This window comes from Triturus cristatus, chromosome 5_2 (assembly GCF_964204655.1).
Source record: "Triturus cristatus chromosome 5_2, aTriCri1.1, whole genome shotgun sequence".
NCBI classification, from domain to species: domain Eukaryota; kingdom Metazoa; phylum Chordata; class Amphibia; order Caudata; family Salamandridae; genus Triturus; species Triturus cristatus.
In genome coordinates, this window is record NC_140588.1 from 510102636 (window position 1) to 510246814 (window position 144179).

Below are 144179 nucleotides of genomic sequence, written 5' to 3' on the forward strand. Positions count from 1 at the left end.
TAGAAAATTCCCTACCAGAGGTGAATTATAGGGTACTGAAGGTTGAGAGTACTTGGCAAGCAAACAGCCCTTCCCAAATGTTACAGATGTTACAATACCACCAGAACAGAATTAGAGAGGAACACGACCAGGAAAAGGGACGAAAGACACAAAGATGAAGATGCTGGTGGCCCAATCGACACCGGCAAACACAAACACGAACAAGAATAGCACGAAACAAAGTAATGGGACCTGTAATTATTGCAAGAAGCCAGGCCACTTCGTAAATGAATGTGCAGTCCTGAAACACAATATAGCTATAGGTAAAACAAAGCCACGTCCTTATCCTCCCAAAGAAAATAACACACATCAGACATCAGATACGTTTCCACCGCCGCCGCCGCCTGTCCATGCACCTGCACCAGCCCACGCCACAACACAAATGTATGAGCACGCTCAGACTAACTATCCAGAATACCAAGCATATTCATGAAGGAGCCCAGAGAGGGAATTCGACTTGCCCCTTATTCCAGTTCCTGTGGACCAAGCGGGTCCCTATGTGCATGCACGTTTACTAGGACAAAATAAAAAGTTTTTGATTGACACTGGGGCGAGTAGAACTACCATCAGTCATTCCGAGGTTCCAGGGGCACCCCTCTCGGGCTCAAAGAGTATATCCCTGGGCTTTTCAGGAAAGCCTATTATCAATGAGGTTTCAGAACCAGTCTCTTTAGGAGTTGGTCCACTAATACATACAACAGACTTACTGCTTACTAAATCGTGTCCAGAAAACTTACTTGGCATAAAAACGTTAAAGGAACTGGGGGCAATTATCTGTTGCTCGCCAGAAGGAGTGCGACTGTATTTACGTGATTTCAAGGGCCATTTTGTAATGAAAGATATTGACATCAGGCTTCAAAATGTACCACAGCACCTATGGGCACAAGGCCCGACTGACGTAGGTTTCATGAACATTACACCATACCAGGTCACCCTCAAGGAAGGAGTGGTGCTGCCACGGATTAGACAATACAAAATCCCACCTGAGGCTGAAGTAGGGTTGCTGAAAATAATCGATGAACTCATCACACAAGGGGTGGTGATAGAGACAGATTCAAACATATGCAATTCACCTGTTCTTCCTATTCTTAAAATAACTGATCCCAATACATCACCTGTCTATAGATTAGTTGTGGACCTGCGAGAATTAAACAAATGCGTGGTGCCACAGTACCCTGTGGTCCCGGACATTTCGTCATTATTGACTGCCATTGATGCGAAGGCTACGTTCTTTACAGTTATCGATCTGAAGAACGCATTTTTCAGTATCCAAATACATCCGGACAGCCAATATCTTTTCGGTTTCAGTTTAAAAGGCCGCAGCTTCAGATTCACAAGAGCACCACAGGGCTTCACGGAAAGTCCTAGCATCTACAGTCAGGCACTCAAAAGACAACTAGACAGTATTCATATGCCTACCACTACAGCACTGATACAGTATGTAGATGACATTCTCATCACTGCACGATCGGAAACTGACGTGCATTCATTGGCCTCACTTCATATTGCCGGCAGTGGATTCCCCAGTATGCTTACATAGCCAAGCCCCTAATACAGTTGACAACACAGGAGGCAGCTTCTACTAAAGTCCCCCCTTGGACACAAGAACACACTGTGGCATTTGAAGAATTAAAAAGAGCTTTATGTCAAGCACCAGTTTTAGCAATCCCTGACTACAACAAATCTTTTATGCTTTTTGTGACAGAACGGGATGGAACAGCACTATCTGTCCTAACACAAGAACATGCAGGAAAACACAAGCCCTGTGCTTATTTTTCTAGTACATTGGACCCAGTAGCACAGGCTTTGCCTGCGTGCCTAAAATCTGTTGCAGCAACAGCCTTAGCCATAAGACAAAGTGACTCGATAGTGCTGGCCCACCCCCTGACAGTACAAGTACCACACGCAGTAGAGGTTCTCTTGAACCGAACACAAACCCAACACCTGACTGTAGCGAGACTGACAGGTTATGAGCTGACGTTATTTCAACCACACATAGAGATCAGACGATGCAACATATTGAATCCTGCTACTCTTTTGCCCTCCAGTACAGAAAACGTTTCCCCACATGACTGTGTTGAAGTGATACATACCGTGACTAAACCAAGACAAGACTTGACAGATGTTGCACTCCCAGACCCTGACCTAACACTCTATGTTGACGGTTCATGTATGAGGACGGGGGCGGGAGAATTAGTGGCAGCATATGCAGTGACCACTGCTACTGAAATCATAGAGACTAAAAGATTAGACATACTGTCAGCACAAGCAGCAGAGCTCATCGCTCTGACACAAACGTGCATAAGAGCTAAGCACCTGAGAGTAAACATTTACACCGACTCACAATACGCATATGGGGTAGTTCATGACTTCGGAGTATTGTGGAGAGAAAGAGGTTTCTTGACCTCTCACGGGGCCAAGATACAGCATGGTCCCCTTATACAAGCCCTTCTGGAAGCGATACATTTACCGACAGCCATAGCTATCATGAAATGCAAAGCACATACTAAAGCCACAGATACCATTTCTCAAGGCAATGATCTGGCAGACCGAACAGCTAAACAGACAGCTCAGACCCCACTAGACATGACAAACTCACAGGTACCATCAATGACCAAAGCCATGACAGTCAGGGATCCTTCCAAGGATGTACAAGACATACAGACACATGCTACTCTAGATGAATTAAAGAAATGGTCGGAATAAGGAGGGGTACTGACTGATCAGGGTTGGATGACTAAGGGCAAAGAAACATGGTTTCTTCCTGATGCGATGGTACAAGTGATCATAAATACCGCACATAGTCCTGCACACCTAGGAGAGAAAGCAATGCTAGACAGCTTACAGAATATATGGTTCAACAAGCACCTGCGTGCAGCAGCGAAACAAAAGGTCAGAACATGTATGATCTGTTGCCAATTCAATCCAGGTAAAGGCATTCCAATGGAACAAGGTGGATTCCATCCACCTGACCATCCTTTTGAAGTCCTCCAGATGGATTATATCCAAATGGACAGATGTAGAGGTTACAAATATGTCCTGGTAGTAGTATGTTCACTATCAAGATGGACAGAGGCCTATCCAGTTCCTGATTATACTGCTGTAACTACCGCCAGACAATTGGTGCGAGAGTTTTTCCCACGTTATGGATTACCGCGTGTCGTATATTCCGACAACGGTCAGCCTTTCTCCTCTGAACTCATGAAACAGGTGTCCCTTCTGTTAGGGTATACCTGGAAGTTCCATTGCGTACGACATCCTGAGGCAGCAGGCCTTGTAGAAAGACACAATCAGACCTTAAAGATAAAACTAGCAAAGATTTGCGCAGACAAAAGTGTAGATTGGATGGTAGCCCTGCCGGTTGCCCTCTTTTACATGCGAATGGTAGCCCATTCTAGAACAGGTTTATCCCCCTATGAAGTGGTCTTTGGTAGACCACCGAATATGTGGGGCACTCCAATGCCTAAAAAGATCACTGATGTTGATAGTAACATGCTGACAGATTACCTGGCTTCCTTGATGTCTGCACTACTCTCTTGTCGTTCGCAGGTTGCTGCCGCCTTCCCTGACAACACCCAGGTCAAGGAACATTCCCTCGCTTCTGGGGATTATGTTTTAATAAGGAACTTTGATAGAACGAGCCCTCTTGAGCCGAGGTGGAAGACGCCCAAGTTGGTATTATTAACCACGAGGACCGCTGTTAAAGTTGAAGGACGGAAAGGATGGGTTCATCTTCATCATTGTAAATGCTACTTCGTGAATAACGATTCTTTTAAAAAGGACACAAACTTTTCAGACTTTGAGCCCCCTTTACTAGAGGAGACTCCCCAGCAGGAGTACAAAGCTAAACTTAGATCTAAAAAGTCAGAACCCGTTTGATCAATTAAGTCCACTAGGTGGTGAAGCGGTTGAACATGTATTCTGGCTTGCATAAGATCTCGAACAATCATAATGAGAAAAAGAGCAAGATGAAAAGCAAATACTGTAAAATATTACGTGGTAGATGTATAGTGACTTTGATTTTTCTATTTTTTCTGTGCATCACGATAATATGTATCAGCTTAATACTACATGCTATTTTTCCTCCTATTGCCTCACTCTTACACTCTTCTACTAATGATACTATAATGCACACATTTAGTGATCTGCCATCCCATGAGCTATCGTATCGACTTGCCTTACGCAACAGTACCTTTATTCAGATGCTGCACCATTCACATCAGACTAGCAATGCTACAGACTGCTGGGTCTGTGGCCGACTTCCCCCGTATCAGAAGGTGAAGGGAGTGTTGCCTCTTTTCCCTTTTCCATTCTCCCATAATGGTTCTTGCGGAGCATGGTTTGCCTTAATGACATCCATCAACGGTGATGCCAAAGAATGTCAAGACAAGGAGTGTAGGGGCGACTGGGTATGGGGTAACTTGAATAAAGTCATGAATAAAGCATGTTTCCCAGATGAAGAAGGTCTTCCCCAAAGGAAAGGTACAGATCTGGAAAATGAAGAGTATCTGCAAGGAAATGCGACCCTCGACTTTATAGTGTTGAATGTCAAGCCCATACACATTTTAGGTCCATCCTCAATTACAGTCCTGCCAGTAAAAGGGAACTTGTGTGTCAGAAAAGAAGGCTCAGTACATTTGGGGCACAGCGAGTGTGATACTATAATAGTGTTTAAAGACAAAGGAAAGTCCTATTTCAGAGCATCACAACACACCTACTTTATTTGTGGCCAGACAGCCTATGTGCAACTGCCCTTAGACTGGGGTGGGACGTGCTGTATATCATTTCTTCTACCACCCGTTTTTTTGGCCCCATCGAACTATCATCAAAATCTCCAACTAGCACTTATCAGACACAGACGAAGGCTCGATGCCTCTGGCATTGACCAGACTGAAACAGCTTGGGAGCAATATACAGATTTCAACAAAGGATTCTTTTGCTTCATAGGTCCCGTCCAGAAAAGTAAACTTATCCGCAGGCTAACAAGGATTCTAGAAACAGTTGCTAATGAGACTGCATCAGCCCTGGGGAACTTGACCCAGGAACAGTCTGCTATGAGAATGGTCGTTCTTCAGAATCGTCTTGTTCTTGACGTCATCCTGGCGGATAGGGGCGGGGCCTGTAGGGTCATCGGTTCCAGCTGTTGCGTTTTCATTCCTAATAACGCACCGTCTGTATACAAAGCAATAACAAGGCTCCACAAGATTGCCCAAAGCATACACCAAGACCCAGGCACGTGGACTTGGTCCAGTTGGCTCTGGGGAATAGTATCGGCATGGGGATGGAAAGTGTTGACCGTCTGTGGATTAATACTACTGATGATATTCAGTTGTTGCCTATGTCTGCAGTGTGGCCCGGCCATTTGCGGCCTGTGTGCTACTGCATGTGTTCCACATCCCCATTTACAAAGCATTGAAAATGGTAAAATAATGCTGCAAGAACAGATTGACTGTCTCATGAGAATAGATGTGACATGAGGGTCCACTAGGGGACAAGGAGGGAATGAGGAAATTAAAATATCATGAGGCCTATGTGTCCCCGTGTGTTCCCCGTCACTCATGTGCACATGCATGTAACCTATGTATTTCCCCTCCATGGCCTGTCTATCATGATGCTTATGCTATAACGTGGCCTGTCATCATCCAGTCTCCCATTAGAGAAACGACAAATCTGCACTGAGGCCTACACGTTTTGCATCATGTTTTCCCGCATTTTCATGAAAGCCCATTATTGTGGCTCAGCCAGAACCGAAAAGAGGTTTCAGGCCTCAGAACGCTGAAAGCTGCAGCTGCGTATCCTTGGCCTTGCACACTTGGGCCTCAGCCAAAGGGGCCCTGTCCGAGGTGCCGAGACAGTATTGAGCACGGTTATCTGCTTACTCCTACTGAAACCACATTCCTGCCTGGAGAAGGAGGAATAAACATAACCCATCTGCAAAGGAAAAAGCCTAGCCTTTCTGTCTCTTTTTGTGTGATTGCAAAGCTCACGTCAGTAAAAAACCCATAGCCCCCATGTAAGGCCTACGCAGTAAATGAAGAAATAGATGCCACATTGGCTCTTGGTGATGGGCAACCTATGTTACAAATCAGTCCCTGTCCCAGACTTTGAATATCAGATAATACAAGATGTGCTGGTCGTCCTGACACTGAAGGCCTCACTTCCAGACTCCCCGGTTGCACAGCAACCCTTTCACACGTCAGTTACACGTCATGCTCGAGTTGAGCACAAGTAAGGCAAAGTTCCAGTAAAGTTCCAGCTGATCACGCAACCCCCTCCAGGAATCCACCCACCTATGACACTCACCTATTATCATCAAGTGGACGCCCACCTTCACGCCTACCTACACACCCACATGCTCTTATCTCATTCTCTCTTGCTCCGCCTGAAGCACTCCTGCTTACGTATATTATTACAATGTATATATACTGTACTCTGTGAAGAGAATATTCTGAGAATATTTTGAGAATTCTGATCCCTTCCTGATCCCTTGTGGTGATGGAACTATTCTCCCTATAACTCGAGTTATTGGAATAAAGCCCTTTTGAACCTGATACCACAGACTCAGCCTCTTGCTTTATGCATGATCATATTGATAATATAGAAATTCTGAGTTCGTAATACTTTATTTACGACAAGCCGAAAGGAGTTAAGTATATAAATAAATAAATAAATAAATAAAACAATTTACATTGCACGCGCTGCAACGCCAACTCAGCGATGCAGCCAGCGCAATGTAAATTGTTTTATTAATTTATTTTTATACTTAACTCCATTTGGCCGTATGCCGGAGTTTACTAACCCACACCCTGCCTCTCCCCTGCCCTGCCTCACCACCCCGCAGCACTCCTTCGGTGAGCCGCTACTGCTGGTGGGGTTTACTATCAGCCGACTTATATTCTACATAACAAGAGCAACCCAAATATCCATTTGAACTTGGTGATCAGCCAGCCTCCCACAATAGAACACCTGCATAGGAGGTAGCTTCTTCTAATAGTGGTGAGGCGTGGGTTGTCAAAAGTCTTATGCTCAAGAGAATGTCTACATAAGGTGCAGCTTTTTCTAACAGTGGTGGGGCACATGCTTGGCAAGGAGTCCTGGCGATGTTATTGTACAATTTTGGAGAAAGGGTAAGATGCTTGATCGGATATCTTGTCATTTTAAATCCCTCTCCTGAAGACAACTCATCACAAGTAATAAATCTCAAGTACAATAGCAAGTATGGTTCTTCTTTTATTCCTCAGACAATGAGATATAACTTTACAGGGGGAGAGAATCTACTGGACTCTATCTAGTTCAGAATCTTCATTAAGAATTGAATAACACATACAACTTTACCTTAAAAGCATTCCAAAATAAACACAAACAAAATATGATATGAAATACAATTGTCTTGCTATGATCTAAGCCTGGATGTCAATAGCTCACCTCAAACACATAACTTGAAAGTCATAAGTTATACTTATAGACAGTGACAGCAAACAATGACAAGTGCCATGGTGGCTCTCAGGGATGAATTCTATGCTCAAAAATCATAAGGGGGAAAGAGAGGGTTGAGCTGTCCAAAGAATGTATCCTCCCATATATTACTGTTAAACTATCAAAAGAACATTCTGAACATAGAACCTGGAACTATAAGTAGGTAATACCCCAGAAAGAAACGACAAGCCCCAACATAATCTAGACACATTTTTAAAAAGGATGCAAATCCTCACCCACCAACCTAAGTGACGTGCTTTATCATTGGGCTGCTCGTCATTCTGACCACATGTTTGGTGGTGTGGATAGGCTACCTAGTCCTACGAGCTCTTGAGTGGAGATCTTTTTATGCTCTAAAGGGTTGCCTGTATCAATAGGTTAAAATTGCCGGTAGATACCCAATGGGATTTTATTAACGGAATCTATTGTATAATTAAAATAACCACAATCAGCTTAGCTGCAGATGAAAAATGCATTGAAATGTTTGACTTAGACGGTACCATTTATTGTCGGAACTCTATCGTGGGCTTCACGGGCCATGAACGTAGTGGGCCAAAATGCAGGCAGTCTGCAAACAATATCACTGGCAGAATCTAAGGCGGTGTACTCTTCATGCCAAAATGTTCTTGGTTGCTGGGCCTCTGTGAACTGTTGTTGTGTGGGTTATGTGAATTCAACATGTTGGCCATGTTGGATTGGATTGACACAATGAAGTGCATACATCAACCAGCATGGCACATTCTGCTGTATCTGTTGGTCGTGGTGTGCGAAAAAATGCCACAATGGGGCTGGAACAACAGATTACAGACCAAATCCTAATCAGCTATTGTCCATGAACCAAGGTGCATGTGTAAGGGCTGTCAAGGCACAGGCTGAATTCTACATTACGACTAGGTCTAGGAGATGTTTTTTACTCAAAATACAGAAGCAAAAGAATGAAACTAATTTTATCACTACAATGTTTTGTGGTGGTTATTGGAGACTGTCTATTCGGGTGTAGGTGGGGAAGGTAGAAAGCTCCTTGAACTCCACAAAAACTGTTAAAATGCTAAAACTTCAGCAAAATCCGCCCAGAGGAATAAATGTGCGATATGCGACAAATGTGTTTCCTGTGCTAGATTTCTTCAGGGGTTGATTTTGCTGGCTTCACATTTTGCCAAAATGTTTTCTCCACCACTAATTGCAACACAGCAGGAAAGGAAAAAAAGTTACTATTTGCCATGCATAATTTAACTGTTGTTTTCAGGCTGTGAAGAACAGTGGCCTGAAGCCTGGAACCTCACAGATGCGGGCGGTGTAAAAAAGTATAGACCAGTTACAGTTATCTTAAAAGCAAGAGTACACACAGTCTTGAAATTGAGCACAAAACAGTTGTGCTTTGGCAACAAAGTGAAATAATGTGCTAAAACATATGCTGGATCAGATGTGGTACCACTAAACTGCAGATTGCTTGTGTCTATATCAGATCGTTCTTCACCTGCTACTGGCAGACTTTGTGTTGGAGTTATTTTTTTGTTTATTAATGGATTCTTTGTTTTGATTGTTATTTAAGCTGATGTTTTCACCTGTTAATTAAATGAATTAGTTTGGTCCTTACTGAAGAAATGGCAACAGCAAATATGTCACCGCTTCCACTATTCCTTTCAGAGGCGCAATTGCCAACTCTTCCACAGAAACAGTAGAAAAAGATATTCTATTCTTCGGGGGAGAAGTCCTCCGTCTTGTAGAAACAGAGCATTATTTTACCCAATTTCGCATGAGGGTGGAACGTCTGCAAAAGTATACCTGCTCACATGTTTTTGTGCACTCTGTTTTGCCTTTTTCTGCTCTTTTCTTCCTACCTTTTGACTGAGACCTCGCATCCCAGCGCCCAGATATCCCTGGGGGTGACAATGCTGTGCTCTACAATGCTGATTGATTGATTGTTTGAATCTCAGATGGAAGCGAGGATGAGGAGGCAAGAGATGTATGTGTACAAGATGACAGTAAGAATTTTGTAAATGCCCTTTAAACTAAGGATAAATGTGATGTTAGATCACATTAAATAGTACACCTGAGTGAGTATAAGTAAAATACGAGAGAGTGAGTGACTACATTCTGGGGCTGTGGAATCTGTCTAAAACGTGAGTTTAGAGAACTGGCGGGAATGTTAATCCAAGAGTGAAATGAATGAATAAACCAAACGTCCAGAGGTAGTTGCTGGTGAAAACTCCTACTTTGACTGAAGCTATGGCTATAGCTGAGAACATGGAGGACCCAGCTGTGTCTGTCCGAACAATATGAAAGGGGAAAGCGGTATGAGTGAGATAGGTGTGCTAAGAAATTCAAGGGAAAATGAGAGTGCTAATAACAGTGGAATGAGTTTGGGGTGATGGAAAACACTGAAAATAAAGTTAACATAAGATGGTTCGTGCATGGAATCATGGCACAAGTTTCCAATATTGAATTAGGCTCAGAACTCGGTGTTTAGGTATTGTGAGGAAAAATAACTATTCTTGGGTGCGCCTGATGAGGAAAGCATAAACAGCCAGAGAATAAGTGTCAGGAGGGAAACAAATTGTGTTGCAGGTTAAAAATGCAGCAGATGAGTCTAGTGAAGATGTAAGAATGTCAGAAAGAGATTTGATGCTTATTGGGAAACAATCAAAAGTGTTGAACGAAATAAGATCTGCTTATTCGTTGGCTGGAGATACAACAATTCAAGAGTATTTTTGAGAAAGTATGAAAGTGATGAAGGAATCAGACATTAATCCAGGTGAGAATGAATGGGCAGTGTAAAATTGATTTGGTTGGGATGATATGTATTGGAGATTGAGTTCAAAGGTAGGAAGAGAGTGTATAAGAATTTACATTGCAAAGAGGACACAATATAGTCTGATTAAAATAGGCAGAGGGATTTCGAAATAGTATTGAATCCTAATGATAAGACAACAAGTGATGGTTGTGCTGAGGTTAAAATGCAGATATGAGAAACCTTACTAGCTGTATTTTTTCATACATTTACGATTTTGATGATAAACAATGATTTCACTGTAAAATATTTGTCATCAGCCTATTATAAGGTGAAGTTAGAGGAAAAACCGTGTTCCCTTACTTCCTTTATTACTCAACTGAGGGCATATAGATATGTGAGGATTCCTTTTGGGTTAGAATCTGCAGCTGTGTTTGAGGGAGAAAAGAAGAACAACATTTTGGTAGACATTGGAAGTGTAATGCTCTTCTTGGGTGATATTTAGATTTTTGGGGACACAGTGGAAAAACACAATGAGGTGTTAAGTGAGGGGTTGCAGAGGTTGGGAAGTAAGTTGATGTGGATTATTGTCAGCTGAAGATAAACTCAATGGAGTACTTGGGAAACCCCATTAGTAGAGGAGGTAAAAAGCCAGGGCTGAATTCAATAGTAAAAGCCTCAGTTCCGAAGAAGATTTTTAGAACCTGAAGAATATTATTGTCATTTTGTGAAAGATTTCCTAGGAATTGCTAGTGCCCTGAGAAAGAGATAATGAAAATGGCAGGTACATTTGATTAGAAGGAGGATTGTGACAGATTATTTCAAGTAGAGAGGGAGATGTTGAGTCTATTTCATTAACAAGGAGGACAGTGTTATCCATTGATGTCAGCTTGAAGGTGATAAAAGTGGTGTTGATTCAGAGGAAGAGATGGTTATAGTGTGTGCTTCCAGACCACTTAGGTGGGACGGAACAAAATGCTCTGTTATAAAAAGGGAGCTAAGTTGCTTTTTGAGCTGTACACAAATACAGACATTACTTGTAGAACTACCCTTTGGGGTCAAATCGAGTAATAAACACAGTTTACAGGTTAAAGCTTGTAGGGGCTCAGAGACAACTGTATAAATGATTGCTAGGTGAGAGGAGTATTGCTAGAATACAACTTTAGGTGACATAAGTTTCAAGATTGAGTAACAAAGTGGAAAATTGCTTGCCTTGGATAATAATATCTGGCGATTACAAGAAATACTTAGTGGAGATCGAAATAAAATGGGAAAATGTAATCGGGAGTGCAAGTAAAGACAGTACTTAAGGAAGTATGGAATAAGCTCTGGCTGAGGGTGAGGTATTGAAAAAAGTGAGAGTGGGTAGCAAAGGGATAATTCCAAATAGACAGCCTAACTGAGGTTGGGAAAGAAGTTTTGAAATGTCAGGTTAGAGTTGAGTTTGCTAGGAGGTGAAATGCACAGAGGTGAAAAGTTGATACCACCTTTGAAAATTAGCAAACAACTTGTGACCTTGGCACAAGAAGGTCACAGAAGCAGGAATCTTATCTTATCTTGACTTATAAAGTACATAGCTACTCTAAGGCTTCCCAGCTCTGAGAGAGTCAGAATGTACACCTGTGGGACAAAAAATTAGACCTGAAAATTACTGGGGGTATAGCCAAGTCTTAAGACGCTTTCTGAATCCGACCTCATCCAACTCAGTTCTCCCATTGATTGGCTTCGAGTTACAAAGTTTGGGAGAAAGGTATGGAAAGACCATTGACCCCATTTGACCTTTTGAATATGTGGAACTAACAAGAGACCAGTGTTAGAAGATCTTAACGTCCTGCTCAGAACATAGCAGGTCAATAAGGTTCTGACCGTACGAGGGCCCTTCCAATTTATTGCCCTGTGTGTAAGACACAGTGCTTTGAATTTAATTCTCTGCGCCACAGGAAGTTAGTGTAAGGAAGTTAAGGCTTTCTTAGTAGAAGAACTTTTAGGTATTTTGTAGATGGTTCAGGTCGCGTGTTTTGCAGCACCTGGAGACTTTTTGTAACTGATTCGGGGGAACCCAGATATAGGGAGTTACCGTAATTCAGTCCTGAAGACATTAAGGCTTGGACTACCACTCTTCTGCATGACATTGGCAGTAGAGCCAAAAGTCTCCTCAGCATCTTCAAAATGGCAAAACAGGAACTGATCAGTTTTGTGGCTTGGGCTTCCATCAAAAGAGAACTGTTCAGCCACATCCCCAAGCATTTTAAAGGGGAGAACGGGACAGGCACAGCCCCTAAACTATCTAGCCAACCCAACAATGACATTGGGGGAGGATTGTTCCACAGTACCATCAGTAGAGTTTTGTCCCCAATTAATTTCAAAGAGCATCTTGGCATCCAGTAAGCCACTTTCTCAAGGCAAGGGCCTAACTGGGACTGAGGGCCCTAACTTCAGGAGAGGGAGAAGACAAGCTGTGTGGCATCAGTAGAAGACACAATCGAGACTTCTAATACTGTGACAATTAAGGCCAGAGGTCTAACATAGATACTAAAAAGAGTGGGGCTGAGTGCAGAGCCTTGCAGAACCCCACATTTCAAGGGGTCCATATCAGAGCAGCAGGGAGGTTCTAAAATCTGGACTGCACTTTCTTTAAAAAAATGCACTACCCATTCTATAGTGGTACTTCTTACGCCAATATCCGTCAACCTGAGTGCCAAGGTCTTATGATCAATTATATCAAATGCTGCACTCAGGTCAAGGAGGTTAATGGCTGCTGCTCCTCCCTTATCTAAAATTAATTTTACCTCCTCAGCTACCACAAGTAGCGCTGACTCCGTACTATGCTTTGGACGGAATCCATTCTGGGAGTCGTCCAAAAGCAAATTGTCTTACAAATGCTTAGACAGATGCTGAGTGAAATACCAGAAGCAATGATATAGGCCTGAAGCTCCCTGGACATGAAGGGTCAAGGAATGAGAAAAAAAGGCAAAGGAAAGTGAGGTTTATTGGTGGCCAAGAATAGAAATTATGGTAGAGAAGATAGTGAACAGGTGTTTTCAATGTTCTACAAGTGATACATCCAAGACACATGAGAGTCCCCCTCATTTCCTGTTGTGGTTCCCTCCACTGTGTGGAGTAAATTAGGTCTGGATGTAAAAAATATCTTTGGTTTGTTACAGTAGAGTGAGAGCTATATGCTTGTATTAATAAATTAGCATTCCACTTGAATATTGGCAAGGTCACAACCCCTAACGTAATCAACTTTTTAAGGAAGAAATTTGCCAAGGAATGTTTGCCACAGATTTCAGTAACCAATATTTGAATACAGTTCTGATTTCAGGAAAATGGGATTATATGCACCTCCAGAAACCAGTTTGGTTGAACAGAAGAACTGTATGATTAAAGTATGTTTACAAATGGCTTTGGTGAAAAGTATGGCAGTGAGAGCGGTGGTAATGCAAATGCTATGAGCTCATACTATAGCCCTGAATACAGTGACAGAGAAATCAACTTTGAGTTCATGAGGTGGACATTCCCTGGAACCAAATTGTCTCCATGGTTTTTAAGGTGAAAAGGTGTGGCCCTATCACAAAAGCAGTCAAGTGAGAAAAACAGAATTGATCAATAATAGCTGTACTACAAACAAGGGTATTAGGGTAAAACAGTAGAAACCAGTTCAGTCCTGCCAGACAGGAACCTGGATCAGGTGTTACACTATGGGTAGGAGAAGATTTCCTTGGAAGTGCAGGGTGCTGGACGGGGAAAGTGGGAGGGGTGTAGTTGGAAGGCAGAAGATAGGTCTGCACAATTGAGAGAGGGACAGAAAGTGTTGGATTGTGGATTGTGGATGCCAGAAAACATGTACCCAGGAAAGGAAGTGCATCACTTTACTTCAAACTTGGGACCTCAAAGGAGGTGGATAGCTAATCTTTACTGCTACTTAGTAGGGATTTTTTGTGGGGGGACAGCTCACGTGTATGGTGGGCAGCGTGCATTACATGATCTGCCCTGAGCAGAAACGACAATTAAGAAAATATGCCAGTGGCCTTTCATTACAGTGCAAAGTCACTCAAAGTCAATACTTTGCAATATAAGACCTTTATAGGGTTACACCTACACCTAATTGAACAATGAAATGATCGAAGATTATGAAGGGAAAATACTAATGTGGGATTATTCAAAATGTGAATGACACAGTCAATAATCTGCAGTTTAAACAGGGCTGACCTAAAGCAATCAGTGGTTCTATTATGCTAATCCAAAACCCCTTTCTCTGTATTGTGTTCCTTCTTATAAGAACTGGAGCAGAGCACTAAAGCTCTCTTTAGCAAGAATCTTGTGTGGTTGAAGAAAGCATAACATTGGTCTTTTGTGTGCTTCCAGTAATGTCTTCCGCAGCTAACATCAGACTATTCAGGGCAGTATTGTGCACATTTGCTCCAGACACAAGACAAATGTCCTGTGTGGTGTCTGCTCCTTTCACGTTGCACAGGTTTGCAATAATTTCTGTAATACCTAAGGCAGATGCATTTATGAGGCATTAATTCATTTTCATATGGCACAATCCCATGAGGATTTGCCTTTTGCCATGCAAACTGGTGTGAACAGAAGTTTTCGGAGCACCCAGGATTGTCTAAAATTGGCAAACCTGTTGATGGAACATGGGGAAGAACATTCTAAATAATGCTGAACATGAACGTTCAATCAAAGCCCATGATGGCTATTAGTCTGTATGCATACAAAATGTTCCCAGTCATTGTTGGGTAAGCGGGCTTTTACCTCCATAAGAGAGTAGTCAAAGAAAGAACCAACCAGTTGTTTGCTCTAAGCATGGTCCAGCATACACAGGTGAAGTGGAAAGCCAGTTGGAGTTGAAGCTGGCAGGTGCAACATCGTCCCAAATATTAAAATATAGTAATTGTCTTGCCAACACATTTTAGATTCTGGCAGCTTTCAGAACAGTAGGAGAGGGATACTCAGATAAAGTTCAAATCCTTAGTCAAGATGAGCCATGACAATGGATATGGTATCCCTGGAGCTTCTGAGGGAAACATGTAAGAATGAGGATTTGTGTTAGAACTGGCCCACTATAGAAAGCACTTCTAGGGACTTCATTTACCTCAGAGAAAATGGATAGGTTGCAGTCCACAGTCACTCACAAGTTTCTCACTTCCACCAATGTCACTAGTGATGCAATCTGGTTTCCCTGGGCCAGACTGTCAAGGGCCCATAGTTCTTTCATTCTTTGAAGATTAGAAACACTGTTTTGGACAAGGTATGTCCACAGAAATTCCTCAGCATCTGTTGTTTAATAATTTGGAGTATGGAGACTGATCTCCGAGGGAATTTGGTTTTAAAGGTGTGCACCTTGTACACAGAAAGCCTAGGCCCCCCAATTGGTGACAAGGGATATCAAATGTGGCTTTAGTTGATGATCAAAAATTACGAGTGGCCCCGTACTTCATAAATGTTTTGTTAAAGAAAGTGGATCCGTAATCATGATTTATTTTCTACATCATTCAGGCTGACTTGAAACGAATGTGCTTATCACCAGGTGTTATTGACAAAGGTGTTCAGATATCGAATCAACACTTTTAAGGTTGCAGGTGGCCCTGACTAATGTATTTTGGACCTTTTAAAGGCGAGAAAATTTGTTTTTCAGGAGGCCTAGCTATTCAAAATTGTCATAGTCAATGTGTGATTGAGCAAAGGAGTTAGGTACTACACTTCTATGGCTAACATCTGCCACATTGCTGCAAGCGCGCTGGACTAGCGCTGTGCGTTTTTAACTCCCCAGCGTTTTTTTATTTGTGTTACTGCTTTTGTTCTACTTACCCTTGTTTTTAGATTTGGCTGTCTCCAGCCTGCGCCCCCTCCCCTCACTGCATTTAAAAAGGGCACCTCTGTGCCTAAAAGCACCACCACTTTGGTGGGTCCGGGTCCTGGGCATCCACTGCGGGCGCCATCTTGGTTTGGGGATCGGGATTCGGCGGCGGCCGCCATCTTTAAGCGGACTCGCGCGCCAAGGGCTCACTGGAGAGTCTACTTAAGGCGGTCTTTGTTTTGGAGGTGGTCCTATACATCTGCCACATTGCTGCGAGCGCGCTGGACTAGCGCTGTGCGTTTTTAACTCCCCAGCGTTTTTTATTTGTGTTACTGCTTTTGTTCTACTTACCCTTGTTTTTAGATTTGGCTGTCTCCAGCCTGCGCCCCCTCCCCTCACTGCATTTAAAAAGGGCACCTCTGTGCCTAAAAGCACCACCACTTTGGTGGGTCCGGGTCCTGGGCATCCACTGCGGGCGCCATCTTGGTTTGGGGATCGGGATTCGGCGGCGGCCGCCATCTTTAAGCGGACTCGCGCGCCAAGGGCTCACTGGAGAGTCTACTTGAAGTCGCTCCTTCACGCGCAGCGTGACGCGCAGGTAGACGCCTTCGCTTAGCCTGAGTCGTGCCGGAGTCCTGCCCGTCTGCGCCCGTCAGCGTCCCGGAGGCGCTGGGGCGACGGTGGACTGCGGCTCGGCCCGTCGAGGGGGAAGATGATCACCTATACTTCATCGGTGCTGCGCGCCATGCAGACCCATTCTTGCTCCTGTCGCTCGGTCTTTCCGGGGCGCTTTAAGGGTAAGCGCCGCTGTCCAGCCTGTGGCTGGACGCCCACGTGGACATTGGTCAATGTCTGCAGGCCCGTAGAGGCTCGTGTTAGGCACCTATGTCTGCTCCTGAATACGAGGTCGCTGGGATGTCATGCCTTGCACCTATATGATCTCCTCGTGAGGGAAAACCCCCTGTGTCTTCTCCTAACCGAAACTTGGCTGGGAGAAGCGTCGAATCCGGATATCTTTTCCGCTATCCCCCCAGCCTATAACATCTTTCGGCAGGATAGAGAGAAAGGCAGGGGCGGTGGTGTAGCTGTGGTGGTGAGGAAGAACGTTTCCTGCTCTGCTCTCCCTCTCAATCCTATTGGGGGGTCGGAGTCCATTGCTTTTACACTCAGACTGTCCTCGGTCCAAGCATTTAAGGGGCTGTTGGTCTATAGGTCACCAGGCCCGATGGGCTCCTTCTTGGAGGATTTGCAGATAGCGATTTCCGAACTGGCGCTTACTACACAGCACTGTGTAGTGGCGGGCGATTTCAACTTCCATCTAGATGTCATAAGCGACCCGGACACTATCAAACTGTTGGACATCACATCTCCTCTGGGCCTATTACCATGCGTGTCAGGTCCTACGCATGAGAGAGGGCATACCCTCGATCAAGTGTTTTCATCAGTTCCGCTCGCCGATGTAGAGACTCTGCCTGTGCTCTGGACGGATCATAGGCTGATCAGGTTCTCTGTGTGTGAGAATGGGCGGCCGGATAACATCGCCCCCATGCTACCTAGATCGGCCTCGAGAGCGCTCCATAGAGTGACACCTGATATGTTAGAGCAGGCGCTCGCGGAACATCCCTGTTATCTCTCGGGTGATCTGGAAAGAGACACGGAGGCTCTGCAGTCGTGGCTGACTGAAAGGCTGGACGATCTTGCCCCACTGGCAGCCCCCCGGTCCACGGCTGTACGGCAATCTGCGCCGTGGTTCACTGAGGCGCTGCGGGTGGCCCGCAGCCAATGCAAGGTTGCTGAGCGGGCCTGGCGCCTTCAGTACAACGAGGTGGACAAACTCGCCTACAGGGCGGCTATTAAGGCCTATCATCGGGACATCTTAGATGCCAAAAAAGAATACCTTGCTAAGAGGATTGAGGTGGCGGCGAACTCCTGCAAGGAGATCTTCACGGTGGTGAAGGAGTTCACGACCCCCAGTTCCTACCCAGCCCCACCAGTGCCATCGGAGGCGTGGGCGTGTAATCTCGCCAGCTTTTTCACTAATAAGATCAAGGCAATTCAGGCCTCCTTCTCGGAGAGCGCTGAGGATGGTGGATGTGGCCCCGGAGCGGAACGTGAGCTACCGCCCATGCCTACCGCAGTGTTGACAGATTTTCCAGCAGTCACTTGCGAGGCGTCGCGGGCGCTGCTTACCAGCCTTAAATCTGGCTCGCCACTTGACCCATGCCCTGCCAAATTTTTGGCCGGGATGGCGGCGGTGGTGAATCCCCTGGTTAACCCCATCCTCAATGCCTCCTTGAGGGAGGGAAGGGTGCCTACCACCTGGAAGAGGGCGATGGTGATCCCCCTTTTGAAAAAGCCGGGCCTTGATGCCGAGGTTTTGGCCAATTATAGGCCAATTTCACTTCTCCCGGCTCTGGCCAAGATTACCGAGAAACATGTTCATGGCGTCTTGTCGAGCTTTCTTGAGACCAACCATCTGCTCCATCCTTCCCAATCCGGCTTCCGTCCCAACTTCAGCACGGAAACGGCATTGTTGGAGGTCTCCGAGATCATCAGGGAGACCTTGGATGTTGGTGGCAAGGCCATGTTAGTCATGTTGGACCTGTCGGCGGCCTTTGATACCGTCCCCCATGCGGCGCTCCTCGCCAGGCTCCACGACATCGGCATTAGGGGGACGGTGCTCAAATGGTTTACGTCTTTCCTGGAAGGCCGCCGCCAGACGATCTGGGTCTCCCAGAGCTCCGCCGAGATGCCGCCTCTGGGGGTTGGTGTTCCACAGGGCTCTGTGTTGAGCCCATCACTGTTTAACATCTTTATGTCCCCCCTGGCGGCGGCGGTGGAGGCTTACGGGGCTCAGATCGTGTCCTACGCCGACGACACGCAACTCCTCTTCACTTGTGGTAAAGATCAACCATTTGATGGAGAGAGTATCCGGGGTTGTTTGGGCAGGGTATTCGACTGGTTCCAGCATAACAACCTGAAGGCCAACTCCAGTAAGTCGGAGGTCCTATTCTTCGGCTGTGTCACCGACCCTGAGTGGCGGCAATGGTGGCCATCTGAAATGAGCCCTCCTGTACAATCATCTGCGGTTGCTAAAAATCTTGGCGTCAAACTTGATAATAAGTTATCACTGAGAGCGCACATCCTGGGTCTGGCCGGAACCTGCTTTGGTATTCTGAAGATGCTCCGCAATTTTCTTCCACTGCTTTCTGCGGAGCATAGGCGGATTACAGTGCAGGCGCTTATCGGGTCCCGGCTCGACTATGCCAATGCCCTCTTTCTTGGCCTCCCGGACTACCTGGTCCAACGCCTTCAGGTGGCACAAAACTCTGCTGCCCGTGCCATCTTTGGCCTGCATAGGCGGTCACGAGCCTCTGGGTTGCTGCAGAAGCTTCATTGGCTGCCTATCCGTAAGCGGATTATGTTCAAATCCCTTACGTTGATGCATAAAGCCTTGTTTGGCTCAGGGGCTGGGTATCTATGGCGTAGATTGGCCTTCTATCGTCCTGCCCGCTCACTGCGGTCCGAATCTCTTTTTACTGCCGTGGTGCCACGTGTGCGGAAGGCGCGGACTGGGGGCCGTTCCTTCAGCTTTAAGGCACCCCAGTTGTGGAACTCTCTGCCATTGGCGCTACGCAGTACCTCTAATCTGCTTCAATTCAGGAAGAGCCTGAAGACTTGGCTTTTTAATGTTTAACTGTTTTCTTTGCGGGGTTCTTTCTTTCTTTTCTGTATTAGTTTTTTCTTGTTATGTTATTACACACGGAGCCGCCTGTGGAAAGCGCCAGGACACTCTTTTAGAGTAGCTGTGCGCTATATAAGTTTATTTTAACATAACATAACATAACAGATAGGAAACAAAAGATCCTTGTAAGAGCTTGGATGTGGAAAAATCAGAATTTAGATACAGGTCCAAATTCTTTTTTCAAGCTATAGCCAGTATCTAGGTTTAGGCCAAGAAGGACAGCTGTTCAATGAGGGAGGCTATGAGGATGTCTCCCATAAATTAGGCTTGTTAAAGAGTGGCAATCTTTCAGTCTTCCTTGAGTTTAGTTTGAGTAAAATTATTGGCAATCCAATAAGAAATTATTTGGATGGTGACTGGGAGGCCTGTGTTAGGACTACGGGGATCGTCATTGAGATTGACAATGAGCTTGTTATGCCTAGGCTTTCTGGTTGTCCATCTTTAGGATTACTCCAGTTTCAGCAGCATAATTTCAGTATGTTGTTTGGAGGGCTGGCTGAGGATTGCTAGGGGGTTAAGGTAGACACTGAAGGGAAAGTTTATATAATCAAGCCTTGGGGTACACCATAGTGAGAGCTGAAAGGAGGTGATATATTATGGGGCAGAACAATGGTATTGGATCTGTAGGACATGTATAAGGTGGTCCAGTAAAGGATTGAATCTCTGATGCAAAGTTCTTCTGGCCTCAGTTGAAAGTTGAGGTGGTGCACTGTGTCAAATGCAGCTGACAGGTATAAACATCAAAGTACAGAAATTCCTTTTATATCCACAGTGGTTTTCAGGTCATACTAAATGGATTTAAGGGCAGTTACAGTGCTCCAGAGTGAGAGAAGTTCAGTTTTATGGTTTGCAAGTCTGTTTTTTTCTTCTAAGAATTTGTAGATTTGAAAGGATGTAACACTTTCAACCAGTGTTCCAGACAATTGTGTCACTTGAGCTTGGACTATGGCTGGCCTAATAGGCTAGATCTAGAATCTTCATGGTCAAGAGTGGTCTTATAAAAGTGATCATGAGGTCTGAGGGGTATGGATCTGATAGGCAGCTAATGGCCCATGCAGGAGTGGTGGCAAGCATTGAGAGTAAACTTTCTTGATAGCTTGTCCAAAGTAGGGGACTGAAGTGAGTCGGCAAGGATGCTAACCTTGACCTGACTCTAAAATTGGAAGACCAAATGTTGATTAACGGTGGAACGTGCTTAATGTCTTGAAGTCATTTTTACTTGGTTTAGGTGGCTGAGCAGCTGCCTAACTGCTTCTGGGAATGTTGTTCTAGCAACTTCTCTTTAAAAAGAAGATGTCCTTCAATATAAAGGCATATCAAGGCATAAAGCTTTAGAGTGGGGAATTCTATGAAGATTCTTTAAAGATTTTTCTTTGAGAATTGGTGACTGGAGAGTTAACTAGAATAACCATGTTATTCCTCATTCTTGATGCGTGATTTGTTAACCCCGTTGATTCAAAGGAGATGGATTTTTGGAATGTTGACTGCTGGACTTCTTCCACTGGTGCTCATGTCTTGATTTCTGTTTTCATCTTCTTTAACTTTTCAATGAGCCAATAGCTTGTAAGTCAATGGTTAGAACATGTGTGTATCTTAAGAGGAATGAGACTGCCAAAGCCTTCAGAGAATCCGTTTTTTAGCTGATTCACTTATTTTATTTTGTTCGGAAATTTGATTGCAGAGAAATGAGAGTTGAGCGCTGAGAGGTTTAGTTTATTTCACTGTCTGGAGGGGGCCATATTCTAATACTGTGATGAGTCCAGACATTGAGGAAATTGATTCCAGTCTGTAGCCAGGTATATAAGTACGTCTAGCAACAAGTGTAAATGAGAGCCTCGAAGTCTGACATGATTGGGCTGGTTGAGCCATGTGTTCAGGTCACAGAGTACGGATTGATTGATTCATTTGTTTGATTTGAAATTTTATAGAGTGCGCAAATACCTTGAAAGTTTCCTGTTGCTAAACAATGGATGGAGAAGTTGGTGGTGTGGAAGTGATGTCTGCGGTGGCATTATAAAGTGGATTAAATACTCTGTGGGTTAGCGGTGGTCTGTAAATTAGCTGACATTATCAAGAGAAAGGAGGTGAGTGTCAAAATTGGTCTTTGCCACACAACTGCAAGGGCCAAAATGCACTCTTAAATAAGAGAAAGCTGGGATCCACAGAAACCAGTGCTCCATATGTTATTTCTGCTGTCTCATTAAGTTTCCTCATCAGGTAGGCTTTGACAAGCAGTCAATCTCTAGCTTAAGGAAGGTGGCACGAGGCAGCACCAGGACAGAAGCACACAATCTTGACTGTTGCAATGAAAATTGGAATAATCAAACACATTTGTGTGTTAACAAATTAATAGTGTAACATATATAAATATATTTACATTAGAAACAGTAGGTTCCAAAAGGAAATGCGACGAGAAACAATACACAGCATACTATTTATGGAATATTGTGATTAAGCAATAGAACAATGAAAATTAGGGCCCTGGTGTTCAAAACATAAATTAGGATTTCAGAGTTCTAATGTTTGTGGAGTTCTACTGTTCCCAAAATCTCTAATGTGTATAAGGATTAGAACAAACAACTGGCTAATTCAGGTGTTTCCAAACATTTTAAGTGGCCTTATGAATGTAGTAAGTGAACCCAACACTTATTGAGTCTTGTAGGAAGGAGGGAGTGCTCTCTCAACCCCGCTCCTGAGAAAAAATGTGAAAGAAAATTGTCTCAATCAAATACTTTTCAGCTATAGAAATCTATTAATAAGCCACATGTTTTAGAGGCATTTTAGAAGGGACACTGCAACATGTGGATATGCATTACAGATAAACAAAGATGCACATTATCAATGCTCTATAAATATCTCAATATTGGGATATCAGTACATGCATTGGTACAAAACTGTATACAAGGGCTTTGTTAGAGCTCATAGATGTAACAGAAGTAAATAGTGTGTGAAGAAAAGAAAGGAGTGTAAAAGCAATGTGAAGCTGCTATCTCAGAATTGCAAAATCAGGGTGCACTTGAAAGCAGTGCAAATCCACATTGTGGCAGCCTATGAATATATTTGTGAAGGATTTGTATCAGAAGAGGTACAATGCAAGAGCTCTATACATTTCCCAGAACAGAGACATCTGTGCAAGTTGGTGGTTTCAGTAGCAAATGCCTCGTTTGCAGTAGGGTACCTAGTTCCAAATGTATCTATTGTTTAGTGCACATGCTCCTCTCATTAATGCTAGATGACCCTTGAAAGGCCTTTGTTCGGTGCCTCAAGAGAGTTCCTCCACATGTTGGCATGAAATGTAGCCTGCTAAACACATCTTTAGAAATACTTTTACCTTTCAAGCTGCTAATCAGTATTGTGAACAATTGCAGTGAATCACCCTAAACCAGCATGGGAACAGTCTCAAAGCCTTCAAAGCAGCTGTCCTATTTCACCAATTTAATTAATGGTCATGCGGCCCCTGGTGATCTGTGATCTGCCACCACATAGTTAAGCAGCTCCTGCATGTCTGCCCTGTTCGAAACAAAAGCTCAAGGTGGAAGGAGCTCAGAGAGTTATGTTATATCAAAGCTAACATAATAAAAAACACACACAGATATAAATCCCTGGAAGGCACATAATGGCCTGCAGACCCTATGTTAGACATCCTCACGTCAAGGAATTGGCTAAGAGGGAAAGGGAGACATGGGGTGCCCTACACTTACCTAATTAGCCAATATAAGAAGCTCAGCACCTGCATGTTACTCAATATTTGTAACCCTTTGGCGGTCATTCAAACTACAAGTATATTGGACGAGCCACTGTCTGGTTCAGTTGGGTATCTCTGGGGTGCTGTCTATTGTAACAATGAAAAGTGGTGTAAATAATTGGATTACTGGTTGAGGGGTAAAAAACCCTACTCAAGCAGGAACCACAATCCTTGTAAGGATGAAGTCACAAGCAATCCTGAAGTCAACCTGTGCTCAACCCTGGGGTAGATAGGCACAGAGCAGTCAGGCTTATCTCTGAGGCAATGTGTAAAGTATTTGTGCAACACTTTAAACAGTAACACAGAGTAAACACACCAGAAAAGGATCCCACACCATATTAGAAAAATAGAGCATTTTTAAATAAATATAACAAGACCAAATTGAAAATATCCAAGCAATAGAACTGGAAATATGCAATTTTAAAGATTTCAGTAAAAATATTGCCCAAAAATCATAAAATGACAATTGTGGATATCTGGTCGTGCCGGACTAGGAAAATGTCACAGGTTCAGGCTGGCCACAAAGAAGCATGTGCCAGCTACAGGGACCCATTTCGGCCAGCTGGACAAAGTACATTGAATCCTGGCTTGAAGAGCATTGCAAGGGTCCACGTTGAAGATGCGTCCCGAAGCTAAATCAATGCAGTGGTTCTGAGATGCGGCAAGGCTGGATGCGAGGTCCTGCAACATCATTGAGGATGCCATCAACAAGAGCTTGTGAAGCAAAGTCCGGTGTCGAGGATGCATTGTGCAGTCGGGGCGATGAGTCAGTTCCAAAGAGCTTCAAGTCTGCAATTCGGAGTCTGGCATCGTTGTCGTGGCTGCTGTCAATGAGGGATATGAGGGTTTATGCTGAGGATGCATCAGGCAGTGGAGTTTCTGATAAAGCGATGGGTTTCGATGTGGGTTTTTGCGACAGGGACTGATCAATGCAGCAGCAATGATGAGTTGGTTCTGTTCGTGGCTGTGCCACATAGCAGAGAAGATTCATCAGTTACACTGGATCCACAGAGGCTGGAAAGCACCTTTGTCTCGCTTCCAAGGGGCCAGGGCTTGGTTGGCACCCCCTGGATGGGCAGACTCACATATAGAAGATTCCAGGTGCTGTGGTTGAGGTTCTTGGAGCCTTCTTTCCCTGACGGTCAAGTTAGGAGGCTGGCCAACTAGCCCTTGGAGTCACTCTGGGGTCTTAGGTTCAACAGGTGCAAGTCTAGTACTGCTCACCCAGGCAAGAGAGCAGCAGGTCAGCAGGGCAGCAGTCCTTCAGAGCAGGAGTCCAACAGTGTGGCAGTCCTGTCACCATCACAGCAGTCCTTCTTCCTGGCCAAGTATCCACAGGTCCAGAAGTGTACTGAAGAGGTGCTGTTTGAGGTCCAATATTTATGCCTGGTGCCCTCCCTCTGGAACACTGGAGAAGCTTCTAGAGGTTTCGCTTTGAAGCCCCCAGGCATCCTTCCGTCTCTGTTCTGGCTCCAGATTAATACAGGGGGTATGCATCCCTATGTGTGGAGGAAGGTCACAGTCTATTCAAGTAGGGCTGTGGCCAGCTCTCCCTCCCATCCCACCAGTGTTGGCCCATTCAGGCACACTTATTTGTTCCACTGTGTGTGGGGATGTCGGATGAATACACAAAGCCCAGCTCAGTCATGTGACCCAGGGACAGGCTACAGCCACTAAATTGTTAAGGCAGGAAAAATGCCTTAGAAGGCAGTGAAACCTTCCTCAAGCAGCAACCACAATTCCTGTCAGGGTGAAGCCAGAAGCAATTTCAAATGAACCTGTGTTTAACACTGTGGTAGCTTGGCACAGAAGCAGTCAGGCTTAACTTAGAGGCAATGTGCAAAGAATTTATGCAGCATTTTAAACTTAAAATGAAAACACAACAAAAGAAAAATCCCACACCACTTTAGTAAAATAGATGTAAACTTACATTATTTGCGACCAAAATAACAAAAATACAATCAGTGGAACAGGAGATATGCAATTTTAAAGATTTAAGTGAAGATAGTGCCTAAAACCAAAAACCACCAACTGTGGTTATCCTGTCATGCCGGACAAGGATAAAGTTTCAAGTTCATGCCGATCGCAATCTAACGTGAGCCAGATACAGGGACCCAGTTAGACCCGCTGAACAAAGTACCTTAAATCCTGGTTGCAGGGCTTTGTGAGATGTCACATCAAGGATGCATCGCACAGCAGCGGTTCCAATGAGCTACGACAGCAATGTGAGGTCCTGTGTCATTGTAGGAATGTCATCAATGGAGACTCACACTGCGCCTTCCCCTATGGGCTGTTTAAGGTGTCCCACTGCATCTTGCTCTATGGGCTGTTTAGGCCTACCCTAGGGGTGACTTATATGTATTAAAAAGTAAGGTTTAAGCCTGGCAAATGGTTTATTTTGCAAGGTTGAAACAGCAGTTTAACACTGCACACACATGCTACAATAGCAGACCTGGGACATGTTGGAAAGGCTACTTCAGTGGGTGGCACAATAAGTGCTACAGGACCACTAGTAGTATTTAATTTATGGGTCCTTGGTACAGGAAATACCACATTACTAGGGACATACAAGTAAATTAAATATGCTAGTTGTTTGTAAGCCGATGTTTTAGGGAGTGAGCACAGGCACTTTAGAACTGGTCAACAGTGGTAAAGTGAACAGAGTCCTAAGGGCAACAGAAACAAGATCACCAAAAATGGAAGAGTAAAACAATAAGTATGATGGAAGACCACCCTAAGGCTGACAAGACTAACATGTGTGCACTCAGCACCTGAAAGTAGGGCAGAACTATCCAACCTCATGGAAGTTCTCATCACTAAAGCAGAAGAACCTGGACAGACCATCATCAATGACCTAGGTCTGGACAGGTGAGACTACAGGTCTCAACCAGGATATTATAAAGGACTGCCTGAATCTTCATCAGGCAAAAGGCATTCCCTGCCTGGCCTATATCAAAAATGTTATACAGGATCTAGATCAATCTGCGTTTTTTGATAACCCTGAGACCCTGCCCTGTCTCATGAGAAGGGACCTGAAGGCAATATGTCTAAATCAGCTAGAGTCGATCAGGCTATCCTCCAACATCATGAAACCATTGGTCCGGGCCAATCAATTGCTTCTGATTAAGGTTGGGATGCAACCTTATTTACCCATGGTAGTTATGATAGGTTACTACTGACGAGCTTACGCCTAGGCAATTTTCATAATCTAGTTACCTTTCCCCAGCCAAATGATTGGTCACATTCTCTTTGCCCGTGCCCTTGTGATGACACTGCAGCTCAATCAACAATCCACATCATATTATTCTGTAAATTTTATACCTTACTCAGAACATGGTGGATTTTGCCTAATTTGAAACTGCAAGGCTTGAGACTCTGTCGACCTGCTTTCATTAAGTTGTTGTTTCTGGATGATGAAGTTGTTACTGACCACATCGTTAAATATCTGAAAGTGATTGTAACATTTTAATCTACGCTACTCCAATCGACCAGATCATAACTTTTAATTGGCTGTTATTGTATTCACACTGGTGTATGCATGTTGTCTTTTTTCTTTGATGTGTTTTGTACTTTTATGATTGTATATATTTTAATCGAATAAAGCGTCTCTTGATCTTGATCTTGACCTAGGATGGTGTTCTACCATAAAGCGATTCCCTATAGGGAGATGGACCAACTCAACAGTTTGGGACTCTCACCCATCATTTGCATGAGTCATCTGAGGGGGTCTGTGGTCTGTCTGAACCTGGAAGTGAGTTCTAAACAGGTATGGTCTCAGCTTCTTCTGTGCCCAAACCACAGCAAAGGCCTCCCTCTCAATAGAACTCCACCTCTGTTTCTGGGGAAGTGACCTCCTATTGATATAGGCAATAGGGTGGTGAGGTATCTTCATGTTTTTGCCATGCATTCTCTCCTTAGTTATATATCCCCTGCTGCTCAGTCATTGTGAGGTAATAGAATGCTGATGTGTGCATGGTTTGAGTGAGTGTCAGAGGAAATTAGTGGGCTGAGCAGCAAGGATCCACCATCATAACCAGTAACCTGAGGCTCCTATCTTAAGAACCTTATCTTGTTTCATCTATACTTCTGGCTACCCTGCATCTCCATTTAACACTTTTGTTCTAGGCCCTCCTCATTTAAATGTATTAAGACAGCCCCCATGCCATGTTCTGAAGCGTCTGTCTGCACAATAAACTTATTGGAGAGATCAGAAGCCATAAGTACATTTGCTATACACATGGCCTCTCTGAGGGGGTCGTAGGCTTTCTGGAAGGCTTCTGTCCAGATCATCTGTTTCGGCTGCTTCTGTCCAGATCATCTTTTTGGGCTGCTTCTTGGATGTCAGCTCAGTTAGGGGTCAAGAATTGTGCCATAGCATTAACAAACCTCATGTAATATCAAGTGAGGCCCAGGAAGGCTTCTAGGAATCCTCCTCAAGATGCAGTCAGCTACATGGTGCTGCCCCCCTAACTTGAAGCGGCACTTCTGTAAGAACGCTAAAGACAATCTTGTGGCCAGTCAAGTGGTGATGAAACTCTGGTAAACCAGATGGTCACTCTGATGGAGTTTCAGCCTGTCCAGAGGGTGTGGGTCATGGAGCCTGTGGTGCCACAAGCTTTATGAGGTGAAGTAGTGGAAGGGAGGGATGCCACCTACCTGTTGGATCTCAAGATGCCTAGAATTCCCTTAAGGGTACTCCACATAAACTGTCTCAAACCGCACTTTGTCATGCAATATCAGGTGAGGCCCAGGAAGGCCTTCACCTAAGTATGAGCTTTCGGGGTTGACAGGCCAGAATAGTCTCACTCTAGGCCTGGATGGATACAAGTGGCCCAGATATACCACTGTTCCCTGACCTATCTGGCACTTGCCGGCCTTGATAGTCAGGCCTGCCTGCTGCAAGGTCTGAAGCACCTCCTGTAGGTATTACAGGTATTACTCCCATGTGGAACTGAAGACAGCTATGTCAACTAGCTAGGCGGCACAGAATACCTCCTTCCCAGCCAGGACCCTGTTGTCCACCAATCTCTGGAAGTTGGAAGGGGCATTCTTTAAACCAAAGGGCATCACCCAAAACTGGAAGTGGCCCTTTGAAGTCAAGAATACTGACCTCTCTTTGCCCCCTCATTCAGAGCAATTTGCCTGTACCCTGATGTGATATCAAAAGTACTGAGAAATGTGGCAGCACCCAGTCTGTCTCATCAGTCTTGGTGACTGAATTGAGTCCCCTGTAGTCAGAACCGTGGGGGCTGGACCAGGGACTTCTGGAGGGCTCAATCCCCCTAGTGCCAGAATCTTGGAGACCTCCTCCTTGATTTGAGCTCTCACCTTGTCAGACAACCTTTACATTTTGTTTTTAATAGGCACACTGTCTCGAGGATCTATGTCATGGATACACAAATTTGTAAGCCCAGAGATGAGGAAGAACAGTGAGGCAAACTGTCCCAGTAACTTAAAACGGTCTTCCTGCTGCTCCTGAGTCAGAGTGCAGGAGTGGTTAACACTCTCTACTAACCCATTGTGCTTCTTGGAAGACAGGAACTCAGGGAGAGGTTCACTCTTCTCTTCCACCCCATCATCGGTCACAAAGAGCATGATGATCTCGGACCACTCAAAGTGCGGTTTGAGATGTTTTATGTGGAGTCCCCTTAAGGGGATTCTGGCCATCTTGAGATCCAACAGGTAGGTGGCATCCCCCCTTTCACTTCTTCACTTAATATGGGTCTGTCCAACAATTCCGGAGAGCTTGTGGTACCAAAGACTTCATGACCCACACCCTCTGGCCAGGCTGAAACTCCATCAGAGTGACCTTCTGGTTGTACCAGTTTCATCACTTCTTGACTTGCCATAAGATAGTCTTTAGTGTTCTTTCATAAGTGCTGCATCTAATTAGGGGAGTGGCATCATGTAGCTGACTGCATCCTCAGGAGGATTTCTGGAAGCCTGCTCCCACCCCTCTCTCACTTAGAGATCCCCCAACAGGGTCACCACATAGGAGCTCAAATGGGCTTACCCCCAGACCCCTTCTGTGGTACATCCCTGTGTGCAAACAGTAGGCATGCCAAGAGGGCATCCCACTTCTTCCTCATGGGCTCCTTACAGGCCTATTATCATGCCTTTTAGGGTCTTGTTGAATCTCCCCACATGCCAATTTGTTTTGGATTGATAAGGTGTGGTGAACTTGTAGGTTACCCCACATTCATCCCATATGGTCTTTCTGCCATGCCATGAGGTTAGTGCCTCTGTGAGACACCACTTCCTTGGGGAACCCTACATGGGTATAAATCCTTATCAGAGCCCTGGACACCACAAGTACTGTCATCAACTTCCGAGGGACAGTAACAGAAACTGGGTTTCTGGTTGGCACATGTATGCACCCTGTTAAAGCAGAAACCACAATCCTCACACCATAAATTAACCTGTGCTCACCCTCAGGTAGCTTGACACAAAGCAGTCATCCTTAATTTAAGAGGCAATGTGTAAAATATTTGTGCAACACAACACACAGTAAAACAATGAAAACACCACAAAAAGACTTCACACGGAGGTTAGAAAAATAGATGTTAATTTTATAAATAAATCAAGACCAAAACAACAAAAATCCAAAGAGCAGAAATGTATTTATGAATATTTAAAGATTAAATGTAAAAATAGTGTTTCAAGGCAATATGAGTCAGTTAGAAATGGGGTCTCTAGTTGGCAGCGGTTTGCACCTTGTTCAAGCAGGGATCCTCACTCTTGTCAGGGTAAGTAAGTTACACCCTCAGATTAACCAGTGCTCACCTCCTTAGTAGCTTGCCAATAGCAGTCAGACTTATCTCAGAGGCAATGTGTAAAGTAGTAGTGTACACGCAGAGTAACATAGTGAAAACACCTCAAAAGTACTCCACACCAGTATAGACAAATAGCCAATATTTATCTGATTAAAACAAGACCACAATTACATAAATCCAACATTCACAACTCACAATATGAATTTTTAAAGTAAATAAAGTTATAGGTCTTTAGAAATCAATGGTTGCGCTTGGCCAGTGAAATGTACCATAGATGCATTAAAAATCAAAGATGATGTGGAGGAGCCAAGCGCCGGAGCAAGATGGCCGCCTGAACACCGGGCTCCGTGGTCGCCACCCCAGGGACCCCTTATCCTGCATGAGATCCTGCCCTGAACTGCATATGTAAGGGTATCACTTGGCAAGCGGTGCCGAATCCCGAAAACCCAGTGTCTCTGCCCCCCTCGACGGCTGAGTTCTCGGCGCCGCTTGTAGGGGCCTACACGAGGACTTCGAGCCGGGAGCTGGAGTGAAACAGGGACAGCGAGGAGGTGGGACGGAGGCGGCGGCGTGGACCGGAAGTCGCCGGCCGGGGGGACGCCATTCCTCGGCGTGAGTTCAGAACTGAGAGGCGCGCTGGTGGCTTTTTCCCCTCTCTCCGACTGCGGGCACAGACTACGAATTTCCCCTGGGCGCGGCGGGGATGTGAGGCTGGAGACGCGGGAGGACGCTTCCGGGTGAGCAGGGTGCCTGGGTGACAGCGCCTTGCGGGGAAGACCTTCGCTGCACGGTCGGTGCATTACCTTGGGCGCTCCGTAGCCGGTGAGAAATAGCTGGGCCCGTTCCCCTCTGCCGCCGGGGGCTGAGTAATCGGACCTGCCTGCACAGCTCGTGCAAGGGACTGCTGCATTGTGCAGGTGCTGGAGGGGAGATACAGGCCCTAGGACTCGGACCGGGAGCGGCCGATCCAGGAGAGCCATCAGTAACGTATATTCGTGCAACGCAGGCGGAAGTGGAGGCGCCGGTGAGTTTCCCCCCCCGCAACCCCCTGAGCCGGGATCGATCCAGGGCGTGGAGCGGAGGTGCTGGTGAACGGTGCTGACTGCGGCGATCTTTGAGTGGTGGCTGGACCTGGTTGGACGCCACGCACACTGCCGACGCCCGGGAGGCGATTTCTTTCGGCCGGGGGCGCAAATCAGAAGACACTTTGGCAACACCAGAACCGCAGTTCGGGGGGAGGGCGTAGTTGCAGAGAGATCACCCTGGACTTGGAGAGGCGTAGACCGGCGCCAGCGGGACAGTGCAGAGAAATGGGAAGCAGGGTGGAGGCCGAGAAGTCCCAGCCTAGAATTGATAAAGGGAACAAGCTGATTCAGACCAACAAATTAGATCGCTATACACAGCCTAAAGACCCGTCAACGGACCAGCGACAGGCATTGAAGGCCGGGAGAGACTCAGTGAGCCCCTCTCCAGAGCTGACCCTGCAGGATGTAATGACAGCCATAGGAGGGGTCAAGTCCTCCCTTGGCAAGCTGGGATACCTGGAACATAAGCTGGACACGGTCTCCATAGAAGTAAATTTAATACGGGCAGATCTCACCAAGGTCAACGAGAAAGTCAAATCTCTGGATATTAAAGCGGCCGGCCTGACAGAAGACGTGTCGCGGCTCCAGCGGGAAGTCCAAGATCTCAAGGGTTTCTGTGAACTGGCTGAACGTAAGTTGGACGATTATGAATGGAGGTCTAGACGGAACAACGTCCGCATTTTGGGGGTGCCCGAAAAATCAGAGGGACCCGCGCCGGACCTCTTTGTGGAAGACTTGATTCTTAACCACCTCAAGCCTAAGGGCCTCGGAAAATTCTTCAACATCGAGCGGGCGCATAGGGTCCCGGGTGGGCGACCCAAGCCTGGAGCGCCACCCCGCCCACTGATTGCACGAGACTTCAATTTTAGGGACAGAGATGCTATCCTGCAGTCGGCCCGAAGCGTCGGCCCCTCTGCGCTATGAGAATGCCACCCTCTCCTTCTTCCCAGACTTCACTCAGCTGGTGCAGAAACAACGTAAGACTTTCCTCGCAGTCAAGAAACAGCTCAGGGACAAAGGGATTAAATACGCTATAATGTTCCCGGCATGTCTGCGGGTGGAGAGCGAGGGGAAGGTGTGGTTTTTCGATACACCGAAGAGGCGGAGGACTCGATCGACAGTCGTCACGTTCATGGAGCTGGAGGGCGCCGCAGAAGCGGGGAAGAAGAGGTGCAGGAACAGGCTTGAAGTCGGCGGGCGGGCTTATGGACACTGTACTGGTGATCAGGTATGGGGATCGTGGACCCCAGAATGAGACATAATCAGTGGGAACATGGCATCGCAGCAATGGATTGCTGAGTGACATTCAGGGCACAATTCTGTTAGAAATAGGGGACCTGGGGGCGGTGGGTGGGCTGCCTCCTCGGTACTACATTTAGTTATCGTTATAGATAGGGTATAGGGCAACAGGCACTCTGCCAGTTTGTTATGGGTGGTCCCAATCAGCAGGGGTGCAGGGTGGGGGGGAGTTGTGGGGGATGGGGGATTGTTATTGTACTTGAATTTGTTGTTGTAATGTGTTTTTCGACGACGTCAGAATGGTTAGCAGAGTGAGAGCGACTTCGGCAACAGTATGGTAATGAGCAATGAGCGGGGTTTGGGGGTCAAAGTCCTCAGTTGGAACGTAAATGGGCTGGGGGACCAACTAAAGCGGGGGATGGTCAGCCAATTTGTCAGGAGGCATGCCCCAGATGTAGTTCTCCTCCAGGAAACACATCTAGTTGGGAATAAATGCATGGCCCTGCACAGGGGGGGTACAGAATGGTGGCACACTCGGGATTCACATCCGGGTCCCGAGGGGTGGGCATACTAGTGAAGAACTCTTTCCCTTTCACAATAACGGCTTCCTGGACCGATGTCCGTGGTAGGTATGTCGGGGTTTCGGGTCAGTGGGAAGGGAGGACGGCTACATTTATCTCCATATATGTCCCGCCCGGTTTGCAAGCGGACACCTTTAAAGATCTGGGCTCCATCTTTCTAACATTCCCGCTGGGTATCCTGGTAATAGGGGGAGACTTCAACGCGGTGGTAGCCGGGGATGTAGATAGGCACTTGCGACACTCCCAGAGGTGGCTGTCAAACTTTCTAGAAACAGTGGGGATGGTGGATGGGTGGCGTACCCTCAACCCTGGCAGGGCACAGTATACTCACGTATCGAGTGTACATCGTAGTCTGTCGCGCATTGATTACATCCTAGTCCCAGCATCACAGGCCCATACTATCCAAGAGATTCGACACCTGGGACGGGGTATCTCCGATCACTCCCCTGTGTGGCTTCAAATGGGAATGGGAAGCATCACGGTAGGCAAGATAGCCCCAATAAACCCATGGTACCTGAAGGATCCGACCATCCGCAAAAATGCTATCAAGGCCACTGACGATTACTTTCAGGAAAATGGGGGCACAGTCGACTCTGCGCAGACCCTGTGGGAGGCGTACAAAACAGTCATTAGGGGAGAGGTTGTTTCTTCAATAGCGGGCAAAAAGAGGGATAGGCATGCGGAATTGGTGAGAGCGGAGGAGGACGTGTTGAGGTCAGAGGAGGAGATAGCCCAAGGGGTGACCCCTGAAGGCCTCCACTGGTTGAAGTTGAGGCAGGAGGAGTTCAATAGCATTGCCAAAAATAGGGCGCAGGCGCAGTGCGTCAGGGTTCAGAGCAGAGTGTACGAACTGGGTGACAAGGCCGGGAAGTTGATAGCGTGGCTGGACAGGAGAGAATGGGCCTCACGTCTGGTACCGGGATACAGGGAGACGACTCATCTCCTATTACCGAACTGCAGGCCATAGCAGACGCATTCGCTAACTATTACCACTCGGTTTATAGTACCTCCAGGATATATTCGGAAGAGGACAATAGCGCGATGATAGGGGACATAAAACTTCCCACACTCTCGGATGATAACGGGGCATACATGGAGTCCCCACTGGCAGATGAGGAAGTGGCGCAGGCGATCAGAGGAGTGCGGTCCGGGAAAGCCACAGGTCCTAACAGTATTCCCGTAGAGCTATACAAGTTGGCGGCTAATAAACTGGCCCCCCACATCCGTGCAATGTTATTGGAAAGTAGAGAGAAAGGAATGCTTCCATACGACCAGCGGGTGGCCAATATAGTCGTCATACATAAAGACGGCAAACCCAGAGCGAATTGCGCATCATATAGGCCAATATCGCTCCTAAATGAGGAGCCTAAAATACTGGCAAAACTGTTGGCCACGCGATTGATTAAGGTAATCAATACGCTGGTACACCCGGATCAATCAGGCTTTATGCCGCATCGCAACACGGCCCTCAACCTGCGCCGCCTTCACGGAATACTGAGTAGAGCATCTACTATACAGGAGCCGGCGGCACTGGTTTCATTGGATGCCACCATGCCATTTGACATGGTTGAGAGGCCCTATTTGTTTGCGGTGTTGAGCAAATTTGGGTTTGGTCCGGAATTCCTGAGCTGGATCCGTCTTCTATACTCTGACCCGATGGCCCGTGTAATAGTGAATAACCGAAAGTCCAAGGACTTCCAGTTGAGCAGGGGCACTCGCCAGGGATGCCCCCTGTCGCCGCTTTTCTTTGCGCTGGCTCTCGAACCGCTGGCAGCATGGATTAGGTAAGACCGATCTATTCGGGGACTACGGTGGACTAACGATTGGGAGGATAAGATCTCCCTGTACGCGGACTACATCCCTAGGGCATCACTGATCTGCCTATTGGACATACTTGCTATTTTTGGTAAATATTCGGGTTTACAGTTAATTGGTCCAAGTCAGTAATTTATGTGCTGGCAGGCGATCCGCCCGCAATACCGTCGAATTGCCCAATAACGATTGCTTTGGAAGGCTTCCGATATCTCGGGATCTATGTGTCCCTGAATCCGACACTGCGCTTTGCTCGTAACCTGGACCCACCCCTGCAGCGACTCAAATCGGATGTCGCACGTTGGAGGTCCCTTCCTCTCTCCATGCTGGGAAGGGCGGTCCTCTTTAAGATGATGGCCCTCCCTCGTTTCTTATATGCGCTCCAGAACACGATGGATCTGGTCCCGGTGGCATATTTTAAGGAAATTGAGAGCCTCCAGAGGAAACTCCTCTGAGACGGCAGACCCCGGATCGCGTATTCAAAGCTGACCCTGAATTGGTACGATGGGGGTATTAGTCTCCCCCACCATAGAAAATACTATTGGGCAGCCCAGCTGGCGGCGATTAACCATGGTATGCATTGTAGCCCAGATGATCCTGGGTACGTTATAGATAGGTGGCTGCTCCCGGGGGGGGGACTATACTAGGGCTCTATATGCCAAGCCCAGTAGATTCCCGTTGACTGGCCCTACCGCGCACGCAGTCCAGATATGGCATGCTGTCAATAAGCATTTGGGATGGGATGGTAAACTTACGCTAGCCACGCCACTATGGAACTCGGAAAAGCTAGGGAGCCTCTGGAAGTTCAAGGGATTTGATAAGTGGGATCTTATTGGGATCACACAGATCAAGGACATGTGGGGAAGGGGCACGGTTTTGCCGTTTGCATCCCTTAAAAGACAATATAACATGATGGACACTGAATACTATCTCCAGATCCGCCATGCGTTGTTAGCGCAGGTCCCCAGGGACGCGACGCCGCCGGAGGCTTCCCCCCTGAAAGCCAGAGTGTTGGACGGACATATCCCAGAGAAAACTATTTCCCTGATTTACAGGAAGTTAATTAACAATATGGAGGATCCACTGGTGATCCTCAAGGGCAAGTGGAACAGTGAAGGCCTAGAACTGGATGATGAAGACCGGCAAGAGGCAGTCTCCTCCCCGAGGGTGGTAGCAACCTAGGCCAGGCTTAGGCTAGTGCAGCTTAAAATATTGCATAGGACATATGTAACGGGACCCGGGCTGGTTCGCATGGGGTGGACGGAAAGTGGAGAGTGCAGGCGGGGATGTGGAGACAAAGGGACGTTCATGTATATAGTGTGGAGCTGTAAGCGGATAGAAGCTTACTGGAGAGGCATACATCGCACCATGCGGACAGTACTAGGGGTCGACATACAGCCAGAGGTGCGGAGATGCCTGCTGAATGTCTGGGAGCCTACTGACCTCAACACATACACTAAGCAGTGGGCTACGCTGGCGTTCATGATTGCGAAAAGGAACATCGCACAGTCGTGGGGTGCTGCTCAGACACCCCGTTTGGGGAGGTGGAAAGAGGATTTAGATTGGTGCATGTTGAGGGAAAAATCGGTGTTTGTAGCTAGGGGATGCCCTGGGAAGTGGAGCAAGGTATGGGGAGCCTGGAACCAGTATAGAGGTGATATATGCCCCCCACCTTATCGGCAAGTTGATGACGAAGCTCGTGCAACCCCCTAAACACAAAAAAACTATGCTTGTAATATATATTGAAATGTGTAAATTGCTACTGATGGAAACTGAAGTCGCCTGCAAATGTGTCATTGCTGTATGTCAGTCGAATTGGTTTAATAAAAAAAAGAATTTCCAAAAAATCAAAGCTGATGCTTGATGCAGGGGAGGTGAGGCGTCAAAGAGGAAGGTGATGGGTCTGTTCCTTACTGCTATGTAGGTTGGTGGCATGTAGGCACTCGGGAACAGTGAGTTGCGCAGAGAAGGTGATGTGGCTCTGTAGGCAGTGATGCATTAACTCTTAAGGTGGTTCAGAGTCGTGTAGCCACTAATGCCCAGTGATAATGCGTGGTGCAGGGAAGGTGATGTGCCACTTTCTAAAAGTGTAATTTTCAGACCTGCAATTTAAAGACCAATTTCACTAAAAGATGCATTTTTAAATTGTGAGTCCAGAGACACCAAACTCCAATATTCTATCAGCTCCTAATTGTTAGATCCACTTGTAAGTTGTTACAAAGCAGCTCCAAAGTGAACCTATGGGAAGGATAGGCCTTGCTGTAGTGAAAAACGAAATTATCAGTATTTCACTATCAGGCCATGTAAAATACAACAGTACATATCCTATCTTTGAAGTACAATGCACCCTGCCCATTGGGCTTACTACGGCCTACCTTAGAGGTGCCTTACATGTAATAAAAGGGAAGGTTTGCACCTGGCAATTGGGTGCACTTGCCAGGTCGAAATAGCAGTTTAAAACTGCACACACAGACACTACATTGGTAGGCCTGAGACATGGTTGCAGGGCTACTCATGTGATTGGCACAATCAGTGATGGAAGCCCACTAGTAGCGTATGATTTACATGCCCTGGGCACTCACTGTGCACTGTACAGTAGACGTACTAGTAAACCAAATATGAGAAACCAATTACCAATACATTTTAAACACGGGAAACTTGCACTTTAGCACTGGTCAGCAGTGGAAAAAGTGCCCAGAGTCCTACAGCCAGCAAAAACGAGGTCAGAAGCAAAAATACAGGGTAAACTACGCCAAAATAACACCAGGTCTAAGTAGCGTCTATGGGGGTTATCTGGTTTGCATTGGACCGGGGCAAAGTCAAGAGTTCAGTCCAACTGTGATGGAGGGTGGGCTAGTATAGGAGCCACGCAAGGGCTGCTTAACAAAGCACCTAGATCCTGGTCGCAACAGTGAGATGTGGGGTGCAGCCGTGTCGATCCTGCAGGCGAGGTGATGTGTCGATTTTCTTCATGCAGTCGTGGCGATGCGTCAGTTCCAAAGACAATGCACCGAGCCAAGAGCCATTGGTTCTGTAGATGATGTGCTGGGTTTCTTCACACAGTCAAGAGGAATCTTCAGTCTTCCCACACTTCTTTAAGATGATGTACTCGTTCTGAGTGTGATGCGCAGATTCTGCTCCCGAAACATTGACAATGCGTTGGTTCTGTTTCCTGCAGACAGGAAATGTGTTGGTTCGACTGGAGCAAGCACCTGGGACTACTTCCAATGGACCAGGCACATGAGCAGGTGGTGCGACTTTTATATTCCTGAGTCTCAAAAACAGAAGGCAAGCCAAAAAAGCCCTTGAAGATCACTCTGCAGAGTATAGTTCTTCCTTAGCAGGGGCAGAGGGTAGCAGGCATCAGGGAAGCACAACAGACAACCAGTTCTTCCCTAGCAGCAGTCCAGCAGAGTAACAGCTCGTGTAACAGCAAAGCAGTCCTTCTTCCTGACAGAGTTTCTTTACAGGTTCAGAAGTGTCTGATTTGGTGGGGTCAGAGACCCTGTATGTGTACCCAGTTGTGCCTTTGAAGTGGGAGTCACTTCAAAGAAGGGTCTTTGAAGTGCACAGAGGTCCATTCTTCCTAGCCCTGGCTCCAAACTCACTACAGGGTGGTAATCAACCCTGCATTTGGCATACGTATCAGTACCTCCCTCCCATCCAGCCCTGAATGAGTCATCAGGATGCAGATGGGTACTCAGACACACTTAGCATTCCTTTGTGTGTGGTGTCTAGAGGGACTGCACAAAATCAAGCTGCCATCCAACCCAGACGTGTTTTGGAGACAGGCTGCAGGCACACAGAGCTATAAGAGCAGAGAAATGACAACTTTTTCAAAGTGGATTTTCTAAAATAATAATGCTAAATACAGCTTTACCAGTAAAGAGAATTTACCATTCCCATTCCAATGATTTAAAACATGGCAGAGCTGCTTGTTCTCAATCAGGAATTACAGCTTAAAAGTGTAACAATGAATTCCCAATATTAACCTATGAGAGGAGTAGGCCTCGCAGTAGTGAAATACAAATTAGGTTGTTTTCATTACCAGGACATCCAAAACTTAAAAATACAGGTCCTAACTTTTACTTATGCAAAAAGAACAATTAATGGACAGAATGCTGAACAATGTCAACATTCACCCCAGTACAGAGATGTGGGCCTACATCCATTTTTCGCTCCCCATACTATTCAGTTTAAACCCAGCCATATGCAAATCAGTCTTGAACCTGCTCCCCATGGGAACAGCCCAGACTGGGCTGCCAGGCCAGGCCCTCCCTGGACCGGAAACAAGCATCCTGGGACTGGTTTTGTGGTTTCAACCTTCATCAGCCTGCCATCAGTGCCATAGCGAGCACAGGACCCAAATCTGGGCTTATCCGTCCAACTCAGGGTGACAAATGCAAAAAGAATCATTGATGGACAGAATGCTGAATAATGTCAAACATTCTCCCCAGTACAGAAATGTGGGTCTAAATCCATAGTTTTGTGGTTTCCCTTATCTTTCCAGTTTATATGAATCCATGATTCTATCGCCCCAGTACAACAACAAAAACGCTTCCTCCAAAATATCAAAACGCTGGTTCAATGGTAACCTTCGCTCCAAACGCCGTTGTCTAAGGACAGCTGAAAGGACTTGGAGATCCATACCCTCCACTGAACACCTAAACATCCTTAGATCAGTTAGGAACTCATATAAAAGAAAAATCAGAGTTGCAAAGGCTGACTTCTTTAGAACCCAACTTAACCAAGCCAAAAAACAACCCAAAAAATTGTTTGAAACCGTTACGCAACAATCTCTCAACGCACGTAACCGGCATAGCCATGGTAACATCATTCCCCCAACTAGCGAGGAATTGACTACTTTCTTCTTGGAGAAAACAAAAATCATTGATATCGATCTAGAATCAAAGAGAGTTCTTCTTCCAAATACAGGGATAGCTTCTCCACTCTCCTCCAGGGGCCTTGACCGTTTCGGGCCCCCAGAAGATGTGCCTAAGAACAATGCCTCCTGGCATTCCTTCACTCCCCTCAGTGAAAGTTACATTTATAAAATTCTTCTAACGATCAACCCTTCTAACCACTTCAGCGACCCACTACCATCCCAATCTTTAGAGAAATAAAAGTTGCCATTCTCTCACTATGGTCTAAGATTGTTAACGCATCTCTATTGCAAGGCACCATCCCCAACTGCCTAAAAGTATGGCAGGATACCCCCATTCTAAAAAAAACCTAATGCAGATAACTCAGGACTTACAACTTCTGCCCTATTTTCAACATCCCCACTCTGGCAAAACATCTGGGAAATTGTGTGCAAATTCATCTCTGCGCACACATTGAAACCTTCCAACTCTTGGACCAACATCAATCTGGTTTTCGTCGAGCTCACAGCACCGAATCCGCACTCACTCACATCATCGATGACATACTAAAAATGCTAGACCATAATGAATCATGTCTTCTGATTCTACTTGACCTATCCTCTGCCTTAGATACTGTTAAACACAATAGTTTACTATCCAATCTAGAATGAAGGATGGGGCTATTAGGGCCTGTACTGCAACGGTGTACTTCATCCTTACACAATAGAACCCAAAGAGTCAAGGTAAATCAATCACTCTCTCAGCCCTCAACTATCAATATGGGTGTACCTCAGGGGTCTGCTTTTTCATCCATTCTCTTCAATTTATTCTTGGAACCACTTGCAAATGCTCTCAGCACTGCAAACATTCTTTATCACATGTATACAGACAGCTGTCAACTGTATCTGAATATATCCTCCCCAGAAGACTTCATTTCCCTCAACTTTACCTTGTTGAACACGCAAAACTGGCTCACTGATAACCATCTTAAGCTCAACACTGCTAAAACCGAATTCCTCCTCAGTGCTCCCCCTAAACACACTCCCAAAATCGACCTCTGAATGAAGCATCTAACAGCCTTCAACTGTACACCTCACATTATCAAGTCCGCAAAGTCCCATGGAGTCACTCTAGACAAACACCTGAATATACAGAATCATATCAGCAATGCAACCGAGGGAGCTAATCACCAAATGAGTATTCTAAGGAGACTCAAACCCTTCCTACCACATGATGACTTTAAACTGAAATGAAATGAAATGAAATGAGGATTTATAGAGCGCGATAGCTACCCTGAGGCGTCCTAGCGCTGGCAGACAGGTGTGTGACGGAAAATTAAAATTAATCAGTTTTGTTAAAAAGCAGAGTTTTCAACTGTTTACGAAAGGGAAGCAAATTGGGTTCGGATCGGAGATGAAGAGGCAGGGCGTTCCATAGTTTGGCCGAATTATAGGAGAACGATCGGCCTCCACATCTAACTCTTGTGATCCTGGGGATAGTGGCAAGGAAAGAGGAAGTAGATCTGAGGTGTCTGTTTGGTATATAGGGAGTAGCCAGTGGATGATTTATGGGGGCACCGGCTTTCCAGTAGGCTCGATGAAAGATGCATAGGCTCTTAAATTCAATTCTTTGCTTCACTGAAAGCCAGTGAAGGTCTTTCAATCCGGGTTTAATTGAGAGTCGGCGGGGGGTCTGGAGGAGAGTGCGGGCTGCGCAATTTTGTATGACCTGGAGTTTGTGTAGAGTGGCCTGAGGGGCTCCCAGGTAGAGGGCATTCCCAAAGTCAAGGCGAGACAAGATCAGACCTTGGATGATGGTCTGTCTTGCCTGAAAAGGTAGTAGAGGGAGAATTTTCCGAATGAGCCTGAGCAGGCCAAAACACGTAGCTGAGAGTTTGGTTGCTTGGCTGCTAAAGCTAAGAGACTTGTCGAGCCAGATGCCAAGGCTTTTAATGGTTACCCAGGAGCATTAGCTCGGTCTTGTCTCCGTTCAATTTGAGACAAGATGATGTCATCCATAGATGCACTGCTTCCAGACAATCTCTCATATGATTGGGAGAGGAGTGAGGATGGTTGAGGGCTACGACTAGCTGAGTGTCGTCTGCATATGTAATTATTTTTATTCCGAAGGGGCGTACAATCTCAGCTAGGGGGCTCATGTACACGTTAAAAAGTGTAGGGCTCAGAGAAGAGCCCTGTGGCACTCCGCACCCGAGCGGCCTGCTAGGGGAGATGGTTTCACCCTCAAAGACCCTGAATGAACGGCCTGATAAGAAGGAGTTGAGCCAGTCCAGGGCATTCTCGGAGATTCCTAGGTTCGCGAGTCTTTGCAGTAAGATGGTGTGATTTACAGTGTCAAAGGCAGCACTTAGGTCAAGGAGGATGATGGCGGCAGATCCTCCTTAGTCCATGATCTTCCTTGCCTCTTCTGTAACTGCAATGAGGGCGGTCTCGGTCCCATACATGGGGCGGAATCCCGTCTGGGAGGGATCGAGTAAATGGTTGTTTTCCAGGAATTCAACCAGAGTGCTGTTGACGTGTTTGTCAAGGATCTTGCTTAGCCATGGTAGTAAAGAGATTGGCCGATAGTTCGCTGGATTATCTGGGTCCAGGTTGGATTTTTTAAGGAGGGCTTTCACCATAGCCTGCTTCCAGGGGGGTGGAACAGTCCCGGTGGTCAGCGAGGCATTAAGTAGATTGAGAGTGGTTGGTAAAATATGATTGATTACTGTCAGCAAGTTGCATGGGGGTGCTGGGTCGTTGGGGGAGCCGGATTTGACCTGACGCATGATAGTTTCAAGCGAGGTGGAGTCAAGAGGTGGAAGGTTCCTGAGAGTTAGTGAGGTACCCTGCTTGGCGGGTGGAATGGGGGATTGAATGGGGGGGAAGGAGGTGTAGATGGTTTGTATTTTTTGGAAGAAGAAGTCAGCCAGGTTGTTACAGCGGGTTTGTGAGTTGAGAGGGTTGGGGGGTTTGTCCGGCAGTTTAAGGAGGGTTTTCGCGATTTTGTATAGTTCCTTGGGTTTGGAAGTGGCTGTGTTGATTCTGTTTTCAAAGAACGTTGCCTGAGCGGTGTGGATTTCATTTTTATATGATTTTATTGCGACTCTGTAAGCTGTTTTCGCAGAGGAACAGTGGTCTATTCGCCACTTCCTTTCAAGTTTTTTACAGAGGCGTTTCTTTTCCCGTAGGTCGGGGGAGTACCAGGGGGCCGTTCGGGTGTTGCGTTTAGACTCCGTGCGTTTTAAGGGGAGCACGGCATTGAGTGAGTTCGAAATCCATTTGTTATAGTTTTCATTGGCTAGGATAGGGTCAGGTGTGTAGGGTGGTGTGTAGGCCTCGAGACTTGTTACCCAGTCAGATTGGGAGAGTTTTGGCCAGTTGCGTTTCATGCGGGCAACTGTGATGGGGGAAGAGTGGGAGGAAGAGTTTGACCAGGAGAAGGGAATGAGAAAATGATCTGTCCAGGGCAAAGGGAGAGGGGGGCTTACTAAGAGCCCTGTAGAATTGCTGAAGATGGGATCCAGAAGATGCCCTTTGGAGTGGGTAGGTTTTTGCACTAGCTGCTTAAGCTGAAGCGCAGCGAGGCTAGTGGACAGTTCTGAAGCGGTGTGATCGGTAACATCGTCAAAATGGATGTTTAGATCTCCGAGGAGGGTGAAATTGGATGCATTACATGCCATGTTAGCTAAGGTGTGAGACAGGGAGTAAAGAAATTGACCCACGGGCCCAGGTGGTCGATAGATTAGTGTCCCCGTGAACGTGCTTGTTGGTGAGAAGTCAATGGAGAAGGAGAGGCTTTCGCAGTCAGGCATAGGGTTGGGTAGGCTGCGGCACCCAAAGGAGTCTTTATATATGACTGCTAGGCCACCACCTCTTCCTGAAAGAGTCCAAACTCTTGTATTGCCTAGACTAGACTACAGAAGCTCCACCCTTTGCGGTCTTCCTAACTACAACACGGCCCCTCTAAGGCCCTCCCTAAATGCTGCGGCCAGACTGATAACCGGTACTAAGCGAAAGGATCACATATATCCAACCCTAAAATCTCTTAAATGGCTTCCGTACGAAGCAATAATTCTGCTAAAGGTTGCTTGTATGACTCATAAAGCCCTGCATCTGACTCTCTGCCACCGGAAGTCCGTCGAATCTCATCTATCTCTTCATTCAAAAATGAAATGAAAACTATACTAATTAATACGTTTTTGCCCTAAGATACAGTATGTTTTTATTTTTTATCTATGCTCTGAGTGTCCACTACTCTGATGTGCAACTATTGTCTCCAGCTTTAGCATGTTACTCTCATATATTGAGTGATTGTTTGTTCCTACTACTGTATCCCACATATTATAATGTGAAGAGCTCTGATACCCTCTTGGGTCTTATTCACGCTATACAAAACTTTATGAATTAAATAAATAAATACCCAGCCATATGGAAATCAGTCTTGACCCTGCTCCCCATGGGAACAGTCCACTCTGAACTTCTAGGCCAGGTCCACGCTGGACCAGAAACAAGCATCCTGGGATTAGTTTTGGGGTTTCACCTCTCATCAGCCAGGATAGCTTGACTCCAGTGATATGGAGAGCACGGGACCCATGTCTGGACATACCCGTCCCACTCGGGGTGACAAATGCATAAAAGAACAATTGATGGGCAGAATGCTGAATAATGTCAAACATTCACCCCAGTAGATGGATCTGGGCCTAAATCCATTGTTTTTTTGCTCCCCATGCCATTCCAGTTTAAACCCAGCCATATGCAAATCAGTCTCGACTTGCTCCCCATGGAAACAGTCTAACCCGAACTGCCAGGCCAGATCCTCCCTGGACTGGAAATGAGCATCCTGGATTCAAGCTAGCTTGGCTGATGAGGGGTGACACCCCGAAACCGGTGCAAGGATGCTTGTTTCCGGTACTGGTAGGACCTGGAATGGCAGTCCAGGCTGCACTATTCCCATGAGGAGCAGGGTCAAGACTGATTTGCATATGGCTGGGTCAAAACTTGGGTGGCTTAGTGAGCAAAAGAACGATGGATTAAACCCAGATCTCTTCACTGGAGGTGAATGGTTGAAACGTTTAAAGACTTCATCCACCATCTTGTTGTGTTTGCTATGTTCGCCCTGAGTAGCCAATGGTATGCCCAAACATGGGTCCCTTGCTTGCTATACCACTGGATTCAAGCCAGCCCAGTTGATATGGGTGATATCCCAAAATCAGTCCCAGGATGCTTGTTTCTGGTCCAGGGAGGACCTGGACTGGCAGTTTGGGCTGGACTGTTCCCATGGGGAGCAGTGTCAAGACTGATTTGCATATGGCTGGGTCCAAACTGGGGTGGCATAGTGAGCAAATAATGATGGATTAAACCCAGATCTCTTCACTGGGGGTGAGAGGTTGAAAGGTTTCATCACTCCGTCCATTTTGTTGTGTTTGCTACCTTTTATTTACACAGTACCCTGCCCTAGGGGCTAACTAGGGCCTACCTTAGGGGTGACATCTTTAATAAAAGGGGAGTTTAAGGCTTGGCAAGGGATTTTAAATGCCAAGTCAACATGGTAGTAAATCTGCACACATAGACTCTGCAGGGGCAGGCCTGAGGAATGTTTTAAAGACCTACCTGTTTGGGTGGCACAATCAGTGCTGCAAACCCACTAGTAGCATTTAATTTGCAGGCCCGGGGCACAGGTAGGTCACTCTACTAGGGGCTTACAGATACATCCAATACCTCAATTGTGGATAAACCAATGTTACCATGTTAAGGGGAGAAGCACATGCACTGTAGCACTGATCAGCAGTGGTAAAGTGCTCAGAATCCCATGGCCAACAGAAGCAATCAGCAAAAAGAGGAAGTAAGCAGGCAAAAAGTTTGAGGGAAGAGCACCCCAAAGTTGACAGGTCTAACAGATGGCCTCTGGTTACCATGTGGCATGGCCCATGAAGACCAGGATAAACCTGTTGCCTAAGGCTGTCTTGGGGTCTAAGGAGCCAAAAGTGTCAATGCCCACCCTTTCAAAGGGAGTGGCAATGACAGGCAAGGGCAAGTTTTCCCTGCTTTCCCACTAGCCTAGCAGGTGGGACAGGACCTGCAGAATGTGTCTGCGGCTGCCTTCATCCACTGTCAGAAGAAGTAGGGAAAGAGCCTGCAAAGGCCTTGTTCTGCCCCAAATGTCCTGCTATTGGTATATCATGAGCCAACCCCAGTGGGAAGTCCCTGTAACACTGAGGGACCACCAGCACACAGGTTTCCTCAGGTCGAGGAACCTTAGGCTCATTGTATAGGAGGTCATTCTCCCAGTAGACAAGGTGATCTCCAGACATATCACCTGCTACTTGGGCCTCGGTTTGCTGCCTTATGCCTCCTAGAGTTGGGCACTCTTTCTGGGCCTTGCAATATTTCTCCCTGGTGAGTCCAGCCTCAACTTGCCATCCAGCAAGCTCAGGCAGGTCTTCCAGGGTGGCAATGTCCTCCCCGGTAGGCTCAGGGGCAGCTTCCTCAGACTCTCCGTCGATCTGTACTGTGGGAACTTCAGGGGCTGGTTTCGCACACCCCTTTGGCTTTCCTTTTCTTCGCAGCTGCCTGGGTCCTTTTTCCAGGCTCCAGGCTTCGTTGACTCCCCTCTTGGGCAGCCATGGACCTTGAGGCCATACAGACCCATTCCGGCAAGCCTAACATTTACAGGTAAGACCTGAGCTCCACTTCCTTCCAGAAAGTTTGATCTAGGTTGTTACCTAAAATACAATCTACAGGCATGGCAGGCCTCAAAGCCACTTTTAGAGAACCTGAGAGCACCACCACTTAAAGTGAACCAAAAGCACTGGATAGTGACTCTCACAGTTGCATCTATGACCTGGTGGAATGTATTTGATATGACTGGCTCTGAGGACACCAGATGACACCCCAAAGTACTGGTTCCTGTGTCTTTAAGAGCCACCACCCTTTTCCCATTGATGATGGCCCACTGTCTATACTTAGAAGTATTGGAAGATATATAGGCTTTTGGCGCCATCTCTCTATCCCCTAGGGAAACTAAAGTAACATCTGTCCTCTCCTCCAAGTTCACTGGGATCACTTCCTCTCCAAGCGCTACACTGGCCAATCCAAGTATCTGCTCACCTGTGGGGGGGAAGTGCCCTCTTGGGACATATGGTGTCTCCCTTGGAGTGCCTGTATTTGTAACACTCAGTACACTGGGAGACAAACCTCCCTGCCATGTGTTCAGGGTGGGACCTCTTCTGCTCAGATTGGTACTCATTACTGTGGTTCCCTTTGGAATTATTTTGAGGTCTTTAGATAACTCCTTATTTTTAAGTTTTTCTCCCCCTCTTCTTCTGGTTGGGCCCCTGATCACCCTTCTGTTGATCTCCCTCAGATGCCTTTTTGCTGATCCAGAGGTCCGCCTCCTTAGCAAGCGCCTTGGGATCAATGAGCTTACTATCAATCAGGTGCTGGCATAGCTCTGTACAGCATATATTGAATATGTACTTTCTACGTCTTAGATAAACAATCCAAGTACAATCATCAACTTTGCTACCCCACATACAGCCATTCAGTGCCTTGCTGGCGTAATCCATGAAATCCACCCAAGACTGACTCTGCAACCTTTGGTTATCCCTGAACCTAAGGCAGTATTTCTCGTGGTGAGCCCAAACTTGGTGACAAGGAAAGTTTTCATGGGAGTGTACCTCATCTGGTCCCGCACACCCAGTGTAAGGTATAGCTCCCTATTCTAGGCATATGTTTCCAGAGTGATGCCCCCAATATTCTTCTGGGACCCTGTGTATCTTAAGAGCCACCTCATAGGCAGAACACTACTTCTCAATGTCACCCCTTTCCACATACCTGGGCACTAGATGTTTAGGTATGTGGACTTTCCAGTTCCCCTCATACACTGGGCATGCTGCCATTATTGCTGAACTTTGCTTGCCTTGCTTTTATGTGCAGCTCTATGAGGTTCATTTCATGGGCATGTTTCCTCTCATCTGCCTCCATGGCCAGTGTTTTGTCTTCCAAGACTCTCAACCTTCTTTTATTCATCCTGCATCTTAAGTATGTCTGTTTGCAGCCTGAACACACTGTCAGCTTTCCTGTATGGTAGCTGCTCTGGAGACAGACCTTTGAAGCATGCACTGCTTTCTGCTCGGTGAGAGATCTCCAATTCAGGGGACAAGTCATTCCCCTTCCTTCTGTGGTGCATCTCAGGACCTTTCCTTGTGCCTCTATATCATCTTCTTATTCCTGGTCATCTATTGCTATCATCAGTTGGTGAGCCTCTGCCCAGGCCCTCAGACCTTTCTGAAGCATCAACTTTTTGGTGTCTTTCTTAGTTGGAAGTCCCCTTTCATTACAGAATGCCATTACTTCAACTACAATGTAGCTCTCCAGGTTGATGAGTTCAAATTCCATTTCTGCAGTCATGGTCACAGACAGTCAGGTAGAATGAGAGTGAGTTTACAGGAAACAAAAATAGTGACTCAGAAAAAATTGTTTTTATAACTTAGAATTGGTATCAAATTATTGATCTGGGATTGTAAGTGTTAAACACAATCACAGTATGGCATTGCACAAACACAACTACTGAACAACAATGTAGGAAATTGGGCTACTGCTAGGGATGGGTTGAGCTTGTGAAGTTTTACTCTGTGGAATTCCACGGAGTTACCTAAAAACTATGCGAGGTGCTGCAGAGTTCTGCGAGCGGGTGGAATCCGGCACATAGTGCAGATTTTTAGCACCCAGAGCTTGTTCTGTGCTGTAAAATCAATGCAAGCGACACCTCAAGGCATGTCACATGGCGCTGCTTCTTTCTGCCGCTCAAGTAGATTTTCTACTACAGAAGCAGCTTTCTCAACGCAAATGGTCATGACCTGCAGTGACCGCCTCGTTCTATAAAGAAATGAGACAGTGTCTCTGTGTTCATGTAAATGTGGTAATGGATAACTGGGAGACTTCAAGTGCAAGGTGAACAAGAAGGTGGATGCTGAAGGGTATATTGGGTTTGCCAAAGATCACAAAACGGTCTCAATCTGGCTAGCTGGCTACCCATCAAGGTGTTAAATCCAGTGCACATTGCAGGATCAAGGGAGCTCTTTAAACAACAAAAGATAGTGCAGGGAGAAATGTGTTCACTAGGTAGTCACCACTTGACTCACCTGCATGTACTGCAGTCAGTCTCTCAGCAGCCCACCTAAATTCCAGCCAAACAGGCTCGGGTACAGATTCCCTCCTCATAGAGGAGGTTGGTAAGGTCCTTTCCACAGAGTGTAAATTCTATCACTGTTCAGAGGCCAAGTTACAAACTTCAAAGGCTGCTCTTGGGAAACTATATATATTTTCACCAATTCAGTGCCTAAACAAATAGAATTGAGCTGGAGGATGGAGTTGGTTTTTTTGGGTAGCATTCATTCTCAATTTTTGTTTTATGTAACACAAACTCAACCCGAAGGTATCAGAGCACTTTGCATGAGCCCTTAAATCAAAAGGGTCCACCAAATAGATCGGACAGTGTTCAAGGGAAATTTTTCTAGGAAATGTGTCGCTCATCCAGATGAGGAGGCACACAGTGTTTGCTTAAATACCCCTCACACACCAAAAGGGCCATTGGTGTCATGCTTCATTATAGGGGTCTTCCTGCCCCACTGCGGGAAGGGGCGTGCTACGACCAACGACTACGCCCGAGCACTGTTGAACAACACTATGTGTGGTGATTGGGTAGTGAGAGGAGAGGTTGGGAGTGAGAATGGGTTAAAGTGATTAAAAAGGACATGGCGTCATTGACTTAAAAAACTTTAATAGGTTGTCGAGGCTGGACCTGTTAAACAAGTGATGAGGAGGTGTCCTGCCTATAATGTGCTGATACTCCTATAAAGTCAACATGTTTCGAAGCGAAGGCTTCTTCATCAGGACTGAAAGATCCCCTCAATACTCACTATGTTGAATGTCCCCAAAGGGTGTGCTATATACAAAACTGAAAAAATAAAGAAAAATGAAATGAAATGCATGCAAATTATGCACTTAATACGATACCCACTAGTATCATGTATGTGTTAATCTGAAAGAGAAAGTACAATTAATAGCGCTTTCCCAGGTGCAAACACTCGAGATCTGTGGAAAGATACTGGTTAAAAACAGTGAAACAACCGCAAAGTGACTGTAGCGTGTTCCTAGTATTATTGATACCGTGGTCTATTAGTGCGAAGACCTGTGGGAAAAACAAAGGACTCACATGACACACACACATAGAACAAAAATCACACACTCTATTTATGTGGCTAGGGTAATAGCTATCTGCTTCATAAGTCATCAAAAGTGTTAACAGTCACATCGATGATACATACTATGTAGTGTGGGAGGTAATACCCCATGAGCCTCTCGTAACGGGAAGGGAAGAAAATCGCCAAAACTTAGTTCTGTTGAGAAGTAAAGAATAAATGCATATATGTGGTATAGGAGAGTAACGGTATAGTGCTGCCGATGATGAAACGCCTGCAGAGCCAACCGCTAATTACTTTCTCAAACAAGGCAATGATCCCATGCTTGTAAATACAAAGGCAGTCATCAGCGGCTGTGCTGTACTTACGTTTCGGTCGATGTAGCCTTGCCTAAGAATAACGTCAACCCGTGGCTCCTTGATGGTGAAAGAACCACGGGACGGGCATATTTATGCTAGCGTCTATTAGCCTCAAATGACTGCACCTGTGTAGGAAGTAAACGCCCCCATGTATCCGGAACCGGAAACGGTTAGCAGTTTCCAGCGTCCTTATGGGTTGTCATGGCGACGTGCTCCTACTAGCGGAAGTGAGAGTAAACTGTACGCTTCACACTCTGTAACTAGAGCACTAGTTTGAAGAGCTCACTTAACGACTTTGCATGAGCACCAGTTGCGTTACAGAAGGACACATTCATTTTGTTAGGCACTGGGAGATTAAGTGATTTGCCCAGAATCACAGGATGTTGAATGTCTCTGCAGAGACTCGAACCCGGGTCACCAGCTTCGAGGTCAACCCCTCTAGCAGTCAAACATAAATTTTCACAGTCAGACACTATTAACCAGACCCAGCTGAAACTTTTGTTAGTCGGGTGAAATCTGTCATGACTTTTATATTTAGCATTATGTGAATTTCTCAAAATTTCACAGAGGAAGCTTTTACTAATTTTTTTCTTGTGGCAGATTGGTTTGTGCAGAAGGTTTCTCAAATCTGAGAGTCATTTTGTCCTCTAACCAGTTTTTTGGTAAATCACATGACTTTCAAATATCAGATATGCCCTGGCATTTAATTCTCACACAAGAGACCCACCAAGTAAATGTGAATAATTACATCTAATTTTACATAATTATTACAAAAATTAGGAGTATTTTGGGAAAAAAAGAATCTGCCTTCTGTAAGATATTTAAGTATTAGTTGAGGGGGCTAGAACCTACCTCAAATAATAATCACAATCATTGTCATGGTGAGCCGCAAATGTCAAAAGTCACTAAATAAACCTGTTTAACCCTCTGGTAGCCTGACACAAAAGCAGTCAGGCTTAAGTTAGAGGCAATGTATAAAGTGTTTATGCAGTACTCAAATATTAATTAAGTGCAACCACTACATAAGAAAAATCTCAATCAGATTTAGAAACATTAGATTTTAATAAATAAAATGACAGAAAAACAACTAAAATTCAATCAGTAGAACCAGAGATATGAATTTTTAAAATGTAATGTTCAAAATAGCACAAAAAGCGTTAACCTCCATACTTTCCTGCACAAAACAACCTCTGAGGCATTTCCCTCTTTCTATGTGTGCTGCAGATTGCAGCACACATAGAAAGAGGAAGTAACAAGGAGAAAAAGATATTGTTCTCCTTGTCACGCCATCGTGTGGATGGCGCAGCAATTCCACACATTCCCAGGTTTACAAACCTTTGTAAATCTGTGATTGCGTGAAAGCTATTGGTGGCTGCATGGGAAAGCCCATGTTCCACCAATGGAATGCCTCTCAGAATGAAATGTAATGGAATGCAACATAAGCCACTGCGTTGCGTTAAATTTTCTTTACAAACCACGCAGGGCAGCACAAATCGCGCTTTGCATGGCTTTGTAAATATCTCCTAGCATTTTGCGTCATGGATGCGCCACAAGCAGTGGTGCACCCATGACAGATAATGTTAGTAAATCTGGCCTTTAGGGCCTGATTACGATGCCAATGCCGATGCCGGTAGAACCAACCATCCGACTGCCACAGCAGTGATCTGATTCCGACCGTTGAGGCCAGGAAAGTTTCTCCCGCCGTATTATGATACAACCACTGCTACGGTGGAGGTCTCATCTACAGCGGTGCACATACCACCGAATGTTGCTGCAAGTGTATGCAAACTCACAAGAAACGGCCTATGTAAACATATGCATGGCATATGTGGGGATATGCCTTGTGCACCATGTACTCCATTGGAGTGTGGCCATCTGGAGGTTTTACACTGCAAGGACATTCAAATCTTGAATGTACATGCTCTACTTTTTAAATACCATGCACCCTGCCCTATGGGTATTTAGAGACCACCCTAGGGTTATGTATTAGTATTATGAAGGAAGGTTTAGTTCTGGCAAAAGGTTTATCTTGCAAGATCGAAATGGCAGTTTAAAACTGCTCGCCGAGGCTGCAATGGCAGACTTGTAGGCATGTTTTACAGTGCCACTTTAGTTGTTGACACAATGAGTGCTACAGTCCATGAGTAGCATATAATTTACAGGCCCTGGACACATGTTTTAAATGTGCCTGTTAGATATAGGATGATCTTATCGTGTTTAAAGGGTCAGAGTGCAGGCACTTTACCACTGGTTTGCAGGAGTAACGTGCAGAGTCCTTTTGCCAGCAAAAATGTGTTCAGCCTCAGAAAGTAAAAATAAGGGAGAATGTCATGCGTAATATGTTCATTACCAGCACCCACGCTGTCTGTTCACTAGTGGGATTCACATAACATTCCCACTATGCATTTGTTCTAAATATTCACAAAGGGTTGTGCCAGCAACAACTGCATGCAATATTCACAAATATTACAGCCATTCAAAATAAACATGAAGGGGCCCACTTTACCCCAAGCCTCTGAACTTAATTTGCATAGAGATTGTAGGTGACATGTCTCATGGGTGAAGCTCAGACCCAAAAAAGCTCAGATACACTGCCACCAGCCTCAGCTTTTGCAGAGTGTGCCAAGAAGGCCTACGCCCCAGAGAATACAGCTAGTGAGACCCATGTACTCTCTCCCTATTTTTAAAGCATACCAAGTGTGCTCTTGAGAGGCACCTGCTCTCAAGTTGGGAAGTCTCTTCAAATTAAGCCCCACACACTCTGTCAAAGAGTAACAAGCATTTGCAATGCAATAGGTCTCGCATTTATACGAGTTTGAGCTATTGACATTGTAAATGACAGTGACTTTTATTTATGTTTTTAAAAAACCAAACTTAAATAAAAAGCATTGTCATTTACAATGCCAATAGCTCAAACTCGTATAAATGCGAGACCTATTGCATTGCAAATGCTTGTTAAAATACATATTTGTGAACGGGTTTGTTGTTGCCAAGGATTCACAGGAAACACCGTGGAACATCGCAAAGAATGATTAATTTCTTTGTGTTGAATCAGATATTTTCAAATCCTTAGCTGTGAAAAACACTGTTGGAGAATGGAAGTAAAGCAGTAAATTAAGAAGTCAAATGTTTTAAATATGTTGAAGGAAATACAGACGGAACTGCTTGTTCCAGATGTCGGCTTTGGTTATTTGTTTAAGGCATGTGTAAGCCACTCACTACGAAAGAGCTGCATACAGGCACTTTTAATATTTTGTGAGGAGGTAAGTAGACCCCAGCATTGGCCACGAGTGCTGGCGGTGGTTCCCTTTCAGCTTTTTAATTTTTTTTTAGCTCTGCTGCAGTATGCTCAAAATATGGAGGGAGGGCAGAGGGGAGATAAGAACCACAACCCAGCTTTTGGCAGTGGAACGCAAAATTGTGGTTATATTTCTGTGAGTAAAGTACTTGCAACTTTAGAAACAGAGGAAGGCTGCAGAGTCCCCCTAGCAGGACGACCATTCCCGGTCCACCGCCATGGTTTTAGTTTGAGACTGCCCTGTGTTAGGATGCTGGGACCGCAGCAAGGCTCCCCCGGGGGTGGCGGTGGCAGCAGCCCAGTTGGCGTAGAGGAAGATCGCACCATACTTGCTTCGTACGTGAATGCCTGGACTGCGTCGAGTCGCTGCCTCTTGAGATTCAGCGCAGCGTCTCTCTGTTGCGGGAGATAGACACCTTTACCGAGAAGTTTTAAATGAAATTGACGAGGTCTATGAACAAACAGCATGTGAATAAAAGCAACCCTACTTGCTACAGCTCTGATCTGTTCTGTATGAGGTGCTTAAGCATTTCCGTTTTCCTCAGTGAGAAAAATGTGTATACTTAAAAAACACGCACGGCAGGGTAAACGAGACTTGGCAATGATGTAAAATGGGGAGGGGGCAGTAAAAATAGCTGCACAATTTGAAAACATATTACCAGTGAATAAAAAGTCTGAAAGTGGAAAATGTGCTACGGTGCAGAAGTGCAGACAATTCTACACCCAATCACACTATAACTCTGCTGAAACTAACGAAACACCAAAGATGCGACAACAGCAAACCCTCACAACATGTAATGGATGCTTCGTTTTGAAAGAGTTGATAAATCATCACAAACTCTAACAATATGGTGAGAAGGACATGGCGAGTGTTTGTTTTTAAGTCGGAAAGCAATCTGGGTTACATTAGAACAAGCGGCTGTGCAGCCGCGAAAGTGAAAGTGATTGCGATCGCGATCAAACATCAAAGCGGCCGTGCGGCCACGAAAGTGAAAGCAAATGGTGTGCAGGCTGCCAAATGGTGCGTGCGCCCGGCGCACATGCACTGTATTTGGAGGCCTGAAAGCACTCGTTTGCACTTCCAGATCCCCCATTTACAAAAGCTCTCGCGAGAGCAGCGCTAAAGCGCTGGCTCAGGCGAGACCTAAAAACAAGGATGTGATTACAAGCAGGAAGTGGGATAAGGGAGGGGGTGGCAAATGGTGTGCACTTTCGCGGCCGCTTTGATGTTCTCAGTGGCCGCGCGGCTCACTGAGAACATCAAAGCGGCAGCGAAAGTGATCAGCAGGCTGCCAAATGGTGCGCGCGCCCGGCGCACATGCACTGTAGTTGGCGGCGCACATGCACTGTAGTTGGGGGCCTGAAAGCACTGGTTTGCACTTCCAAATCCCCCTTCCAAATCCCCCTTTTACCTAAAAATGCTTGGTACATCTAGGGACCAAGATAAATAATGGGGGAGTCACAGCTGTTAGGATGGGTATCGAATGCTATCCCTACAAGGTGGATTAGTAGCGTACTAAAAGTGATTTGGTCTTTGTCGTGCCAAAGTCTTGAATGCTTGTGGTCTGTAGGAAATCTTTGAAGTTGATGGCTAGACCTCCTCCTACCCTTCTGGGACAGCTGAGGATTCTATATCGAGGAAGTTTGCTTCATGCAAGACTGGAGAAGCATTGTCTCCTAACATTTTTTTTTTTTTTTTTTTTTTTTTTTTTAAAAACCTTTATTTGTGCATATGAAAAGAACAAATACGGGCCTACAACCGTCAGGCCGGCCACGGTACGGTTAAGCACTGGTACAAACATTACATCCCCTGCGCATCCACGGTCAAGATTAGCAACGAGTCATGAGGTATACACTGGAGAGATCCTTGACACCAGGGGAAGGAGAAGTGAAGGTTAATTTTAAGGTTTTCAAAATAATTTTATCAGGGAAAAAATCAGTAAAGAATAAGAACCAAGGAGATTCGAGTCCGCAAGATAGCTTCACCACACGGGAGAGCAGCAGCATCATTAAAACGGTCATGGAAGGAAAATCTCAGGCAGTGAGGCGATGCAGTTATATAACAGGATAGTCACATGAGTAAATATGCACCCCTCCAGAGCCGCCCCCACTCAATCCACCCCACACCCGGACCCCGAATCGAAACAAGTATAGCGCAGAAACATAAAAGCAAAAGGCCCATAGAACTAAGTAGAAACAGTGAATTACCCCCCCACCCTACACCAATGCGGAGGCTACGGCCTGCCCCCCCCCCAGCATAGTGCCTGACGCCCAATGAACCCGAAATATAGACAAGAGAGAAAGTAGGAATAGAGTAAAGAAAAATAAGAGAACAGAGAGGTAAGTGGGGAGGAGCCTACGTTACCCCAGAGCGCCCGAAACCATCGGCCAGCTATGGCCTCCACACACTGAGAACCCACTACGCCAAAAGCGGTCGTGTGAAAATAACGTGTCACAACAATTTAAATGAAGGCGGACAAACCGCGACGAGTGCGCACAACATATGCAAACAGTTCCAGTCCCAGTCCAGCCCATCCGTGAAACCATGGCGATATAAATCAGTTCAGCCCTGGCCCGATCGCGGGCTTAAGATTACACCAGCCCCTACATGAAGGCCCCGCACCCCGTGCAGACAAAGACAATATGGCCGCTTGGGAGAAGATGGTGAAGTAGAGTCACAAAATGGCCGCCGACCATCTATTGAGGTCCCCTTGTGCACCACATAAAGTCCAGACCTGGCATGTAAAGTACAGGAGTTCCACAGAAAAGAAGCAGTAGGCCACCATGAACGGTTCCTCGAGGACGTCAGGTGTCGCTCTGCTGGATACTCCTGCGGGCACGGTGAGGCAGGCAACAACGAAGCAGGCAGCAATGAACGGGGAGACAAAGTATCCGCAATTGAGCTGGAGAGCGATTGATCCTGGGTGCCGGTAAAGCCAGATGCAGGCACCAGTGTAGCACGATCATAAACAGCCATTGCGTCCCCGCAAGAGGACAAAAGCACTGGCAGACCCACGCCTTGTTGATGACAAACAGGGTGCTCACGACCCGCAGCCGACAGTATGGAGTTAAACCGCTCACTCAGCGCTTGCAAGCCAAGACACATTTGTAGACGAAAGTCCCGCAGGGCAGCCAGAACGGAGCCGCATGTCAGCGGAGGCTGCGCCCCCACATCGGTAGCAATCCGGGACGGCACTGTGGAGCTGGTGTCTGGTAGAGGGAGGGCGAAGCGGGCAGCGGGCGAGACCGGAGTAGCATCCCCCAGCCGCGAGCAGGCAATCAACGCCATGTTTTACCGCAGAACGGTACAGTGGCCAGGGGGGGGGTCGTAGCAAGGAGGCAATTCCCCTCAGGTCTGCGCCGCAACAGGGAAAAGCCAACAGTCGCTGCCCTTCCCTCGGGTTCTCTTTGCAGCCGACTAGGCAATAGAAGAAGGGGGTCTGCAGCCTCCCACAGCGCGGTCCACAGAACGGGGCAGGAGACCCGCCGCACCGGGGCTTACCCTATAGCTCCAGCCCATCAGGTGCGGGGTGCAGGAGGTGTCCGGGCGTCCCTCCCCCGGCTCATCGGGCGACAGTCCGTGGTGTGAGGTGGGACCGGGACCTCGGGGCTCAGGTTTACGCTAGCGGGTCCGGTACCTGCGGAGCTTCCAGGGGGCCGGCCAAGGCCACAATAGAGCAGGGGTCCAGTGCGGAGAACAAAAGCACCAAGAACTCCGGCGTCCGGGCGGGCTAAGACACCGGGAAAGCAGCGGCGCGGTCAGCGCGTCGTCGCACACGTTGCACCTCGAAAATCGGCGAGGATAGAAGTCAGGATGATAGTCCGAGGCCAAGGGCCGACGGAGCCGGGCGCTCAAGCGTCTGCTCCGGTCGCCATCTTGGCTCCTCCCCTTCCTAACAGAGTTTTGGTGATGGAGAGTAGGCGCAGTTTAGAGTGTAAGATGAAATCCACTGTGTTTAGTAGATTTTTATTTAACAAACCAGGATTGATGAAGGTGTAAACCAGCCAAAAGGTGAGTACTGGTGGGAGGGTGAAATGTGACAAGTGGAGAATTAAGGGAGCAGGGAGGACAATCAAGAGGACAAGGTATAGGTGGGGATGGTAAACAGTTGAAGGTGAGAAGGAATACAAGGTATGACAATCCTAGTTGTGACAGGGTTGAATGAATCACATTCTTGCTCCAAGATTTTCAGTAGGGGTTTTATTGGATTAGCAAGAACCTTAAAAGCAGGTGGAAGTGGTTGGTTGGTGCAGGTGGAGTGATGGGAGGAGTTAGTAGGCGCTGTACTAAAGTGATGACCCCTTAAACAGCACTGAATAAATTACCAAAATCATAAATCTGCTTCATGTTCAATCATTTGTTTGATCATTGAGAATTTCATTGGTTTCCGAGGAATCCCTGCATTTTAGTATAAGCCAAAAGATTACCTAGACAGCAGTGTAAACTAAAAGACAGATATTTTTTAATGGATGGGCAAAGTCCAGGAGGTCCTTGGGAAAGTGATTTTTTTATTTCTCTATTTCACTGTTTCAACCTTTAGCATATAATTCAATATTGTTTGGCATCACAGCACTTAAATTAGCAGAAAATTGGTCATAAAATGTAAAGTTGTCCTGAACAGGGGCTTCTAAAATATGCCAAAATCCTTAAACTGACACTGCTAAAGGATGCAGCAAAATGGCTAACCATTCATTGTGTGTTCAAGGAGGTGGGGCTCAGTCAGTGCTCTCCTGCTGCTGGTCCACCACCGCGGGGCCTCAGGAATTGATCGAAATCAGTGCTTGGCCTTGATGTGGGACTGGGCACTGAGGGGGTGATCTCACCTGGGGGATAGAGCTAGTAAAAGCGGCTTTCAATATGGCGGGGTGAAAGCAGTGCCGTAGGAGACATTGCATGGGGGCATTGTCCTATTATCCATGACCCAAAGAATCACCGATTCTTAAAATGTTTATGGGATCTACCTTTCTCCCACAGTACTCTGTATGTCCACAGGTATAGCGCTAAAAACCGGCAGTGAAGCACTTCATTTTGAGTTGAAACAGGGTTGGACGATCCCACCGAGTCTCTGAAATGTATCTCGTTTCGCCTGTAGACAGAAGTGTCTTGAAAGTCACTGTTGCCATGGTAACATGTTTGGGCCCCATGGGGGACAGATAAAAAAAAAATCCTTTACTTCTTTCTGTGCCAAAGTATAGATTTCTGTTTATAATAAGTGCACTTGTAGAAAATGAAAACGTACACATAACCTACCTTGAACAGCAAGGCGCTTGCTTCTGCCAAACACAAGCACATAAAAAGGAAATCTGTATCCCAAAAAGCAGCCAGGGCCCAGGCGGAATCGCCTCCGGCAAATCACTATGTTGAGCTATTGCGACTGCGAGTTTAGCTTAAATGATCTCGGATAGTTTCTTTTTAGTGCGATTCTCAGACAGTTTCCTTTAAAGCTGGAAATAGTCATCTGAAATGTGTTCCAAGTAGCGCTGCCTACTGAGCTGGTTATGGCCCCTTTCTAGCAACGCGGGGGTCAATTAAAGGAACTCATCAACTGCTTTCCAAACTTTTATTTATATAAAAAAAAAAGTGAATGAAGTGGACAAAAAGTAACGGTAAATAGCATGGAGCATGACTAATGGCGCTAGCATGTTAAAATCATTGGGAAAATGTCCTTGGAAGACAAATGAATTTTCAGCAGAATAATTAACTTAATTAACAAATTTGCATGCATATTCATCAGGCTATTGAAGTCTTTCCAGCACAGCTTGATGAGCATTGGTGTAATAATTGTCTCATTTACATTCTGCAATCTACCACAATTTGAGGCATGCAAAAAAAGGCTGACCTTTTCCCTCTGACTTTCTTTTAGGTTCCTGGGCGTGCTAGGGAACATGTGCAAACGGCTTGTCTGGTCCAGTCAAAAGCCCCGAGCTCAGACCTTGTAGCCGAGCCCCCTGCCAGACGCCTCTGCGCTTCCCCCTCCCCCTCTCGTCTTCCTCCTTCTCTTGGCCCGGGTTCTGTGTGTTGCCTCTGCGTGCTCTCCTGGGTACTTCTTGGCACCAGTTCCGACTTCAAATCTCCTGGGCTGCCAGACTGCATCATGTAAAAATTGCCATTTCCCTCTATCTCTGCAGGGCAATCTTTAAAGGCAGTAAGGTGTGACGCTCCAGACTGGCAGCTTGGCAAGGGAGAGAGCGCCCATGGTGGATACCAGCACACAGGAATCTGGAGGGCTGGCAGTCGGCGCGCAGAACAATGGGAAGGCGGCTGTCGATGAAAGGGAAAGGAATATATTTTTTAAATACTCCTCTCCAGTCTTGTATCTGCAAAACCGCAAACCACTCCCATGCAATTAAACGTAAAAAGCAACAAAACAAATCCAGAATGTAAAATCCTCTATTTTATTTTATTTTATTATAATATTACATAGCGCCGACGTGCTGCTTTAGGTAGCTTCTGACCGCCATGAATAAGAAACAGCTGAGGGTTATATTTAGGCTACAGTGTGCGATGGTTAGTGTATTGCAGATAACCGATTGGCTGTATTCGGACTAAGGTTCCAATTCACGATTTTGACAGTGTCGGTGATGTAATGTCCTCACTGGTGGCGGTCTGGGGATATCTCTCTCTATGATAACGCAAAATCACAATGATATCCATGTTAATTAAGGATACTACTGCTTCTCAGTTGTCATGAAATGTTGTATCGCTTATATTGCTACATCGCCTATTGTTTCATTGCCTAGTGTCTCCCTGCAGAGTGAAGCAACACTTCAGTTAGCCTGGTCACACAACTGTTTAAGAGCTCCCCGAAAGCTCCCTTTGAACTGGATGAAACATTCAATTTATTGCTGGCATCAATTTGTGTAAAGACTGTGGGCAGCATCTCATAAACAGGTTTGTGCAGGTGGCATTTGAATTGGTTGGTAGTATTACTTGTGCCGTGTAAATAGAACATTCTTAGGGCCTTATTGCAACTTTGGCGGTCTCGAAGCGGGCTGCCATGCCAGTGCCCTGCTGAGAGACCGCCAAAGCTTTTCACACACCGCCCGCCAGATTAGGAGTTCAATCTTGGTCTGGCAGGCGGGGTTTAGGCGGTCCCATGGCTGTGCCTATGGCTCATATTTGAGCTTTGGAAAGGCACCACAATGGGAGCGCCAAAGCGCGTTTCTAGACGGTATGGAGCACGGCATGGACTGCGGAGAAACAGGGGGTGCACACAGACGGGGGGCACACCATGTGCCCCTTGCATGCACCCCATGGCCCAGAGTCAACAGGGGGCCCTGTAGGGCCCCTTTAGTTTCCTCACGCCACACTTTTCATGGCGGGCCTACAGCCATGAAAACTATGGCGGTGAGGAAGCTCGTAATATGCTTAGCGGTGCTGCTGTGGCACCACCAGCATATCGTGGCCTCAAACTGCTGCAACACTGCCAAGGGAAAACGGATCCACAGCGGTTTCAGAGGTCCTTTGGTGGGTCGATTACCAAACTCTTAATAGGGCGGTCGTACTGCCAGTGCGGTCGTGCCCGCACCGCCACCGCAGCTACGGAGGTCCATAGGACCTACTCAGTTGTAATAAGCCCCTTAGTGATATTTGGATGCCACAGCACAAATCTGTTTAAGTGATCCACTCACAAATTCATCTAACCCCAGGGCTTTAAGTGAGCTGGCTCCCATCAGGTCTCAGACCCAGCAGAAATTTAGAACGGACATTGAAACGGCTCCCGATCGGGCCCTATATTTATGCCCTTAACTCTACTGGTAAAAATACAGGTGAATTCAGAGCAATTTATGGAAAAACGTTAAGGTAATCCATGTCAGTGATTTAGACTCTCAGGTGCTCCTTGTGTGTGCGCTCCGTATCTGCAACTGTTACCGCATTTTAAATGTTTTTAACTGTTGTTGAAGTACTTTATGCCAGCATTTGTACTGTAGGCACTCTGCCGCTATCACGCATTTTAAATTTGCACTTCCGCTCTTAGCTACGCGGTCTAGTGCTGGAGGGAGTTTCAGCTGCTGCACAGCAGAGCTGATTGGGTGGTTGGGCGGAAGAGGACTGCCTTATTAGGACGCTGGAGCCGACGCGCAGCGGACAGATTGAGAGGCGCGTTAAAGACTCTCAGGTGGTCCTTGTGTGTGCGCTCCGTATCTGCAACTGTTACCGCATTTTAAATGTTTTTAACTGTTGTTGAAGTACTTTATGCCAGCATTTGTACTGTAGGCACTCTGCCGCTATCACGCATTTTAATTTGCACTTCCGCTCTTAGCTACGCGGTCTAGTGCTGGAGGGAGTTTCAGCTGCTGCACAGCAGAGCTGATTGGGTGGTTGGGCGGAAGAGGACTGCCTTATTAGGACGCTGGAGCCGACGCGCAGCGGACAGATTGAGAGGCGCGTTAAAGACTCTCAGGTGGTCCTTGTGTGTGCGCTCCGTATCTGCAACTGTTACCGCATTTTAAATGTTTTTAACTGTTGTTGAAGTACTTTATGCCACCATTTGTACTGTAGGCACTCTGTCGCTATCATGCATTTTAATTTGCACTTCCGCTCTTAGCTACGCGGTCTAGTGCTGGAGGGAGTTTCAGCTGCTGCACAGCAGAGCTGATTGGGTGGTTGGGCGGAAGAGGACTGCCTTATTAGGACGCTGGAGCCGACGCGAAGCGGATGCGCGCAGCGGGCGCGCTGCGGGCGCGCCGAAGGCGCGCTTAAGGCAAGCCCGCCTGCGCCCGTCCGCGCCCTGCCGGGACCAGGGGCCACAAACCCTGGCCCAAACCTCCTGTATTCAGCGAATGCTCTGTTGTCCTTTGCTACTGGCAAGTATACCTTAAACCCCCTCACCCGCTCAATACTAAAAGCCGAAAACCTCTTAAGGAACCCGGGGACAGCTTCTGACCCTCCAGATGGGCTCCCTATCCACCTCCCGTCCAAAACAGGGAACCCGTTAGGTTTGTCTGTGGCAGTTCTGAACACCAGATCCCTGCAAAAACACCATCTTGAGATCTTTACTCTGCTGCAGGAGGGGGATATTGATATTCTCTCCCTGACAGAAACCTGGTTGGGGGACGCATCAGTCCCTGACATCATTTCGTCCCTTCCAGGAAATTTCGACGCCATCTGGCACAACAGGCAAGATGGTAGAAGAGGGGGAGGGGTGGCTACTCTTTTTAAATCGCATCTCTCAGCTACCAAGTTAATATCTGAAAGTGTCGATAACTCTGACATCTTAGGAATTAAGTTTTCCCTCAATTCCTCTTGTTTCATACTCCTGACAGTCTATCGCCCCCCGGATGCAGCACCTGGCTTTTGTGATCACCTCGGTGAAACCTTGTCAGACCTTAGCTCCCGTTATCAAAAGCTCATGGTCGTAGGTGATTTCAACTTTCATTGGGAAAGTTTCCCACGAGAGCCACAAGCTAAACTAATTGATTTGACAATGTCAAATCTAGGACTTTGTCAATTGGTGACCCGCCCCACTCACATCAAGGGGCACACCCTTGATCTGGTTTGGTCATCTAGCCAGCAAGCTAGGCTCATCAACATCCTGCCGTGTGCCTGGTCCGACCATTTTTTAATCGCTTGCTGGGTCCCCTTGGACAGCCCCCCCACTCAACCTCGTGCGGAATGGAGGAGAGTGCGAAGCTGGCATAAGATTCAGTCGGGTAACCTCATTGATACCCTCCAGAGAACATCTCTCTGCAGGCCAGAGGGAGGTTATACCAATATCGACATAGCCAGCTTGACCCTTAGTAATACCCTCCAATCAGCTATTGACCATCTAGCTCCAGAACTTCGGGAAAGAGTCAAGCCCAAACGTAAGGGGGCTCCCTGGTTCAATGAAGCTTTGCGGGTAAAAAGGCAGAGTTTGCGGAAAGTGGAGAGACAGTGGCGGAAAACCTACAACTCCACTGACTTGATCCTCTATAAAGCAGCTCTGACCCTATATAAGAAATCCATTATCTCGAGGAAAGCCGAATACTATGAGGCTCGGATTATAGATGCCCCTAATAAACAGAAGGAAACCTTTAAGATCCTAAAGGAACTAAGTAAAAAAGGTGATGTCAACTCAATCTCAATCCCTTTTAATGTCAATACCCTGCAGACTTTCTTTCTGCAGAAAGTGACAGATATCCTCTGTGAGATCAACAGATCCCCAGTTGCTCTAAGTTCCCAGGAACTGGCGTTGCCCTCCCCCTCGCCAGCTCACTTCCTTACAGATTTCCCCCCTCTGGACTCCGAAGCTTTGGCCTTTTTAATCAACAAGACCAAATCTGGTTCACCGGCCGATCCCGGTCCTCCGAGGATCTTCCAGATGGCCCTTCCAGCCTTGGATTGCCAGATCCTTACACTTCTTAATAATTCCCTGGCCATTGGCCAGGTACCATCTAATCTGAAGGAAGCTAGAGTTATTCCCCTACTGAAAAAGCCTGGAGCGGATAAGGCTGAGTTGAAAAATTACAGGCCTATTTCGCAACTTCCTTTTTTAGCCAAGGTCATGGAGCAGCATGTCCTGAAAACCTTATCCGGCTTCCTCGAAAATTCAGAGCTACTCCATCCACGCCAGGCTGGCTTCAGAGCCCACCATAGCACGGAGCTAGTTATGTTGTCTGTTCTCGACGACCTCAGATTAAAGGCTGACAACAGAGCCCCGAGCGCCCTGATACTTTTGGATCTCTCCGCGGCTTTCGACACGGTTAACCATTCCATTCTACTGTCTCGATTGGCGGATTTGGGATTTAGGGGTGCTGTCTACAACTGGCTAAAGTCCTTTTTATCGGGACGGTCGCAAAGGGTTCAACTCGGCAGCTACTCCTCAAACAGGGGAGATATCCCCTGTGGCGTGCCCCAGGGTTCGGCTTTGTCCCCTCTGCTTTTCAATATATATCTGCAGCCCTTAGAAACTGCACTATCCAAATTGGACTGCCGAGTGTTCAACTATGCAGATGACACTCAATTCATCCTGAGCATTGACAACTCGGCCCAAGCTCAAGAAACTGTTCAAAACATCCTACGATTCACCACGAACTGGATGACGGTTAATTCTTTGAAAATTAACCCTGACAAGATGGAGGTCCTCGTCATTCCAGCAAAAAACAACTTCTGGAGTGGCCTGTTTTGGCCCAAAGAACTTGGGGCCCCCCCATGTCCGTCACCAGTCGTGAAAAGTCTGGGAATTAAAATCGATTCGGAACTTTCCTTGAGTCATCAGGTCCACTCAGTAGTGGGCACCTGCACCGGCGTCCTGAGACAACTGAGGAAACTGGCTCCTCTCTTATCAGTTTCCTCTTTAAATTCAATAGTCTCAGCCACTGTGTTATCGCGCCTTGATTATGGAAATGCACTCTACTTAGGACTCCCTTTGAAACTGATGAACCGCCTACAGGTTGTGCAGAATGACGCCGCCAGGCTGATTTTTAACCTTCCTAGGAGGACCCATGCATCCCCTTTGCTGCACAAGTTACATTGGCTGCCCGTCAGACAGCGTGTAAAATTCAAGGGCCTGTGCATCGCCCATAAAACTCTCTACGGCCATGCCCCTGGCTACATTCGGGATCGCCTAGCTAAATACGTGCCAGGGCGCGTACTTCGCTCTACAGAGGCCTTCCAGCTAGCCTGCCCTCGGAGTAATCTGGCCACCAAGGGTGGCCGAGCCTTCTCAGTTGTTTTGCCACGACTTTGGAACCAATTACCTGATTCTTTGCGTAAAGAACAGGGTCTGTTTCGGTTCCGAAAGCTGCTAAAAACCCTGCTATTTGAAGATACTCTTTAGCTGTGCTCGCTACAAGGATTGTCCGTACCTTCTTTGATGCAATCTCCTTCTGTCAAGCGCTAAGAGACCTGCCGGTATATATGCGCTATATAAATAAACAAACATAAACAGAAAGTTGCTGTTTATATTACATATTTTTTGCTTAACATTGCACTCCATAGTGGTGTTAGCTGCTTCTAGGATGTGCTTTTCAATTTTATTTTGTATAGAATATCTCTCTTGTATAGTGCATACTTTGAACTGAGTCAGCTTGAGGCATTTATAACAGCACATGACTGAGAGATCTGGCATTGAGGCTGAAAGCACTGCGAGTTTCTCACAATGCCTGTCAGTGGGTCAAAAAGGAGGTCAGAACACATGGTCATTCCATCCATGGCTTCTCTGCAGAGCACACAGAGACAACCATTCCAAAAGCCAATAGTTCTGGCTGGTTTTGTGTGTATGTCAGTTGTTGTGTTATACATCTGGATGCAATACCAGAAAGATCAGAGAAACACTAAATTACCAGCAACGGTGGCATGCTGTGGTAATCACAGAAATGTAGTTTATGCGTCTAAGTCATGCCTTTAATTACATAGGTCCAGCCCCTACTAGAGATCCCTCCCACTTTTTTCATCCCACTTAAAGAACTGTCCACCCCGCCCCAATACAAATATGTAATATATTATATAGTTAATACCGCCCAAAAATTCAAATATTGCAATGAAAATCTGTTTGCATTGTATGTCAACGGATTACATTTTGTGAGTGTATTTCTATAGATTTTGAGGAGATACATCATGAGCCAGATTTATCAAGGTTTTGCATCACCCTTGCACTACGAAAAGGAGCACAAAGGCAACGCAAAACGTAAGTGAGACTTATCAAACCATGCAAGGCTACCTTGCGTAGCCCTGCAGGCTTGATAAATCCAGAGTAACGCATGGCAGCGCATATCACTGCCTTGTGTTAGTCTGCCCCAGGGATGCGTTCCCTCGGTGGAGAGTGGGTGTTTCCACCCATCCACTCATGTATTTTGGCGCATCCCCAAATTTACCATTAGTGGTAGACCTGGGAATGCATCAAAATGTTACACCTAATTGTTTCCTCTTTCTATGTGTGCTACGTTCTGCAAACATGCCTCACAGTATTGGTTTGGTGCAGGAGGGTGTATCTTTCTGTACAAAAACAATCCTGCCTACAACGCAGGCACCCTTGCACCAGGATACAAGGGTACCTGTGCTGGCGCTAGGCAGCCAATAGTGCGCCAGTGCTAGGACAGGAATGTATAATGTTAAATACTGCTAATTTCTACCATTTCCATTTCACGCAGCGCAGGAAATGGACTTGCTGCATTCTGCTGTATGAATTATTTTTAGATATGGGCCTACGTTTCTGGGCACCAAGGCCTGATTTAAATTTCGGCTGGCAGGTTACTCTCTCACAGATGTGACGGTTATCCTGTCCACTGTATTACAAGTGCATCCTTCCAGTGAAACTCGCAATATGATGGACAGGATATCCGTCACGTTTGTGATGGAGTAAAACGTCCCCTGAACTCTAAATCAAGGTCCAACTATTCATTCATCATCAAGGTGTTAACACCTTACAAGTTGGTACATCACACAATGAAGTCTTCTATTTCTGTAATGTGTCATGCCATGACATCGACGGGGGTATAATTATATGTATTATCTCCCATTGTAACCAGTGTTTGACAACAGGGAGCCGCCATCGCTCCCAAGCTTTTTCGAGCTTCAACAACTGTGAAACTCGGTAAGACATTTTAATTCGATTTCTGGTCGAACTGTCCCATTGCGGGGGGCTGATTGATATGGTTCTCTCTTCATAACGAAAATATTTATTCACAATACATGAGCAAATTCATAGAATTACTAAAATCTACAGGTTAATACATGAACCTGTATTTAGGTTAATCAAGGGGATATGTGAACCAGACCCCGTGGGGTAACAACGCTTGCAAAGAATGAAGGAGTGGCATGAGTGTATATGTAAACAACAGCACCCATACATGCTATTTGTTTGTACTATGTAGAAAACTCAACCAGTGTAGTATGGAACAATGATTATGACAACTATATTTTCACCTACAGGAACTACTGCAGTGTGACTAAGCAACTCTAGATCATAAAGGGTCTATTCTCAATCTACTAAAGTAAAGTAGGAAAGGAGAGTAATATAAAGGGATTCTTTTGAACCTGATAAAAGCAGTAAAGATCCATTAAGGGCTACATCAAAACCGGCAGAAACGTGTTGACAGATTTGCAGATAGGAGGAGTGAAGGGTTACTAATAAGCCCTGTCACCACCATCCGATATTCTTTTTTAATCCTGCCTGGGAAATCTGCGAATAAAGTATTTAGGTGGATATTCCTGAGCCAGTTTTAAATTCTACATTCTGCACTTATATTTCTTTTTTGATCCCTATAATTTCATGTTTGTATTGTCTTCCCCCTCCCTATTGCTCCACCCCAGGCATTGGTTTGGGCGGGGGTGTTATTTAGCAAGCCCTATGATGAAGCATGCCACAAATTTGTGGGTGAGGGCAGTATGCCAAACATATAACACATGCCACTAAACATAATAATGTATTTGCTAATACTCCTACCTCTTTTTGTGCGTTTGGAGAGAGAACTCATAATGGCAATAAAGTTCCCTCCCCGCCAAGATAATTCTCCGCCCGCCCCAATTTAAATTTGGGCGGGCCATAGTTTGATGACGGTGGAGACTGCTCAGTCTCTGCCGTGATCAAACCCCTCCAATGGCCTGATGGAGTAAGGACATTGAAGGTTTGGCTGTATGTCTTCCCACCTAATTTGTATGTGTGGACATACAGCCGTTTTTCAAAGTCCATCACCACCAGGAAAAATCTGACATTAAGGGACACTGAAATGTGTCCGATTCCCCCGCAACCATGGCATGTGATCCAATACATGTTTTACTTTGAAAACCCAATAGCAAGATCACCGACACCAACATATTTTACGGTAGGGCACATCAATTTCCTCCAAACAGCAAGGACAAACATTCCAGTCCTAATCGGGAAAATTATTTTGCTATTGGGTTTTAGAAGTAAAACATATATTGGATTGCACATAGTGATTTTACAGCTAGAGGGCAGCATTGAATAATATAGTCCTGTAAGGAACATGTTTATATGTCATGAGACAATTACATGAGACATCTTGGACTGATACCCACATCATCTTTTTCGCCCTGAAGAAGTGGGTTGCTACTGCGAAAAACGTGTTGGCTGAGGCTGTATTGGTCATGGAGGTTGTTTTTCAATTGGATGTACAAAGAAAAGAACAATAGTAATAAGTACATTTTAAGGAGTCTTTTTGAAGTACAAGATTGATCTGATGTGAAACAAGGCGGAATAGGGCTGAGTATTGTGCATATGAATATGTATTGTGTTTGTTTAAAGCTCTATGGTTAATGTGTAGTATTTATGGTAATTTGGATAAATGACCAATGGTATTGATGATGAATAAAAATAAAAATAATAAAAAAGGATAGAGGATTTATGTTGATATTAATGACTGTGATTTTAGAAATTTGAATTCCCTAGCTCCCCACATTCGTTATTATGAGTTAGAAATTATATGAGTAGGTACAGTTACTGTGGGTGGTAGCTTGCACAGGTCCATTTTTTCATTCATTAACCCCATCTTAAGGTGAAGAAAGAGGTATACCTTGTTGTTAAAAGGGTGTGACCACATCCACATCCACATACAAATCCTCATTCATAACTGATAACATGTGGAGGCCATCTCAGCATGGTCTCCTCTCTATAGTGATAAATCGAGTTCATGCACATGATTAGCAATAAATATTTCATATATCATAAAAACTTTAACCATATAATATGATATAATATTTGTATAATTATGACATGATCATAAATATAATCTATGTGCAAATACATGCTGTAGTCCCAAATCAGATGTTAATCAGTCACCATGTATTTCGACAATCATTGTGTACTGCACAAGTGGACAAATCAGTTTGATTGTTAATCATTATATTCAAACAATAGTTTGTGACATATACCATTACACAACATTAAACCCCAGTGGGTACAATAAATGTGTAATCATATATTATCATATATTCCAGCTCATTGCATTCATCATTTATCCATTCCATGTCGATGTCCAAATTGATGCATAGTACAATGAAAAGGGAGTGACCACGTTTGAATGGGGTAAATCTATTAATATGTCTTGATTCATCAACCTTTTTGGTTTGATGAAAGAGCTCTCACCGACTACTTTCTTACTTCAGTGGCATGCTTCATTGTGAAGTCCTCCGTAAAGATACAGATATTGTATCTGGGCGGACCCTACCTCATCTATCTGAGGGAAGTCTTTGTGTGGTATCTTTTGTTTAGAGGGTTTGGGGGATCTAACTCTTAAAATTATCTCAGGATTCCTACAGTCACAAGTATTTTCTTTTTGTTCCCAGGGCACCCAGACAAGGTTAAAAACAAGGTATTGATGCTCAAGAGTTTAGTTATGTACTCTGCATCAATGGGCTGGTCTACATGTTCCAGACTTCGTGTGCCCAGCTCGGGTCACTTGGCTTTCATCAGAACCAAACTCCTGAGATCCATAACAAAAAGTATCAATGTGAGTGCCTTACCTCTTAAGCTTGCACCTATTTGGTGCATTGTGCTTCAATCCAACATTCATAACAAAATGCCACACACTTTCAAAGATCTTCTCAGGTTCTTCTGCAGTCTTTTCCTATGGGTAAAAAGAACAAGTCGAGAAAATCACTCTTTGTCACTGTAGTGACTAATTTCCCGTTCGCTGAAAGGCTCTGGTTCCTGTGGATCCTACATCTGTGTATTGTTGAAAGTGGAGAAAACCTTGCAAACATACTTTCATGAACTGTAATATAAGGTGATGAATTGCTAGAAAAGGTGAGGCTATAGTCTTTGATGGTGTCTCTTCTCTGTGTTAATGTCATCTAACACATATCTTTATCATTATCTGCATTCGTGGTAAAAAATACTGACGTTTTCACAACTTAGATCATGTCCACACATACTTTTTATACTGCCGCTATTAGTCCATAGAAGGCTTGAGAAGGTCAGCCTTGTAGTCACACATTGTAAGAAAGTTTTCAAAGTGCCAGAAGAGTGCGTGTCAAGTCACCACCATCAGGGAACGGTGTTTGGGGAAAATATCAGAAAAAAAGTATTGCGATACAGAAATCTAGTGTTAAGAATATCTGGACTTCCAATATATCATGGACAGGAATAGCGAAGGTAAAAAAATCGTTTTTAGTGTTGTTTTTAATATCGTTGTCAAAAATATTGATGCATTTAATATCATTACACAAAACACCATTTGTTAGTGTTAGTTAGAATGCAATGGATTGTTTTATGATTGTATGTGTTTAGAAGTTTTTTTATTTGTTATTTATATTTGAAATTATTTTATTTATTAAATTATTTAAATTTGCATTATAAATTGTGTTAATGTTTTTAATTAACAATTGATATTTTCTTTAGTAATGGCATGCTGGGTTATTAGTTTATAAGGGTGGGGAGATTTAAAAAAATATATGTATTTTAATTTCTAAGTTAAATTTAATAATTTTAAAGCTATGTAAATTAGTTGCTTTTAAATGTAAAATGTATTTTCTCCTATTAATACATTTTATATCTTTAATTTTTATGGTAAATTTGTAAAGGGATTTGCACCAGCTCCCAATTCTCTATGGGTGCTTGTGCTACGGCTGGTTTACGGCCATAGCACAAGATCTCATTGAGAAATGGGAGTATGCAACCGATCCATGTGCAGTCGCATTGTAATTGCGGTGTCAGGACCGTCAACCAGAGGTTGGTCGGTCCCAAGAACGCAACGATGTTGGTCGAACGCAACTCCAACCAACATCATAATCGAGCCCTTTGGCTCCAACACCTTTCCTATTTTGGTTTAGTTTAGAGTGGGAATAGTAAATGTTATCCCTTTAATGTCCAACACCTTCCTCAACTTGGTTTAGATTGGATTGTGAAATGTAAGTGCTTCATTACGCTGTCGGCGGATGTCACTGTTGGGGAATCGGGACCGACCTACCTTCGGTTGGCGATCCCTACCGCAGTATTACAAAGCGAATGCACATGGTGCAGTCGCATGCTCCCATTTCTCTCCGAGAGCTTGCGCTGTGGCTGTAAACCTGCTATAGCGCGAGCTCATATAGAGAAATGGGAGAATCAGTTCATCCCTGCACCGCGTAGCAGGCACCTTGAGGTGTCTGCCATGCGGTACAGGGATTAACATCCTCATTCCCCAACCAGAGGCAGCAGGGAGAAGAGGGACCTGCTAGGAGCCCCCAAAGTATTTTTGACATGCATTCCATGTCAAAAACCTCCACTTGGAAAGCCTGTCGGAAACCGACATCGTAATACCGACGGAGGAAATGCTGTTCATAGGGATTACCTTGGGGCCTCTGACTGGCCGAGGGAATCCAACCAGAATGACCGTCCGCTTTCACTTGCGACCGCCGGCATTGTAATGCGGCAGTCAAAAGTGAAGCTGTAGTTGTCGGTTGGAAAGCCTCCAATCGCAGGTCGGAAGCTTTCCGACCGACTTCGAAATAGGGCTGTATATGTCACCCCTTTAGTGTCCAGCCCCTTTCCCAAGTTGGTTTACATTGGAGTGGGAATAGTAAATGTTAACCCTTTAGTGTTCAACACCCTCCCTAATTTGGTTTAGATTGGGGTGGGAATAGGAAATGTTACCTGTTTAGTGTCCAACACCTTCGCAAAGTTGGTTTAGATTGGAATGGGAAGAGTAAATGTTACCCCTTTAGTATCCAACACCTTCACCAAGTTGGTTTAGCTTGTAATGGGAATCGAAATGTTACCCTTTTAGTATTTAATACCTTCCCTAAATTGGTTTAAATCGGAGTGAGAATAGTATATATCACTCCTTTAATATCCAACACCTTCCCCAAGTTAGGTTAGATCAGAGTGGGAATAGTAAATATTACCCCTTTAGTGTCCAACCCCTTCCCTAAGTTGGTTTGCATTGGAGTGGGAGTAGTAAATGTTACCCCTTTAATGTCCAACACCTTCCCCAAGTTAGTTTAGATTGGAATGGGAATACTAAAAATTACCCCTTTTCTGTCCAACACCTTCCGCAACTTGGTTTAGATTGGAATGTGAATGGTAAGGTCTTCATTACGATGTCGGCGGATATGACCGTTGCGGAATCAGGACCGCGGTCCCTACCGCAGTATTACAAAGCGAACGAACATGGTGTGGTTGCATACTCCGTAGCACGAGCTCCCATAGAACAAAATGGGCAAATCAGTTTATCCCTGCACCGCGTACCTGCCATGCGGTGCAGTTGCCTGCCATGAAGGGATTAACAGCCTCAGCCCCCAATGGGAGGCCGCAGGGAGAAGAGGGACCTGCTAGGGGCCCCCATAGTCGCTTTCCGACATGCATTCCATGTCGGAAACCCCCACATGGAAGGCCTCTCAGAAATCGCCATTGTAAACCCGACTGAGGAAATGCCGTTCATAGGGATTACATTGAGGCCTCCAACTGGCCATGGGAATCCAGCTGGAATGACCGTCTGCTTTCACTTTCGACTGCCGGCATTGTAATGCGACCGTAAGTCGGAAGCTTTCCGACCAACTTCAAAATAGGGCCCTAAATGTAACCCCTTTAGTGTCCTGTTCCTTTCCCAAGTTTGTTTACATTGGAGTGGGAATAGTAGATGTTACCTGTTTAGTGTCCAACACCTTCACCAAGTTGGTTTAGATTGGAATGGGAAGAGTAAATGTTACACCTTTAGTGTCCAACACCTTTACCAAGTTGGTTTAGCTTGGAATGGGAATAGAAATGTTACCCTTTTCGGAACCAATACCTTCCCTAAGTTGTTTTAAATTGGAGTGGGAATAGTAAATGTCACTCCTTTAATGTCCAACACCTTCCCCAAGTTAGTTTAGATCAGAGTAGGAATAGTAAATATTATCCCTTTAGTGTCCAACACCTTCCCCAAGTTGGTTTAGATTGAAGTGTATACAGTAAATGTTTCTCCTTTAGCGTCCAACCCCTTCCCTAAGTTGGTTTGCATTGGTGTGGGAGTAGTAAATGTTACCCCTTTAGTGTCCAATCCCTTCCTCACTTGGTTTAGATTGGAGTGAAAATAGTGTTCAACACCTTCCCTAATTTGGTTTAGATTGGATGGGAAGAGTAAATGTTACCCCTTTAGTGTCCAACACCTTCACCAAGTTGGTTTAGCTTGGAATGGGAATAGAAATGTTGCCCTTTTAGTATCCAATACCTTCCCTAAGTTGGTTTAAAGTGGAGTGGGAATAGTAAATGTCACCCCTGTAATGTCCAACACCTTCTCCAAGTTAGTTTAGATTGGAGTGGGGATAGTAAATATTACCCCTTTAGTGTCCAACACCTTCCTCAACTTGGTTTAGATTGGAGTGGGAATAGATATTGTCAATCCTTTAGTGTCCAACCCCTTCCCTAAGTTGGTTTACATTGGAGTGGGTGTAGTAAATGTCAACCCTTTAGTGTCCAACCCCTTCCTCAACTTGGTTTAGATTGTAGGGAAATAGTAAGAGTCACGCCTTTCAAGTCCAGCACCTTCGCTAACTTTGTTTAGATTGGAGTGGAACTAGTAAATGTTACCACTTTAATGTCCAACACCCTTCTCCAAGTTAGTTTAGATTTGAGAGGTAATAGTAAATGTTACCCTTTTTGTGTCCAACCCCTTCCTTAACTTGGCTTAGATTGGGGTGGGAACAGTAAATGTCACCCCATTAGTGTCCAACACTTTTCCCAAATTGGTTTAGATTATATTAGGAATAGTAAATATTACCCCTTTTTAGTGTCCAATACCTTACCCAAATAGGTTGAGATTGGAATAGGAATAGTAAAGGTTACCCCTTTAGTGTCCAATACCTTCCAGAAGTCAATTTAGATTGGAATGGGAATAGTAAATGTTACTCCTTTAGTGTCCAACAGTTTCCTTAATTTGGTTTATTTGGAGTGGGAGTAGTAATTGTTACCCCTATAGTGTCCAACGCCTTCTCCACGTTAATTTAGATTAGAGTGGGAATAGTAAATGTTAATCCTTTAGTGTCCAGCAATTTCCCTGATTTGGTTTAGATTGGAGTGGGGATAGTAAATGTTACCCCTTTAGTGGCCAACACCTTCCTCAACTTGGTTTAGATTGGAGTGGAAATAGTAAATCGGACCACTTTAGGGTCCAACCCCTTCCTCTAATTGGATTACATTGGATTTGGAATAGTAAATGTTACCCCTTTAGTATCCAACACTTTGCTCAACTTGGTTGAGATTAAAGTGGAAATAGTAAATGTCACCTCTTTCGTGTCCAACACCTTCCCTAATTTGGTTTAGATTGGGGTGGGAATAGTAAATTTTACCCTTTTAGTGTCCAACACCTTCGCCAAGTTGGTTTAGGTTGGAATGGGAAGAGTAAATGTTACCCCTTTAGTATCTAACACCTTTACCAAGTTGGTTTTAGCTTGGAATGGGAATAGAAATGTTACCCTTTTAGTATCCAATACCTTCCCTAAATTAGTTTAAATTGGAGTGGGAATAGTAAATGTCACTCCTTTGATGTCCAACACCTTCCCCAAGTTAGTTTAGATCAGAGTAGGAATAGTAAATATTACCCCATTAGTGTCCAACACCTTCCCCAAATTGGTTTAGATTGAAGTGTATACAGAAAATGTTACCCCTTTAGTGTCCAACCCCTTCCCTAAGTTGGTTTGCATTGGAGTGGGAGTAGTAAATGTTACCCCTTTAGTGTCCAACACTTTTCTCAACTTGGTTTAGATTGGAGTGAAAATTGTGTTCAACACCTTCCCTAATTTGGTTTAGATTGGGGTGGGAAGAGTAAATGTTACCCCTTTAGTGTCCAACATCTTTATCAAGTTGGTTTAGCTTGGAATGGGAATAGAAATATTACCCTTTTAGTATCCAATCCCTTCCCTAAGTTGATTTAAATTGGAGTTGGAATAGTAAATGTCACCCCTTTAGTGTCCAACACCTTCCTCAACTTGGTTTAAATTGGAGTGGGAATAGGTAGTGTCACCCCTTTAGTGTCCAACCCCTTCCCTAATTTGGTTTACATTGGTGTGGGAGTAGTAAATGTTAACCCTTTAGTGTCCAACACCTTCCTCAACTTGGTTTAGATTATAGGGAAATAATAAGTGTCATGCCTTTCAAGTCCAAAACCTTCGCTAACTTTGTTTAGATTGGGGTGGGAATAGTAAATTTTACCCTTTTAGTGTCCAACACCTTCGCCAAGTTGGTTTAGGTTGGAATGGGAAGAGTAAATGTTACCCCTTTAGTATCTAACACCTTTACCAAGTTGGTTTTAGCTTGGAATGGGAATAGAAATGTTACCCTTTTAGTATCCAATACCTTCCCTAAGTTAGTTTAAATTGGAGTGGGAATAGTAAATGTCAGTCTTCTGATGTCCAACACCTTCCCCAAGTTAGTTTAGATCAGAGTAGGAATAGTAAATATTACCCCATTAGTGACCAACACCTTCCCCAAATTGGTTTAGATTGAAGTGTATACAGTAAATTTTACCCCTTTAGTGTCCAACCCCTTCCCTAAGTTGGTTTGCATTGGAGTGGGAGTAGTAAATGTTACCCCTTTAGTGTCCAACACTTTTCTCAACTTGGTTTAGATTGGAGTGAAAATAGTGTTCAACACCTTCCCTAATTTGGTTTAGATTGGGGTGGGAAGAGTAAATGTTACCCCTTTAGTGTCCAACATCTTTATCAAGTTGGTTTAGCTTGGAATGGGAATAGAAATATCACCCTTTTAGTATCCAATCCCTTACCTAAGTTGGTTTAAATTGGAGTGGGAATAGTAAATGTCACCCCTTTAGTGTCCAACACCTTCCTCAACTTGGTTTAAATTGGTGTGGGAATAGGTAGTGTCACCCCTTTAGTGTCCAACCCCTTCCCTAAGTTGGTTTACATTGGTGTGGGAGTAGTAAATGTTAACCCTTTTGTGTCCAACACCTTCCTCAACTTGGTTTAGATTATAGGGAAATAATAAGTGTAATGCCTTTCAAGTCCAAAACCTTCGCTAACTTTGTTTAGATTGGTGTGGGAATAGTAAATGTTACCTCTTTATTGTCCAACACTTTCCTCAAAGTTAGTTTAGAATCGAGAGGTAATAGTAATTGTTACCCTTTTTATGGTATAGATTGGGGTGGGAATAGTAAATGTCACCCCATTAGTGTCCAACACTTTCTCCAAATTGGTTTAGATTAAATTAGGAATAGTAAATGTTACCCCTTTAGTGTCCAATACCTTCCCCAAGTAGGTTGAGATTGGAATAGGCATAGTAAAGGTCTCCCCTTTCGTGTTCAACACCTTCCAGTTAATTTAGATTGGGATGGGAATAGTAAATTTTACTCCTTTAGTGTGCAACAGTTTCATTAATTTGGTTTATTTGGAGTGGAGTAGTAATTGTTACCCCTTTAGAGTCCAACGCCTTCTCCACGTTTATTTCGATTGGAGTGGGAATAGTAAATGTTACTCCTTTAGTGTCCAACAATTTCCCTGATTTGGTTTAGATTCGAGTGGGGATAGTAAATGTCACCCCTTCAGTGTCTAACACCTTCCCAAAGTTGGTTTAGATTAGAATGTGAATAGTAAATCTTACCATTTTAGTGGCCAAAACCTTCTTCAACTTGGTTTAGATTGGAGTGGGAATAGTAAATGGTACCTCTTTCGTGTCCAACACCTTCCCTATTTTGGTTTAGATTGGAATGACAATAGTAAATGTTACTCCTTTAGTGTCCAACACCTTCTCTAATTTGGTTTAGATTGGATTGGTAATGGTAAGTATTATCCCTTTAGGGTACAACACCTTCCTTAACTCTGGTTATTTTGGAGTGAGGATAGTCAATGTCACCTCTTTAGTGTCCACCCCCTTCCCCAAGTTGGTTTAGATTGGAGTAGAAATAGTAAATTTCTCTATTTAGTGTCCAACACCTTCCTTAACTTGGTTTAGATCGGTGTGAGGATGGTAAAAGCCACCCCTTTCGTGTCCAACACCTTTCCTAATTTGGTTTAGATTGGAGTGGGAACAGTAAATGCCACTACTTTAGTGTCCAGCACTTTCCCCAAGTTGGTTTAGATTTAAGTGGGTTTGTAAAATGTCACCCTTTTAGTGAGCAATATTTTCCCTGAATTTAGTATAGTTAAGAGATGTCATACATATTATTACAATTAAAAAAATGTTAAGAATTTTTTATTATTTGTACAGTTTCCATTTTACAAATATGTTTTTAAGTAAAAATAACACCAATTATAAAGTGAAGAAAATAACATATTTTTGCAAGTTTTTAAATGTAATAAACAGACGTAAATCAGATTTTATAAATATTTGTATAATGCACATTTCTAAATGTTATTTTTGGGGGTGGTTTACAATTTTTCAACATTGTTTTAGCATATGCTTTATGAGTATAGAATACATATTTATATTTAATTTATACCTTACAGTGTTTTCAATATTTTTTACAACATTGTTACATAACATTTAAAAAAAAAATCTTTTTTTAAATACATTTTTTTAGCATTTTTCAACATATTGTTTATTAGTATATATTTAATAATTATGTATATTTTATACTATTGTCTACTTCATACTTAACAATATATTAAAAAATGTTTACAACATTTGTGGATATGTTTAAAACTTAAATAATTTTTATAATTTTTCTTTTTTTTTAAACATGTTTATTATATTTCACATTTGTTTCTATGGAAAGATAGTTTTTTTTTTGTTTCATTTGGCGTCCAGGTCTTTTTTACCACTAACTTCTATTTTGTAGTCTATTGGTGTTATTTTGGGTCTATTTTACAGGAACCAAATCACAGTTAGGTGTTGCTGTTTGTCTGAACAGGTAAGCCCTTTTTAAATACTTATTTTGAAGAGTTTTCAGGGTAGGGGAGATTTAGGATGCATGTTTAAAATTTAGGTACAGTGTTGTTTGTGAGACTTTGGCATATTTAGATGTGTTTTTAATAGTGTTTTGCGCTATTTTGTCATTTTTTTAAATTGGTATGTATACATATAAATCTGTTATATAAAATTATGTTTTGTTATTTATGTTGTGGTGATTAAATTCTATGTATGATTATATTTGGGATTTTAATGCATTGTCCAGGTGGGTGTTTAACATTTCCTTAACAGGTTTTTGCCTACAAAAGTTTTCTTGGGGAGTTTATGCATTTTTCAGTTATGGTTTATTATAAACCAATATTTTTTACTCAGATTTCCTTTTTTCGGGTTTCTTTAGGATTTTTTATGCAACGTATAGACTTTGGATTGCTTTGAGGGCTTTGATTGAATTGGTTATAATGAAAACATTTTTTGGGGGGGCTTTTTACATCCATTTCTAAATCTTTTTGTGCATTACTATTTTTAGTTACGTGGAGATGGAGGAAGATCTGGTTCACTCGCAAAATATCGACCCTCAAAATATCCCCATGCCAAAATATCGATGTCAAAAATATCGTCATCCTTTACTTATAAAGGTAAAACTATTGAAAAAAAATGCTGTAATAAATATCATTGTATTAAATATCCTTTTTTCAATATATATATATACATTAAAATAAATATTAAATGTATTAAACAGTAAAGTTAATTCATTTTTTGTTTTTATATATTCTTTAACAAATATAACCAACAAACGTAATTAAAAAAGTTGAACACACATATATAATAATTTTTATATATATATATATTTGTGTATACTTAAAAGACAATTATTAAACTAATAATTTACATTTCTAATATAATTTCAAAGTTTTTAACTTTTTAACCAATATGAAAATTTAATGAATAAATAAATACATATATAGTTAAACACATATGTATATATGCGTATATCTCAGCAAAAACGTCCGGCACAGCTGATCCCTCGCCAGACGGGGCCGGTGCGATGTCCGGGTGTCGAAAACTGGTTACAAATAAAAGAAATTCCGTGTTCACAATACTCCACAGAAAAGACTTGCACACCAGGATCACTTTCAAGATAAAAGTGTATTTAATGGAAACGCGTTTGGACCAAGACTGCCTTCTTCACAAGCCTTGTGAAGAAGACTGTCTCGGTCAAAACGAGTTTGCCGTTAAGTACACTTTTATCATGGAAGTGACCCTGGTGTGTGAGACTTATCTGTTGAGTATTGTGAACACGGAATTTCCTGCACATATATATGTATATAGGCTGCCCACCGGGGGGCAGAAAAGTATATAATTGAAGCAATCACCTTGATCGGCTGCGAGTTCAGTGTGATGCTGGGGCTTCCCTTTGAGAAAGGTCAGGAGACCGAAATGCATTAGGACTGCCAGTGCTGTAATTTATTAAATCAGAAACATCACCATTGTGAGTGCGGCTCGTTTTCTTCCGGTTGGGAGATTTGGAGAGATGTTTTAGCGGCTTGGTTCGGCCGCGAGCTACGCACCGCCTCTAAAGAGCGCCATAACTTCCCGAAACTGAACCACCTGTGCAATCCGACAAAACGGCAAGGGATAGTAGGCGGCGCCAAGGATTGACTTTGGCTTGGTTTCCTGCAACTCGAAAATGGTTTTGCGAGGGGACAACGGATAATTAACAGTATCAAAGCATCACCCACTGGAGGGCAATGATTGACTGTTTTCGCACCACAAGGACCAGCATGCTTAAAAACGAAGGCCCACTAAGGCCGCCCACCAGGGGGCAGAAAAGTATATAATTGAAGCAATCACCTTGATCGGCTGCGAGTTCAGTGTGATGCTGGGGCTTCCCTTTGAGAAAGGTCAGGAGACCGAAATGCATTAGGACTGCCAGTGCTGTAATTTATTAAATCAGAAACATCACCGTTGTGAGTGCGGCTCGTTTTCTTCCGGTTGGGAGATTTGGAGATATATATATATTTGTTAATCAGCGGTGCGGAACAAACTGGCGAAAAGAATATTGTGGGAGATGTTTTAAAAGCACACCAGTGATGGAACTTTATTTGTACATTTGGCTGCCACAAAGCCCACTTGGGTTAGATTGCATGGACTTCCAGTCCCAGTATGCACCAGGACTTTACTCACCTGAGTTTGATTGTTGGTATGGAAATAAAGAAAGGGAGATTGCTGGAAACACCATTTTGATGGCAGTCATTTGTTAGCAGTGAATACCTATGAGGAAGAGTGTTAACTCGAAACGCGTCAGGTAACTGCTGGCGCCTGCTGTGCTGGTCTCTTCCTGAATCTCAAAGACGCCAACCTGTGAGTGCACCCTGCCTTGTGGGTTCTTGTGGATTTGAAAATATGACGGCCGGCCCGGCCGTGGGGAGCACCGCCGCGTATCAAGGCGGTTCTGCTGCTGGTTTGTTAATCAGCGGTGCGGAACAAACTGGCGAAAAGAATATTGTGGGAGATGTTTTAAAAGCACACCAGTGATGGAACTTTATTTGTACATTTGGCTGCCACAAAGCCCACTTGGGTTAGATTGCATGGACTTCCAGTCCCAGTATGCACCAGGACTTTACTCACCTGAGTTTGATTGTTGGTATGGAAATAAAGAAAGGGAGATCGCTGGAAACACCATTTTGATGGCAGTCATTTGTTAGCAGTGAATACCTATGAGGAAGAGTGTTAACTCGAAACGCGTCAGGCAACTGCTGGCGCCTGCTGTGCTGGTCTCTTCCTGAATCTCAAAGACGCCAACCTGTGAGTGCACCCTGCCTTGTGGGTTCTTGTGGATTTGAAAATATATATATATATATATATATATATATATATATATATATATATATATATTGTAACGTAAAGGAGTACCAAAGATAATCTGGCATTTATTTCAGAGATAAGGCTGGCAGCATGTACATTTCCTTACGCGTTTCAGCCACTGAATTGGCCTTGTTGACAGGTGAGCAAAATTAGTGGCACTTATACTCCTGATAAACACGTGAACCCAGGTTAATCCTGCAATTACCACAATTCATCACTATGGTTTTTGAAGACTTGTTCTTTCAAAATAAAGCTGAATAGCATTTTAAACACAGTCCCCAAACAGTATTTCTTCCAGGCGCATGTAGTTTAAAAGTAACAGTCACGGTTTTCTTTAAAAATTGTTTCAGCCTTGCTCATTGCAATAAATTCTGCAAAATAAACAAAGGTTACAAGGATGTTACAGTTAGGCTGACATTTCACTCGTACAAAACTAGAGAAATTCAGCCGTTATAGTTACCTGAGTTAACCATTTCTTGCGCTGCTGCAATGCACTGCTTATGACCTCACATATTACATCACTCATGACATGGTCAGTGACATCACTGATGACATCACTGATGACATCTCAAATGACATCAGTGATGACATCATCCAGTGACTGTTTTAAAAAAGTTTATAAGTGTTAAATATATATACTAAGGTGTATTGGTGAATCAGTGGGTGTATGAGTGTCTGTATGGATGACTCCGTGGGTGCATGACTGACTGTATAAGTGAGTGATTAGGTGTCTCAGTGACTGTATAGGTGAGTGACTGGTTGTGAAAATGAGTGTATCTGTCTGTCAGTTGATATCTAAGTGGGTGTATGAGTGTTTTAGTGGGTACATGAATGGCTATATGGATGATTGATTGGTTGTCTGACTACCTCTATGGTTGTCTGGTTGTCCTTGTGTGTGGGTGAGGAGGTGTGTGACTGCCTGTATGGATGAGTGAGTGGGTGAGTCAGTGGCCATATGGGGTACTGTGTGTGTGCCTGAAAAGCTGTATGGGTGAGTGAGTGTCTGTATGGCTGTATCAGTGATTGAGTGCATGTATCAGTATGGGTGAGTAACTGGGTATGTGAAAGGCAGTATATGTGAGTGACAGGGTATACGAGTGACTGTATGTATGAGTGTGTGAATATGAGAGTGACTATATAGATGAGTACATGCTTCTGTCACTAACTGTATAGGTGAGTGAGTATGTGTTACTATTTGTATAAGTAAGTAAGTGGGTGTGTGTGTATCTGTTTGGGTGAGTAAGCGGCTGTGTGATTGACTGTATGGGTGAGTGTCTAGGAGCATGAGTAGTTCTATGGCTGACTCAGTCAGTGTGTGAGTGCCTGTATGGGTGTATGAGTGGATATGTCATTGGCTGTATTAGTAAGCGAGTAGGTGAATGAGTGATAGTATGGGTGAGCGAGTGGATGTGTGTGTAGATCTATGAATCAGTGAGTGGGTATGTATGTACTGGTATGGCTTTGTGAATGGGTTTGTGAATGGTTGTGTCGGAGGGGCAGTGGGTGTATAAAAGATTCTATAGGGGTGTGAGTGATTGCATCAGAGATCCTGTGGATGATGTCATCACTGATGTCATCAGTGATGTCATTTGAGATGTCATCAGTGATGTCATTGACCATGCCATGAGTGATGTAATATGTGAGGTAATAAGCAGTGCATTGGGGGGCCGCAAGTTACAGTTAATTCAGGTAACTATAACAGCTCAATTTCTTTGGTTTTGTAAGAGTGAAATGTCAGCCAAATTATAACGCCCCTGTAACCTTTTTTGTTTTTACCGAATTTCTAATGTTTTTTAAACTCTATTTGCTAACTGTAATGTCCTTGTAACCTTTGTTTTTTTCAGTGAATTTCTAAAGTCTAAAAAAAATGTATTTGCTAACTATATCGTCCCTGTAACCTTTGTCTTTTTAGTGAATTTCTAAGTTTTTTCTCAAATTGAATTTGATAACTATAACATCCCTGTAACCTTTATTTTTTCATTGAATTTCTATGGTTTTTTAATTAGTGCTCTTGTTTGCAGAGAGGCGGAGAAAGGAGCTGAGCCTCCAGTCAGCTCTCAGGAATCCAGCTGTGTATGACTTACAGATGGTAGCAGGAGGGGTTTTTGGCCCCTAAGGTCTCTCAAGAGTAAAGTGGACTTTATCCCCCAACAATTTGTGCACCACCAGTGGAGCCAGGATTACAGAGTGGTGCAGAAAGAGGGGTGGCCTCCAGAGACCGCTAAGCAATCCCGCTGTGTGGGACTTACTGGAGGTAACAGGAGGGGTAGTTGGCTAGTTGGCCCCAAGGACATCTTTGGGGCCCAACTATCCCTCCTAATTTTTTATTATTACTTACTTAAATTTAATTTACTTCTTACCCATACCCCTACAAAACGCACAACCCACATCTAAAATAGAAAAAAAAATTGCACAATTAACATAACTAATTATCAACTAAACAAATATTATTAATTAAAAACTAAGGGCACCATTATGATGTCAGCCTGACACAACGGTAGAGGACTGGAACCGCCAGACCATAGGTTGGCGGTTAGGACCTCACAATTTGGATGCAACCACCCTATGGGCAGACAAAAACATCCATTTTACAATGACAGCTTGTGCAGCAGGCGGTAAATGCCCACAGCACAAGCTACCATTGTGAAATGTATGTTTTTAAACACCGTGAGGTGCCTGCCACACGGTGCAGGGATGTTTAGGCCTCATAGCGAAGGCCTTGGAGGGACGGGAACCCTGCTCGGGGCACCAAAAGTCACTTTCCAACAGCCTTACAATGTAGGAAAGGTCAACATGGAAAGAGTCGGAAAGTGCCATAATAATCCCGACAGCTAAGCCGAGGCTGGCTCTGCCGTCATTATGGGATTATGTGTGTTTCTGACTTTCTGACAGGCTCCTTGAGCCCATCAGAAGCGCGATGGACGGTCCCTCCACCCGACCGCAACCAACGGTCGATCGGGTGCAGTCCGCTCAATATCGTAATTGAGCCCTAAATATTGATTCATTAAAATGAATTAACATTTCTCCCTTTACCTCTTAAAACCTCACAACCTGCACTTAAAATTAAACTTAAAAAAATTAATTACATAATTGAGATAATTAATTGTCCCCCACAACATGCACCTAAAAAAAGATTAATTGCAGAATTAACATAATTAACTACCAATTAATTAAAAATAATTAACAGATAATTATTAAGTAATTAAAATAAATTACTTCCCGGCCTTTAACTCAATAAACTCCACAACCCGCACCTAAAGAAAAAACACACTACACAATTAATATAATGAAATATCAATTATTTAATTAATATTACTCAGCAACTAGTTATTAATTAATTAAAAATAAATGACTACCTACCCTTCTCCCCTATAAACCCCACAACCTGCATATAAAATGTACATAAAAATGTTTTTATAGCACAATTAACATAATTAAATATCAATTAAATAAATAATATTACATACAAAATAATCATTAATGTATTATAGTTGAATTACTTCCCACCCTATAAACCCACAACCTGCTATGGCATTAGCGATCACAAAAATGTATTCAATTAATTTTATTAAATTAAGCATAAACAATAATTATACAAATTTTATTTACATTATATACATTTAAAATATATAATAAAATACATACAATAATTAAAAACTATATTCACAACAACGTTATTTTTGAAAATGATATGAATAACTTCGATATTTCAAAAATCAATATTACTTACTTTAAAATCAATATTCTTGACAATGGTATTCTTGCTGACAATATTTCCATTGCACGATATATTGCTACTGTTGTGTGTGGGAAATGTAATTTTGTTCTGTTTCTTTTATGTTTATGTTAGTATTGTGTGGAGTTGTTTTGGTTATGTGTTGTTTTTATTTGATGTGATGTATTGAATTTGGATTTAAGTTGGTTGGTTAGTTATTGTTCTTTTTTTTTAAATAGTGAATATATATATTTTATCATATCAGTGTAAATTAAATGTGTGAGTTTATATAATTATTTCACTGATATAATAAAATATTTATGTTAACCCCTTTTGTGCTCATGACGAGCTGGACTCGTCATGGCACACAGTGGGCGTGTCCTCATGACGAGTCCAGCTCGCCATGGCACCCACCCATGCGGGAAGCGCTGGCGCTCCCCCCGTGGGAGGCTGATCTGGGTATTTTTACCGGGGAAGGCAGGGGAAGCCCTTTCCCTGCCTCCCCCCGGTACACGTCATCAATGACGTCAGCGCACGAGGCGCGCTGACGTCATTGGAGGTTTCCCTTTCTTCCCCGACGTGCAGGAAGCCATTTGCTTTCAGCGTGTCGGGAAAGAAAGGGGTGAGTTTTGGCTCTGGGGAGGGGGAATTAAAAAAAAAGAGGCATCGAGGGAAAGGAAAGGGTTTTCCTTTACCCCGATGCCTCTTTTGTGCATTCCTGCTGCACTATCATGCGATCGTGCAGCAGGAATGCCCACTAGACCCAGGGATTTTTTTTGTTTTGTTTAATGGGCGAGTGAGTTTTGTTGTTTGGGGGGAGCGGCCCCTTAGGCAAGGGTCGCTCCCCTTATGGGGGTAATCATTTTGGCTTTGTCTGCATTTCGCAAAATAAAAAAAAAAAGGCCCACTGGACCACCAGGGAGTATTTTGTGGGGAGTGACCCCTTGGGCAAGGGTGACTCCCCTTTGGGGGCTATGTTTTTGGCTGTCTGCCCCCATGGGGGGCAGATTTCACCTTTTTTTAATCTAGGGCCCACTAGGCCACCAGGGATTTATTTGTGGAGAGTGACCCCTTGGGCAAGGGTCGCTCTCCTTTGGAGGCAATATTTGTGGCTGTGGCTGCCCCCCAGGGGGCCAGATCACCATGTTTTTTTTCAAATTAGGCCCACTAGACCACCAGGGATTTGTTTGAGGTGGAGTGGCCCCTTGGGCAAGGGTCGCTCCCCTATGAGGAGCATTAATTTGGACGTTTTTGCCCCCCTGGGTGGGCAGATTGGCAGATTTTTTTTTTGTATGGCCACTAGGCCACCAGGGATTTATTTGTGGGGAGTGGCCCCTTGGGCAAGGGTCGCTCCCCCATGGGGGCATTGTTTGTGGCTGTGTCTGGCGGGCAGATCTCAACATGTTTTTTTTTTTAAATGGGCCCGCTAGACCACCAGGGATTTGTTTGTGGGGAGTGGCCCCTTGGGCAAGTGTTGCTTCCCTTTGGGGAGCATTAATTTGGCCGTTTCTGCCACCCTGAGGGGCAGGTTGGCTGATTTGTTGTTTTGTAGGGCCACTAGGCCACCAGGGTTTTTTTTTTATGTTGGGGAGCGGCCCCTTGGACAAGGGTCGCTCCCCTTTATGGGAGGATGATTGTGGCCATTTCTGCCCTCTTTGGTTGGCAGAATAGCAGTATGTTTTTAGGCCCATCTGCCCCCAAGGGGCGCAGAAGCCACTAGACACCAGTTTTTTTTAAAATTTTTGTATTAGGGTGTGGCCTTAAGGGCAAGGGTTGCACCCCTTTTACAGGGGTGAAAGTTTCATTTATACTCTTAGGCCCACCTACCCCTTAACTTGGCTGGTGGATTGTGTGTGGACTGGTGCATTATTTGCATATGTGATTGTAATGGTTTTTTTCTCCTTTTTATTCTAGTGTGAAGCTTTTGATTCCTGTTTGCGGTTTCGACTGTGGTTGTTCTGCAGTTTTGCGTAGTTGCATTTTTTTGGTAAGAAAAACATTTTTGTTGTATTTACTCCAAATGAGTATTATTGTCATGTATGAATGAATTTTTTTTGTAAGTGGTGTCATAATGGCAGCATATTTAGTTAGTGTTTTGAAATTCTTTGTGATGTGTTTTGCATTGTCTTATGTGTAATTTTCTTTTCTCTTTCTTTTTTAGTGGGATATTGTTGATCCATACTGTGTCTGTGCAGAGTAGGTGGTGGTGAGTTTAGCTGCTTCTGGCAAGTGAGTGGTATCGTTTTGGAGTATATAGGTATTTCTGATAAAGGTGCATTTTGTTTATTACTTATTTTACAAAGTGTTTGCTGTTGTTGACTTGTTTGACAAGTTACCTTTATTAGTAAGCATTATGGCTAGCCGTAGAATGACTGCTCATCAGGTGGTTGATATGCTTCTTAAATCTTCCTCTGAGCATGATTATGAGACTGACAGTGTGTCTGAGGGAGAGGAGGGAGGGGAAGATTCAGGTAGTGAGTTTTCTCTCCACATGGAATCATCGGATGATGAATGTACTCTCAGTGCAGATGAAGCTACTCTTGGTGTGGATGAAGCTACTCTCAGGGCGGATGAAGTGCCTGTTTTAGAGGAGGATACTGCTGTGCCGATGGTGCAAGAGGCATCTGGATTGCAGCTTGAGGCTGCTAGGCTTCCTACTGGAAGTGCTGGACTCTGGGTTGATCCAAACATGGTGCAGCCAGTGTTGCCTGCCTTTAGTGGTGATGCAGGGTGTAGAGTGGATTGTGAACATGTTTTGCCTATACAGTTTTCTCAGTTGTTTATGGATGATGTATTTTTGTGTGAGATTGTTGAGCAGACTAATTTGTATGCTGAACAGTTTTTGAGGGACAACAGTGACAAACTTAGGCCCCACTCTAGAGCTACCCGGTGGACTCCCACAAATCTGGAAGAGATGAAGAAGTTTTTGGGTTTGAATTTATCGATGGGTTTGATAAGGAAGCCGTCCATGGCTTCATATTGGTCTACCAGTCCCTTGATGGCAACGGCAATATTTCCTGCAGTTATGACTCGTGATCGGAATTTAATTTTGCTACGGATGCTGCATTTTGTTGATAATTCTTTGGCATTGCCACTAGATCACCCTGACTGTGACCGTCTTTTTAAGATTCGGCCTGTTCTTGATCACTTTGTAGATCAATTTTCAGAGATCTATACTCCAGGGAAAGAAATATCTATTGATGAGTCTTTGGTCTTGTTCAAGGGCCGTTTGGTTTTTAGGCAGTACATCCCTAGCAAGAGGGCACACTATGGAATTAAGCTGTATATGTTGTATGAGAGTAGGACAGGATATGTTTTTAATTTCCGTATGTACACTGGTAGGGATTCCACTATTGACCCCCCTGGTTGTCTGTCCACTTTGGGAGTTTCAGAGAAAATGGTGGGGGATCTTGCTAGAGGACTGTTTAACAGAGGCCACCATTTGTACCTTGATAACTTCTACACTGCTGTGCAATTGTTTAAGGAATTGTTCAAAGTGGACACTTTTGCTTGTGGCACAATCCGCTCTAACCGTAAAGGTTATCCAAAAGAGCTTGTATGCAAAGAACTTCAGAGGGGACAGTGCAGTTCCTTGCGTAGTGATGAACTACTAGCTGTGAAATTTGTGGACAAGAGGGATGATGAGAGTACTTCACTTGTGACTGTTTGGGGTCAGATTGCTGAAGTGTGCAAACCTGTGTGCATTTTAGACTACAATAAGCACATGGGTGGTGTTGATAGAGTAAATCAGAGGTTGGAACCTTACACTGCTATTCGTAAGGCTTACGTTTGGTATAAGAAGTTGGCCATCCATCTCTTCAATTTAGCAACTTTCAATCCTTTTGTTGTGTTCAAGGAGTCAAAGTTGACTTTTGTTCAGTTTCAGCAGTCTGTGATAGGCAGCCTTGTTATTGTGGAACAGTCAAGTGTTCCTAGAGTTGGAGTGGTGGAGGATGTGGCTCAATTGAAAGATCGCCACTTTCCTGATTACATTCCTCCCACATCCTCAAAAGACTTTCCCACTAGGAGATGTAGAGACTGTTGGTGAAGAGGTACACGGAAGGAGACTTGTATGTACTGCCCCGAGTGTCCTTCTAACCCTGGGCTGTGTCTGCCTACTTGTTTTAGAGCAATGTATTTAGTTTCATATTTTGTGTTAGTAGATTTGTATCTATTTGCAATTTGTTTGAGTTTTCTTTTTTGTATAAAAAAATCCTAAACGTGATGGCGGTGTGTGTAGGCTGGCGCTTGGCTGGTGGTGTGCGTGGACTGGAGCTTGGCTGGCAGTGTACGTGGACTGGTGCTTGGCTGGTGGTGTGCGCGGATTGGCACTTGGCTGGCGGTGTGCGTGGTCGCCTCACTACGTTTTGGGCCCTTGCCTGTCATGGGTACTTGGGCCTCCCACTCAAGTGAGGCACCGTTTTTATCAGGAGATCCAGGGGAACGCTGGGTGGTAGGAAATTTGTGTCAGCCCGGTGATGCCACAACTTTCCCACACAAAAATGTGTGAAAAAAGTGATTTTTTCATCTACAATTGAGGTTTGCAGGGGATTCCGGGTAAGGAAACGTTGGGGGATCCACACAATCCATACCTCCCTGGAATCCCCTGGGTGTCTAGTTTTCATAAATGTGTGGGTTTGGTAGGTTTCCTTAGGTGGCCGCCTAGCACGGGGCCAAAAACCCAGATGACCCCCCTTGCAAAACCAGGTTGTTTTGTGATAGGCAGTTTTGATGACGGCTGACTACGTTTTGGGCCCTTGCCTGTTGCGGATACTTGGGCCTCCCACACGATTGAAGCACCGTTTTTATCGGGAGACCCGGGGGAACGCTGGGAGGTAGGAAATTTGTGTCAGCCCGGTGATGCCACAACTTTCCCACACAAAAATGTGTGAAAAATGGACTTTTTGCAGCTAAAATTGAGGTTTGCAGGGTATTCTGGGTAAGGAAACATTGGGGGATCCAACCAAGCCATACCTCCCTGGAATCCACCGGGTGTCTAGTTTTCAGAAATGTGTGAGTTTGGTAGGTTTCCCTAGGTGGCCGCCGAGCACGGGGCCAAAAACCCAGGTGACCCCCCTTGCAAAACCAGGTTGTTTTGTGATAGGCAATTTTGATTTCGCCTCACTACGTTTTGTGCCCTTGCCTGTCGCGGGTAGTTGGGCCTCCCACACGAGTGAGGCACCGTTTGTATCGAGAGACCTGGGGGAACGGTGGCTGGTAGGAAATTTGTGTTAGCCCGGTGATGCCACAACTTTCCCACAAAAACATTTGTGAAAAAATTGCATTTTTCAGCTAAAATTGAGGTTTGCAAGGGGTTCTGGGTAAGGAAACGTTGGGGGATCCAAGCAAGCCAGACCTCCCTAGAATCCCCAGGGTGTCTAGATTTCAGAAATGTGCGGGTTTGGTAGGTTTCACTAGGTGCCGGCAGAGCTAGGGTTCAAAAACTACAGCTAGGCACATTACCAAAAAAGGGTCATTTTTCATTGCGAAATTGAGGTGTGTCCACGTTGCGTTTTGCGCCGTTTCCTGTCGCGGACACTAGGCTGACCTACACAAGTGAGGTACCATTTTTCTCGGAAGACTTTGGGGGACACGGGATGGGTGGAAATTTGTGGATCCACGCAGATTCCACATCTTTCCACCACAGAAATGTGTTTTTTTGGCCACTTTTTTAGGTTTGCAAGGGATTCTGGGTAACAGAACCTGGTGGGAGGCTGTCAAGTCACCCCATCCTGGATTTCCCTGGGTGTCTAGTTTTCCAAAATGTATAGGTTTGCTAGGTTTCCCTAGGTGCGGGCAGAGCTATGGTTCAAAAACTACAGCTAGGCACTTTGTCAAAAAAAGGGTCATTTTTCACTGCGAAATTGAGGTGTGTCCACGTTGCGTTTTGCGCCGTTTCCTGTCGCGGGCACTAGGCCGACCCACACAAGTGAGGTACCATTTGTCTTGGAAGACTTTGGGGAATGCGGGGTGGGTGGAAATTTGTGGATCCACGCAGATTACAGAACTTTCCACCACAGAAATGTGGGCAAAATGTGTTTTTTTGACATTGTTTTAGGTTTCCAAGGGATTCTGGGTAACAGAACATGGTGGGAGGCAGTCAAGTCACCCCATCCTGGATTGCCCTGGCTGTCTAGTTTTAAAAAATGTATAGGTTTGCTAGGTTTCCCTAGGTGCAGGCAGAGCTATGATTCAATAACTTTATCTAGGCACTTTGCCAAAAAAGGGTCATTTTTCATTGTGAAATTGAGGTGTGTCCACGTTGCCTTTTGCACCGTTTCCTGTCGTGGGAACTAGGCCGACCCACACAAGTGAGGTACTATTTTCCTTGGAAGACTTTGAGGAATGCGGGGTGGGTGGAAATTTGTGGATCCAAGCAGATTCCAGAACATTCCACCACAGAAATATGGGGAAAATGTGTTTTTTTGGACAATTATTTAGGTTTGCAAGGGATTCTGGGTAACAGAACTTGGTGGGAGGCAGTCAAGTCACCCCATCCTGGATTTCCCTGCGTGTTTAGTTTTCAAAAATGTATAGGTTTGCTAGGTTTCCCTAGGTGCCGGCAGTGCTATGGTTCAAATACTACAGCTAGGCACTTTGCCAAAAAAGGGTAATTTTTCACTGAGAAATTGAGGTGTGTCCATGTTGCGTTTTGCGCTGTTTCCTGTCGCGGGCAATAGGCGGACCCACACAAGTGAGGTACCATTTTTCCTGGAAGACTTTGGGGAATGCGGGGTGGGTGGAAATTTGTGGATCCACGCAGATTAAAGAACTTTCCACCACAGAAATGTGGGGAAAATTTGCTTTTTTGGACAATTCTTTAGGTTTGCAAGGGATTCTGGGTAACAGACCCTGGTGGGAGGCAGTCAAGTCACCCTATCCTGGATTCCCCTGGGTGTCTAGTTTTCAAAATTGTATAGGTTTGCTAGGTTTCCCTAGGTGCTAGCAGAGCTATGGTTAAAAAACTACAGCCAGGCACTTTGCCAAAAAAGGGACATGTTTCACTGCATAACGGAGGTGCGTCCACGTTGTGTTTTGTGCCGTTTCCTGTCGCGGGCACTAGGCCGACCCACACAAGTGAGGTACCATTTTTCTCAGAAGACTTTGGGAAATGCAGGGTGGGTGGAAATTTGTGGATCCACACAGATTCCAGAACTTTCCACCACATAAATGTGGGCAAAATGTGTTCTTTTGACAATTATTTAGGTTTGCAAGGGATTCTGGGTAACAGAACCCGGTGGGAGGCAGTCAAGTCACCCCATCCTGGATTCACCTGGGTGTCTAGTTTTAAAAAATGTATAGGTTTGTTAGGTTTCCCTAGGTGCCGGCAGAGCTATGGTTAAAAAACTACAGGTAGGCACTTTACCAAAAAAGGGTCATTTTTCACTGCAAAACGGAGGTGTGTCCACATTGTGTTTTGTGCCGTTTCCTGTCGCGGGCACAAGGCCGACCCACACAAGTGAGGTACCATTTTTCTCAGAAGACTTTGGGGAACACGGGGTGTGTGGAAATTTGTGGATCCATGCAGATTACAGAACTTTCCACCACAGAAATGTGGGCAAAATGTGTTTTTTTGACATTGTTTTAGGTTTCCAAGAGATTCTGGGTAACAGAACATGGTGGGAGGCAGTCAAGTCACCCCATCCTGGATTCCCCTGGCTGTCTAGTTTTAAAAAATGTATAGGTTTGCTAGGTTTCCCTAGGTGCAGGCAGAGCTATGATTCAATAACTTTATCTAGGCACTTTGCCAAAAAAGGGTAATTTTTCATTGTGATATTGAGGTGGTGTATCCACGTTGCCTTTTGCGCCGTTTCCTGTCGTGGACACTAGGCGGACCCACACAAGTGAGGTACCATTTTTCTTGGAAGTCTTTGGGGAACGCGGGGTGGGTGGAAATTTGTGGATCCACGCAGATTACAGAACTTTCCACCACAGAAATGTGGGGAAAATGTGTTTTTTTGACAATTCTTTAGGTTTGCAAGGGATTCTGGGTAACAGACCCTGGTGGGAGGCAGTCAAGTCACCCCATCCTGGATTCCCCTGGGTGTCTAGTTTTCAAAATTGTATAGGTTTGCTAGGTTTCCCTAGGTGCCGGCAGAGCTATGGTTAAAAAACTACAGCCAGGCACTTTGCCAAAAAAGGGACATGTTTCACTGCAAAAAGGAGGTGTGTCCACGTTGTGTTTTGTGCCGTTTCCTGTCGCGGGCACTAGGCCGACCCACACAAGTGAGGTACCATTTTTCTCAGAAGACTTTGGGAAATGCGGGGTGGGTGGAAATTTGTGGATCCACACAGATTCCAGAACTTTCCACCACAGAAATGTGGGCAAAATGTGTTCTTTTGACAATTTGTTAGGTTTGCAAGGGATTCTGGGTAACGGAACCCGGTGGGAGGCAGTCAAGTCACCCCATCCTGGATTCCCCTGGGTGTCTAGTTTTCAAAAATGTATAGGATTGCTAGGTTTCCCTAGGTGCCGGCAGAGCTATGGTTCAAAAACTACAGGTAGGCACTTTGCAAAAAAGGGTAATTTTTCATTGTGAAAATGTGGTGTGTTCACGTTTGGTTTTGAGCCATTTCCTGTAGTGGGCACTATGCCTACTCACACAAGTGAGGTACCATATTTATCGGGAGTCTTAGGGTAATTCAGACTTGTAAAGCAACTGTTATTACCTATTGGCTTTCGATGCATTTCTGCCTTCAAAATGAAAGACATTGTGTAAAAAAGAAGTCATTTTGAAAAATGACCGATAATTCTCATGCTAGTATGAGTATTCCCAATTTCGAAAATGGGCAAATATCTACTGTTTCTAAACTCTATAATTTTTGTTCCCATTTCAGAATACATAGGTGTCTTTCATACCGATTTTTCCATGTATACATTTTCCCACAATAATTGCTATATACCCGGTACATAATAAAAAGCCATTGCAAATTGCTGCTCAGTTTTTGACTCTGGGTTTTTCGGGTTCTTGGTGAACCTACAAGTCCTATATATCCCCACAACCAGAAAGGTCCAGCGGATGTAACGGTATATTGCTTTGAAAGAGCTGTCATAATTAGAAGAGGTTACAGGTGAAAACGTTGACACAAAAGGCTGTTTTTTTCAACTAATTTTCAATTTTAACTGTTAGTTTTTATAAAGAATCCTTGAAGGATCTACACAAATGACCCCTTGATGAATTCAGAATTTTGTCTGCTTTTCTGAAATGTATAGCTTTCTAGGATCCATTATTACTTTCATACCCATTTCTACCATTAACTGGAAGGAGGTTAAAAGCACAAAAAATGGCAAAAATGGGCTATGTCCCAGAAAAATGCCAAAACTGTGTGAAAAATGTTGGGTTTCTGACAAAAGTCTTTCATTCCCTAAAAGCTGGGAAAATGGTGATTTCATCCCTACAAATCCTTTTTTGATACCATTTGCAGGGAAGAACCCAGACGTTTTCATTTGCAGCCCTTTTTTCCCATTTTTCCCAAAAAAACAAAATGTAGCTGTATTTTGGCTAATATATGGGACCCCTCCAGGAGAATCCCCAAACCCTGGGTACCTTTAGAACCCCCATGGTGTTGGAAGAAAAGGACGCAAATTTGGCATGAATACCTTATGTGGTCAAAAAGTTACAGGGGCCTAAGCGCGCATTACCCCAAATAGCCAAAAAAAAGCCTAGCACAGGGGAGGGGGGGTGGGTGGGGGGGGAGGCCTAGCAGCGAAGGGGTTAATATTTTTTTAAAAAGTATTTGGTATGTTGGTTTATCGTTTGAGGTCTTTGGTAGGTTACTATTTATTTTATAACATGCTTTTAGCTATCATTTCTAAGTAATGTAGTCCTTTGTGATTTATGAAGAGTTTTACTTTAAATTGTAGCTGCTGTACATTCTTTTAGTTTGTTTGCTAAGTTTAAGGTCAATTTGGGTAACAGATTGTTCTATTCTTAGGGCCTGATTACGATTTTGACGCAGTTGCACCAGCTCTTCATCGGCACTGCTGCGCCAAACCCGCTCTAGGATCGCCTGTCGTAATATGAGTTGAATGAGTTCAACTCGTAATACGGCGGGTGGTCATTTGTCCTTTGCCTGGAAAACAGGCACCGCAATGGGAACGGCAAAAACGTTCCAGCACTGTATAGACGTGAATGTCCATGTTGTGCTAGACCTTCGTGGGAATACAGACAGGGTGGTACGTATTGTGCCTCCCTGACTGTATCCCCATGGCGGGGTGGAAATGGCCCCCTTTGTTCCTGAACTGCCAGCCTTTTCATGGCGGGGCTCCGCCATGAAATGGCTTGCAGTGCAGGAACTCGTAGTATGCTGAGCAGGACTGCACCAGTCTCTGCTCAGCATATTGAGTTGTGTTGCAGCTGCGCCACCGCCAGGGAACAACTGTTCTCAGGCGCAGCCAGCGGTCCTCCACCGATGAAATGGTGAACATTGTATTCGGCTAAATGGTAGACCGCCACTGCTGCGCCACCACGAGTCTGGCAATTGGAAGACCGCCAGACTTGTAATCAGCTCCTCAGTTTTTGTCAGCTTTACTCTTTCTGTAATGCTTCAATACATTTATACAATGTAGGTTGAGTTCTGCCTAGTGTGGATTGCAAGGCATTGTGTCATCCTTCACTGCTTTATTTGCTTTGGCTTTATGTGCCAAGGTGCTGTCATAGAAAATCCACCATGGTATCTGGAATTTGGCTAGGTGTCTGTGTCCTGACCGATGTAGTCTACCGACCCCGGTGTCTTTGAAATAGTCCATTGGAGGACTATGTTTGTTTTCATTTTGTTGGTAGAAAGGGATTCTATTGGTAAGGTACAGTGGTTGGCTAACTCTGCGAAAAGGACGTAGGCTGGTGGTAAACATTTTTTTATTTCGAAGGCAAATTGGCTGCTAGTGTAGTATTCTACAGTTAGGGCCTAATTTCGAGTCTGGTGGTCTGAGGACTGCCAGACTCGTGGTGGCGCGGCGGTGATGGTCTTTCGACCGCCACAATATGACCCTAGTTATTGTGTTGGCATGTGACCACCGACTCCACCAGGCAACCAACATTCCCTGGCAGTTGCACAGCCGTCAAGAGGCATCTATATGCTTGGCAGGATTTCCGTGGTCCGCTAAGCATATTACGACTTTCATATCCACCACTACTGATTTCATGGAGGTCTTTCCACCATGAAAACAGTGGCTGAGATGAAAGAAAGGAGGCCCTGCAGGGTCACCTCTTGACTCACGCCTTGTGGATTCACACAGGGGGGACACAAGAGGTGCCCCCCTGTGTGCATACACAGAGGTCCAGCACAGCATTGACTTTCAAGTCCATGCTGTGCTGGAACTTCCTTTCACGGTCCCTTTGCGGTGCCTATTCCATAGGCACAGTCGTGGGAACAGCAAAAGAATCTCCCGTCAATGACAAAAAAAGTAATTATTTGGTGGGCGGTTGTCACACGGGTTTGCTGCACCGTCAAACTCATAATTGAGCTGTAAGTGTAGATTTTTGGAGGTGTCGCCATATAGTTGGATTAAAGTGGTAGTAACAGCCTTGTACGGATGTGTGGGGGTATATTTTTAGAATTGTTTGAATCGTGGCTTGTTCAAGGTCTATGATAATTTTTGGGGGATAGTAGTTATTAGTTTGTTGTTTGCTTTAGGTTAGGAGTTCATAGTAGGTGCTACTTTCTTTGTTTGGTAGTAAAACACAGGTGAAAAAGATGTTTTCTGAGTAAATGGTTTGGGACACATTTTGAAGGTCCCATCCATTATCCAGGTTTGACATTGTTTTTCATTATTTTTAATGTCATGTAAAAAGAAGAGTTTCTCATTATGAGTTATTTTTAAATGGTCAGGTATGTCTGTGTCTTGGAATCCTCTTAGGGTAGGGGGGTATTGCTGATGGCTTTTTTAGTGCATGCAATTAATTGGGTAATATGTCTTTAAGAATTTTGTTAGTAGGTTCCTGAGAGCTTCTGCTTGCCTCTTACATATTGCAATATTTCTCATGCTTCTATTTCTGTCACATTTGGTGGGTGATTGTGCTCTCCAACATTAATTACAGTGTTATCTTTTGTAGTTGCCCTCCCATAACATACATTTGTGTAACATTTAGTACATTTCCAGTTTGTATTTTCTGTTGATGCACTTTCTTGGCTGTAGGCGTAGCCCTTGTGATTTAATAGTTGATCTCCTTTCTGTGAAGTAATACATTTGGCAGTCTCCGTCATTATATCTGTAAGTAGTTTAATATTATAAATATATATATTATAATTTAACTTTTGCATGTTTATTATTAACATGTTGTAAGAGATTGGGCTATTAGTTGTGTGGCCTGCACAAGTAATAGGTCCACAATTCTCCTTACTGGGAACCAAGCACCCTCTTGCAGCACTTGACTCTCAGGGTAGTGAGGCAGAGCAGTCCAAGCCCTACTCAGGGGAGGTGGTGTGGGCTAGTAATCACTGGCACGCAATAATACCACTCAATAAATGATTATCCAGTCAGTACTTTTTCTTTAGAAAATGGAGAAGTGCAATTATTATACACACACTACTAAATGCTATGCAATAATAAAGGGGTCACACAACTATATCAGGTGGGTCTATTAGTTTTGTAAAGGATTAAGAGCAAAAAAACACAAGTTAAAATCATCATTGTATACTTACCAGCAATTGTCAAAAATAATTCTCCAGCATCAATGCACTTAATAATACTGGTGAAACAAATATCGGGAAGAGCAGTTAGCTTAGCGGCAAGGGCGGTCGACCTCAAATCTGGGGAACCAGGTTCGACCTCGCCAAGGACCCGCAAAATCCTGTGATTCTGGGAAAATCACTTAATCTCCCCGTCTAACAAAAATGAATGTGTTCTCAAGTAACGCAACTGGTACTCGTGTAAAGCGCTCTGATACCCAATACCTTCGGGTCAAGTTTGCGCTAAATAAAACTCCATTAAAAAGAACATCATTATGGTGGATCTATAAAGCATTTAACATGAGTAAAACCTGTGTCTGTGTACTTTTTATGCATTTTTCACTTTCAAACTGCACTTATAAAAGCAGTCCCTAGAGGGCATCACATTGTAAAGATACTACATTGTAACCATACACATAACCCCTAGAGGGTGCAGCACTCCCAGCTGTAGAGCAAAATCTCCAGCTTGGCAATGCTTGAAAATATAAGGAAAATCCTTGGATGGTGAATGTTTTGGGGTCCCCCCTAACTTACGGTGGGGGACTTCTGAAATCCTTTGTGAGGAAAGGCTGCGCCTTCCTGATGCCGTTGGTGGTGACTCGTCATCCTGGGGCTACCACAAAGGGAGAGATTGCTACAAAATGATCAGGTCAAAATGATCAGGCCTGCAGGGCATTATGGGGTGCTCCTCTGGGAGCAGTGGTATCAGCTCTACCACTGGGCAGGGATAGCCGTGATGCCTTTTTCCTTTTGTCCGTGTTTTTGTTGCAGCCTCATGCCACGTCTCCTTCTTTTTTCCTCAGAGTTGGAGGGGGTGCGCGGTCCCACCCCGGCACCCTGAAGGCCTCCTTACTGTGGGGGCAGCCTCTGGAGCCCACCTTGGGCTGCTCCTAGCCAGCTCCTCATGAGTGCAACCATGGGAGCCGGCAATCCTTTCCTCCCTGCCAGCTCCAGCAGGGCAGGGAGCCACGTGGCTCAAGTGGTGGCCGCCTGCTCCCCCAAACATGGGCACGTAGAGTAGCAATGAGCCTGCCACAGTTGGGGGGTGCAGCAGCACTCTCCCTTTCTTCCTCATTGCCTCAGGACCCATGGATGGGGTCCTGGGCCCCTTGCTGCTTTGGCGTGGGAGTGTACGATGCTCCTTCACAGTGCCTTCACCTTTGGGGCCCAGGGATGGGATCCTGGGCCCCTTATCGCTCTGGTGGGGGGTGGAATTATGCCCCCTCATCCTCAAGACCCAGGGATGGGGTTCCTAGGTCCACTTCCTGCACTCACTGGAGAAGTCCAGTTGTGCTGATCTGGATGATTCTAGGCTCATTCTACTCTTGGTGGCAAGCTCTAGCCACCATGGGCAGTTGCAGCAACCCACCTTACCTCCAAATTGGTGAAGTCCTCAAACAGCTAGTTCTCCTGGGTCCCTGCGCCAGTTCTCCTCCTGATCTTAGTTTCTGGTCACATGAAATACCAGGGCTTTCCCCCAAGAGGTCCTCAGGGGGTGTAATGGACCTTGGGGAGACCCACTGGTCCTGTGGTCAACAGGGCAGAGTCTTTGGTCCTGCGTGGGGGTCAGGGGATTAAAATTTCCAGTTCTTTATGAAGGTCCCAGGATCCAGCAGCAAATTGCAGAAACATTCACAGGCAAGACAGAGGCTCCCCTTTGTGCAAGAGTGTTTATAGCAGCAGGTTCCAGAAGTCAGGCATCCCTGGCCAATCCTAGGGTACCAGGTCACCTCTCCACCCCTGTCCCAACCCTCCAGCACAGCATGCTGGAGCAGTTCTAAATGGTGTCATCCAGGAGTCTCTGGTCACATCAGCTCCTGGTGTCTCAGCTCCACCCCTCGCCGACATAACTGCCAGGGCCTTGGACAGTAAAAGTTCAAAGCTAGTCCCCCCTCCTGGGTAGGCTCCAGTTGTCTGGGCACTCTTCTTTGTTCACTAAGCTTGGGTAGACCCATCCCCGATACACTGTGACAGCTAAGTGATTGATGTAGATCTTTTTGCCCACCCCTTCCTAATCAGGAACTGGGAGAAGCATTGTTAATTGCTCCTTCTGCGTGAGGCAGCCTTTGTTTCTGCTGCTGGAAAGCAATTTAATTAACTAGACACAGCAGGGTGACAAAAGGCCTGGACTCTGATCCTGAGCTGCACCAGGGAAATATTTAGACACTGGATGACCCATAAGCTGTACAGATATCATTTTAGAAGATACATCATTAAATTTTCCACACATGTTCACATGTAACCAGTCAAGTGCCCCTTACCCTTGCTGCATCGCAGCAGCCTTATTTTAAATGGTGGCACTGGTGATAAGCATGTGCAGTCCATTTGCCATCTGATTACTGTGAGTGAGACACCCGTAGTGAGATCAAAAAAAGTACAAATTCCAGGCGTACTGATTGGGCAGAACCCAACTGCACGTGTTAAAAAATGCAGTTACTTATAATTTGTTTACTTACTTGTATGTTTTGTTGAGAAGTGTTGCACAGTTTTGCAAGCTTTTATTTTGAACTTGTTTTAACAGATGCTTACTTCTCTGTTAAAAGAGAAAAAAAGTTAGATTAATAAAAAAATTGTATTTTGTTGCTAGTTTGTCAAGGTTTAGGGAGTTAGGTTTGTTATTGGTCGCTCTTTTGGTGAGTTTACAATTCATTACTTAGTTATACTTTCTTTGTTATTTGTTCTTGGTGCTTTTTTAGAGTTATCTTTTTCTGGCACTACGTTGGTTTGGAAGTTGTATTTTTTTCATTTAGGTAGTCTATGTAGAAAGATAAAAGTTACAACGTGTTGCTGATTTTTTGTTAATTCATATTTTTAAGTTTAAAAACAGTTACATTTTAACTTAAATATAAGTGTTGCTTATTTGATTATGGAGTTGTTGAGATGTATTATTTCTTTTTGTCTTATTTGTTGTGAGAATCAGGCAGGGTTTTCTCCTCTTGCAGTTTTTGTCATTTTCGGAGTATTTATTTGTTTTAATTAGTGTACCTTTTATATTATTGGTTTAATTGTATGTTTGATTTTATAGGCCAAAGTTGTTTAAAGTGTTATTTCATTGGTTGGTTTAATATAGTTTGAATTTTGTTTTCATTTGTGTCCTTTTTTAGTAAACGTTAACTTATGTTTTTTGCAGTTAAATGCATAGTTTGTTTTATTGTTTAGAAAAAATGAGAGAGACCCCTTAAGCCGACCAGGGGAATAGGGTACTATTTTCTAGTAAAAAGAATTTTCCCGTGGTATAATATAATGTAGGAATTAATCGTGTTGGAAAACTGAATTGCTATATTCAGATACACAATCATAAGCCCATGTGTTAAGATATGTCTAATTAATATAAGTCATACCACTATACAATTTAATAAAAACATCATATTTTATTAAAATCCAGTTAAAAATAAGCAAAACAAAAGCAATTTATGATCCTGTCATGAATGCGCCTGTTACCAACATACAAATAACATATGTACTTAGAATAAATTCTACTAAATTCAAAAGCACAATTAATACACCTTACTTTGGTACAGTTTTTCGGACCCAACAGTAAACAATAACTAAACCCATCAATTAACAATCCCGCAAACTTAAAACAGAGAGACAGAGATAGACAGTACAATTTGTCATTAGGTAACACATCCGTTGATAAATTTCAAAAAGGCTTTTCCTATACACAATATACGAATACAGTGTCTGCAAAAAAAGCTGTTCCCACAGATTGTGTTGTAGTGCTGCGTCGACGCGTTTCGATGGTTTAATCTAATTGTTGTTACATCATCTCTCTTATTATAGGCACTGTTTGGTTGCCGTTGTAATATACACCTTATAACATATATATGATTTTACTTTTGATTTTCTCAGGAACTACTGAACAAATTGACACCAGACCTGCAGAAGGCACTTCCCTGACCTGAGTACTACCTCTCTGCCAAATTTCAAGTAATACTGTTCAGCCGTTTGGGCTGTACCTTCGACTAAAGGTCCTATGGAAAAATGCATGGGGAAAACGTGTTTTGGGACCCCCCTTTTTTCTCGACCCCCGCTTGACGAACCACCCTGAGACTTTCAGGGTAGGAGCGGAGCGGAGCGCCCCACCTATTTTGAAAATTTTGCGAGGATTCGTCAACCGGCGCCAAAGTTATTCCAAATAGAATGTTGCGGATTTCCTATGGAAACACGGTCCTAACTATAACTATCTACTGGCGACCGCCAGTAGATAAAATATATATATATATATATATATATATATATATATATATATATATATATATATAATTAACTACAGCTTCCCAATAAAAACAAAAAAAAAACAATGTGAAACAAAAGAAGATAAAAAATAAAAATAGAAAATGAACTATAAAAATAAAGAGGAAATATCAACAAAAAATAAGAACTGAGTGAAATAACGAATAATACATAATAAGAAAATCATGTAATGAAAGACGGGAGAAGGAAAGGATATAACGGCTTGAAAGAATAAAAACAACCTATTTTGCCACGTATTTTGGAGTCCGGGTCTCTCTTACCGCTGCAAAGGAAGTGCAAGCTTTGGGAGATCAAGTACACTTCTCATATATATATATATATATATATATTCAGCCAGGACCGCTGCCAGGTGCAGCTCGTGATCGCACGAAGGATCGCAACTACCATTTTGACGACCTACGTCCTGGCAGGCACTTACACGGGAGGCCGGAATGTCAAGGGGACCTGAGGGAGCCCGAGGAATATATTTTAACGGACACTCCATGTTTATTACCACGTCTTTGCCCTGAATAGTGGTTCCTTCTCCACGAAAAACCCACCAGGGAGCAGTGCTCTCTGGGATTTGCAGTGCTATTCGAACCATTTCGGTTGAAAAGGACATGTGATTTGGAGGTCGGAACTAATTACCCAATCCGGGACAAGCAGGATAGCTCATAAGACGTGGGTGGAGACTCACCGTGATGGCAGTAGCATCTGAGGAAGGCAAGTCATGCCGAAATGCATTATGCTGTGCTGTTTCCAATTAAAGGCTTCCAAACGTATTCCCCGAGTGGCCTCTTTCCTTTCTTTGCTGGAGAGGTGGTTCTTGATTCTATTTTGTGCACCAGCCAGAGGTGTTCCAAGAGGCCCCATTCCACTAAGAGGCAGGAGGTATGCTGGCTCCAGCTTTTGCTGTTGTGTCTTTTTTCGAGGGATCGAAATAACTCCTGCACGCCTCCAATGATGTTTCAGCCAGGACCGCTGCCAGGTGCAGCTCGTGATCGCACGAAGGATCGCAACTACCATTTTGACGACCTACGTCCTGGCAGGCACTTACACGGGAGGCCGGAATGTCAAGGGGACCTGAGGGAGCCCGAGGAATATATTTTAACGGACACTCCATGTTTATTACCACGTCTTTGCCCTGAATAGTGGTTCCTTCTCCACGAAAAACCCACCAGGGAGCAGTGCTCTCTGGGATTTGCTTTGCTATTCGAACCATTTCGGTTGAAAAGGACATGTGATTTGGAGGTCGGAACTAATTACCCAATCCGGGACAAGCAGGATAGCTCATAAGACGTGGGTGGAGACTCACCGTGATGGCAGTAGCATCTGAGGAAGGCAAGTCATGCCGAAATGCATTATGCTGTGCTGTTTCCAATTAAAGGCTTCCAAACGGATTCCCCGAGTGGCCTCTTTCCTTTCTTTGCTGGAGAGGTGGTTCTTGATTCTATTTTGTGCACCAGCCAGAGGTGTTCCAAGAGGCCCCATTCCACTAAGAGGCAGGAGGTATGCTGGCTCCAGCTTTTGCTGTTGTGTCTTTTTTCGAGGGATCGAAATAACTCCTGCACGCCTCCAATGATGTTTCAGCCAGGACCGCTGCCAGGTGCAGCTCGTGATCGCACGAAGGATCGCAACTACCATTTTGACGACCTACGTCCTGGCAGGCACTTACACGGGAGGCCGGAATGTCAAGGGGACCTGAGGGAGCCCGAGGAATATATTTTAACGGACACTCCATGTTTATTACCACGTCTTTGCCCTGAATAGTGGTTCCTTCTCCACGAAAAACCCACCAGGGAGCAGTGCTCTCTGGGATTTGCAGTGCTATTCGAACCATTTCGGTTGAAAAGGACATGTGATTTGGAGGTCGGAACTAATTACCCAATCCGGGACAAGCAGGATAGCTCATAAGACGTGGGTGGAGACTCACCGTGATGGCAGTAGCATCTGAGGAAGGCAAGTCATGCCGAAATGCATTATGCTGTGCTGTTTCCAATTAAAGGCTTCCAAACGGATTCCCCGAGTGGCCTCTTTCCTTTCTTTGCTGGAGAGGTGGTTCTTGATTCTATTTTGTGCACCAGCCAGAGGTGTTCCAAGAGGCCCCATTCCACTAAGAGGCAGGAGGTATGCTGGCTCCAGCTTTTGCTGTTGTGTCTTTTTTCGAGGGATCGAAATAACTCCTGCACGCCTCCAATGATGTTTCAGCCAGGACCGCTGCCAGGTGCAGCTCGTGATCGCACGAAGGATCGCAACTACCATTTTGACGACCTACGTCCTGGCAGGCACTTACACGGGAGGCCGGAATGTCAAGGGGACCTGAGGGAGCCCGAGGAATATATTTTAACGGACACTCCATGTTTATTACCACGTCTTTGCCCTGAATAGTGGTTCCTTCTCCACGAAAAACCCACCAGGGAGCAGTGCTCTCTGGGATTTGCAGTGCTATTCGAACCATTTCGGTTGAAAAGGACATGTGATTTGGAGGTCGGAACTAATTACCCAATCCGGGACAAGCAGGATAGCTCATAAGACGTGGGTGGAGACTCACCGTGATGGCAGTAGCATCTGAGGAAGGCAAGTCATGCCGAAATGCATTATGCTGTGCTGTTTCCAATTAAAGGCTTCCAAACGGATTACCCGAGTGGCCTCTTTCCTTTCTTTGCTGGAGAGGTGGTTCTTGATATATATATATATATATATATTTTATCTACTGGCGGTCGCCAGTAGATAGTTATAGTTAGGACTGTGTTTCCATAGGAAATCGGCAACATTCTATTTGGAATAACTTTGGCGCCGGTTGACGAATCCTCACAAAATTTTCAAAATAGGTGGGGCGCTCTGCTCCGCTCCCACCCTGAAAGTCTCGGGGGGATTTGTCAAGCGTGGGCTGAGAAAAAAGGGGGGTCTCAAAACGCGTTTTCCCCATGCAATTTTCCATAGGGACCTTTAGTCCAAGGTACAGCCCGAACGGCTGAACAGAATTACTTGAAATTTGGCAGAGAGGTAGTCCTCAGCTCAGGGAAGTGCCTTTTGCAGGTCTGGTGTCAATCTGTTCAGTAGTTCCTGAGAAAATCAAAAGTAAAATCATATATATATGTGGGCGGAGCCTAACCACACATCTCATCCTGAGATCTGATTGGCTGTCAGCACTTCATCCAAGAAGTGTTGGCAGCCATCTTGGGACCAGTATACATGATAGCACCTCATTAAAGAGCATTGCAGTTAATAGAAGGTTTTAAGACTTTAGTTACATTATAAATCATTTGTTGATGGTACCATACTAATTTTAGGAATTGTAGTATGTTCTAAGGTGATTTCACCATGTGAAAAAGCCTTTTGCTGGGATATCATGATTGAGAGAAAAATATTTTCTCATGCTTTTCCCACAGAGGTTTGGAAGGTGAGCTAAACTGAGAGCTCATTTTCTGTAAATTCACATTATCTTTCTCAGTCATGTGAGAATGAAGTCTGACATTCTCAGTAAAACATGTACATCCAACAAGGGCAGAGACTGTCAGTTGATTCCTTTGTGTTCTACTGCAGCTTCCCAGAGTGTTCCAAAGAACAACTAGAGCGCTAACAGTCCCACTTATGATAAACGTATGGCACACCTGAAGCCATCTTGCTTGGATTAAAGTGGTAACTCTTAAAACATTTAATTTAAAAAGGAACAAAATGAGGGGGTTCATTTTTCCATAACAAGTATGATTAGTGCTGCAGAAAGAAAAACTAGGGCACATTTTGACTTCTGAAATCCTCTTTTATTTCATTAAAAAATTCTGACATGCAGACTGAAACATGCACTTTCAATACCAGCAGCAGTTTTCCCTGGTGAGCAATAGCTTTACTACAGTGATCCAATGAGCAAAAAGAGTGCTAACATTCTGAATTTATGGCAAATGTGTGACACATCTGAATGCCTTCTTGATGGAATCAAAGTAAAAAGCTGAAAGTATTTCCTACTGAGGAGACTGCAGTAAATGAGGAAATTAGGAAACTTCATAACAAATAAGTCTCCCAAGATGGCCACCAGAGACAAAAGAGCCCAAATATCACCCAGATGTAGCCCAAGTATAGCCCAATGACAGAATGTCCCAGAGTGTTCTTAAAAACAACTAGAGCGCTTACTGTCTTCATTATGACAAAAGTATGGCACACCTGAAGCCATCTTGATTGGAATAAACTGGTAACACTTAAAACATTTAATTTAAAAAGGAACACAATGAGGGGGTTCATTTTGCCATAGATAGTTATGATTAATGCTGAAGAAAGAAAATGAGGGCACATTTTGAGTGACTTCTCAAATCCTCTTCTATTTCATTAAAAAATTCTGACATGCAGACTGAAACATGCACTTTTAATAGCAGGAGCAGACTTCCATGGTGAACAGTAGTTTTACTACAGTGATCTAATGAGCAACTAGAGGGCTAACTTTCAGAATTTATGGCAAATGTGTGACATATCTGAATACCTTCATGATGGAATCAAAGTAAAAAACTGAAAGCATTTCCTACTGAGGAGACCGCAGTACATGAGGAAATTAGGAAACTTCATAACAAATATATCTCCCAAGATGGCCACCGGAGCCAAACGAGCCCAAATGTAGCCCAAAATCACCCAGATGTAGCCCAAATATAGCCCAATGACAGAAGTGTGCAAAACACTTATTATTTTGTGTTTTTGCAGTGTTATATAGTGCAGACTTGTCAGGTATTGGAGTGCTTTACATGAGCATTGGTTACATCACACAAGAACAAATTCATTTTGGTTGTAGACATGGGGAGACTAAGTGATTTGACCAGAATCACAGAATGTCGAGCTGAAGCAGAAACTCCAACCTGGTTCCCCAGTTGCAAAGTCTGCAGTTCTGGAAGTAACACCACATCCTCTCCCCTAAGTGCAACATTTAATCAAGGGGTCAACTGGATAAAAAAACATAAAGATAACAAATAATTTAAAAGTGCTTTGTCGCTATTTGAAAACTCAGAAAATATGTCCTTATTTTAGTCTTTTAGAGCACTAACCATAATTTTGATGCCAATAAGACCCTCTCAGATATGTAATTTCCAAAGGAAATGCTCTAGGTATTACAGTTTTGATTACATCAAGATGACGTCAGGCGTTCCACACTTTTGTAATAAATATAGAATGTTAGCAATCTAGTTGTTCATTAGGATACTGTTGAGAGGCAGAGGCCAGGGGCACGGACTCTGAAAATTGAAGGCAGGTAGGAGGGTGCAAAGGCAACAATTTAACCACACTGAGCAGGCAGGAAGGGCCGTGGTAGCACAACAGACTATGGAGGGCAGTGGAAAGGGGGGCAGGGGCAACAAACCAACAATACAGGACTTGCAAGAGAGGCTGTGGCAATGTGATAGACCATTGTGGGCAGAAGGAAGAGGCAATAGTAGTACAACCAAAGATGCCAACAGACCCGATTCAGCCAGGAAACGTCCAATGTTTTTAAGCTCAAATGGGCTTTATTTGATCTGTCTCCTGTCTACAATCTCCTCTTTTTCAATGTAACTCAAAGGGGAAAATCAATACCCCAGTTTTTTTTCAAAATCTCCCTCTTACCAAGTTCAAAATGTTCGCAAGTATGGTACATTGGATCATGGAAGAAAATGGGGTAGGGACATGGACTTGGATAACAGAGGACAGGAGGGACATGGAGAGGTGCACCAAACTGACCCTGCAGGGCAGGCATCAGGGTTTGCAGCAGCACAATACACCACACAGGGCATGCGGGACGGGAGTGCAGCACAACAATCCATAGAAAGCAAGAGGGAGGGGACAGGACCATGCACATGGACAACAGAGAACAGAGGGGCAAGAGGCAATGGTAGCTAGCTGACCATAATGGACAGACAGGAGAGAAAGCTGCAGCATAACAGACCATAAAGGGCAGGAGGGACGGATCAGGGGCATTACAATGGGACAGACAAGCCAGGAGGGAGAGAGTAGGGGTCTGCACATGTAAACAGAGGGATGGGGGCAAGGGGGCAGGGCAGGAGCAGCAAGATAGCCATGGAGGTCAGGCAGGATGGGCACTAGAAGCAAGACACACATTGAAGAGCAACAGTGAGACTGTGATGGCATACACACAGACCATGGAGGGAAGGTGGGAGGGGGTCAGGGGCAGCTAACTGACCACACAGGGAAGGTGGGAGGGGCCATGGCAGCACAGAAGACCATGCATGGCAAGTGGGAGGGTTAGTGGCAGCACAATGGCTATGAAGGGCAAGAAGGAGGGTGCAGGGGCATGCACAAAGGACGATGGAGGATAGAAGGGAGGGTCAGGACCTGTGCACAGACAAGAAAGTTCAGGGTAAGGGGCCTCACAACAGACCGCACGGGGCAGGCAGGAGGAGCAGTTGCAGCACAACAGACCAGGGAGGGCAGAAGGGTGTGGCAGTACAATGGACCATGTAGGACAGGAGGAAGAGGATAGGGGCATGGCATGTGGACAGGCAGGGTGGAGGTGGCAGGGACAGGTTACAGCCATCTGACAATGCTAGGCAGGTGGAAGGGGAGTGGCAGCTCAACAGAACACTCAGAGTAGATAGGAGTAGCAGGTCCATGGAACATGGTGGGCAACAAGGATGGAGCAGGGGCATGCACAAAGACATCGGAGGGCAGGGGGAAGGAGAATAGGGGCAGCAAGCTAAGCACAGAGTTTAAGCAGGAGGTCAATGATGGGGCATAGAATTGGGCAATGGAGGGCAGGAGGAGGGGACTGGTATATCATACTAAATTGAGGGCAGTGGCAGCACATCAGACCATGCATGGCAGGAGGGAGGAGGATAGTCCATGGATTCACACAACAGAGGATAGGGAGGAGGGGGATGGGGCAGCAAGCTAACTGTTCAGAGAAGGCGGGTATTAGGAACTTTATTGTTTTTAAAACGTGTGTCTGTGCGAACTACTTAAAATATGAACAAGTATGCAGCATAATCTCACTTTTATTCAGGAAGAAGAGGACGTTTGTGACTGTGACTCCGGGCTCACTTGGCAGAAACACCCCCTGACCCTCCACCCCCTATCGCAAAATGTAATGCCCGTGAAAAGGGCAGGTGAACACAGTGTTATATAGAACATACTCCTGAGAGCACGATTGAAAATATAAACTAGATATAGTGTATGGTATAAACTATGCACCAAAAAGTGTGATATAAGATGAACCGGGCGTGAAATATAATATGCAATACATTGTGCGCAATGACAGATTCATTGGAGAGCGCGAGATAGCACAGGCACTAGCGCGTGCTATGCGATGTGCACCTTGGAGTGTACTATGCACAGGGCAGTGTTGTGAAACCTAACTAGTCTCTAAAGTTGTAATATAAAATATGTGCTGGGGAGTGTAACGTTGCATATGCACTGTGACAAAGATATGGATCCCAGATTGTAATATGTATGGCATAGCACTGTGCGTTATAACATAGGCATCGAGGAAGGCACGTTAGATGGGGCAATATAACCCGTGCGAAGACAAGTGTGGCATGACATATTCACGGGGTGGTGTTACAGTGCACATGGGCTAGAGAGTGTCATAGCATATGCACTAGCTGGTGGAATACAACACAGAGGTGTGTGGCACTCGGCAGGCAATGGTGGGTGTAACACAGCATTGGGCTCTGCCAGGAGCGCGCTGTGACTCTCAAGTGATGTTCGTCCCCTTTCCAGAGTGTAAAATAAAAAGTATTACACATCCGGCAGTGGATGTGTGTTTTATTAACCGTGAGGGGGGTTTCTTACATAGTTTTTGTCGAATTTTTGTCGAATCCCCTTTGAATGGCTTGGTGTGCATGTGTATTAAATGTGCCCGTCAATAGCTACCCATGTTTGTATAAATAAACGACAAGGGTGTCTACCGGGATTAGGCACGGTAGGGCATCAGACATGTCAGAGCTTCACTAGTGGTGTAAATACATTCCACGTGGATTCATTGTATGCATAGTCGCCTTTTAATGAATATCACTCAAATCGTCATGGTGATAGGTACATACGGTTTGTCCAGCATGTCCTAGGTGTGTCTATAAATATATATTTTTTAAAAATAATAAAAAAAAGTGTCCGACCCTGGGGATTGGGGTAAAAAAATATAATTAGGAGACAGGCCCTGGGGGATGGGGTAATCAGGGCCAATAAATTAGAATAAGAAGGGGAACCACACAGCCCCCCTTCTTAAAAAATTAAAATAAATAAAAGACTGGCATCGTGCCGGAGGCCATGCCCCCTCCATGCAGCACTCTGCAAACGCGCCCCCTGGCGAGTTGTAAGTTGGGGAATTAATTCCTCTTCAATACTGAGGGTCCCTGAGGGCCAACTAGCCCAACAGGCATCTCCAGTATGCGCCAGGGAGCTGCGCTGCAGACAGGTGTTCTGAGGCCAAGCCCCTTTTTACACCTCTCTGCAACGCAGCTCTGTGGCGCTTACTGGAGGTACCTAGTGGTCTAGTTTGACCCTAGGGACCCTTAGGATTCAAGGGGACTTAATCTCTCAACTTAGAACAGCCACAGGGCGCGTTTACACAGTGGTGAAGGGAGGGGACGGGGCCTGATGTGACGTGTGCAAACACGCACTATGGCACGTTTTAAATTGGGGATATAATTTCCCTTCAATACTGAGGGCCCCTGGGGGCTAACTAGCCCACCAAGTGCTTCCAGTAAGCGCCACTGAGCTGCATTGCAGAGAGGTGGTCCAGGCTGTGCCACTTTTTACACCTCTCTGCAACGCAGCTCTGTGGCACTTACTGGAGGTACCTAGTGGGCTAGTTGGACCCTAGGGACCCTCAGGATTCAAATGAACTTAACCTCCCAACTAAAAACGGACACAGGGCGTGTTTACACAGTGGTGAAGGGAGGGGACGGGGCCTGAGTTAACGTGTGCAAAAACGCCCTGTGGCCTGTTTTAAGAGGTAGTTTTAATCCCCCTGCCCTATTATATACTAGGGGCTTACAGAGGAGGTCATGCTAATCACAGGGGGACCCCAACGCATAATGTTCCCTAGTGTATGTAGGTGTGTTCACTGTATTCTAAGTGTCTTTTAACATAGCACTGGCTCTAGGACTGGTTAGTCAGACTCAGTTACCACCAGTATCCGTCTGAAAAAGTTGAGGGTACAGGATGATTTTGCAACAAGGATTCTTTCTGCTCTTCTTTTTGTTCTTTCTGCACGTTATCCTTCTTCCTGCACTTTTCTTCGTCTTTGAGGACTTCTGTTGCTTCTTTCTGCACTTCTTTTTTTTCTTTCTGTGCATTTTTCTTCTTTCTTCACATGTCCTATCTCTGTAGGCATAGTTAGAAATTAGCATTTAAAAAACCTCTGAAATTCACAGAAAAAAACATAGGTTTCAGGCACGTTATAGTTAGGAATTAGAATTTAAAAAACCTCAGAAATTCACTGAAAAAAACATAGGTTTCAGGGGTGTTATAGTTAGCTGGACTTTTCACTTGTACAAAACCATTGAAATTCCCCCGTTATAGTTAGTTCAGCTAACTATAACTCACGCGCCCGCAATGCACTGCTGATAACGTCACATATTACATCACTCATGACATGGTCAGTGACATCACTCATGACATCATTGATGACATCTCAAATGACATCACTGATGACATCACTGATGACATCATCCTTGTGATAGAGTGGCAGACCTCCTCTCACCCTAATATAACCTTTGATACACACATTCAAAAATAGAGACTAAAATTTTCAAAACAATGGACACACCAATACCAGTTACAACAACCTCTTCAGTAATTCTAAGATCCACATACACATCCACTCATTCACCAACAGTCCTATACAGTCACTCATACATGTACTCACTCATCATATGTACTCATACACCTATACATCCTGTTGCACAATGCCACTCATCCATAGAGTTACTCACACACATAGTCACTCATGCTAATAAAGAATCAAACATACATTTACTTGCATATACAGTTATACACACACCACCACACTTACTTCTACGGAAACTTACACATACTTAGTCTTTTAAACAATCACTTATAGAAACACATACTTATTCATACAGGAACTCTTTCAATCTCTCACTCTCACATATACTCACTTATATACACCAATAGTCACATATACTAGTTTAAAACATATGTAGTTACTCATAAAGACACTATTGAGACAGTCATTAACTCACTAACACACCCATACACACACTCATTCACCCATACAGTCCTGCACACATGCTGTCTTCAACACATACAAACAGTGAGTCACTCATTCATGCACCTATGCACTACGTAATACCCCCCACCGAACCATGCAGACACTCAGATTGATACTCAAAAAACCAACTAATAACTTATATAGACACCCATGTAGTTACTCACCAACCCATGCAGCCACTTATACACAAAGTGAGAGACTGATACAGATATTTACATATTTAAACATTACTCACTAAGCCATGTATTCACTATGATACACTTAATCAGTCAGTTACACAATCAATTTTTCAAAAACAAATCATCCATTTAGACACTTATATACCCATTTATTCTTCCATCGACCTTGAGATATACATATATAAAACATATTTAATTTTCAGAAAAACAGACATTCACTGGATGATGTAACCAGTGATGTCATCAGTGATGTCATTTGAGATGTCATCAGTGATGTCATGAGTGATGTCACTGACCATGTCATGAGTGATGTAATATGTGACGTCATCAGCAGTGCATTGCGGGCGCGCAAGTTATAGTTAGCTGAACTAACTATAACTGGGGATTTTCAATGGTTTTGTACAAGTGAAAAGTCCAGCTAACTATAACACCCCTGAAACCTATGGTTTTTTCAGTGAATATTTATATATATATATATATATATATGTGTGAAGGAAGCTCGCCTTGCAACTCCGCTGTACTGGAACAGAACGAGAATGGACCCAGTTAAGTGCTTAACTTGTTTTTATTGCAAGCAACACTCCGCCATGACGCGTTTCGTCAGCTCCTCTGCCTTGATCACATGACAGCGCTCACATGGAGGATCACCATTTTTAAAGTGCAAGTGCCGGGTCACATGTTTCAATAGACATAGAAAAAATATATGTATATATATATATATATATATACACAGATGCATACCTGACGCAAAGAAAATTAATTGCTGAAAGGCATATTACATTTCAATGTCCGGAGTTCTGTAGCTACTCTATATATGTGTTTTATATATAATCTAATTAGTGTCAATCCTAACAACATAACAGCATAAATGCGGGAGACATTATGTTTTGAATTGAGGTCTATTAAATAGATTTAGACCCTGTGTGCCAACCATAAAATATAACAGTGTACCCAATATAATTATAAAAAGTTCAAGAACCGGTGCTAAAAATACTAAAGTGCCTGTGCAAAAGAAGTATATGAAAAATATACTTCAAAAATAATGTATAATATACACAAATGACTTTAAAGCTAATTCCTATGTCACAGGCCTGATTTATCTGAGCTATAAGTCATAACAAATAAATTTTGCGAATAAGATGGGAGGATGTTGTCATCTGTATGGCTAACAAGACTATTAGAAAATTTCTGAACACAGATTGATTATTCCTGGGAAGGTAGAACTGTGTGAGGCAATTACATCCTCATACCATGTTGATATATATATATATATATATTCATCAACAGTTTGCCTTTAGCAAATAGAGTGCACTTGAGCATGCTCCTGGTTGTGGAAAGCCTTTAATCTAGGAAGGACAGCATACAAACTGCGTGTTAATAAAGCCAAGTTGCTAGTGTCATCACGACGCGTTTCGGGCGGAACGCCCTTCTTCTTGGTGTACCACCGCAACATAACCAGCCACACACCACCGCATTGATTTGACCAGTCACACGCCCTCCAATGGGCCAATCAGGTGAGAGATCGGTCCCAGATGGATTCTGGGAAATGCAGTGTGTGAAAATCTAGTCCCCACAATATTGCTGCTGTCGATTAATGACGCGTTGAGCAACACCACCGTGAGCATTGTAAGGGGGTCGGGGGGCACGGCATTCGCTGTTTCTCATGGAGCAGCGCTTGGATGGATTCCTTAATCCTGGCAACATCCTGGGGGGTCCATACAGGACGAGATGCCATTAATCGACAGCAGCGATATTGTGGGGACTAGATTTGCACACACTGCATTTATATTTATTTAAATATATCAATATATGTGTGTATATATATTACCTACTGGCGGTCGCCAGTAGGTAGTTATAGTTAGGACCACGTTTCCATAGGAAAACCTCAACATTCTATTTTGAATAACTTTGGCGCCGGTCGACGAATCCTCGCGAATTTCTCAAAATAGGTGGGGCGCTACGCTCCGCTCCTACCCTGAAAGTCTTGGGGGGATCCGTCAAGCGGGGGCTGAGATAAAAGGGGGGTCCCAAAATGCGTTTTTCCCATGCATTTTTCCATAGGACCTTTAGAACGAGCTACAGCCCGAACGGCTGAACAGAATTACTCAAAATTTGGCAGAGAGGTAGTCCCTAGGTCAAGGAAGTGCCTTTTGTAGGTTTGGTGTAAATCTGTTCAGTAGATTCTGAGAAAATAGCCTTTAAATCAATATATATATCTGAGCCCGCTTACGGTACGCTTACCGTACGCTTACGGTAAGCGTACGGTGGCGTGCGCGAGCGCGATTCTGATTGGCTCTTAGATCTTAGTAAACATTCGAATCGGCCGAAACCAGGAAGCGGCGGCCGCCATTTTCTGTGTTTCACTCTGAAAAAAAAAGAGTGAAAACAAGAAAAGGGGGCAATGAGGAGAGTTACAGACCCCCTTACATTTGTGAGGGGGTCAAAGAAGGACTGTAAAGTACAAAACAAACATTTATTGATTTTTAAAAAAAATCACGGGGTACGCGTACGGTAAGCTTACGGTAAGCGTACGGAAGAAACATGGCGTGCGCGAAGGAGATTCTGATTGGCCCATAGATCTTAGTAAACATTCGAATCGGCCGAAACCAGGAAGCGGCGGCCGCCATTTTGTGTGTTTCACTCAGAAAAAAAACAGAGAAAACAAGGAAAGGGGGCAATGAGGAGAGTTACAGACCCCCTAACATTTGTAAGGGGGTCAAAGAAGGACAGAAAAGTACAAAAAAAACATTTATTGATTTTAAAAAAAATCACGGGGTACGCGTACGGTAAGCTTACGGTAAGCGTACGGTAAAAAAAATAAAAAAAAATAAATGAAAAGCAGATTTAAGAGTTTAGAAATTAGGGAGCTCTAAAAAGAGCTGTTGTGTTTATGAAGTCATTTTTTTAGTGGTACCTACAAGTAAGTACCGATGCAGAGTCTAAGGTTCAAGAGGAAGACTCTGTTCCCTTCATCATTGAAGTGCACACCATCTCCTCTATAAATGTCTTGCATGTCATAACGCAAGTTGTTGTGGTAAATGGCACCCATACCATAGTCACGGAGGAAAGCAGAAACAGATTTGTTGACGTGCTTTCTTGCTTTGTCAATCTGCGGACAGAAATGATTGGACCAGTTCCATTTTTGCCTTTGGCATATGTTGGAAAACACAAAGGCAGTTTTAGGGAAAAGTGTAAACAGTTGTGCAAAGGTGTCCTTCATAAGCATTTCCAGACCTACCCCAGTCAAAGTGCCTAGGTCATTGCCACCACAGTGCACTATTATGAGGTCAGGGTGTTGGATTTGAATGAAGGATTTCACCAATGGCATCAATTGGTGCCACTTTAACCCTCTCTGACCAATCCATTTAATGTCTACATTTGGCAAAGCAAGGTCTCTCACCATACCTGATTTCTCTGCAAACGTTTCACTCCAGAAGACATAGCTGTGCCCTACAATCCACACTGTGAACATCTTCAAAGGAGAACTGGATGCACTCAGGAGGTTTCTTTCAGTAGAATGGCAATATGAAAAGAAAGACAGTTTGGAAATGGAGGCATACATATTTTTTTCAAAACAAAAAGAACTGATTGGCTGTTTCATACCATTCTAGAATAAAAACTAGGCTGTATGTGTAAATTAATAGAAGCATGTTTTGTATTGGTACAAAAAAATGTGTAACCAAAGAACAGTACTATGGATTTGCTGTAAGGTTTGAAAAGTCAAGCACTCTTGCTCTGTGGAATTGAAACATTGTGTGTCGAACTTCTGACCTAACTCTACACAGCAGTGTTCCATGAGCTGTTGCTATGGTAGCAGGCAGAAGTCAAGTTGGGGGAAGGGTACTAGGCAGAAGTCAAGTTGGGGGAAGGGTACTTTTGGAAAAGGGTTGGTTTTCAACCAATAGAAATGTGTGATTACATTTGAAAAAAAGGGGGAAGCACTGAGATTTGAAACTTACATGTATATGTGTGGAAAAATAGAGGGAAAGTTTGCCATTATCTGGTTCTGCTGAGAGGAGAGAGGTGAACACAACAGAGATCCTGGCTCTGATAATCTGCTGTTTGAGTGTCACATTTCTTTCACAACTAACTAATTTTAAAGGTGAGTTTACAGTTTGAGAGGGGATGTATGTGGTAACTTAAGAAATGAATAATAGAAATGGGAATTGTTTTTGTTGTAGTTACACATGGTGGTTTCATAATGTGTCAGTCTGTAAAAGTGATTTACACTTGCCCCGAAAAAAAAAAGAGCAGTAAGTGTGCTTTCAAATTGGCAAAGAAATTTCGTTTTGGGACTAATGTGAAAACATGACTCTGTGTGCATAGAAGAATTATAGGCAGAGATTTATTGCGTCTTGCTCTGGTGATTTCACAGTTGCATTAGATGGAAAGGGGGAGCGAATTTTTGGGGGAAGAAGCAGAGTCTTAGCACACACCCATGTGCTTGCCATGTATAGTCATGCACAGTATTTAGAAGCGAGTGGGGTTTTCAGGTTTAAGTCTGTAATGCAAATACATTCAGCATCACTAAGGCTGGTTGCCCTTGCTGGAGTGTAGGCAGTCACAGAGAATACACATGGTGGTGGTCTGAAAAAACAGCTTGGACATGTGCATTTAAATAAATCAAAAAAAGTGGTTTTATAATGTGTCAGTCTGTAAAAGTGATTTCCAATTGTAAAAAGTGATTTTCACTTGGCCCGAAAAAAAAAGAGCAGTAAGTGTGCTTTCAAAATGGCAAAGAAATTTCGTTTTGGGACTAATGTGAAAAAATGACTCTGTGTGCATAGAGGAATTATAGGCAGAGATTTATTGCGTCTTGCTCTGGTGATTTCACAGTTGCATTAGATGGAAAGGGGGAGCGAATTTTTGGGGGAAGAAGCAGAGTCTTAGCACACACCCATGTGCTTGCCATGTATAGTCATGCACAGTATTTAGAAGCGAGTGGGGTTTTCAGGTTTAAGTCTGTAATGCAAATACATTCAGCATCACTAAGGCTGGTTGCCCTTGCTGGAGTGTAGGCAGTCACCGCGAATACACATGGTGGTGGTCTGAAAAAAACAGCTTGGACAAGTGCAATTAAATAAATTTAAAAAAAAGGTTTCATAATGTGTCAGTCTGTAAAAGTGATTTTCACTTGCCCCGAAAAAAAAAAGAGCAGTAAGTGTGCTTTAAAAATGGCAAAGAAATTTCGTTATGGGACTAATGTGAAAACATGATTCTGTGTGCATAGAGGAATTATAGGCAGAGATTTATTGCGTCTTGCTCTGGTGATTTCACAGTTGCATTAGATGGAAAGGGGGAGCGAATTTTTGGGGGAAGAAGCAGAGTCTTAGCACACACTCATGTGCTTGCCATGTATAGTCATGCACAGTATTTAGAAGCGAGTGGGGTTTTCAGGTTTAAGTCTGTAATGCAAATACATTCAGCATCACTAAGGCTGGTTGCCCTTGCTGGAGTGTAGGCAGTCACAGAGAATACACATGGTGGTGGTCTGAAAAAACAGCTTGGACATGTGCATTTAAATAAATCAAAAAAAGTGGTTTCATAATGTGTCAGTCTGTAAAAGTGATTTCCAATTGTAAAAAGTGATTTTCACTTGGCCCGAAAAAAAAAGATTAGTAAGTGTGCTTTCAAAATGGCAAAGAAATTTCGTTTTGGGACTAATGTGAAAACATGACTCTGTGTGCATAGAGGAATTATAGGCAGAGATTTATTGCGTCTTGCTCTGGTGATTTCACAGTTGCATTAGATGGAAAGGGGGGCGAATTTTTGGGGGAAGAAGCAGAGTCTTAGCACACACCCATGTGCTTGCCATGTATAGTCATGCACAGTATTTAGAAGCGAGTGGGGTTTTCAGGTTTAAGTCTGTAATGCAAATACATTCAGCATCACTAAGGCTGGTTGCCCTTGCTGGAGTGTAGGCAGTCACAGAGAATACACATGGTGGTGGTCTGAAAAAACAGCTTGGACAAGTGCAATTAAATAAATTAAAAAAAAAGGTTTCATAATGTGTCAGTCTGTAAAAGTGATTTTCACTTGCCCCGAAAAAAAAAAGAGCAGTAAGTGTGCTTTAAAAATGGCAAAGAAATTTCGTTTTGGGACTAATGTGAAAACATGACTCTGTGTGCATAGAGGAATTATAGGCAGAGATTTATTGCGTCTTGCTCTGGTGATTTCACAGTTGCATTAGATGGAAAGGGGGAGCGAATTTTTGGGGGAAGAAGCAGAGTCTTAGCACACACCCATGTGCTTGCCATGTATAGTCATGCACAGTATTTAGAAGCGAGTGGGGTTTTCAGGTTTAAGTCTGTAATGCAAATACATTCAGCATCACTAAGGCTGGTTGCCCTTGCTGGAGTGTAGGCAGTCACAGAGAATACACATGGTGGTGGTCTGAAAAAACAGCTTGGACATGTGCATTTAAATGAATCAAAAAAAGTGGTTTCATAATGTGTCAGTCTGTAAAAGTGATTTCCAATTGTAAAAAGTGATTTTCACTTGGCCCGAAAAAAAAAGAGCAGTAAGTGTGCTTTAAAAATGGCAAAGAAATTTCGTTTTGGGACTAATGTGAAAACATGACTCTGTGTGCATAGAGGAATTATAGGCAGAGATTTATTGCGTCTTGCTCTGGTGATTTCACAGTTGCATTAGATGGAAAGGGGGAGCGAATTTTTGGGGGAAGAAGCAGAGTCTTAGCACACACCCATGTGCTTGCCATGTATAGTCATGCACAGTATTTAGAAGCGAGTGGGGTTTTCAGGTTTAAGTCTGTAATGCAAATACATTCAGCATCACTAAGGCTGGTTGCCCTTGCTGGAGTGTAGGCAGTCACAGAGAATACACATGGTGGTGGTCTGAAAAAACAGCTTGGACATGTGCATTTAAATAAATCAAAAAAAGTGGTTTTATAATGTGTCAGTCTGTAAAAGTGATTTCCAATTGTAAAAAGTGATTTTCACTTGGCCCGAAAAAAAAAGAGCAGTAAGTGTGCTTTCAAAATGGCAAAGAAATTTCGTTTTGGGACTAATGTGAAAAAATGACTCTGTGTGCATAGAGGAATTATAGGCAGAGATTTATTGCGTCTTGCTCTGGTGATTTCACAGTTGCATTAGATGGAAAGGGGGAGCGAATTTTTGGGGGAAGAAGCAGAGTCTTAGCACACACCCATGTGCTTGCCATGTATAGTCATGCACAGTATTTACAAGCGAGTGGGGTTTTCAGGTTTAAGTCTGTAATGCAAATACATTCAGCATCACTAAGGCTGGTTGCCCTTGCTGGAGTGTAGGCAGTCACCACGAATACACATGGTGGTGGTCTGAAAAAAACAGCTTGCACAAGTGCAATTAAATAAATTTAAAAAAAAGGTTTCATAATGTGTCAGTCCGTAAAAGTGATTTTCACTTGCCCCGAAAAAAAAAAGAGCAGTAAGTGTGCTTTAAAAATGGCAAAGAAATTTCGTTTTGGGACTAATGTGAAAACATGACTCTGTGTGCATAGAGGAATTATAGGCAGAGATTTATTGCGTCTTGCTCTGGTGATTTCACAGTTGCATTAGATGGAAAGGGGGAGTGAATTTTTGGGGGAAGAAGCAGAGTCTTAGCACACACCCATGTGCTTGCCGTGTATAGTCATGCACAGTATTTAGAAGCGAGTGGGGTTTTCAGGTTTCAGTCTGTAATGCAAATACATTGAGCTTCACTAAGGCTGGTTGCCCTTGCTGGAGTGTAGCACTCTGGACATGGGCTTTTTAAAAAATCTGAAAAGTGGTTTCATAATGTGACAGTTTGTAAAAGAGATTTTCACTTGCCCAAAAAAAAGAGCAGTTTGTGTGCAGTCAAATTGGCAAAGAAATTTTGTTTTGTGACTATTGTGAAAAGAAATGTAGTAATATATTTAAATACAATAAAGGATTTTTTTTTAGTTTTTTTCAGGTATTGCTGAAGAACAGTGAACAAAATTTAAGATGCCTACAAAATCTCGAGTTCAAAAAACGCTAAAAAAAAAACTATATTTGAAGACAACTGGAGGACCAAAGTTAGTAGAAGATGCTCATGTTGGGAAAAAGAAAAAATCTTCTGGTAAGCAGAAAAAACAATTTCTTAAAAAAATATTCAAAACAAAGAAAAATGTACAAAATGTCTGTCCTGGGAAGAATGTAACAAAACGAAGAGAACAGCAAAAAATTGAGAATTTAGTTAATGCAAATATACCTTCTGCAACTGAAAAGTTTTACATAAACAGAAAAACAGCGTTTAAAGAGATACGTAGAAAAATGTTTCAGAGAAGAGTTATGTCCAATTTGATAAAGGATGTGAAGAAATATAAGCAAAAGGCAAAATATTACAAGAGAAAAAAGGAAATTGAAGCCATTGCAGCAAAAGCATTAGAATTAAAAAGGAAACTATTCATATTAATTTTGAATAGGATGCGTACATTAGATAAAATGGTTAATGTACTGAAATCACAAAGCAAAAGCAAAAGAGTAGTGAACAGAACAAACTTTTGTAAAGTGTTTTTAGGAAAGTGGATGCATAGTTCAAGTAGTGAACCTTTTTTTAATGAAGAGAGCTATTTTCAAAGTAATAGTTTGCTGCATGCAGTTGACACCAGAGGTCGTTCATACGAAGTAAAAAATGGTTGCATAATGGAGAAGGAGATAATGGTTCCAAGAGATGAGGTACAAGTGATGGCAGATGAGGCAATGGGGAGACGTCCTAAAGCCCCAGTGTACACTTGGAATTGTAGTAGTATTTGCACTGTGCGTCAGGAATCTATTGACAGATTTCGAGAGTTTCTAAGAGAATATAGTAAAAAAAGTGTAAAACAGAAGATTAAGGTGCTTCAAAGTCTGGATCCATGCAGAGTGAGAGAGAATACTGGTTTGCAGGGTCATTCTCTGGCTTGTCTAGAAAAGTGTGCAATAGTGTTTTCCATCATTTTAGGATGCTGGCTGTTCATCATACTGAAATGAGAAAGTTTGTGAGACGGTTGTATTTTGCCAAAAGTCCAGCAATAAAGTTAAATGAATTGAATAGGGCTCTGTTCCGAGGAACGGTATCAGATGTAGAGAAGGTTGTTGATGAAATTCAGTTTTGTTACTTTGGTCCTGAACAAAACAGTGCAGAGAAGGACACAGTAAATGAGGAAGAAGTGGAAGAGAATGTAGAACCTTCTGTAAGTAAGACATTTAATGATCACATAACAAAATTTGCAATAGTCTCTAATGAAAGACCAAATGTTACTTGTATTTGTTGCCGCAGAACTCATTATAGAAAACAAACTAGGAATGTTGATCTCTACAGAAAGAGTGAAAATGAAGATAATTATAAGTGGATGGATTTTGCCACATATATATTTCTTGAAAATTGTTTTGAATTGGGTGAAGATCAGCGTATTTGTAAATACTGTTACAACAAGTTAGAGGAAAATAGAATGCCGACCAGAGCTGTACATAATAATTTAGAATTGGATGCTATTCCTGCTGAACTTTCTGAATTAAATACATATGAGTCTATACTCATTCAATGTGTTCATCCGTTCCAGACCATAGTACGTATGGAGCCCAAAACTGGTAAATTACCTCCTTCAGATTTACTGAGAGGTTTAAAAGGTAGAGTGGTGTATTTGCCCTTGGATTTGAAAAAAAATATGGAAACTATTGATGCGGATACTTTGGAAACTGAACCATTAATTATTCTGGTTAATGGTGTACCTACAAAGAATAAGAAGATTTGGCAGGAGCTGGTAGATGTGCGGAAAGTACAAAGAGCAAATTTGTATTTGAAAAAAAATAACAAATGGTATGAATCAATTTATATAGAAGAAGAAGAAGAAGAAGAAGACGAAGATTTTCAAGAAGACACAGAAACACCAACTGGACAAATTGAAAAAGTGGACAAGACAAAGGAAGAAGAAATTTATGAACATTTTAGCATACATCCTCTTCATTCGAAAGAAGTTATGGGAGACAATATTGATCTCTTTCAGATGAAGAAAGCAAAAGGAACTCCCGTGAGTGTATGGGAGGAGAGCTTGGAAGCTCAATGTTTTCCCCAGCTGTTTCCTACGGGAAAAGGAGGACGATACGATGAACGTCCAGAACAGATTCCAGCTTCAGAGTATCGGACTACAAGACTATATGCTGAAGATCCCAGATTTCGACAAAGTAATCCTTATTTGTTCCATCTTTTATTTGAAAGCGACTTGTCTGCACTGTCTTATGCAGTAAATCACATTTTAAAAAGTGGAGTACATTTACAAAATGTGTCTGCTAAGGATTTTATGGAGAAAGTGCAGCACCGAGATGATCATTTGGAAACACAACTGATCAATCTGATGGCTTGTCAGCGTGGGACAAATGAATATTGGTACCGACGCCATGGTGAACTAAAATGCATGTTACGCAATTTAGGAACACCAACATGGTTCCTTACCCTAAGCTGTGCCGAGTACGCTTGGGATGATTTACTGGATTTTCTACGAGAGGCCAATTCAAACATTAAAAACATCGAATACAAGACAGCAGGAGAACTGTGCTCATTGGATCCGGTTAATGTTTGCAGATATTTCAATCATAGATTTGAGGCTATGATGTCCTTCATCTGCAATAAAAAAAATCCACCCCTTGGAGAAGTAGTGGATTTCTTTTGGAGAAAAGAGTACCAGGCAAGAGGTGCTCCTCATATTCATATGCTGTTGTGGATCAAGGATGCCCCAAAGTTTGGAACAGATACTGATGAAGCAGTGTTATCTTACATTGAAGAATATGCAACATGTGGTATACCAAAAAGCACAGAAGAGAACAAGTTAAAGGAGCAAGTTTTACGTTTCCAAAGTCATCGGTGTGGAAAATACTGTCGACGGAAATACAAGAGCAAAGAAAAATACTACACTAAATGTCGATTTGGATTTCCTAGACCTGTTCTTTCAAATGGAAGAGTAAACAGTTTTATGTCAGCTGTGAGACATACTATCACAAGAAAATCACCTAAGAATACCTACAACCTTAAAAGAAAAGAAGAATCAAAAAATATAAATGACTACAACCCAGTCATTTTATCCATGTGGAACGCTAACATGGATATACAGTATGTAGCTGACAATTCCATTGCTGTTGCACGATATGTAACGTCTTACATTACGAAATCAGAAAAAACAGAATTGAAGGAAATGTGGGAAGAGATTTCTCACGAGAAGACTGTCAGTAAGAAGCTGTACAGTTTCAGTTTGAAGATGTTATCGCATCGAGAAATTGGATCCTACGAATGTTCAGATAGGTTATCTTCTGCAAGTCTCTACTCGAAGTCAAGAAGAATAATTTGGGCAAGTTTAGGCCTTGCAGCAATGAGAAATCGGGTACTGAAATCTGTTGGAGAAATTGAATATTTGGCCGAGAATGACCCAGAAAGTACAGATATATTGAAAACAAACATGTTGGACACATATTATCCCAAGAGAAGTCATCATCTGGAGAACATGTGTCTCTATGAAGTGTTGCAGAACTACATTTATTCACGGAAAGCTGCAGAAGACATTAATAATGGAAAATATAAAGTTGTTGGTGAAGAAGGATGTTTGGTGAAGCAAACCAAAGGAAGTTTGATAAATCACCGGAAGCTGAGTTGCGACACTACCGACAAGAAAGAATTTTACTACTTGGCTCTTTTACAGTTGTTTAAACCATGGCGTACAGAGGATGAACTACTGGGAGAATTTCAAAGCTATGAGGATTCATTTAATGCTTGCAAAGACAGCATACAATGCAATACATTCACAACTTATCTGCAAATGTTAAATGAAGAAATTGAACAGGAAACTACAATTGCAGCAGAAATAGCTAGAGACAGTTCTCAGGACAGCCAAAGTTCAGGAACACACAGTCAAGATCCCCTAGGACAACCAATCGTTGAAAATGAAGCATCAATAGCCATGAATGAAGTGGAAACAGCTATGAATCAAGCTCAAGAAGAATTTATAGACTTAGAAAATTTGGAAAGACAACTGAATCAAGAGCAGCAACAAATTTATGAAGAGATCAAAAACAAAATTGATCACGGATTTCTACATGTAAAAAAAGAGTGCTCATGCACATCATTTCATCCAATCAGGATGTATGTAAGCGGACAAGCTGGCACTGGAAAAAGTTTCCTAATTAAAGTCATCAGAAGCTACCTAAAGCAAAAAACGGATTCTACTTTGTCTTGTGTGGTTACTGCTCCAACTGGGTTAGCAGCATATAACATAAAAGGAATCACCTTACATCGTTTGCTAATGTTACCAGTGGAGCATGAGAACAAAATACAATTCAACAAGCTAACTGGAGAAGCATCCTTGGAAGTTTCACGAGTATTGAAGAAGATGCAAGTTCTCATTATTGATGAGGTGAGCATGGTATCAAACTTAATGCTTGCCTTTGTGCATTTAAGAATGCAGCAAATTTTGAAGACAGACTATGACGTGTTATTTGGTGGAAAACACGTCATAGTTTTTGGAGATCTTTTGCAACTTACTCCAGTTAAAGGACAACCAGTGTTTAATACTGTGACACATGAAGACACGAAGAAGTCATTGGGAAGCATCGGTAATACAAATATTTGGTCCTTCTTTGAGTACAAGGAACTTACAACTAATATGAGGCAAGCAAACGATGAAGAATATGGAAGTATTCTGAAAGATATCAGGATTGGACTACTCACAGAAGCTGGCAAAAAAGCATTACAGACTCGGCTGCTACATAATTTATTTCCAAAGGAAGAAATAGTTGCAGAGAAGATATACAAGAACATTGCAGAAAACAAAAGTGTCATCTGCTTAATGCCTACTCTACGTGAATGCTCAATATTCAATGAGGAGCTTTTGAAATTGGAAAAGGAAGAGATCAGGAAATTGGAAGCAGTGGACAAAATTGAGGATGGAAGAATTACTGTCACAGTAACAGGCAAACTGAAAAATAAATTGGACTCACTAGAGAAGAACATCTCCAAAACAGCTGGATTAGAAAAAAATCTACATGTTTGCATGAACTGTAGAGTGTTTTTAAGGAGAAATTTGGATGTTGAGAAAGGTTTAGTTAATGGAGCGATGGGAAGAGTTGTGGGTTTTATTAATTATCAGAAAAAAGAAGGAATTGAATGTTTAAAAATAAAATTTGATCAGATAGATGAAGTTAAAGATATTTGTCGTTGTACAGTTCGTTTTATGCTTGTGAAAGACTTATATGTACGTAGGAAGCAGTTTCCGTTTTCTCTAGCATATGCTGTAACTATTCACAAGTCTCAAGGATTGACTGTAGATTGTGCATTTGTGAACATTGGTTCAACTGTGTTCAAAGAAGGTATGGCATATGTTGCTTTGTCACGAGTCAAAACATTATCAGGTTTATTCATGATAGACTTTGAAGAATCAAAAGTTAGTGCTGATACAAATTGTGTAAAGGAGTATAATAGATTAAGAAGAAGCTATGCTCCTCATTTAGGTCAGTATCCTGTGTTGGAGAAACGTGTAGTTTCTCGTAAAAGAAAAAATGAGAATATCTGTAGTGAAGATGTAGAGAAGAGGAAAAAAAAGAGGAGTGATGTAATTGCAAGCAAAAAGAAAAAGGAAAATGAAGAACAGGTTGTAGGATGTCATTTTGAAAATAGCTCTGGTGTCAACTGCTACGCAAATGTAGTGCTGAATGTTGCATTTTATCTGGAAAGTTTGCAAGAGCAGATAATAGTAAATCAGGGAAAAAGATTCTGTTCAGAGCTGAGTCTCCTTTTTCAAAAGTTGAGTAAAGATAAAACTCAAATAGAAAGTGCTACTGACATTAGAAAACTTTTAGATGTATGTTCAGGACGAACACAGTTTTCTCAAAATGAACAGCAAGATGCACATGAATTTTTGATGTATTTTCTTCAGGTAGTGGAAGAAGAAGGAGTTCCCATTGACATTTTTTTTGGTCTCTCTTATAAATGGGAACATAGTTGTGATAATTGTTATAATATATGTGGCTCTATTGTTGATAATGAAAGGTTTATTTATTTGACATTGCCAGAGAGTAAAACAGTCACTTTTGCAAAATTAGTTAAAGATGCTAATCATAGCATGAAATGTGGTGAGTGTAATTCTGACATGTTTTCAACATTAATTTTAAAGGAATACGGACAGTATGTAATTTTAATGATGCAACGATGTAGAGCTGATGGTTCAAAATTGGATACTTTAATAAAGAAGTTTACAGGACAGCAATTATCAATTTCAGGAAAAACTTTTGTAACTGTTGCAATAATTTTCCATGATGGACCTACTGTTACTTCTGGACATTACACAGTTTATCTAAAATGTGAAAAAGGCTGGACACTGTGTAATGATTCCCAATTGATTTTCAAACAACGTTTGCCTTTTGATTTAGCAAATTCCTATCTAATCTTCCTGAAACCTAAATTTTAGAGAGACTTGGCAAGATCTGGACAAAATAATTTTACCATTTTACTGGATTACCTTTGCAATTTTGTAAAAAAAAGATTTTTAAAATTATCATTTGGCCTAATGGAAAGATAACCAATTGTAATGTGGACTTTTTAAATTTTTAATGCAATTTTGAAAAACCAATAATTTAGAGATTATCGGTAACTTCTGCACATTTTAAATTTTGGAATGTTATTGGACTGCCATTGGAAATTTTTTCAAAAATGATTTAAAAAATTACTATTTGGCCATGTGGAAAAGTAACCAATTCTATTGTGGACTAAATAAATTATTCAAAAAATTTTCGTGAACCAAAATGTTACAGAGAATCGGTTAGATCTGGACAAATTAAACTTTAGAATTTTATTGGATTTCCGTGGGAAATTTATTCCAAAAAAAAAATTAAAATTACTATTTGGCCTAAAGGAAATGAAATCAGATGTATTTTGGAGTTATTTGAGATATAATATTGTGATTATAGTTCTGAAACAAACATATCAGACGGTATTTTAAAGAAATAAGTATTGGTATTAGATGATATTTTTTTACAATATTATGCATTTCTATAATGTTAAGTTTAATTAAAAAAAGAATCAGGGCTTTTTTAATACAATCTTTGTGATTGGTATTTTTTTTTGCCCGCTGTAAAATGATGAATGCAATTGCTTTCACAATTTATAGTGAAATGCAATATATTCTGAAAACAGCAAAAATAAGGCAAAAAGATTTTTTGGTAAAAAATGTAAATATGTGTACTGTATTATAAAATGTTTAAAAAATATTAATACTTTTTTCTTTTTTTCCAGATAGATATAGAAAATTTTCGAAAACTACAAACATTTTTAAAACTATTTTTAAAAAAAAGAAATGAATAAATATTTTTTCAGTGAGTATGGTAAGTCAATAATAATAATTGTAGTCTCTCAAGGACAATGTAATGTGATAAATGATTTTTAGTGTTTTTTTTTAAAAATAAAAAAAAAGTACGCGCACCGTACGCGTACGGTAAAAAAAAATAAAAAAAAGTTTTTAAAAACATATGTAAAAAAAAGATGAAAGATAAGGTTGGCTCTTAAAAGAACCGTTGTGTTCATGCAGGGACAGAGGAAAGGAAGCATGGGAAAATTATTCAAAGCGACAAATGTGCTGATCTATTTTGTTGTTCACTAGGGAAACACTGGTCTCCCTATGGCAAATTAGATCTTTACAAAATGTGCAATGAATATCAACCTTCCGAAATCGAGGGTTCATTTCCAGAGGGCCAGCAAAAGGAGATTCTCCCCCCACAGATGAAGGGCTCACCTGACCTGCAGAAGAAGGAGTAAGCCCTGCAGGTGATGGTCCAGGCTGAGCTGCTGTGGATGTACTGGCTCGTCTTTCTGAAGAGTTACCTCCAAAAAGATGACCATGTGTCCTTCTGTGTACATCCTGGAGGTGTCTCTTCATGGTGTGATTCCCAAAGGAATACTTCCTGTTAGGATTACCTCTAGAAAGTACACGCTGACACAGCTTACAAGTCACTAAGGGTGCATTTACCTTTTGCTGGCCTTCAGGAAAAGTAAAATAATCCCATACATAAGAGGGCTTTTGTTTCCTCGATCTCTGCCTCAAGACAGTGCTGCTAGTGCTAGCCTCACTCTCAGAAGAGCTCTGCTGTTCTGCCATCGTATCCCAAAGACAAACCAGCTCCTTCTCCCAAGGGATCACAAGCAGAAATGAGGGGAATGGGTGTGGTGTAGGAGAGTTCTAGAACTGAAAGTAGTTTCAACCAATCAAAAGTTGTGTTTCATGATCACATGACCTACCGTACGCTTACGGTACGCTTACGGCAAAAAGTACGCGTGCGCGTAAAAAAGACACGCGCTTGCGCGCATGCGCATAACAGTCACTCCCCGGCACTTCCGCGTAACGTGCGCGTGTGGCGTAAGCGCGCACGCGTCCCACGCGCAGTACGCGCGGCTACGCAAAGTGCGTAACCATACGCAAGCAGCGTAGATAGATTACGGACGTTGCGTAAACCATACGCTTACCGTGAGCTTACGGTACGCGTACTAAAAAAAAATAAAAAAAAATAAAAAGAACTGGAAATAAATTTTACATGTTTATTTTAAAAAATATATTAAAAAAAAATATTTAAGGATTTTAAAAATTAAAGCATAGTCTTTATAAAAGGTAAGAAAATTAAATTAAAAATATGTTTGAAAAAATTGAAGAATAAAAAAAAAATTAGCATTTAAAAAACCTTGCAAATTCACTGAAAAAACCATGGGTTTCACACACGTTATAGTTAGGAATTAGCATTTAAAAAACCTTTGAAATTCTGTGAAAAAACCATAGGTTTCACACACGTTATAGTTAGGAATTAGCATTTAAAAAACCTTAGAAATTCAGTGAAAAAACCATAGGTTTCACACATGTTATAGTTAGCTGGACATTTTACTCGTAAAAAACCAATGAAATTGCCCCGTTATAGTTAGTTCAGCTAACTATAACTCGCGCGCCCACAATGCACTGCTGATGACGTCACATATTACATCACTCATGACATGGTCAGTGACATCACTCATGACATCACTGATGACATCTCAAATGACATCACTGATGACATCACTGATGACATCATCCTTGTGATAGAGTGGCAGACCTCCTCTTCCCCTAATATAACCTTTGACACACACATTCAAAAATAGAAACTACAATGTTCAAAACAATGGACATACCAATACCAGTTAAAACAACCTTTTCAGTAATTCTAAGATCCACATACACATCCACTCATTCACCAACAGTCCAATTCAGTCACTCATACATGTACTCACTCATCATATGTACTCATACACCTATACATCCTGTTACACAATGCCACTCATCCATAGAGTTACTCACACACATAGTCACTCATGCTAACAAAGAATCAAACATACATTTACTTGCATATACAGTTATACACACACCACCACACTTACTTCTACGGAAACTTACACATACTTAGTCTTTTAAACAATCACTTATAGAAACACATACTTATTCATACAAGAACTCTTTCAATCTCTCACTCTCACATATACTCACATATATACACCAATAGTCACATATACTAGTTTAAAACATATGTAGTTACTCATAAAGACACTATTGAGACAGTCATTCACTCAATAACACATCCATGCACACACTCATCCACCCATACAGTCCTGAACACATGCTGTGTTCAACACATACAAACAGTGAGTCACTCATTCATACACCTATGCACTACGTAATACCCCCCACCGAACCATGCAGACACTCAGACTGATACTCAAAAAACCAACTAATAACCTATATAGACACCCATGTATCTACTCACCAACCCATGCAGCCACTTATACACAAAGTGAGAGACTGATACAGATATATACATATTTAAACATTACTCACTAAAACATGTATTCACTATGATACACTTAATCAGTCAGTTAAACAATCAATTTTTCAAAAACAAATCATCCATTTAGACACTTATATACCCATTTATTCTTCCATCGACCTTGAGATATACATATATAAAACATATTTAATTCTCAGAAAAACCCACATTCACTGGATGATGTCATCAGTGATGTCATCAGTGATGTCATTTGAGATGTCATCAGTGATGTCATGAGTGATGTCACTGACCATGTCATGAGTGATGTAATATGTGACGTCATCAGCAGTGCATTGCGGGCGCGCGAGTTATAGTTAGCTGAACTAACTATAACGGGGCAATTTCATTGGTTTTTTACGAGTAAAATGTCCAGCTAACTATAACATGTGTGAAACCTATGGTTTTTTCACTGAATATATATATATACATACATATTTTAGCCGGACAGCATTTAAAATGTGATATTTTCATTGAATACCACCCACCGCAATACGTAAAATGAGGTTACCAACAGCACTATCTGGAAAAGCTTTATAAAAAAAATGCCTCCACATGGCTAAAGAAATAGCCAAAGCAACAAGTGTAAACAAGCATAAAGGAAATACCTACAGCTATAAATTTCCCTAAGACATCATGAATTAATATTCAAAGATCAGACCTGAATTTATTTTGGATTTTCAATCATTTTGTTTTGGAATATCAGCTTATCACTGCCTCAAAATACACATATTTCCTATCAAATATACATTTTTAATTTTGGGTAAAACCACCACAAGAACATATCATCTTTTTAAAATACACTATATGACTGGTAGAGTGGTGTTTGAAAAAGGCCAATTTCCATGTCTCCTTGTGACTTTGCTACATTGAGGATGAAGATAGGTGGGCATGGTGGAAGTCCTGCAGGCTGTCACCATATGTGTTTGTGTGTAAGCATGTGACTCTGCCATTGCTTTGGTTCCTGCCACTTTAAGATATGTGTAATGCAGCCTTCTTTAATTTGGCTACACTGTCTGAATTACATACTCTACACTTCGGAGAGTTACTTCTACGCTACTAGTGATCTACCCATAGCTTAGCTCCTGAGCTACCTGTTACAGACTACTGGACTAATGCAAAATCAACCCAAGTTCCTCAAAATAACAACAGTCTACAAAGGACACGTAACTAATCATTCAATTTGTCTTTAATATGAAGGATATGAAGGAGAAGGGCCACATGCGGCTTACTTTAAAATTAGTCCAACATTATGTCAAAAGCGAGGGTCCAGGATACTAAGAGAAAATTCGGACTCAGTCATCCATCAGTATTCACTAATCATGTTATAACCTGACAATGAGCCAATTGGAGTTCAACAGGTACACAAATGCCTGATCAGGACCAGACCAGGTGCTGGACTGACAGTAGGGCACGGTTAGAACTGATTGTCATGGTTGCCAACAGCACCCTCCGAGTGTATCTTGATATGTCCTTTAAAAATAATTTTCTCTGAGATATTTCCGCATCCAGAAGAGAATCATGATTTGTCAGGTGCCCATCCTAAGAAGACCCTTTAATAAATAGTTTGCGTTCGAAACACATCGATATCCCATTCAGGGACCCATGTCACCTTAGATTAAACAAGAGGAGCAAAATAAGGATATCGAGGAGTTTGCCCAGTGTTCCTAAAGATTTGTTGGTCTCCACTCCCCTGGCACATAGTGAATAGAATGAAAACTATTTTGTCACCAGCACACGCCTCCCTTGTTGCCACTTTTAAAAGTCATCGGCTGGTGTTTTGCCAAAAGATATCCCTGGTCATCCTTCTCAGTATTGTTGAAGCATTTAAATCTCACTTAGAGTAGTACAATCATTTCACTTAAGTTGCTGTTGCCATTTTTGCAACGTATTAGAGTGAATGCTGCTTTTTTCTTTTTTCTTGCAGTGTTGTTGTGTTTTTTGTTTGTGTCCAGTGATTCGTTAAAAGTGTTTGCTCAATTAAGACTAAATATTGTGTAATGCTATTTGAAAGAAATCATTTTTCCTTTGGAATGACTCTTTCTTTTGTTTGTTCTACTCTTAAACATGTATGGGCAGATTTATATCGGACTTGCGCCACTTTTACGCCGCCGTTGCGTCACTTTTGTGATGCAGCGACGGCGTAAACCCTGCGCCATGTTGCGCCCCATTTACATCGTGACGCATCTATGGAGATGCGTCACGGTGTAAAGCCCTGCGCCACATGAAACCTGCGTCAGGTTTCATGTGGCCGTTTCAACTCAGGGGGGGCGTTCAGTCGCAGGAACGGCCCTGAAAAGTGACTCAGTGAAATCTATAAGATTTCACTGAGTCACTTTCCCAACGCTGATGCGTCAAAACCCTGTGCCTGCTTGAAGCAGGCGTAAGGCTTGACGCACCATGTTAGGGATAGGAAAGGTTGGAACAGTGCTGGAGTTGCGTCGCGCTTGCGACGCAACTTCAGCACTGCGCCAACCTTACGCCGGCAGATGCGTCACGTATCTGCTTGTCCTTGCGCCACGATGCACCACATTGTAAATGCGGTGGCGCAATGGCAAATTTGCGTGACGCATCTTCCCTGGCGCATCCATGCTGATTTGCAGGGATGCGCCAGGGAACATAAATCTGCCCCTTTGTGCACATTTACAAATGTTTATGTGGATAAGGGCAACATTTGTTGCCGTAGATAAACTTAACAAAATATATGAAAACGTGTTTAGTTATAGCAGTGAGTGTTCTGCCCAAGCAAGGAACAGGCCTCCCCTCTACACAACAGCAAACTATTATTTTCTGTTGTGTGCGCGTTTTTTCCCTCGGTCGCTTAGAATGTGCACCTTTTCCGGACACGTTTTATATTTCACGTTTGCATGCTGTTTATTTCTCGTGCTTTTGCACTGCAGTTCTGAAAAGACAATAAAGGCGTGAATCTGTTGCCATATCCAACCGGGCACCCCTGAAATATGTTTGATTTTTAGGCCTACGGGTCATTTCTCTCACAGCAGCATCTCGACAAAAGTTATATGGTTTTTGGAGGTTTTGTGGGCAATCTATTTAAACAAACACACCATTTCAAACATTCATGTAAATTGCCTAATTACATCATCCAATATGCACTTATTGTGTTGACCGTAGGTGTTCTGTCTAGTTATATAGATAGCATCTGCTCAGGAGTCAAACAGGGTGCACGTTATTAATTGTAGTGGAAGCATGAAAGAGGAAACTAGATATTTATGGGTGATGGGCACAGCCCCTGATGAAGAAATTGCCATGACTATTGGAGAGCTGCAGGCATTTTAAGGCTGCTCGTAATTACTTCCATATGGTGTTTCTATGTACCTTTTGAACTGTTTAGGGACAGTTTTTCCCTTACCTCGTTTATTTCTATCTGTTATTTTTAATAAGGATTGTTTCTATTAATTACCGTAATTGTCTATTAAGTGAATACTGAAAGTTTGGTCTTATTAATTATTCCTGTGTGACTGATTTGCTTACCATAACAAAACGACAATTGAATGAAAATGATGAGAGGGTGACTTTGAGGCAGAGTGAGGTAAAAAACGATTTATAGATTAAAAAAATATTGTATGTGGTGACCAGAAAATACAGTTGTATACAACATCAGATTTGGAAATAGGATTGTTTAGATAAGAAACATTCAGAATCTAATCTGCATTTATTTCTGATCAGTTGAGAGGAAGGGTTGTGTATGAGAGATTATAGTCCTCTCAGTTACACTACATACTATGCGGAGAGGCGATGTACAAATGCCGCTAAATCAGAAATACGTGTATCACCTATCAGAGTAGGATAACTTTCTGCTTAAACAACCACTGTTTGTTTGCCTTAAACCAAGGTAACCATTCACGCAAATGTTTTGGTACATGTGCGATGCCAAATTACCAATTGCAAATAAGTGACTGCATTTATTTGTAGCAGCTGTTCTCTGAAATGGCGCCTGTGCCGTTAGGCCACGAGCACAGGTTCTGTTCTCCCTTTGTGACCAGACTTTCAAGCATAGCACCAGACGCTGCTGCTTTAATATGTACTGACTCAAAGGTTAGTAACGTGGCCTTGTGATGTCAATACAATTCTACCCCATCCATTCACCCACATCATCCTTGAAAAAAGCATTTGTATTCCTCAGCTAGGGGTAGAAATGCCCTCTCATCACTGCTTGAGCAGTGGGATGATGGAGCTTGCATTCTGCAGCAACCCTGGGTCAGCTCAGGAAGTTGTGGAGGACTGGAGGAGATGAAATAAATACAGACATCTATGCCTGTCATACCTTCTGACACTGACTAAGCACAGATTTTGTGCTTGGGTCAGATGTGTTTGCTCAGTAGTTTGCATATGGACAGCATGTTTGCTTAGGTGCAAATATATGTTGTGAATTATTACTTATGCAAAATGTGCTTTTCTTCCTTCTGCTGTACCGCCTAGCTCGTCGTTTTTACATTGAAAAGTTTGCATGCATTGTGTGTCACTAGCACTAGGTATATAGAGCTATTCCATGATCTCAGGTCTTGTCGAGTGGCATAATTACCAGTCTAAATTAAAATTGTTTTTATTGACAAGATCAGAGCCAGAGCCGTCGTCCTAACGCAGCTTGAAATGGCGCTCGGGGCTCTCCGGCCGGAGCCTGGATCCTCGGCGCCCCTTAGACAGCAGTGGAGTTCCAAATAATCACTCCTCTGCGGTGAGTGCAGCACTTGAGGGCCTTCCCCCCTCCCTCCCAGTCCTGACATTGCCGTTGCCGTGCGCCCCCTTTCAGTTTTCGTTCTAGGCGCGCGCCTACAGCCATCGACGCTCCCGAAGGCCCCGAGGAAACAGGGTCCTCGGGCGAGCCTGGGAGGCAGCCACCCGGCTGCGCTTTCGGGTCTACTGGGTGCGTGATGTGACCTTCATTGGGGACACTCTCTCAGCTACCAACTCCATCCCCTCCACTGACCACATCCAGAGGTGCGCTCCGCAGCCCACTGAGTACCTGCCACGACGCTGGTCCCGGATCCTATAACCTGAAATTGGGCTAAGGCCGCACAGACTACGCTGCACGCAGGGCCGGACTGGGAACCTAAACCGGCCCTGACAAAGTGCTCGGCCGGCCCCCCTGGGGGTTGGGGGTGCGGCCGAGCTCTTTGCCAGGGCCGGTTTTCGGCCGATTTTGTTACAGGACCGCTTTTGCAGCTATGCTGCAAAAACGGCCCTGTAACAAAAACGGCCCCCAGGGGCCCAAAACCGGCCCCCACCCTGGCGGCGCACCGGGGGATTGCCCGGTGCCCGCTACGGCCTGTCCGGCCCTGGCTGCACGGCTTCGGGGCTGAGAACTGGCAGCCTGTGAACACTGATCATGGGGCAGAAATCAGCTCGCTTATTAAGGAATGCTCACCTCGGATTGCCTAGCTCACTGGTGACTTTGGCCACCTAAACAGGAGAAGCCCATCAAATACTCTGACCCTGATGTATTGACACCCATGCTACCACCTCCGGCCCGCTAGACCCACACACACGAATTGGCGACATAAGCCAGCCTCGAAAGCCAGCTCCATCAAACAGGGCAGAGCGATGCTGAACATACGGCTGTACCTCTCAGGGCAGTTGAACCGATTAGCACCTGTCTATTTCAATCGGATAGTTGATCGCACATATTGCTTCCCTATCACTTGCCCCCCGCTGAGCACCTTTTACGATGCCCCCGCTGCCACAAACTTTACACAGTACAGCCGCTCTACCCGATTGTACCGGGCAGTCTACAGTTGCAAGCTGCGAATCTCCTCAGCTGCACACATGCAAGACGGCATGGGCAAAAAAGACCCTAAACAGAGAGTAGTACCATTTAGCAAAGCGGTTGATAGTAGGTTTGATACATTAGACAAACGTATCGATGCTATGGGGGCCAAACTTGGTATACACGATCGGCGTCTGGACACAGTGTAAGGCCGAATTTCGGATCTCGAAGATGGGGCAGCCCAGTCTACAAAACGCCGGGAGCCCATGGAGAAAATTCTAAAAGATGTAACAATAAAGAACGAAGATTTAGAAGCGCGTAGCCGGCGCAACAATCTTCGCATTCTTGGGGTCCCTGAATCTACGAACACGGGAAGGACAGATCTTTTTGTGGAATCAATGCTCATTGACATTTTTGGGAAATTAGGCCTTCACCCCCGGATTTGTTGTCGAGTGCGCTCATCGTTCACTGGGCACTCGACCAAACCCAGGTTGTCCACCAAGACCCATCATTGACCGCACAATTAATTTTCGGGACAGAGACACTGCACTATGCCTGGCCAGAGAGCGAGGAGAACTTACCTGTCAGGGCTTCACAGTTGCACTCTATCCTGACTTTACTGTACTGGTTCACGAGGCGCAACATAAATATTCAGGCGTTAAATCTACTCTAAGAAACCTGGTCCTCTGGTATGGCATGCTGTATCCTGCACGGTTACGAGTAGTCATCAATGAGCGTCCCTGCATTTTTGACCCACCTACCGCAGTTCAGGAATTCTGCAGATCCTACAAAATCTCTGGCAATCAGCAAAAAGAATCTGGCTTTGGATCTTCCCCTCCTCACAGCGGTTCTGTTGCCAGTGTGGAACTTTTCTCCCATGACTAACCCATACTGCAAGTTTGAATAGCAGTTTGATATGTTGAAAGCAGCGTTACAATGGTTGAGACAGAAGTAGTATCATATTTCTTAACATTTCTCTTAAGCTGGGTACTGTCGGAGTGTTGCCTCCCCCCATGTGCGTAGCACATTGGTAACATCACCGATTGTAATGCATCGTCCTGAGCATATGCATTTCCATCTGGGATGTTTACAGGATGCATTTGGTTATTGTCTGTTTGGGTTGGCTCCTTGCGTATTGGGACGCGAGGCTGGGTGGGAGGAGGGGGAGGGGATGTTCCTCAAATTGTCAGTTACACTTTGATTACCAGTAGCTTGAATCACATTCAGTGTTTTCTTGCCACTCATTCCACACTTTTCACGCAGCTCAACAGCTCTAATGACAGCATTACTTAATCTTCCAGATCATTCCAACCTCTCCGTAATGTCTTGGAACGTTACGGGACTCAACAACCCTAGAAAAAGAAAACATGTATTGCATTATTCGCAAAGACACCATGTAGATGTAGCATTCTTACAGGAGACGCACCTACCTAAATCTGATGTTACTCTCTTTGCAGCCAGCTGGGGCCCACATCGTTTTTTTCTAACTACAGTACATATGCTCGGGGCACAGCCATACTGATTCATAAGAGACTCCCTTTCTCTCTGCACAAAAGCCATACAGATAGAGAAGGCCGATATACTATAGTAGTGGGTACATTGATGGGCCATGTTGTGACACTCGTCTGCCTGTACGCCCCTAACATCGACTGCCTCAACTAATTTCAAGAACTATATGCCACAATCTTACGTGTGTGTACTGATTCCATTTTAATGCGGGGAGACTTCAATCTACTCCTAAACCAGTCATTAGATTGTTCCTCTGCTTCAGCTGACACCAAGCCTCACTCACGACGGGCACTGCTGTCCATGTGCGAATCACTCCATCTTTTTGATGCTTGGAGAAAGCGAAACCCTACAGCCTCGGGGTATACTCACTACTCAGCCCAATACGACACGTGGACCAGACTAGATTATTGGTTAATTGCCCTGAAACTATCAACAAGTCTACCATAACTCTTTCCAGAACATACTCGGACCACTCCCCAGTGATACTTAAAGTATGTATTGCCAGGCCGGAGGGCCATGAGCGCCAGTGGAGGTTCCCTGGCAGAGCCCTGAATGGCGACTTATTCCACTCAGAGATCAGGGAGGCAATAGAAGATTACTTTGAATTAAACACGGGGTCTGTGGACACATGGGCTGTACTTTGGGAAGCCTTTAAGGCCTATATCACTGGAGTCACAATTGAAAAACATGTTGGAGTGCTAAAGGACCTCAGGGTGACCTTGGCCCGCATTGAACAGCAACTTACATCAATAAAAAATACACTGCTGCTCTCCCCTGACTCGGATGGACTAAAACTCAGATTAGCACTACTTGCGGAATTCCGAGAAGCAGCAGATAGGGAAACTCAGTTCCTGAGCAAATATGCCACAGCACGTAGATATGAGGAGGGCGAGAGGCTGGGACACACCTTATCACGATTACTGAGACCCCCATATGCCAAATCGTACATCACAGTACAAACACCAACACCAAATGCACCACTTAAACACTGTAAATTGAATCATATACCAATTCTTGAGTAGTTTGTGTCTTTTACAAAAGATCCACTTTTATTTTGCAACAATTTATACACTTAAAAAGTCAAAGTTTTCACAGAACAGCCGGAACAGCCGACGCGTTTCGTCCATCAAAGGACTTCTTCAGGGCGAGATAAATAAAAGGGTGTGCCGAAAAAGGTGTTTCAATCGTTAGTTCTTGATCAAATGTTTGTATCACTGGTGCCGATATCCCCGGTGATGAGTTATAACGTCATGAATTTCATATCTAAAAAAATCAAAAACATGGTGAGAAATCCAGAAAATCTATGGAAAAGCACATGTCCAAATTTGGACCAGCAAATGATGGTCGATCAAATTCAAGTAACATCCAATCAGTAAGGCTTAAGTAGATAAAAGAAGATACCAGAATCCGTATCTTAAGAGGCGGGTCCAGCATCCACCCAACCAGTCAAGTGGCCGTACATCACAGTACTTAGCACAGAGACGGGACACCTCCTATCAGACACGCTTGAGATTTGTGCTGCATTCCTTGCATACTACGAGTCTTTATATGCGTCTAAAATTTAGCATAATTCTGCGGATCAGGATGACTATTTTACAGAGATAGCTTTGGTCTACATGGAAAAATACATGCAAGATTTCCTTGCTGAACCTTTCTCTACAGACGAAATCATCAGCACGATCGACGCGCTGAATGGCTCTACTGCTCCTGGCCTCGATGGCTTTACAGGTGATTTTTATAAAAAGTATAAAGATATATTGGTCCCTCTGCTTCTCGACTTTTATCACGAGGCCCTAGTACAGAAACAGCTACCTCCTACTCTCAGAGAGGCAGTGATTGTTTTGCTGCCCAAGCCTGGTAAAGACCCCCTGTTATGCGGATCTTATAGGCCACTGTCACTATTAAATTTAGACTACAAAATCTTTGCGAAAATGATAGCTTTGCGACTTTCCTTACTACTTGACAAAATAATATCCCCAGTCCAATCTGGATTTGTACCCCACAGATCCACTTCCTTGAATCTGCGTACGCTGTTTGCTGTAATACACAGAATCAACCCGACAATCCCAGCTGCAGCAGTCCTGTTGGACACAGAGAAAGCATTCGACTCCTTGGAGTGGCAATTTTTACTATCTGTAATGCGCAGGCTGGGTATGCCCAGGGGGTTCATTGATCTCACAGCCCTTCTCTACTCTGCCCCCACTGCCAGGATACGTTTAAATGACACATTATCCCGTTCCTTCACACTATCGCGAGGAACCAGACAGGGTTGCCCATTATCGCCTCTCCTTTTCATACTGGCTTTGTACCCACTTGTTCAACAGTTTCAGGAATGTCACTTGCAGAGAGGACTCCAGTTTAACACAGGGCCCCTTCTGGTGTCATTATATGCAAATGACAATATTCTTTATGTTAGGGACCCACAGATCAACCTGGACCCGCTAGTCAGAGAGATTATTAGATTTGACGGATTCTCTGGCCCCGGAATAAACTGGCACAAGTCAGTGATATTCCCCCTTATTTCAAGCACGGTGAGGTGGGATTGTGAGCTCCCACTTGCCTGGAGTACTGACTCGCTTAAATACCTAGGGATTAACATTCACCTGGATACCTCCGAAATTATACAACTAAATTATGGCAAGGCTGTACACCAACTAGAAATGCAGGTGGACAAGTGGCTACGACTTCCACTCTCAACTGCAGGACGTGTTGCTTTGATCAAAATGATTGTCCTTCCCAAATTCCTGTATCTTTTTAAAAATATCCCTATTCCACGTACAAATCGGTTCTTCATGACTCTATGTTCCCACCTCACCTGACTGACTTGGGGAGGCAGAAGGCCTAGGGTCAGCTGGGAGGTGATGACACTGCCTTATGATAGAGGAGGATTTGGGGTCCCCAATCTTCAGCTATACTACTTTGTAGCACAGTGCAGCTATGCACATTCCTGGTTCCACCCTGATGCCAGGATCCCGTATTAACGTCCAGAGGCCGATTTGGTCTTACCCTACGCACTTAACACAGTGCTACCTCTGGGCTTCACACGAGACCTGAACGACATCCAAACGGTCTCCACCACTAGTTGGGCCTGGCAGAAGCTGATACTCTCTGGGTCTACCGATCCCCAACAATCACTGGATACCCATTTCAGGAGAAAAGATTGTGGAACGTACACTTTCCAAATATGATCTGCACACAGTTGGGGATTTGTACATCGATGGGCACATATTTTCTGTTTCAGAAGGGGTTAAGTTTAGTGATGCCTCCTTTAAGGACAAATTTGTACTTAACGCATGCGGTCAGCACTGAGGGCAATTGTCCCTGGATTCCCTTTGGAACCTGAACCGTTCGCTCCCCTCTCCGCTGTTTTAGAAAGTACTGGGGGGAACATTTAATCTCCAAGATGTACAGAGCATGTGCAGATATGATACCAATAAATAACGCTAAATTAAGGGCTTTCTGGGAGGCAGATGTGGGGCACCCCATTCTGGACGACCAATGGGCAGTATGTTGCAGCCAGACCAAGGTGGTGTCCCTGAACAGTCGTCACAAACTGATTCACTTTAAATTCCTGCGTAGAACCTACATTACCCCTGAGATGACACATAGGCTTGACCCAACCAAATCCCACTGTTGCCAAAAGTGTAAATCCCCACGCTCCGATTACGCCCATCTCTCCCGGAACTGTGGCAAAATTAAAACCTTCTGGGCCACAATTTTCCAAACACTAGGGGAAATGATAGATTTAGACATTGAACCACCTCAGAGGTCTCACTGCTGGGCTATGTGAAAAACATTCCGAAGGCTGTCCGGAAATTTATCGCTATAGGGTTACTCCTGGCCAAGAGAGAAATTGCAATTAAATGGATGCTCAAAATTGCTCCGACACTACAGGACTGGCTAAACAGTATTGTGTACTGCAACACCAACTATGATTTATATTCCACTACGCTTCCTAGAACGTCCCGCCCTAGGGAAATTTGGGGCCCGTTTAAACACTATACGTCAGCTGCGCAGTCACAACCTGCTACACAACTTGAACGTGGACTGGTACCTACTGGAATAGGGTAAGTAGGTAGCGCATTGGCTATAGGGAATGGAACTGCAACTATTAATCATGTCCAAATGTATTTATTTTTTGGGAAAACTCATACAGGTTGTACGAACCGGTGACAGGTTGGAGTGTTGATCATGAAATTGCTGACTTAATTGTTCACTCAGAGCTGAATAATGGTGTAATTAGAATTTGGGTGGAGCCAGCGAGATACTTATTTTCTGCTTTATAGGCACTGTCACACATAACTGTACACAATACTGCTAGTTCGACTTTGCCATTTAATCTATGGTAAAGTCCCCACATCCCTTAACAATATATCTGTCTCCTCTAAGGAAGGCCAATCAAGCCCAACAAGGATCTGCATATTGTTACGCAAGACACACTTTGAATATGTCCTAACAGAAAAGCCCTAAATTGTCATTTTTGCTGTGGAGAAACAGGTGGCCCTACTGGCTAATACAGAGTTACACACTGATGGTTCAGCTGTGCTAGCTTTTAAATTGGACCACAGAAATGGGTACTTCAAGGTATTAAATTAAACATGGCACGAAATCCAACTTGATGCCCAAGTAAAATTTAATGGCACTTTTACAGTAAGGCAACTTTTAGAAAGTTGCCATTGTGATGGCCAGTTTTTCCAGTGGTCATCCACAGCTGCTGGCCACCAGACAGCCTTCTGTTGGCCCAAAAGCTGTGCTTCAAAGGAGAAGCAACCACACTTGAGAGTGGCTGCTTCTTTATTAAGGTAGATGGACTGGCAGCATGAATGGAGAGCAAAAACCAATAGTCAAACTGGTTTTTCCATGGGTGTGTAGCCCACAGGCATCCACACCAAGCTCCTCACACAGAGAGAGGGCTTCAGACATCTTGGGAGTGGGCAGAATTGTGCACTCTGGGATTGCTAAGATGCCATACATGGCCAGAAGTTGTCATAAGGTGGGAAGGAACCTGGTAGCTTATTCGCTAGTGACCTCTCCATTCCCCAGGGCACTTTCTGGGAATAAATATGATACAGCAAAACACACAAGAGGATGGACGGAATGTTGCACATTGACAAAACATTCACCCCCAGTCACAGATCCGGGTTTAATCCATCGTTATTTTGCGCACCATGCCACCCCAGTTCACACATGGCCAGTTTGAACCCAGCCATATGCAAATCAGTCTTGACCCTGTGCCTCATGGGAACAGTCCAGCCCGAACTGCCAAGCCATGTCTTCCCTGGACCGGAATCAAGCAACCTAGCACCGGTTTTGGGATACGATGGATTTAGGCCCAGATCTCTGTACTGGGGTGAATGTATGACATTGTTCTGCATTCTGTCCATCAACTGTTGTTTTTGCATTTGTCACCCCGAGTGGGACGGGTATGCTCAGACGTGAGTCCCGTGCTCTCCATGCCACTGGAATCAAGCTATCCTGGCTGAAGAGGGGTGAACCCCGAAACCGGTCCTAGGATGCTTGTTTCCAGTCCAGGGAGGACCTGGCTTGGCAGTTCGGGCTGGACTGTTCCCTTGAGGCACAGGGTCAAGACTGATTTGCATATGGCTGGGTTCAAACTGGAATGGCATGGTGAGCAAAAAAACAATGGATTAAGGCCCAGATCTCTGTACTGGGGTGAATGTATGACATTGTTCTGCATTATGTCCATCAACTGTTATTTAAGCAATAAATATGAAACCCCAGGCACCCTGAACCTCAAATCACATTTGGACTGGAGAGAGGACCGCAGGAGGACTGCACTGCTGACTCCTGGACCTGATGAGAGGTTGCACCAGCCACTGGACTGCACCTTCTGCTGCTTGGGCTAGTGAATATAGGACTAAGCTTGTGGTGCCTCTCTCCAGGAAAAGTTGATCCAGATCCCCAGATGAAAAAGGTGAACTCCAAAAGTCAGTCAGCTGACTCCCTCTTCCTGCACCAGCGCCAATAAAATTGATGTAGGCTATTCTGGCTTGTCAGTAGCCACGTTTGCGAATTTACCACTGACCACTGACGTGATGCTCAAACGTTTCACAAAAGTCTCCTGAAGGAGAGTCATCAGAAGGAAGGTTGGTCACCAAAGGAAACTGGCCCCCGCCAAATGATACAGCTGTAACTTCCATATACTCTTCATTGCCCCCCCTGATCCCCTCCCAGTCGGAGCTGGTTGCCCAGTCTGGGCCGGACACTTTGTACTAAAAAACTGAGATTTAAGTTTTACTTAAAAGTCTCCAGAGCCTTGTGGTTGATTTTGTTCATATTGGGGTATAAAAACGAATTAAAATGAATCTATTGTTATAAATTTGTATCCAATTTCTCTTGTGATAAGTGACTTTCTCATTCTGTTGTTTGGTGCATCTAAATCCTTTACACTTGTTCCTTTGTTTAAGCCTTGCTGCTTGAAGCCACAGCTGCCCGGGTTGAGCAAGAGGTTTTGCAAACGAGGCTGACCGGACCCAAGGTGGTTTTGTTAGTGTATTGCACGGTGATGTCACAGAACCACACCATATAGCACACCACAATCCCCACAAACCATTATTCACAAACCTCACCAAAACACCACTCTCAGTCCTAGATATGATTTCATTTGTTCCTCACCTCTCAAGTCACAAATAGTCACTCCCTCCCCAAAAACACACCCAGAATGACTCCCTCTCTCCAGCCACCTTCCATTTAGTTTGTCTCAAGACCCAAAGGAAGGCTTTTGATGAACCTACTTGCAA